The sequence below is a fragment of the Electrophorus electricus genome, chromosome 5 (genome assembly GCF_013358815.1).
Source record: "Electrophorus electricus isolate fEleEle1 chromosome 5, fEleEle1.pri, whole genome shotgun sequence".
Lineage (NCBI taxonomy): Eukaryota > Metazoa > Chordata > Actinopteri > Gymnotiformes > Gymnotidae > Electrophorus > Electrophorus electricus.
Genome location: NC_049539.1, coordinates 17,075,222 through 17,219,400, shown reverse-complemented (window position 1 = coordinate 17,219,400; position 144,179 = coordinate 17,075,222). Strand labels below are relative to the sequence as shown.

The 144,179-nt window shown below is 40.6% G+C and overlaps 5 protein-coding genes across 5 annotated transcripts; 4 read left to right on the top strand and 1 right to left on the bottom strand.

The window, feature by feature from the left end:
- The first annotated feature begins 68,398 nt into the window (after nucleotides 1–68,398).
- On the top strand, nucleotides 68,399–72,956 carry LOC113576932 (chemokine-like receptor 1). The gene is made up of 2 exons (XM_027009306.2): nucleotides 68,399–68,481; nucleotides 69,427–72,956. The coding sequence occupies exons 1-2, from the start codon at nucleotides 68,414–68,416 to the stop codon at nucleotides 70,376–70,378; spliced, it is 1,020 nt and encodes a 339-aa protein (XP_026865107.2). The 5' UTR covers nucleotides 68,399–68,413; the 3' UTR covers nucleotides 70,379–72,956.
- A 15,699-nt stretch (nucleotides 72,957–88,655) lies between these two features.
- LOC113576933 (chemokine-like receptor 1) lies at nucleotides 88,656–92,272 on the top strand. The gene is made up of 2 exons (XM_027009307.2): nucleotides 88,656–88,758; nucleotides 89,738–92,272. The coding sequence occupies exon 2, from the start codon at nucleotides 89,757–89,759 to the stop codon at nucleotides 90,678–90,680; it is 924 nt and encodes a 307-aa protein (XP_026865108.2). The 5' UTR covers nucleotides 88,656–88,758; nucleotides 89,738–89,756; the 3' UTR covers nucleotides 90,681–92,272.
- Nucleotides 92,273–108,290: 16,018 nt separating this feature from the next.
- On the top strand, nucleotides 108,291–112,690 carry ficd (FIC domain protein adenylyltransferase). Its single transcript, XM_027009252.2, has 3 exons — nucleotides 108,291–108,384; nucleotides 109,270–109,602; nucleotides 110,320–112,690. The coding sequence occupies exons 2-3, from the start codon at nucleotides 109,320–109,322 to the stop codon at nucleotides 111,396–111,398; spliced, it is 1,362 nt and encodes a 453-aa protein (XP_026865053.1). The 5' UTR covers nucleotides 108,291–108,384; nucleotides 109,270–109,319; the 3' UTR covers nucleotides 111,399–112,690.
- Nucleotides 112,691–112,869: 179 nt separating this feature from the next.
- sart3 (spliceosome associated factor 3, U4/U6 recycling protein) lies at nucleotides 112,870–136,020 on the bottom strand. The gene is made up of 19 exons (XM_027009264.2): nucleotides 135,565–136,020; nucleotides 129,164–129,290; nucleotides 128,098–128,205; nucleotides 127,440–127,624; nucleotides 126,904–127,009; nucleotides 125,335–125,459; nucleotides 125,025–125,180; nucleotides 122,866–123,004; nucleotides 122,587–122,694; nucleotides 122,363–122,440; nucleotides 121,973–122,031; nucleotides 121,472–121,581; nucleotides 121,084–121,196; nucleotides 120,796–120,872; nucleotides 119,669–119,837; nucleotides 119,075–119,520; nucleotides 116,738–116,890; nucleotides 115,553–115,740; nucleotides 112,870–114,896 (listed from the first exon to the last, which is right to left on the bottom strand). Exons 1-19 carry the CDS (start codon nucleotides 135,751–135,753, stop codon nucleotides 114,686–114,688), a joined length of 2,847 nt encoding a protein of 948 aa, XP_026865065.2. The 5' UTR covers nucleotides 135,754–136,020; the 3' UTR covers nucleotides 112,870–114,685.
- Nucleotides 136,021–136,061: 41 nt separating this feature from the next.
- iscu (iron-sulfur cluster assembly enzyme) lies at nucleotides 136,062–141,833 on the top strand. The gene is made up of 5 exons (XM_027009266.2): nucleotides 136,062–136,183; nucleotides 139,915–140,028; nucleotides 140,120–140,230; nucleotides 140,601–140,679; nucleotides 140,970–141,833. Exons 1-5 carry the CDS (start codon nucleotides 136,082–136,084, stop codon nucleotides 141,056–141,058), a joined length of 495 nt encoding a protein of 164 aa, XP_026865067.1. The 5' UTR covers nucleotides 136,062–136,081; the 3' UTR covers nucleotides 141,059–141,833.
- The last annotated feature ends 2,346 nt before the right edge of the window (nucleotides 141,834–144,179 follow it).

Here is a 144,179-nt window from a genome sequence, read left to right as displayed (position 1 = left end):
CTGTGCTTCCTTTCTCATCTTCTGTAAGCACACACAGACTGATCCCTGCTTTGTATTTAAATATCAAGCCATTTTAAAGATCACAAATCTCTCCAATAGAATGGTTGATTTGCTGCTAAATTTTGGGCCATCTTACCTGTGTTCTTCTAGCTCTCTCTATCTTTTTTCCCATACATTTAGGCGAATCCATTTCCAAACATAATACAGTCATAGCTGTTAGGTAAAAACATTGTCTAATGAGAAAGTGTCCCCCCCCCCAATCTCCTCAGAGCAATTTGATTGGCAACTGTGATAAATTCCTTTAATTAACGCATACCCAGGGAAAAGCTTAGATCTCGACTTTGGTGCCGACGTTCCGCATGCTCAGAAAGAAAAATAGCGACACCACACTGTCCTATGGAGGCTGTTACCATTAGGGTAGCACAGCTGTTAGAAGGGCACGTAAAGAATGACTTCAGGACCTCGCCATCCATCACAATCTGCCCTTTCCCCTCCCCCACCCCATCTCTCGCTCACCCCCATTTTTTCTCCGCGTGAGAGAATTCATCACGCGGGCCTGGCCTGAGGCTGCTCCCCAGCGCAGGTAATCTTCAGACCGGCCTGGCAGCCTCCGTTGCCGGGTCAGGACTTACACAGTGGCTAAGCCCGTTCCGCTGACCTGGACGGTGAGGGCGAGAGGAGACAGAGCCCATGCAGGTCTTCGCTTCCTCAGGCCAGGAACACAGGGAATCTGGGATTGTGTGAGCATCTCAGCAGCACCCAGACCACATCTTTGCATGGCGAGGATTGTTTTTTCAGCAGCAGAAACACTGCACTCTATATACAGCCTCCTATATATCCCACATATGCATTCATGATCAAATCACTCTCTCTTTATGACATCAGATAATGGATTTCCTGGCTGATAAACATGATGATGGATTTTCTGCAGTGTTCTTTCAGCACCTGCTCCATCATTGACCCTTTTTTGTATGTCTGATTTGCTTTTATTATTTGGCATCTTGTTCCTTCAGGCAGCTCCTGACTTCCTGTGCTCCCCGTTCTTACCTCGAGATGCTGGGTGAGCGGCAGGCGCGCTGAAGCTTGTCGGTGTCATGTCAAGACACCGTGACTGCTGCAGTCTCCTCTGTGCCGCTGCTCCTCACGGCACCCGAATGGCCTCGGCTGGCCTCATGACACGGCTTTCATTGCAGACGGTATCTAAGGTATTGGAGAGATGCTGCTTTCAACTCTATGAATGTTATATAACCCGACGAGACATAACAAGAACAGATCGTGCAGACATATGAAGAGGGAATTGTTTTGGGAAGATTTTGAAAACCTAATTTAATCTGCAGACTTGGATGAGCACAGCAGCCTGTCAGATTCTAGATGACTGTATAGCTTTTATAATAACACCACAGGCTTAATAGCTGGACCCTGTCCATGGTTCTGAATTGAGGCAACAAGTTTACATTTGCATTTTACAACTTTTTGTAACACCAATATCACTAATTGCCATTAACAGTTCATTGTCTGTTCCTTGAAAAGACATTATTAATCATTTGATTCTTTAAAAAAGGGATTAGATAGTTTTGAGACACTTACTGCAATGTCAAGTTTGGCCAAATGGTTACAAGGCCAAATATAAAATTGTTTCCTGAAAATCGATGACCTGAAATTTGATGGATGTTCCTATCTGGCTGTTTCAGAAAGACCCATCACCCAGTTTCTGCACATGCAGTCAGAAGGACTCCACTTCGTTACTGTAACTGACTCACAAACAGCAATATGTCTATATTTGAAACCTTAGACATAACAGTGAACACTGTTAGTGCATGAACAGAGTTTCCTCAGCAAAGACAAACAAATCTATTCATGATCACTGGTCAGTCATGCAAAGTATTTCGGTGAAGGTGAGGCACGGCTGAAAACCACTGGACATATTTCACCCTCTCCACAGCAGAGGTGCATGACACCTACATCCATCAAAGCCATAGAAACCCCCTCCCCCCACACTTCCGTCAGGTGAACTGGGCCTGCTTGCCACTACCACATTCAGACACAAGCTTTATTTCTGAAAGTACCATTCGGCAAACACAACAATGTATTCATTTTTGACTGGTTTTATTTTACATTGTTATTTTACAAAATAATACATTACATGAAATATGAGTGGATTAAAGCATCCTCCTCATTCAAAACTAATGGCATAATTATTTTGTGACAATGAGACAACTCAAAGCAACGCTCAATGTGGATACCCACAGTTCATTTCAATGAAATATATTTTACTGACCGAAGCTTATTGATGAAGGTAGCATAAAACAACCTTATAGTCATTAATGCTTTCATCCTTTCACTCCCTGTCCTGTGGTCTTGGTGCCCATCTAAAAAGCTGAAGGTGTTATAAAGCATGATTCTGCCCAAGGACTTAAATTTATGAACTGTAAAATCATTGTTAGAGATACAGCCCTAGCATAGCCAAGCAGCGGGGGCTCAAGGCTTCTCATCATCACCAATCGGGAGACAATACCATGGCACAATGGCCAGTAAAGACCAGACTAAGCCAGTAGGTCTGTACCAAGACTATATGGTCTCTTCTTCTTAAAATCTGCCTAGGTATTTATCATCAAAACCTATAATTTATGATTACAGAATGTCTTTGCATTGCACTGTAAGATTTGTTTTTAGGTAAATGCATTCTACCAGTGATAAAAATAATGTCTGCCAACTATGCATAAAGCCTGTCAGCTGAAGATTCGCAACAGGCTTTACTGACAAATGAAAGCTGACACATTTGTTCTGTCATAACCTGTGCAGTTAACAGATGCTTATTTTAGAAGTTGCAACTGGTCCAGAGAGTGAGGTGAGTGCAGGAAAGGCACGAGTGGGAGTAGGAGAGAGCGGGCGACGACTGGTGAGACGTTGACAAATAGGAGTAATCTACCTCAGGGAGTATTATTTACATAGCCGAGATGCGGCTTTGTCCGGCTATTCCTTTCGGATTAAATGAGCTTCTATTATCAACTGAACTCTCACTAGAGAGATTAATAAAATAAGGCCCCACTGTGACTCTGCACTGTGTGTGCGTACATTATTTATCTTCTGCCTCGGTGAATTTCCCACAAAACTCAGGCTACGTTTATGAGGCGAGGCAAGGTAAGGTGTAGGCACAGATGTTTTGGATCAATTCCTCAACATTAATCTCAAAGATTCTTTCTTCCACCAAGGTTAATTAAAATAAACTTTGATTCAAATAAGCCCTTTCATGTGTTTGCTTGTCGACATCTGAGCACTCATGGAAGTGTTTGATATTGCGCCTGTGTTCTCCTGCATTTTATGCTGGCCACACCTCAGCACAGAAGAGAGAGGTTAGGAAAGCTTTCTCCCAGCATGGTAGGAAGAGCGCGAGTCTTTGAACACGAGAATTACCTTGCATCTTACATTGCTGTAGCTTGCTGATGAAGGCTTCAGAGCTGACAATGGTTTCCCTGTGACTTTATTTGCACTGACGCAGGCTACAGTATTGCATTACCTTAGTAAGAGGACAGCAGAATTTCTGTATCCTAGCAGAAACTGCAAAACCTACTTCTTCTTTTTTTTGAATGACTTTACCGATCCTCTACCAGCACCGGTTCGTGTAGCTTGGGATTTAGTAGGATACTTCTGAATTCTCTGTGGATGGGCCTAACCCACAAGCTCAAAACCGCGCTTCACAGGGGCCTGAAATAGATTAAGTGTAATCTTAGATGAACAGATTATCGGTAGAGAATCACCATTGCTTTAATTCAGAATATTTGTCTGGAAAACTGCTCCCAGAGGACTACATTAAACTGCCTGATGCAGGTTTGGGCAATCATTAACTTTTTTTTTTCTTTATACTTTGCTGAACTTCATCCAAGTTCTTTCCTGTGATATAATAACACAGGAGAGCGATCTTAACAGGGCAACATCTCGATAGTTAATAAATCATGGAACATTTTATTAGTGGATTTAGGGTGGAATGAATTTTACAAGACTACTGCTCTGGACTTCTAATGGTGTGGTACAAGAACCTTTTCCTTGTTAATAGAAAATAAGAGTGATTGAAACCCATGTCTCTGATACCACTGCCATAGGTCAAGGTCATTTGAAGAAGGATCATGAATTTTACATGTGCGATGCCAGTGAACGACTGAGCTTTGACCTTTGAGACGAGGCAGACACTAGTTGAGGCTCAAATTACGCTTTAAAATTACATATTGCCGATCGTCCACTTCAATGCACTACAATTAAATTACATTTCCAGCCTTTGTTGGTCCTCCATTCGCATGCAGCCCCCCTACACTTTTAAATCGGACTACCCATCCGCTTTAAAGGCAGGAAATACGCAATCGATAAATACATTTTTTTTTAAATGAAGGAAGCTGTCGTACTCGTCACCACAGCTCCCATTCATCAGGCTAGACTGCCCGCGTAGATCCATCAGCTGCTGTCTGCATCCTGTAAAGTAATCCGGTCTGGCAAGAAGTGTCAAACACTGACCGCCGCGAGGGCATATTGCCGGTGGTGGGGCGATGGTGTGAGCTGGAGAGTAATTCATTTTTCTGCCACATAAGCGTTAAGTCGAAAACAATATTATAAATGTTTTTTGGGCTTTGGCAAACTCCCCTGGACAGCCTGTCCTGAATGCTAAACTCTGCAGCGTGGTGAGATTTTCATAAGCTTGGTTAAAAGTCACCATAAAGTGGCATTGCAGGTATTTCTATGGAACATAGTGAATAAATCTGGACACTATTAAACCTTTAAGTGACACTAGACCTGCATCACTGTTAATTAAAACTACAGTGATTCAGCGTTGTATCATCTGTATCATCTCGGTCTGTACTGTAATGTTAATGAACAGCAGTAAATAGCTGATTAATAACTGCTCAGTTGGGGATCAGTGTTAGTGCAATGAGGAACAGTTATTACTTTTTAATGGAGGTGGTGGATGTGCTGGAGTAAATATTATGTGTGAATGATATTTTAATGAGTCTTATGGTTTCCTAAAGATCGATGCAGTCATTAGACTTGTAGCATGTGAGGGAAAGGGTGTAGACTGCTGGCCAGTGAAAAGGTGTAACCTGCTCAGGAGTCACCAACAGAACCTTCTAAGAGGAAATGTTCGGCTTTTCTGCTGGGGCTGGGCATGTTAGCCATTCGAGCTGTTCTTCCCAATGTCAGAAAAAAAAGAAAATAAATAAATAAATAAAAATAAGAAGGAAAGAAAAATAAAAACCAAGAGCCCATAGGGGAAAACAGAAATATTTAAGAGGGACACACACACCATCTTTTCTGTTTAAAAATTTTCCCCTGGGACACTGAATTGGGCAGCACATCAGTGTTATAGAAAAAGCCTGCATATTTTCCCTTCTAATTGCAGAATGACCCTAAAAGTAAAGTGATGGAATTATGCACCTTGAAAATATCTTAAAGCACATTATCCCCTACTGTACATGCTATAATTAGCTGCTACAGCAAACAAGTAATATGTGCATTGTTAAATTAAGGTAAAGATGTTTGCCAAGAATGCCTTGCAAATAGCTTCCAACGAATAGTTCAGACTTTCTGAATAGCTGACTTTTCTCTTTGCATGCAATGAATTTTGAACTATAAAGTCAAATGTGCAGCAGTTTAATAAAGGTTACATTTTTCCATGAGTTATGTTTATCTAATGACATTTTGATTTAAAGAAGAACAGCACTGGTGGACAGGTCACAGTAGAAGACAAGGCCACAGGCAGTCATTTCATTACGCCGGTAATTTGTTTATCTTTTACCAAGCAGCAGGGTCACTGAGGCAGTCTGCTCATTTTCCAAGGACCTAAGTCAGGGGACAAAGGGCAACAACCCCAGAACTCCTCTGGGTGAAGCATCTCATGTCACCAATTGTAAAGGCAAATTTGAAGTGCAGCAGCTTGGGGTCAACAGTCAGCACCCTCATAAGGGACTCCATTGGCTGTCTTAGTGATTTATTTATACATACATTGTTCTAGCATTTCAAAGACATTAATACCCAGCATGAATTACATGTCAAACAGTGTGTGTACTCTATGGGAATTGAACCCACAGCCACAGTGTTACCAGCATATGGCTTCACACACTACCAGGTGAGCTAGACGTGTGGCAACACAGTTGCATCTCTTTCATGTTCTGAAGTAGAGTGCCCCCACCCACACGATACCAAGTCTGTTTTATGTTCCACTTCAGCATTGTATCAACAGTGTGATGCATGAGGCCACTGCCACGAGCCCCAGAGCTGGCGACCGGGCCCTAGAGGGGAGGAGCAGGTGTGGGTTTTACAGTCACGCTTCAGCCGTGCACCACTGCCTCATAAATTATACGACACAGGCCACAGAGGAGCCCATGCGTTCAGCTCGATGATCATGAAAGTTAATAGATGCAGGCCGGGAGGCTACTGAGGGGTCTGCCACTGGGGGGGGGGGGTTGAGTTGGGGTTGGGAGCCGCCATTGGGTTTTATTCCTTCATAGGTCCCCCTGATGTCAATTTATTCTTTGCTGTGCTAAGTAGCGATCTCCATTATGGAACATCACCTTGGTATTGATGACCCACTGAAGGATGTGTTGGGCATTGCTCACTCCCACTCCAGTGTTAGGGTTGAAAATGTCACAGGACCACATTCACACAAGTGAGCCAGCATGTCTGCAACACTGAGCATTCACTTTAAATGACTAACAGTGGACCTGGAGTTCCTTCAAGAGAGAAGCGCTCTGGCTAACAGAAGACCTGAAGCTACTAAGATGGATTCCAGTCTGCAGCAGAAGCGGTTAACTGCCAGTAGGCACAGTATTGAGCCAAAGAATGTCAGACATCTTGAGTTCTGAACTGAATGTTTATTATAGTTACATGTGCTATGTTCAGAAGGTAAACACCAAACGATTCTGTTCCTAAATAATAATGTTTATTATTTATTAGCCCTACTTAACACTAAGTGGCAAAAATGTTGTTTGCTACGTGTTGTTAGCACTCTAATATACGTTATTTTTGTGTCTTTTGAAGAGTATCTCTCTTACTCAACAGTGGGGCGATTTCAAATTTATGATTTACATTTAAATGAGAATGTTTGTTGCTGATGTCGAGTTTGCATATTAATGGCTCGATCTCTCTATACCCTTGAATCAACCTGACATCTGCTGTATTGAAAGGCTGCCTCGGTGTTGACGGAGATGTGCTCTGATCTGCACCACCACTCACACCCCACCTCAACCCCCACCCCCCGTATTGCATATATACAGGTGCCCTGAGCGTCATCCGTTTCAAGGGAGGACGAACGAGTTCAAGGCAGCGTCAAAAGCACTTTGCGAGTTCAGTTTGTTTAGTTCTTTTTTTTTTTTCTGTTGGCGACACGCGGACGTGTAATGGAAACAAATCGACAATGCCACCGCGCTCAGATCATAAACGACACACTTTTTAAAAATCGTTTTGGAAGGCGACATGGCGGCGAATACCGAGCTTGTCGTCTGATGTTTTTATTTCTGCAGCTGCCGAGAAATTAAAAAATTGGCACGATCGGTCCAGTGTGTCATACGGTCATATGCTGTTTTTTAAGATTCGTTTTTCCCCCATCGTAACATAAGTAAAATTGAATGTGACATCAGCTAAATAGATCTTCAATTTATCACACATGAAACTTTAAAAAGTGGATCTTATTTCTGATTGCTGCCATGTACGCAGCAATGTGCTTTTAAGGGAAAATCACATATGACAACAGAATACAAAACCCCATATAATTACATTTTAAAAACAGACAAACTTTAACAAAGACGTGATTACACGGATGTCAGCAACGGTGTGGCCTAAAGGCATTGTATCAGCTAAACAATGTTGCTTCAGTTTTATCCTATATGAAACTTTTAAAATGAACTCAGTGGAGGAATTGTTTTCAGGTCTGGTATTTTTCCCTTATTCTGCGCCAGGGACGTCATTTAAAGGTTTCAGATGTGATAAACCAAGGCCCTATTTTGAGCTGGCTTTTTTTTTTTAGGGTTTATAATTTTTATAGGGCTTTATGCCACACCAGAAGTAGAGCAGGACATAAATGTGAGAAAGAATATATTTGTGTGTGTGTGTGTGTGTGTGTGTGTGTGTGTGTGTGTGTGTGTGTGTGTGTGTGTGTGTGTGTGTGTGTGTGTGTGTGTGTGTGTGTGTGTAAAAGTGACAAAAGAAGAGTATGTCAGCAACGATGCCATTGGCTTATTTTATTTAATACACTAATTTTATTTTCCACCCTCCCCCACCACTGACCTGCAGCTTGCTGGAGATAAGCGTAAGAACTGGCAATTCTCACCCCCTCGGGAGATTAGTTAAACTACCAACAACAAAACTCAAAGCCTCCCCTTAACTAAAGCTATCCTAAGGAACTTTAAGGTACTGTGGTAAAACAACAAAAAACCTCAGAGTTCATGGAGTAATCAGATGCATTAATATGAAAACTACTCTGCAAGCAGTGATATGAAAATATGATTTTCTGTTTGGTTGGTGGCAATGAGAAAATGAAGGCATGGGAGAAAACTCTGAGCATGAAGTTTGCTTTCTTTACCTTCTATCAGCATCCCACTGGCAATACTGTCCCTGTCATGGCATGAACAGTACTTAATATGCATTATTATGTATTAGTATAAATGAATATGTATTAATACTCACTTTGCATTAATACTAATAACATATGAAAATGCTCTTGGATATACAACAGATGTGTCAGCCTCTCACAAACAGTCTTCTTTAGTTTAGTTTTACATGAGTTTTTAGTCATTGGCAAATGTAATTTCTGCTTTCAGCAAATTTCTGCAATGTTCAGCATGTTATACATCATTCACCAAAAATGCCCAAAAAACAAAGTCTGAGAAGTTAATAATAAGATTCCTAGAATGAGCAACATTAGTCCCCTAAGAATGGCAGCCTCTGCAGTCTGAGCACGTCCATCTAGGTGACTTCCATGCCATGTCTGTTTACTCGCACAAGGATTTTACAATGGATTGCTGTCATTATATTTTCATTATGAGGCTGGCATAAAGTTGAGCGACTACCCACTCATTCCCACAGTCACGTGGGGGGCTGACCCTGTAAATCAGACAGGGTGACTTTAAATACATCCAGCAGTCCTCCACGACACATGACACAGATGCATGACTCTAGTGTCATGTTGCAAAAGCACCATTTATTTCCCTTTCCTGAGAGATAATTTAAAAGTACATGACCATGATTACTTTATAGTGGGGGAAAGAATATCACCTATCCAAACAAGCTGCATATACAAGCTTTGCATACACTTTGATGTAACTACGTTATGGATGACAAATTTGGGGGGCAGCCGGGTTTAGATTGGTTTGGTAATGAGATCCTGTGGTGTGCTGCTTGGGCCTATAGTAATTAGACTGTATTGAGCAGGAAAAAAAAAAGCAATCTAAATCCTGTTCTTGTGTCTGTATTGTCCGCCTTTCAGCATTTTAGCGACTATACTTGTGATTTGGAAGTTTAAAACTACCACTGGCTTAATTACTTAGAATTTGTCACTATGCTGGTTGCAGTTTATTACCCGAGTGAAATGGGAGATGCTCCCTTATCCTTCCTTGAAAAAGGAAAAAAACAGTTTCCAATCACTTCTTACATGTCATCTGGATTCACAAGAGGACTGTCAGTTTAATGAGATCAACAGTATCTGTCATCGCTAATTAATGTCCCTCACCGAGAAAACTGAGCTGAGGGAAATGTTCTTATTGGTGTAAAATCAAACAGAAAACAGGTGTTTACTAATTAAAATTCCGAATATAACGAACGACCTGCGCTGTTTCTTAATGAATCGATACGGCGCAGGCATCTGCCGCCCCATGCGAGAAACCACTCAGTGGTCGTTTCATAAGTTAGCCAAGCTCTTTATGCTCACAGTAAAATGCTTTGTCTCAGATGTGCAGAGCTGAGATTGTTAACTGCCACGGACTCTCTGAAAGTAGAAGTGCAACGTAACTAATGAATGATGGTTTTGGAAAGTAGCACCATACACCTCCACCCAAAATAAAATAAAAACCAAACTCTTTTGAATCAGAACCTTGCATATGGTTAAGGACTGTAGCAAATGGCTGTAGAGGTACATAAATATCTACACACTACCCTGCTGTCATCAATGTTACAATTCTTGGTTAGCTTGCACAAGATTTAGCTACACCCCCTCCCTTCGTTCTGCTCCCTCCCTTAAATCGATGTCCTCCAATCAGAACCTTTCTTTAAAGCCCCTCTCTTCAAAGACTTGCATACTAGCGATTAGCCTACTCTGACAAACAGGGCAGTCGAAATGAGGTATCTTTTAAAGGTGTCTCTTGATTGGTTAATATAGTGTTTACATTTTGATTTGCCCAGGATAGGTACAGATACTTTTTTCCCCCCAATGCAACTCTTTTGGCATTAGCTATAAGGATGTAATGGACAATTTAACTCAAATGTTTTTAACATAAATTGCTTACAGCAGCTTTAACCACAGTAATAAACTGCTCATAAGGGGACTCAACCAGCACATACTGATGACTGTAAGACTGTGATAACCTCACTGGGAAGAACTCATAAACCCACATTAGTGCTGGTGTTGTTTGTGACACAGCATCCTTGATCATAAGATGATTATTATATGCATGATTTGAAATTGTTTTAAGCAACACTTTTAGGCATAATACAGTACCTGTCATTGCACTGTAAGACTAGAGCTCAAAATCTCTGATACTACCCTGTTTACAGTGCTTGGGATTTCATTGCTGTACCAGTCTTTCTTATTGGGAGCATTTAGTTGTCATTGCCATGACTGCTTTCCCAGTTTCCACAGCAGAATACATAAAAGTGACCCCATCTAAGATGATCATTGTGTTTCACTGAGGTGATTGTTTTCATCTGCATTTCATCCCACTTGTTTTATGTTACAACTCAAAATGTGTAATGTGGGTCAATTTGCATTTGATTCAGCCCTTTAAAAACCCATCCTGATTATACCTTTAATGGCAACTTGTGGGGTGTCAGTGATTTATCCGGCTTGAACAAGGTCACTGATTAAAATCCATACTCTTAATGAGCTTTCAGGCCCCTTGTTGGTTAACATGATTACAGAAGATAAGAGCAGTAAATTGAGTTTCTGTTAATTAAGCCCAAGATTTACTCTCTCCAAACAACCCAGCCACACACCATCACAATGGAGAGGTGAACTTTACTGTGGTCTCTCAGCTTTAGGCTCCTCATATCGATTCTTTTAAGCAATCATAAATGAAAACGAGATAAAGCATCTACACAGCAGGATTCTGCATTAGCAATGTGATATTAACACATTGCCTATGGTACTTCATACGAATGGGTAACAAACGGTGGGCGGGTGTCAGATTTCACCTTCGTATCTTTTCTTATGGTTTCATTCACACAGAATTCAATTATACTTCTCTTAATTTCACCACTCAGTAGAAATCCAACAGGTGTTGGATTGAGAATAACAGGTCCCAATTTGTATATGTTTTAAGCAGAGGTTTTAGACAGCAGGCATTAGTGATTCAGAACAGTCACAAAAGAACGTTTACAATACTAAAGGAACAAACATTAAATCACATGTATAACCATTTAAACACCTATTATGCAGTCATATTCACCTCATGTTGAAATATCCAGTACAGAAGGTAAACATTATTATAAAAGCTTTTATTATGAACTACAGTGAAAAGCTGAGCTATATGACAGAATTTTCCTGTATCTAGGTACATCTACCTTTGCACCATCTTCGGTTCTCCTCAAAAAGGTACAGAGAGTGTTCTCCCCTGCTGCACTGTGGGTAATTAACCCTCGACCATGCTGCCCCGTCCCCTGCATAGCATTGCTCTTCTGACATTTTCATTGGGTCATTTGGTGAGCCCATGGACAGTAAATTGCCACATCATCATGCTGACCTTTCACCCCTGCCCCCGGAGGGATGCGCCTCTGACCCCCAGGCCATCTCAGCACTGCAGATTTCAGCATTTACTGCTCCTTATGCAAGCTCCCGGTCTTAAATATTCTACAGCTTGCTGACAGGTTTGCTGCTTATTTAATAGAACTGTGTTGGCAGTTCAATATGCAGCATCACAAAAGACAATAATGAGTCCACATAAACACAACTCTGATGTACTACAGGCTGTTTGGTGGGTTAATCGCTCTTAGTAACTGATTTATATTAAAACCTATTAAAGGCACGTTAGGAGACCTCTGGCTTAAAAAAAAAAACTTTACTGTTCCCATTTACATATTTAAATCTTTCTACCAGGAATATTAAAAAACAAACAATAAAAAAAAAAACGTTAAAAGCAACCATGTGTTTGCAAGTGCACATGAAAATGTTTCAAGCAAATAATTACCAAGAGAACCATATGGACATGGCAGAACTGCAAAGGCAGCCCAAGGAGACATCTCCATGGATACCAGAAGTGTTGTCCCTTTGACTTGTTCCTTGGAAGTGCATAAGGGACTGCGGAGAGAGACAAACAGACCAATAAACTGGCCTTAAACAGATGCAGTGCAGTGGTGTAATTGGCTGAGTAAATAACACACTTGAAGCAGCTCAGGAGAAGCCTGCATGATAATGACTTGTATTCCCAGGTCAATGTCTTCCCATGGTGTTGTTTGTGCAGTATGGTATGGAGGAAGAGTTAAACAGTGGGTTCAGTGGTTAATAAATAGTTATTGTCTCCAATAATTAGTTGGTTTACAGTTTAAATAAAAGCTTTTTTCGTGAAATACTTAATTTATTTTTATTACGCATGAAAAGCCTAATGATGCAATTCAAACCACATTATAGGTGACAGATTCTGCTTCCTTGTCTAAAGAGCATTATAGGTGTCAGGAGAATAAATACTCAACATTTCTCTTTCACTTATGTGGCTTATTCTAGCACATTCCATAAAGTTCTTTAATATTAAGTTGTCCTCGTTTCTGCTAAAAAACAATCTAGACACTCAAAGTCATAAACGCATCTTAAAGCAGACAGAACTGCCTGCTGCGCTCAGAGGCTCCAACTACCCGAGAACATAAAACACGGCCATGCCTCTTCCCATTGTAGCTCCTCCCTTGTGCTCAAGAAGCTCTTCCTCTCCTGCTAAACCACCTTACAATCCAATCAACATCTTAAAAGCACACGCAGACCGAGAACTTGGCTCGTCCTTCAGCACGTTCGGCTGCACTATGCTTCTGTCCAAGCCCCTGATCTTGGGGACAAGTGTGGTCTCTGGAAGGAAAGAAATGCTCAGAAACTCTCCCCAAAGCCGAACCCCTCCCCGAGGCTCAGGGCACATGTCTCATGGAGTGCCCTCTCACTTGCTGCTTCTGTTTCCATCAATGCTCGGAGCCTAGCTCCGCCTATGTCATGCTATATGACACACAGACCTGCGTGAACTCCTCCTGCTTCCTGGGAGGTGGAGGTACTCACCCTGCACTAACACTGTCCCACGTCACGGGGGTCATGGAGAAGCTACTTGAAAGGCAGAGCATGGGATAAGGCTGATGTGCAAAGTGGCCTTAACACGCAGAGACACATGCGCATGTAGTTACACGCATGCAAACGTGCCTCGCAAGCCAAATCCTTCTCAAAATTGCAACAAATGGCGAGGTTAAGGCTCAGGGCAGGGGTGCCCATTGTAGCTTCCTCTTACAACTTAATTCCTCTGAAACCCAGTGAAATCACCTGCGCTCATTGCAATTCCAGTGAATTCGCTGTGAGATCAGGTTGGCAAAATGGGAACTACATCAGGAGACACGGGGCATGTCCATTAGTACGGGTTATAAAGTCAATGGTGTGCGAGAGATCATTCTCTGCATGCCACAAGCACAGGTAGAGTACCTTGGAGAACACTTCTTTTTTATTATTAGTGGGAGTGGAGAGAGAGCTCAAATTGAAACGCTGTTGATTTAAATTGAGATGGAAATTCTTTCATTAGCGGTACTGGCCTCTCCCATTGGGCGGAGGGAGTTTGCATTCGCTCGCAGAGCACCAGGGCTGCAGGAACGGAGACATCCACAGGAGAATTTCAAGCGTGTGTTTGCTTTTGGATCTAAGGCTACCTGGCCTGACCTCAGGCACTGAGATGGTCAGAAATGGCATTCCAGTGAACCTTCTGTGTCTGAGGAAACGAAGAGATTTCTAAACAGAGCCATCTGTCTGAATCCAAGCATGTTGACTTCTCCCAGCTCTAGATTGTGCACATGAGGTTACTGGCAAAGAACACAGCACGCAAGCAGCTCAAAAGCCTAAATACATCAATTTGTCAGATCAATTAGAGTATTCAAATGACGACAAATCTCCTCAGGGGTGGAACGGGGTGATCATTCTTTCAAATAGTTTCATTTAGCTAACAGTCTGAACCTGAAGCTCCTGTGTGTTACCTCCTGCTGGACACTCCCTCGACTCAATAAGATGTTAGCAAACCCAACTGCATGTGGAATATTCGTAGTGTTTCCAATTCCTGGTCTTGCAATGAATATGCATTGCCTATTTTATGTTTTTCCCTGTTTTAACACACCTACTGCAACATCAACAATGATTGTTAAATAGAGGATGTTGTTAAATATGTTTTTATGAATCGGGATGTGTTGGGATGAGTTGTTAAATAGTGGATTAGTTGGGATCAGGTGTCTTGCAAGTAAGGAAAACTGCACCATGTACACTGCATAGATTTTTCCAAGACCACAATGTCACTCTAAACGTACCGAGTAAAATGCTTTATCGGCTACTTTCTTACATTTGAGATACAACCCTCAGTGGTGAGACTCTCTGTGTGTTTTACTGCTGTTCCATGTGTGATATTCTTTATACACCATTCAACACAGAAAGGTACATAAGGGGTTAAGCCCCACAATAGTCATACGCAGCACTGCTTGTTTGCACTGTGAGAAGAGAGAAGACGAGCACTGTCCATACAAGGCATGAAAGATTTATAGCGTGGGGACTATGTGAAGTGAAATGGTTTATCTCAGGATTTGCACCGTGGAGCTTCCTCACGTGACAACCATTTTTCTTTCCCTGAAGAAGCTCTGCGCCATTGTTCTGGAGTCATTAGTGATTCAAGGTTCGACATCAATCGGAAGGAAATTTCCTGCCCTCTTCTCCATAGGGGCTTGTCTTACCTCTACGAGGCTTGTCCTCCCTATAGGACTTTGTTGCCACTGTCTGTGTGGGTCGTGCTGTTAGGTCAAAAGCTCAGGTAGCGGACACACACATACACACACACACACACACACACACACACACACACACACACACACACACACACACACACACACACACACACACACATACATACACACACACACACACACACAAAAAAGGGAGGATTTGGACTTTGTGTGTGATGAGGCAGTCCTTCAAAGCTATTTTTCAGCCAGGGAGAGACCGAGTGGCCAAAATCAATTTGCCTTCATTCCTCTAATTAGTTGAAAAACAGAGCACTGGCCAGTCCATTGCACAGTCCCTGCTCTGATTTACATGAGGAAAAAGGATTTGTCCTTTTATTTATAAACACAGTTTTGGCTGAGGGCATTTTAGACCCTAGAAAACTGGAACGCAAGGAAAGGAATAACACATGTATGTGTAGCTGACTTAATTCACAGTAATCATTCATACCAAACATCTCAATTCTGCAGATTGTTCCACTATAATCATTTCCATGAACAGACAGCTCAGAAGTATTGTAACACTTTTAATTAAAATCCCAGTCTAAAATCAGCCCAGGCCAATGTCTCGGAATGATGCCCTCGAACGGAAACGAAATAGAGCCACAGGGTAGACCAGTCAGAAGGAGACAGAAAGAGAGACAGGAGAGAGAGGGAGGGAGAGGGAAGAGGGGGGAAGAGGGAAAGAGAGAAAGAAGGGCCCATGGTTATCGCTTCTGCTCTTTTAATCAGTCCCGTCGTGTCAAAGAACGAAATGAGCTCTGGGGACCAGCGCAGAGAGCAAAGCCAAAGGGACCAGCTAGACTAAACATAAAGGGCAGACATGGAAAGAAAGGGAAGGCAGGTGAGAAAGACAGAACGAGACAGAGAGAGAGAAACGGGGACAGAAAGAAAAAGAGAGACTGAATAGATTGGGAGAAAATAGAAGGAGAGAGAAACAGACAGAAGAGGCATAGAGGGAAAGATAAAGGGGAGATTAGAGAGAGGAAAAGAATGGAGACAGAGAGAAGCTGAGGGAGAGAGAGAGAGAGAGAGAGAGAGAGAGAGGCAGAGGAAATAAAGTCTCTGACAACTGATGATGAAGCCTGACAACTTATAACATATACCTGCAATTAGCATTCCAACATCTGATAGCATATTCCAGCTATTAGCATTCCAACAACTGATAGCATATTCCAGCAATTAGCATTCCATGCAATCAAGGAGCACAAGTGCAGCCTTGGCAGCATTCCAAAATCTTTTTTTTTTCTCTCAGCCCCTGCTGTGCTCGGAGAGGTAAACTGGGCCCAGGCAATGCCGAACTAGTAGCTTGTGTGGTCAGATCGGCATTCACCTCACTCTCTCGGCCCATCACCTGCAGAGCTGCCAGGTGAAAGGCGCTCGGGTGCAGAAACAGCCGCGCTCCATCTCGAGACGTCACGTTCAAGAAGGCTGACATGGACAGTCAGCTGCTGCAGGATTTAAAGGTGGGGCCAATGGAGGGGACAGAGTGAAAGGATGGATACTGGGTTGAGTGGATTGGAAAAAAACTGAGCAATCACCACGTAGCCCATGGCAAAAAAAAGAAAAAAAAAGAAAACACAGCTAACTTGATTGTTTGAGAGAAACAAACTGGCAACAAACTGGTTCTTGGCATACGACTCTTTGACACGAGTGCAAAGTCTCTCCCCTCACCAGATTCTCTCCATCTTCACTTCCTTGTACTGACTCTCAACATTCAACACCTCTTTTTTCAAACACAATTATTTCTCAGCAATTGTTAAAATAGATCTGTTGCTTTGTGTTAAACCCTGCCTCTCTCCTGATGCACCAACTGCACCTAAGTAATAAACATCAAAACGGAATGGTTGTCATGACTTTTGATAGCAGTGTCAATACTGAATGTCCTTATTTCGATTGCCAAATTCAAAACATGCAGCTCATTGGTATATATACCTTAAAAAACTTCTGTGATCTCATAGAGCACTGGTGCCAACTACATTATATATGCTGTAAACATCCGATTTCTGGATGCGTAAGAAGATCCAAGTAAGGCATTTGCAGCTCGCCTGAGAGTGACGTTCCTGCTAAATGAGCCAAGCATTTCATTGAGGTCCCAGCACTGGAGGGCACTAACACAATCACCCTCAGGCAAACGGATTCTGCGGCATCTGATGGATTTAGTGGCACCTTTAATTAACGGAACCAATTGAATTAGCTAATTATGGGGGATGGATCCTCGTGCATTGTTTCACCCCAGGGGCCAGGGTCTTTCAATAGGAGATCCATGCCTGTAGGCGCTTAGCAACGTAGGGACATGGCTGCTAAGATTTATGTTCAGACTCCCTGGGTTCACACCAGCCCAATTATGCACTGTCTAAAGCCACAGGCCTACAGTGTGGAGCTCCGGTTTACGGTCAATACCATCACCTGGACTAAATTACCACCAAACTGACAAACAACCACCTCTAGCCACTTTTCCTCTTGAGGATTCCCAGTGCTAGAGGTTAAAGAAAATGTATACTGCCACAGAACTAGAGAAAGGTGTGAAAGACAAGAAGTCTTGTGCTGCTACTTTACTGATACAAACCACATAACATGTTTTTTCTCTTTTTTTGCTATTATTGTTGTCATTTTTAACTTAACTAAATAGAATATAAATCTTAGTAGGCTGATGAAACATATAAAGGAAACAGTTCTTACCTACTAGTACACAGTGGTGAAATTGTTGTAACTACACAGAACGTATGCTACAGATCAGTGTAACCACCGGAAACCAGTGTTACCGCAGACTGTGCATTTGAGACTACTGATAGGTCTCTAAATCCTCGCAGACCATCACATGAAGTTTCTTTTTATACTACTTCAGGACCTTATCCCTTCCTTCAGCAAGTGTTCTTCACCTTTAGCTTATCTGTTCAGGGCTTCGGGCCTTGAGTTTCTTTTTGCCAATATCTATTTTGAAAAGCGCAGTACAGATAAATTTAATCGAGCTTGTAGTTGAGTGCAGAACGCTTGGTTTAGCCAGACTGAATTCTGCTCTCGAATTGTTTGCCTCTTATGCAGTCAGGAAAAGCTCAGTCACTGTGCCTATTGCAAGCACCTATCTATCCTGCATTTAATGGCAGGACAGATGGTAAATAATGAAAGTTTACTTGCCGCAGCAAGACGAGCTCACAATAACCCGAGGTAAGGCAAAAGCAAACCGCGTCATCCACGCACAAAGGAAACAGCCTCTTAGAGTCTGCAGCTGTGCCTGTTTTTCCAAATATATTTTATTCATGTTGAGCATCACATCTTATTGTTCGTCTAGCTCAAGATTTTAAATTAGACCAGAGACTCCATGCAAACAAACAACTTTGCTGTGGATTTTTTATTACTTTATGCTTGTTTATCGGGAACAGAACACATCGCTAAATGCTGTACATGAGGTATTTTCTTGTGTACCAAATGCCTGAAAAACTGCTGGAGTTTAAAATCCTGTTTTCTTTTTTATATATGTGTAAAATTAACAGGATAATCCGCAACCGCCTGTTCCGAGTTTCCATCCAGCGGCTGCCACCTTGCCGCCATGTCACAGCTGGCACCCTGCTCATCCCGCACAAACCGAGCGCCGAGCGGCACGATCTGCTTCCCCCTCGTCGGGTTTGAGGGTGATACATGCGAGCAGGCGCGGAGGAGGAGCAGCTGCTGCCGCCGCCATCACCGTCACCTCGGTGTCTCTGTGAGAGAAAGAGCACACGCTCGCTTACCGCACACCCCATAACCCGAACGGGTGCCCGGAACAGCAACAGCCGAAGAAGAAGAAGAACAAAAAGAAACAAAAAGTTTAAAAAAAAGAACAAATGAATATGCATTGTAATCTGAGTTTTACTTGTTCAAAAAACAATGCTGGGCACCATATGTTAGGCAGGCAGCTCCGGGGATCTATTTTTTAAGAACAGCATGATAGAGATGTAGTACAAATGACTGCTGAGTTTTCTTCGAGATGTCTGGAGCCAAGAAATGGCACAGAGGCACTAGAATTCTGACACAGTACCGCTATTTAAAGAGCTCAAAATGAAAAAAAGTGTCCTTTCCCCTGAGAATTCTATCGGTTTTATCAATATAATTTACAGTAGCCAAAACTTGAAATGACCCTCTCACACTCACCCAGATTTAAACACGCATTTAAACTCATGGACACATATTCCAATTTGTTTTTTTTAATCATATTACTTTTATATTGGGATTGATATAATCTCTACCAACAGACAGAGAAGCTTCTCTTCAATTAAAATAAAGTATTTTATATAGCCAATAAGGAGAGAAGAACAATACAGAAAGGGCAGAAATAATTCCATTATGATTCCCTGAGTAACAGCAGTTTGCCCCCAAGTTGGACTTGAACTTGGAGCCTGATGCAAAAATCCTGAACTCAGCATGGCCCTCAGGGCAGGCTGGAGTAACATTCTTATCTTAATCTCTACAACTGCTGTTCCTACAGCGACAACCTAAAGCCCAGCTTTGCCCTTATGTTCAGCCACTCGGCGTGGTTGGTTGATGCAATTCTTTGTCCTGGACGTGTCATGCCTATCCATGCAGCCAAGGCCACGGATCAAGCCCGGACTGAATTGGAAAGACGCGAGTGGTCTTCGGAAATTCAGTCACGCAGTGTCTCTCCTTGCGATGTGGGAGGATCCACTCTAAAACCTAATATGGGGTCCTTCGGCTTTTTAAGCCGCACACAGCCTGTTTGGTGGTGCTACGGGTGGATGGTCTTCACACCAAGTGTCGCCACATCTCATTTCTAAGGGGTAGATACTTGGTGCTATCTTTCTCTTCACCAGGGCCTCATGCATTTCATAAGCTCTGCAATGTTTGCTGTGAAATGAATCTCCATGTGTTTCCAGAAGGCACAGCAGGGGACAGGAAACTTTTTTACCCACCAAAAACACCTGAAACAGGTAATCACTTGGCTAGAGCAGAACCCCAGGCTGAGACGGTTTTGTTTCCACTATTCGTCAGATTCTCCAGAGCAACACACTTACCAGAATGACAGTATGAGTGCTCCACTGGGAAACAAGACTATGAGTGTTAGCAGCTTGCTCTGCCTGCTCTAACAGGTGAGATACAGGAGTGCTTCTGCCTTCCTGTTCCCTGTCCTGCCTGTAGACCAACTGATGCTACGGTTAGATGAACCGAACTTGACATCCCAGAAACAACCCGCCCACCCTTGACCCATTCGAGTGACTGAGGCTCCACATCTACACGGAAGCTGCTACTCAGACTAAGAATAAGATCAGAAAACCTGGACCGGTTACTAGCTGGGCCACCCAATAGAGGATGGGTTCTTTGCAAGGTTTCATTTTTAAATCCACCCACAGAATTTTCCCTCACCACTGTCATCAGGGATCTGGACTCATACATTTGTAAAGATGCTTTGTGACAATGGGTGTTGTAAAAAGCGTTATATTAAGAAATTTGACTTAACTTGACCTGACATCACATGTATTACGGAAAATTAGAATAGGAAACAACCAGATTATTTTAAAGCCCTGCGCCCAACTTCGCAGGTAATCCCCTGCAACTGCATGTAAGAGCTCATGTTTTGAAGGGGAAACGTGTCGAGAGTAATTGTTTTCGGAGCGGTTGAATCTGTTTGACGCGCGCCTCAGAATTGACGGCACTCAGCGGGAGGCAGTGATGTGAGAGCAGAGGGAGGCTCTGACAGCAAGCCCATGCCTGCAATTACAGCACCCACACCGCTCATGGCCTTTCCTAATTACACTTCCCTGAAAGTAATCGCGGTGCCTCACAATTAATTGTGCCTCTCCGCATCTAGAAAATGACAGCACGGGCTGTATTCCCAAGCACAAGCAGGCTTTGTTCCAGGGAATATATGCTGGAAAGGACCAGAGCTCGAACCAGAGACCAAAATGTAGCCTGGACCAGAGCTCAAATTGGAGCCTGGACCAGACACAGACTGCAGCCTGGACTGGAGCATGGATTGGAGCTGACCTGCAATCTGTGGATGATGATCCACTGGCAGCTCGAGCACGAACAGCAACTTCTATAACTCTGCCCTCACACTGAATCATAACTATTAATGCTTTAAATGCATCTCTAAAAGCTGAAATCTTAACAAAAATAAACAAACAAAAATGAAAAAATATCTAAATTAACCAATACCTAAATTAGCCAACCTAAAAGTCTGCAAAGGTGTTAAAGACAATTTGTTATTTTAAAAGGAAAACAATAAGTTGGAGCAGACTATACGAATATGATATGTTTTATTTGTTAAATTAAGAACACCTTGCACCGATCCCATAGCAGACTGAGGCTGGCTACTGTGATAGACTAGACATCTGACCTGGGGGGCAGTAAACCAACCAAAGAAGACTTCATAAATTTTTGCTGCTGCAATCTTAGAAGGCCCTCTCCCTAGCCTCCACCGAAATTGAAGGCAGAGAGATATAGCTGCCTTCAAGATAAAGGCAACAGTACTTATTTCATAAGACTTTGGCAGTGGGAATTAATAAGAATTACGCTACAGGAGACAAGGGTGATGCAAAATGTATTACACTGTTGGGGTCACATTGTGGACCCTGATGTGCTTGCACTGCAGGCCAGCAGGAAGCAGGTTCATAGCAGACCCCCTCTCACCTGAGCACACTAGTATCTGCAGCAGCTGGGGGGAGGACGTCTGACCTCTGACCTCTGGCGCTCATTAGGCAGCCTGCTTCCAGGGGCAGTGTGGGTATTACTGCCTCAAACTACAGTTAATATCCCATGAGGCTTAGGAGCCAAAGACCACACAGGCATTGTTGGATAAGGTTGTGTTGCCGAAAGCCTTTAGAGTTTGTTTGTGCCTAAGAAATGTGTGAGTGAAAACCTAGTTTTGATTGGGGGGGACACATAAATAAATAAATAAAAATCTATTTATTTATTTACCCCAAATCGTATTATCTCCTCTATGGCCTTTGGGGGGCAGGGAGGGGGACACAATCAAAGAAGTAGAGTTTTCTTGCTATTACACTCTGCAGTGTAAGAAACTACATTGGCAAACGCACAGACACGGAGCTGAATTGCGCTGTCAATTCACTCCTTGCAAAAACGTGTTTTAAATGCATTTAACTGTGTTAAAACTTTTCCTGTTGCTAATTGAAACTCATTTCAAACATACCGTCTGCATGAGCCCCGGGTTATTAGTTCTCTGTTAGTTGTTTATTGTGCTGTGTCAGTTTGCCACTTCATTCTTCTCCTGTGCTGGCTCCTTCCGTTCAGTTCATTATCCCGCAGCTCCCCAAATAGGCCTGCCAGCACATACACCAGTGCTGCATGTGCAATTTCACTGGTCAAACAGCGACAACAGAACAGCAGGAGATCCACTCCTGCCCACACGCTGTGACCCGCCAGACGGAGAGCCAGGAGGACCAGCCGATGCCTCTGACCACACGCACATACACACACACATACATATGCAGATTAGGAGAAACTTGGAGAAACAAACTGTAAGATAACAAGACAACTGCAAGTTCTTATCAGCCAAATCTTATATGGGGATAGTGCAGTCTATTGTTTTGGTTCTGGGTTTCACTACTCGACATCAGTGTTGAAGGTAAATGCCATCTGGTGAATGAGGAACTCTGCAGACCTGTGTCAGGTCTGCAAACACAGGGAAAATTCCAGCTGCTCTGCCTGTGGGCAGAACTGAATAACTGACTTATAAAAAGCCAGGATGTGGTGAAACCCAGAGAAAGCACCTAAATTGTAATGGAATGCTCTATAATCCTTTTATACTGTAAACTTCCTAGCAGAGATTTGCCACAAATCAATAGGTCAACCTATAGGTCTTACAGTGCTCCTGTTGTAAAACAGTAAAAGCTTTTTGCTGCAAGACTCACTGAGCTGCCGTGTGCAGCGATTCCCAATTGAAAGAGAGAATGGAAACATGAATGATGTAATGTGTCATGTGCCAAAGTGCTTCGTTTCCTTCTGTTTTTTTTTTTGTTTTGTTTTTTACATTCAATCGCCTGTTCATCTGCGGATGCCTTTGTGGCTATGCTGCAGTCTAACACGGTCTAGTCCTTTGTTGTGGGTGTTCCTCAAACGGTGTTTGTCGGGCCCTTTTATCAGATGCGAACCCGGCCGATGGCAGAACACACTTTGCTGATCTCGACTTTGCTGACTGCAGAAGTGGGGTTTTTTTATGGCGCATTTCCAAGCCTCTCTTTCAAAGCAAGGGGCTTCAAACGTGAATGGATCATTGCCGCAAGGCATGTCTGCAAACTCGAATACACACCCACCACACCCGCACCTGCACACACACACACACACACACACACACACACACACACACATCCACGCACCCTACCCACAGTCACCCAAACACTTCCACACCCACACCTACACACTCACACCTACATCCCCACACACATGCAAAAACACACAAACACTTACATACAGGTATAAGCATAAAGCAAAGTTGCTGTGCCAACAAAACTTATTTTTAGCAACTCCTGTCATGTAAATAATTATCTTTCAAAGCTCAAATTAACAATACACAGGTTGAATATTACTGACTATTCTTAGAATATATTGTGTTAAACACTTTTCAAAAACTTTTTTGTGTATTTTTTTTCTGTGAAAAGTTAGTAAGTGGTTATGACATCTTGCTTACTAAATGGTCTGCTCATTATGAATCACCTCTGGGTCATATCCCCATGATAACTCTGCTTTTTTTCATTAAAGTAAATCCAGTGTTCCTAGTAACCATGACAGTTGTTTCCTAATTGGGCACTGCAAAGTTGCCTTGGACAGTAATTAACACTCACATCTTCCTAAATTACTGTAATGTGATGCAGAAAATAATTGTTTCATTACCACTTTCTTGTAATTATGCTTCTGCAGTAAATCCAATCCTGATATTTTAAATTAAGCTTAGAAATTAGCCTGGTCATCCTCTCACATCAAGGTTACTGATTAATCATATTATCCTTATAAATAGGTGGAATTTGTGACATGTGCAAAACAGGCCACTTGATTTCTACACAAATAAAGTCATTGTGTGCCAACAAAAACTATTTGAAATGATGCTACCCTTACTAATTTACTGTCATATTTTAATGTGTTTTCTCTCTGCCTGCATTCAATATATTGAATTCAAACTAATTTTAAAGCTAATTGGTGCTTGATTCTTAAGTCCTTCAATACGCATTGCAGAGTGGTAACTTCATAACTGAATCAGCCTTTTTGTAATCGGTTTAAAGGCATTAAATGTGTAACTTCCTTTTTTTATGCTCTTTCTTTGCAAAATCTTATTCTGGAATCTAGCAGAGACATTCAAAAGGCATACATAATAGAAAAACAGCAGAAATGAACAAATTTGTTTTCGTTCATTTTCAATATCCATCAGAAGGTGGATTATGGTCTTCCAGGACAAAATCTCTCCTAATTCTCTATGCGTAAGCATGCTTTATTTATGTGAGGAGAGAAAAGGTCGACCACTCAAACACTTGCATAGCAAAATCAGCTATGTTGGATGAACACCTAGAGTGTTGAATGTGCCCTTGGGTGGGGTGCAATGGGGCCCAGCTGGGCATGGGTCTAGCAGCATGACCTCATCCATCCCTGACCTTGCCAGGTGGAACAGAAGTTCAGTATTAGAGTTTTAGCGTGTATCGACACTTAGTTTGACTCCTCAGTAATGAGAGATCTTCCCTTATGTCTGTTCTGGCATATGCCCTAATTGAGCTACTAAAGGTGACCCTGTTCACCCTGGTTTGGTGTTTGGTAGCGTCATTGCCGATAGAGCTATTCTGCATACACACTGAAGGCTACAGAGAGAGATCCCTCCAATCTCTGACTTTTCTGAAAGGATCGAGGCTCAAATGTCATGTTGGGATGATACAGTGACTATCACCTTGAACTCTCTCTCAGTTAAGATGATCTTAAACCCAATGACTGGTTCTAGTTTATGAAAATGTATATAAAACTTAAACGCTTTTTCCCATGTGCCAAATTAATGACAATGTCCATCTTACAAAACCCAATACAATATCCAACCAAAACGATGCAACACTAAAGAAACTAATGACAAGTCAGTCCATGTGACTGCATGACAGCAAATTGGAAGCGACAGATGCGATATGAGATGTGCTCAGATGAGAGGACCAAAAAAATGCAGGCATATCCATCCATCCACCCATCCATCAGTCCTGACTGGGAGTGAGTGATCGAGTACCCTTTTGCTCTGGTTTTCCTCAAGCCTGTGGAAGGATTAATAAAACATCAAACTGCATTCCACAGGAGTGGGCGAAAAATTACAGATGCAGTGGAAGCGAAAGAGGGCGGTGGGCTTGTAAACCCCCCCGAAAACAATAATAGCACCAGCATCATGTTTCTCCACCCTGACAGGGAGGGGTTAGGGAAGAACATGGTTTTGAGTGGGTGGAACCAACAGCTCAGGAACATATTTACTACTTACAGCTGTCAAACCACCTGTTGTTGTTTTTCTTTTTTTCAGAACTTTTTAAAGTGATTTTTCCACCACTACACCACTACATATCTTAACAACAGAGAAGGATTACAGCATTATACAGAGATCACATTCTGACATGACGCACCCATGTAACATCTCCGACTGGTTGTACCGAGGCCAGCGGGACAGGAATCAGCAGCATCTCGGTCTCAGCGGCACTCTGGAAGTAGAATGCGAAGGAGGTGCAGGGATTAGGAACGCTCATCTGAAGTCGCTCGAGCATGAGATGTGAATCCACTATGAAGATGGATTTCCCTTTAATGGTTTTGGGCAGCTATTTACGGAGCATCTCAGTATAGGAGTGATGATCTCTGATCTGTTTTCCTGTGACTTACAATCACCATAAAACACATCAGGAATCTGATCCTACATGAGGCTTTCTGCTGCCAAACATTCGTTGAATATGAACAGTATGCCCCGGGTCCGTTCAGTGCTGGGGATTTGATTATACAGTGGCAAAGGTTGAATATGAAAAACTCTGAATAAAAAGCATCAATCAATGCCATCACTATATGGATTAAATGGGTTAGCATGGGTCTGCACTCAACCTGTAAAGTACATTAAACACATATAACTTGACAGCATATGCTGTACACAAACTTTATTAGAAATATTTTCAAGAAATACCATATAGGTGTTACAGTTAGAGTACTCTGCCTGTTGCCATGGTTACCCATTCTGACAACTTCCTGGGAATGGTCATTTTCTGGTTGATGGCTGGATGGTGTTGGGTGTGAGACCACTCTCAAGCCATCTGAGACATGTAAAAATTACAACAGCACTGCTGTGCCTTCTAAATTAATGCGAGCATAGTACCTACTACCATAATACATGGTAACAGATGAGCTAGGGGATTTGCACACCTTCGAAATGCATGTACCTTATCTAATGGTCAGGAAGGAAGTGTAAGGTATGTGTGTTCATTTACCCAAAGCACCACCCACGCTTAGAATATTTTTTTTTTAAATCACTTACAATAAAGCATGGTATCTGACACTTCTCATAACACTGCGATTTTACATCTTCAAGACCTTCTTAATGGTCTGTGCGAGTACTCAGAAAAACAAGTCTTTTTGGGAAACCAGGCTCTTTTTACTCTGAGTTCATGAGGGAGTCTATGTGTGTGTGTGTGTGTGTGTGTGTGTGTGTGTGTGTGTGTGTGTGTGTGTGTGTGTATGGGGGGGGGGGCGTAACACCTTCCCAGCAGGCTGCCATTGCCACAGATCTTGGGAATCGCATGTATCTCACCCTCTCTACATCTCCTCCACCCAGGCAGATTGGTCTCAGAACTCCGTCTGAAGTTGCGCTGTGCGGCACTAATGGCAAAGCAATTTCAGCCACCCAAAGCCTTGAAAGCAGCCACTTTTTTAGTTCCTCTGTATCCTTTCATCACAGCTGCAAGGGAAGAGGAAGAGAGCCAGATAGAGAGAGGGGAGCAAGTTAGAGAATGACAGAGTGGGCTATAGAAAGAATGAGAGAATGAGGTATAGAGAGAGAGAGAGTGAGGTGGAGAATGACAGAGTGAGCTATAGAGAGAATGAGAGAATGAGGTATAGAGCAATATAGAGAGAAAGAGAGAGAGAAATAATGAGAGAGTGAGATAGAGAAAGAATGAGAGAGTGAGAGAGAGACCATGAGTATCAGAGCTGCATGGCCAAGATAGCATCAAACACACAATTTGTAGGGGTCTTGGTTTGGAAACATGAGATAAAGTGAGGTGAGGGGTGGTGCTGGATAGGCGGAGGTGGGCGTTTAAGAGCAGAGGTGGGGAAAATTGAGTGGAGGCCTGGACTCATCCGTAAGCAGCCAGCACAGCTGGCCACCTCTGCCAGCTGTGAAAAGAGGATTCAACCTCTTGTGTAACGGGAGCTTTCTTCACACAAAAGGAAACAGAACGGAAATTTTTACCTGCCATTTCCTATTTCACTCTAGAACTGAAATAATGATAATGATTTGCCAAGCTGAATTAATGCTGGTAATTGTACTGCATTTTGGGTATAAACGGTTAAATCAATGTTTATTTTTGTTTTGCATTTTAACAGTGTATTTTTCATCTGCTCTCTCATAACAGTACTTTCCTTGGCTGCTGGGGTTTTTCTAGTTTCCCCGAGACGCGCTGTATTTGTGCACAGTGCAGGTTACATTGTTTATTAGTTTGCTTTTTGCCTCACTGCCAGCATGCATGAATAACCCCAGTACAGTCTGAATGCCATTTCCAAAAGAGCAAAAAGAAGCATACATCAATGCACTCCACTACACAGACATCAAAGGCACCCCAGAAAATGACCCTGATCGAGGCGTTCCAATATTTACTGGCCGAGGTGATGATACACACTGTGCATTATTTATGATTGAGTCATCATTGTTGTGATTTTGTAGCCCAGCAATAAAACGAACTAAACATTGACAATCCAATAAACTTGAGAAAATGTGAAGGGTTGTGAATTATATCTGAAGGGCAAGGAGGAATCTTTCAACGATGCACTTCACTGACCTCTGATTTGGTCAATAAAATCATAAACACAGATCTCTCCCACAGATCTCTCCTACAGACCTCTTCCATGTGCCAGGTCTTCCACTGAAAATCCCAGCTCCAGCAGAGAATATTCATACCAAGCAAAATTACAACAAAAGCACCATGATCCCAAGTACACATAAATGAATAGGACAGTCTACTAGATATCTAACACCCAACAGCTTCCCTCATGTGTGGCAGAAAGTGACTGCATGGGAGAGGTCATATGGAAAATGTGTGAACCTCCTTGCCTCTTCACATAACTGTCTTTGTCGATTCATCTTTTACGATGTTGGGTTCTTCTTTAACACCGCATCCAACGTGGGACTTGAGATTGTGATATTTTAAGCATGGGTTCTAAAAAGCCCATAAAGACCCTATTTCCTCACAGCGCACCTCACAGTATAATGGTTTGGACTGTGGAGGTGACAGGATGCTCGAGCTATCATCCAGGTGTCTAGATGATAGGAAGCGAGGACAAGAAACGGTTGAGCTAAATGGGTAACGCTGGACTCCACAGGGCTCGTGCTGGAGCGCAGAACGCAGAAGTGAATGAAGCCTCCATTAGTGATGGTAGTGCTGTCTGCCGAGTCAGTGCATCTGGACGGGCTTCAGCCCGGCCAGTCATCTCCCCAGAAGAGTGTGCCACAGCCAACAAGACTGCACTCCATGCTGTTCCTGCACGACTGTTGCCGCATCCAGATGCTGCCATTGAATGAGTGAGGGTTGGAATCAAGCACAGACTACGCAGAGTATTAGTGTCACCAAATGCATAATTCATACTTCCAATCAGGGTACTGTTATATGCCCTATCTGGCCGTGACGTGGGTGCTACACGCTGTCGCTGAATGACAAGCCCTGAGCTAACGGTTTATGCTACCTCGGCTTTAAAAAAAAAAAAACTTGCATACTGTAATGGGAGATTTCTTTGAAGCTGTATTTTCTCCATTTCCTAAAACGCACAGTTTTATAACTACTATAATTTCTCCTTTGCATTTTTTTTTTACATTTTTACTATTTTATCATGTGCTGTAACAGGTCATTTCACCATGTAATAAACCTATGATATTGATGATTCAATATTAATTTAATAATCTAGAGCCACTGAGATTACCTAAATTTACTGTGACATACTAAGTACATGTTGTGTAATAAGACACTCCACAGAGGTACTGAATTAAAAGCCACTTAATGTTTCCAAACCAGACTCTCTGCAGACATTTGCCAAAAGAGCCTTTGTGTGCAATTAGGGGATGATTAACAATACCTCCTGGTCTGCTCTTGATTAAAGAGAGTAGCATGTTTGCTTTAATTAACCTGCATGTATGTGTGTGTGTGTGTGTGTGTATTTTTTTTCCTTTTGAGGCAAGTCTAGTCTTTGTGAGATGGAGAAATTAAAAATCTAGCTGATTGAAAGCTCACCTCTCTGTTGTGCTGTTTATACCATGAGAGATATATATATATAATTTACAAGATATAATATAGTACTCAGTGATTTCTCATTTCTTTTTCCTGTGGGGTTCACAAGAATGCATTCTTGAACATAAAACGCACTGAATCTTTTCATTTAAAAAATATGTAAACATCAAGAAAAAAAACCTGTTCGGTTGAAGGCTTTGGAATAGGTTTTTGTATTATGTTCTGAAAGTCTTTGTCATTTGCCCCTGTAAAGTTCTTCCAACACGGAGGATTAGTTTTTACAATCCATTTTCAATTTCTGAATACCCAAGAATATGACTGGGGAGCAGAAACCATATCTATCAAAGTGTGAGCCTCTGGAAACTCCCAACATTAGAATGACTTGGAGGATTCATGCTGAAGACCTCTGCAGGCTTAGAAGAGTTTATTAGTTGCAGCTAACCTCGCTAAAGTTTAAGTCTGCTGCTTGTGTCGTTCAACCCAAAATGAGGTTGATGTTCATTTTTTGACAGCCAATTTCACATCATCACCAAGACCTGAAGCAAAAGTACCTGATTGACAATAGTGTAAACTGCAACTGCAGTGACTAACCGGCGATATATATGGAATACTGCCAAGGTGATCTCCCAGAGAATAAAAATGCATTGCTGGAAGTTTAAAAGAAATGTAAGAAAAACTTTCCTAGTGGTGTTGTGTGGTGCAGCAGAAAAAGGTATGCTAGAAACCTCACCACTACAGAGAACGCCTGGGAATGGGAACCATCACTGCCCAGATGTGTCCTGTGGAGCCCTTCTTTTGAAAGAAGGAGCCCTGAAATAACAATCTTTTAAAACCACTATGGCAAGTAGTGTAGGAAGTACCGAGAAGTTTTCACATGACCCTCGTCTCAAACATTTCACTCATAAAGTGAAATCAATGAATGAAGAGCCCTACTGTAATCCCATCTGTAATCTGTAAACCTGCTGTAATCCTGTTTGTAATATGTAAACCTACTGTAAACCACCTGTGTATCTTGGCTCTCTTTCGTGCAATACCAACATAACAGTCCGAATCCATGCTTCCTAAATCCAGCCTGGGGTTTGACATAGACAAAGGATGCTTTGAAAAGTTTATCACGAATATTTTCCAAGCGTTTCAGCATGCTAGCACTGAACCAGGGTCAGCCACCAATTTATATTCATTAATATACAATGATTAAAACTGATCCTTGATCTGCCTTCCATGCAGGCATGCCATTTCTGGCTAAGCAGAACTGCCATCTTCTTCTAGGCTAATTAATAAACAGGCTAATTAAAGACACACATGGACAAATGGAATACATAGCATTCTTACATCAAGAGCTGGAAGCCCCAGAAGACAATCATAATTATTCTTAACCCATAAATCATTGATTCATCTATCAAACTCTTTTTGTTTCTGCTTTACAGTGTTCTGATTATTTATTTTATTTGCTTTCATTTGAGCTTTTATGTTTTCTTTTAAGATGAATATTTACCTTTTTTTATTACCTGCATTTGTAATTTGTCACTTGTGTACAACCGTAACAATGTTTTCACAAATAAGTAATTAATAAAAGATCCTTAACCACTTTCTTCCAGTGTTTATTCAGGTCTTGGAGTGATGAGAACAATAGCTGATGGCCTCTGTGTAGAATCTGTAGGAGGCTCCATGACTGTGTGATGTATCTTGTGACTCACCTCCTCATGCACTCCCACAGACTAGTTGATGCATGCTAGTATTGGTGACTGCGCTGGGTAGCAGGACCAGAAAATAAACATTTTTGACTGATTAGAGGCAGAGGAGATGCATGCAGAATACCTACTGATTACCTGGGAGTGCCTGATGTCTCCCGTCAAGGGTCCTTAAAGTGAAAGAGATCTTTGTCGTTAAGAGGACAAGACAGGTGTATCTAGCAAGCTGCTTCAGCAACTCCAGAATATTCCAGGTAAAATCTTCTCTGTGTGCAATTCTTTAACAAAAGATGCATGCGCGTCTTCGCGGCGTGGTGCTCAACATGCAATATCAGTGTCTCATTCTCACTTGCATCGGCGCAAGCTGCCTAATGGATGCAGCAAAACAATGAGAAGAAAGAAGCGAGGACAAAGATAAAGTAAAAACTAGCACCACATAAAGCTTTTAAATAAACATACAACTGGCACAGTATGGGTGAAATGGTGACCTGATCGTAGCTGTGTGCCAGCAATGGAACAGATTCTGATGGTGTATTAAATCATGACTGGCACCTCTAACATAGACAAAGGCAGTGGACATAAAGCCTGGTATTAAACACAGTAACAAACAAACAAAAATCCCCTGGCATAAACTTTTTTCTCATAATGAGAGGGGCTGCACTATACGCCCCTCATTTAGCAAATGTCATACTACACAAAATGCAATTCAAACTTTAGCGACTTGTATTGCCATGTTTAAACATTTTTTGACGTTTCTGAGTAAGATGGTGGTCACTGAACCCGTATCCGTGAGCATGTGATTGATTAGCACCCCGAAGACCAACACTGGTCCTAATTTAGCAAATTTACCTGGCAGATAATTAAAATGAGCAAGGGTGTGTAGGATGGCATATAAATAGAGATTCAGACACAGTCTCAATATTTATGGCTAGGCTGAAAACCTATCTGTACAGTCAGGCATTTTATTAACTACTTCTCATGTTATGCAAAGGTGTAGATCTGGGGTTCCATGGGCATTGAGAGTCATGGTAAACTGGGATGTTATGATGCTGTCACTTGAACTCTCTTTTGTCTCTCAAGTTTGTTGACTGAGGTTGGCAGAGTGCTGATGTTCCACGGTGCCCTCATGCCTGTGCTTCACTCTGGCTCTTTCCTTTTAGCTGTACTGCCATAGCTAGATCTGCTATAATGTCCAACTTTGCACATTATAGTTTCCTAATTTACACACCCCCATACCTGGCATGCCTAATCTACTCTCTCTTTCTGCTGAGGTACACCTACCCCTGATGTTGTGATGTTAATAAGCCTCAACCCGTCTCAGCTGTCCTCACTCCTCCCACAACCCCCTGATGCCCCCTGCTGTAGCCCACCACACCTCCCCCCAGACAACTACTTCTTCATTGTCCTTGATGGACGTTCTCTTGCGGGATGTGTCTTGGACACGTGCACACCATCGGGACAAGACTAAGATCTCTAGAAAGACATTAACTGCTTATTTTTTCATTTTTTATTTCTTTTTCTCTTAACATTATTATTATTGTGGTGACCGTTGTCATACAGAGGAGGATGGGCCCCCCCTTTGAGTCTCGGTTCCTCTCAAGGTTTCTTCCTCATGCTCTAGGGAGTTTTTCCTTGCCACTGTTGCCCCCTGGCTTGCTCACTGGGGGCTTGGACTTGAACATTTGTAAAGCTGCTTTGTGACAACATTTGTTGTAAAAAAGTGCTATATAAATAAAATTTGATTTGATTTGATTTGAAATATCAGGCTTTTCAGGCTCCTGAGCAGGATTTACCATTAGATAAAGCAAATAGAAAAGGGGATATATGAATAATTATCATCACTGAAACTTCTATTTTCTTATACCTGGCACTGGGCACCATACCAAAAAACAAAAATGACTGCGCTTCTACAGAACATCTTCATACACCTCAATCTAACCTTCGACCAGGATGTATAAATTGCCCCCTCCGACGCAAGAGAGCAGCTAGCTACACAGCATTTCCCCCAAAGTACCCCAGATTAATAAATCAAGTTAATGATAGCAGCAGGCGAGGTAGTAAGTGCGATTATGAATAAAGCAATAAAGCAACGTGAGAAAGCCACACCCCGGCAAAACATGGCCGATAAATAAAACATGCACGAAGTCGACCCCAACCTGCATCGAAGCAATGAAAAATCTTCATATGCTGCCCTGCTGCTAAATGCACATCCATCTCACTAATTCGAGTGATAGGAGAGAAATGGAAACAATGGCCCAGATTAAAAAGCAACTCAGCGACGGTAGCGAGTGATTGGGTTAAAAATGTTAACTTTTAGCTATCTTCATTTCTCCAAGCCATTGCTCCCTATCTGTGCGATTAAGTCAATAAAATATTGAGAGAATAAAAATATTAAGTCAATAAAAACAAATTTAAGTGCAGAATCACCACTGACATTTTGAACAATACTGCAGTAGGGGACTTTTCAGTGCTTTTCAATATTTTAGTCTAACTAAAACATAATCTGTAATCACAGAGCTGACCATTCTGATTTAATCCAAGACTGTCACTTATTTTGCATCCAGGAAGACGGTTCAATGAAAGTTTTCTCTCCGCGGTCTTCCCATTCACTCCCACGCCGCATGACTTTCAAACAGGACGCTCGCGGTTAACGGTGGCAGGCCGCAGCGACTCTGCCAGCACGTGGGAACTAAACGCCCTTTTTTTACCTGCCGCTCTTGCTTAACATATGGCGCTTCGCGGGGGAAAAAAAAAACCCAGATCTCCTTAGAACATGACAGGCAACATCAATCAGGCGAGAGCCCGCAAGGCAGCACTCACTCTGGGGAGGGAAGAGGCGTCGACGGTCCCATCCTCATCAGGAACGCTCGCTCGTTCTCTCTTTCTCGTGGAGAGACGGAGTACTGATGGACAGCTCGTGAAAGGGCCATGGCGTCGAAGTGCACTTTTACTCAGGAGAAAAACAGCAGGACACACACGCGCACGCCGCATGCTTGATTTAGTTTGTAGGATTATATTTCATGATGATAGTCTTAAGTCCTTGAAATTCACCGAAGATAATAATATTCAGAAATGGGAAAGTGATATGAATTTTGACCTTGGAGCAGACTTTTTTTTCTGTTGGAGTTTATATAATAAAATTTATGTGAAACGCCCAAGGACCATTGTGGTTATGAAACAGTTGTATTTGATATTTTCAAGGACAGAAAAGATAGACAATTAAAAATTATATTTCCACGATGCATGTAGGCATTGTAAAATGCCACTGAAAAAATCAAACACTGTCTTTAACCCATGTGTCTAACAAGGGTACACAAATACCTACATCTGTACAGATAAAACACAGGGGAAAAAACAGCCCTTTCTGCTAGATGAACAACTGTACCAGGTCAATGTTCTTGGCAAGGTAAGCCCTCACCCCTCACCCCTCCCCGCATTCTCAAGCCTCCACTTATCTCTGATGGTCTTCCAGCAGCAACACGTCCAGTGGAATTCCCTGTGCGCCATGGGAGCATGTCCCAGAGAATCAGCGACCCCCGCCATTAGCGTCGCTTTGGCTTTCGCCTCACGGGGAGAGAACATGTGAGCCTCCACCCCATGAAAAGGGACCATCAGTCCCCATTCATGACTGCGCCTGGTTGCGATTGTGTTTCTGAATGCAAATCTTGGGTCTTGTCTCCATCGATCGACGTGCGGGTAACCCGCAACGTTCCCAAATGGTGGGGCAGAATGAGAGGTGAGGTGCAGTGGCTCCTGGGGCGACAGGTTGTGACAGGGACATGCGGGCTTGGGTTTTGCCCACTGCTACACCAGTAAAATTTGTTTTGCCCAGCCACCACTGAGACAGACCTGTGCTTATGATACAGTGCGTTATATGTTTAGCTACAGGCTGTGAGCATATTCGCCTGTGTATGCTTCTGTTTGTAGGTCTGTCCTCACGACTCACTGTGCGGTGTCTTACTGATAAAGATCTTTTCTTTTTTTAGGTGATGGTAATGGTTTTTTTCGGTGCAGGGAGCTGCAGTCACAGGGTTATGGGCTATTGCTTGACTCCTTTGAATTAGTGGTGAGGGCTTTGCCTTCTCCAAAAAGTCTATTTTTTTTTCACTGCAGAATTACCTTCTTAACTGCAGGATGCCTGAGCATGTAGAGATGGGAACATATTTATTTTAATGTCTGGTTATATATTATGATGTTAAGAGGTAAAGGCGAAGGAATGAAACAAGTTAAGCTTTGACCTTGGAATGCAAAACACGCGACTTGTGTTTTCTTTTGAAGGCATTGGTGATTTCGCCGTGGCGGTGATGCAAAAGATAAGCGATATCTTTCCTGGAAGACCATCTGTGGAGTTGAAAGCTCAGAAGGACAGCAGCAGATGAAAACAGCGGGGCATGAGTAAACAGCAGTTTAAAAAGACCACGGAGAGCACTGCGTGCTATCGGCAGCAGAGAGCGAGGAAAAGAGAGAAGGAGAAATATTTGGAAAATAAATAAAAAAGCACCCTCTTCGTTGGGATAATGGTAGGGGAAATTATGATCTATTTGGAGCCTAGCAATGACTGTGAGTGCAAATGGTGCTGTCGGAAACCACAGTGGTTTAGACCACGTTAACACAAATTGGATAAATTGACATGCTGTGTTTTTCACATCCCTTAACCCTTTTTTCAGCCATGTTGCCATATATTAGCTACTTCTACTTTTTTTCTTCGTGATTAAGCTCGCAATTTGAATTGAAACGCATGCCAAATTTGTGTTTAGCATATATAAAACCTCTTCTTCTAGCCTTATATGCACTGTAAAAGTGTAACATTGTGGAATATATTTCTAATATCAGCTACTAATAATTATAGTCACTCTCCTGCCTGTGATGAATTAATGGCCACCACATTTTTTTTTTTTTTGGCCCTCATTTTCTGTTCCTTTTTGTAGACTTCTTTGAGTTGCTTTTCATTTCCAGTGACATTTCACAAGCTATCTCCCTCAAAGTCTCAGGATCAGTAATAACACATTGCCCTTATGAGCAAAAGACTATGTGACAATTAATAGAAAATGTCACCTGCCCTTGCTATGTGAGATGGGTGTGTTTATCTAGAGAAGTTCCATGGAGCCGCAGGGAGGAAGGGGGCGTTAAGTTCTCCAGGTTCCAGTAAATGCCACAGCGCTGCCCTGATTGAACTGACAGTCCCGCCTTCAGCCTGCCACATCTGAAGCTCGGAGAGCCGCTGCTCGCTGCACACAGCAGGTACATCACTGCTACCTGAGATTCACACTTATGCCAATGGCCAGGTTCACTACAGACTCTGACATTTGTTGAGGATTGAACAAGTACAGTACATGCCCAAAGACAAACTCTTTCCCAAATTATAGGTCCCTGTACACTGTACTTGTTTTAAATCCAAAGATGGGGGAACAACGTCTTCTCCCTCGTTTGCGTATTTGAGTTTTAGAATAGTATTGAGAAGAGCACTTAAAGATATATTCCCCTTTATATTCAAATATGGGCTACATGTGATCATTAACATTGTGGTGGTTTAATTAGCAATCACTTTATAACTATTTTTTTTAATTGTTTTTTGTTTACTTTTAGACAGGCTTGGGTGAAGTGTTGCCCTTTTTCTAATGCAGGCCAGTTGACATGCATTGTCTGTTCAGACCAATATGATCATGTGAACAACCTACGGCAAAAAGTTGGATTTGAGCATAATTGAGCTGATTGCAGTGTGAACACAGCCGTTGTGGTATCACAGGAGATTCCACACTGACTCCTGCTTTGCCTCCACCAGGCCTCAGCCCACTAATTATCACCCATCTGTTCCTCATTTTGGCATTCATTGCAACGGCTGTTTGGTTTCACCCATTCGCCTGGGTACTTTGTCCTGCAAGTCTTGCAAGTGTGACCTGCATTACTGAGTCATGGATACCATGGTTCTGATTTCCATTGTTTTATTTGTCCCTGTATTGTTATTGCTGTTTCCTTCATTCTGATGTCCTTGTCTTCATGTGTTTCCAAGATTATGGCTATGATCTTGCCTACGGTGTATCTTCTACCTGTGTTACGGCCTCTGCTCTCTGTACTGATGCTGTTATTTTTGCACACCCCCAACAAGCCTACCCAACACATGCATCCTACTGTTTGGTTTTTATGTAAGCAGGTCCAAATTCAGTAACGGACAAAGACAATAACATAACCCATTCTCTCAATCAGCACTCATCTGGATGGACATATGCCAGGATCCTTCTTCGAAGCAAACTGTAACAAATTAAGATGGACCCAGAGTAAACAGAAATGCCTGACTGGGTCTTTTCTATTTCCCACACATCCATGATTCCACATCCAGTGATCTTTTATCCAAAATACTGAAGTCTGCAAATGACACCATTGTCAAGCGTCCAATCACAGATGGTGACAGCGAGCAGAGGGGGAACAATCATCTCTTGTCTTGCTGTAGCAAACACCCAACCACATTAGAGTTGCCAGACATCCAGATTTAGGCTGGACAGTCCTTTTTTTCAGCTCCCTGTCCTCTGACACACAGAACTAATAAACAGACACCTATCTGTCATCCTTCTGGAGTGAACAAGTGGTTGCTTTCCATTGATCAATATTATTTTAGCATGTCACTGGGTCAGATACATGACAAAGCAAATACCTTGTAATTTATTGATTTATTTAGATTAAACTCGTACCTTATCTAACCGCAGAAACTGCGCTCTAGTTGACAATCAGTTAGGTTGTTTGCAGTAGTTTGAAAATACTAAAAAGGAAAAAGTACTTTGCTTCTGAAGAGTCAGCACCTCTTTTCCTTTTGAAGAGTAGGAACTATGAATTTCACGGCTATTGTTCATGTCGAGTTTGGTGAGTAAAACCTTTTACAAATTTTTAAATCAATTTAGTCAGCTCTGTTATCTTGTGTGTTGTAGTGTCTTGTCCCTGGGCCCAGTATGTCCTCCTTTTAGGGGTTATTAATGTGGCCACCCTAAACAATACCCATCTGAAGCCCAGTGCTGCTACTAAAAGCAGAAGCAGAGTCCTGAAAAAGCTCTGCATCCACATCCCTCCTGGAAGGTCATGATAGGCAGGTTGTGCACCTGCAGCAGGAAATCAATGGCAGCCTGTAGAATACCCAGCTCCCCAGTGTGCTAGTCTACACCACCCGAAAACGCCAGACTGTCCCAACATCCTGGCTAATGCAGAAAGATTCAAAGTTTTATCACATATTCGATCCTGTCCTGGTTTGGCTGTTTGCTTGAGGGGCATTTCAAGTCATGACATTTTGAATCATGGGCCAGCCTGCCCAGAAAAATACTGACTCCTACCTCCCCCTCAGTTGATGTCTGCTCTAGAAACTTCCCTCATAAGTTGGTCAAACCCAGAACCACAAACAGCAGTAATCTGAGTATCCTTTCCCTGTACTTTGCCCAGTAAATAGTCAGGGCAGATCAGTCATACCCCCACACATACTCACACTGCCATTCTACTCATGCTACCTGTATCGTAATAATCTCCTCCCGTCTTCCCCTAAAATTACAGAGAGATATCGGACTGCTTGGCTTTGACTCTGCAGGTGAAAGACATTTTCCACATGAATTCTGTCACTGATTGCCGTCAAGTGGCATCTATAAAACCCCTTAAGGCATATGTTTGTTGTAATGAAATTTCATACACTATGCTTTGTGTCTTTGTTAGTTTGTTTTTAATTTTCTGCCCATTGATTCTGCTTCAATTTATCTCCTAAACTAAACTGGCAGAATTGAAAAGTAATTGCTATGAAATTGCCCATCCCAAAGACCAGCCGCACCAGTGCTCCTGCTAGAAATGACACTGGTTGTGAACAAGAACATCCACAGATAACCAACGTCAGCAAGCGAAAATCATGAAAACCCACTGTTTGGAATCACTTCAACATTATGTGTTGATTGTGTATAGAATGAATAGATAGGAAAGAAAAAAAGTGAAACAAAAGCTTGAAACAAAGTGGAGATGTGTGACTCTGTCTGGCAGCTCTAACACCCGAGGACCCATGAGAGAGGGAAGTCCAACCACAGTGAAGGCAACCGTTCAACACCTCCCCAGGACGAGGGAGCGTCTGCATTTTCCCGAATGTTCACAGGAGACATGTGCACCCAAACCTCATAGCAATTCCATATCCCTCTGCAACAATATTTAGGCACCTTCTCTCTCTGCTCCACGACCAACTATGTTTTTCTTTTTATTTCTTTTTTCTCCTTTTGCTGAATCCATTGGTTGTTTTGAGTGTGTTTGTGTGTCTGTGATGGGGGAGGTGTGTTTGTGTCCGGGGGGGGGGGGGAGGGAGAGAGACAGGAGGCTAAGCAATGCGTTTGTGTTTGTTTTGCTTTCCTGTAGAAATAGTAGTGCATATGTGAGCGACAGGCCCATGTGGCACGATGCCCGCATGCCTCATAGCCCACACCCGCGCACCACGCAAATATAAGCCCCACAGCCCACACCAATTCACCACTCAAACATAAGCCAAACAGCCCACACCCACGTACCACTCAAACATAAGCCAAACAGTCCAGATCCCACCCGCGTATCATTCAAACATGCCTTTAGAGCTCTGACTTGTCCACTTTGCAGATTGGACAGCAGAAGACTAGCTGAAGTGTGACGTTTCATGGTGGACAACACTTGTGCAGAGGTAGACAGAGGAGAGGGCACCCTCTCGGTCAGCCCCCTCGGTCAGCCCCACCTGTGTTCCCATTTACCCGCTGAAGCAGACTGGCTGATATGTAAATAAATGTGTCACATGCAATCGCCACATTCTATTTGAAATCACAGAGCTTCTGCATATAAAACAGAATGCAGGCATGCTCATAATCCACCCCCGAATGGTACACTGGGCACCAAGCCCCCCACCCCCATTGTGCTTTTAGTAGTGAGCACTTTGGTTTCTGGCGGAGGTTGTTAGCTCATGCCCCCCCACCCCCCCTCCCCCCGCCCGCCCCACACCCACCTGTTTGCCATCACTGTTTATTCATGAAGGACAGATTCTGGCTTGCAGTGCGCCTACTTCCACAGGTAGCAAGATATGGGTTTGCCTTTGTGTGTGGGTGTGTGTGTGGTGTGTGTGTGGTTGTGTGTGGAAAAAGAGACAGAGAGCAAGAGCACTCACATGGGACCCATTATGAAGTGTCGTCTCCCTCCCCCTGTGTATGGCAACATTCATCCTCGACGCCTCCAACTATAAGCTGAATATAACCATGCACAGCCGGAAAGTCTCCAGAGTACCACAAAGTCCTGAGGAGAAAGCAAAAAAATGAACAGACTCTTCAAGAGAACACTTTACATATAATTGTCTGACTGCTTTATCTTTAGTGTAAAAAATGTAATCACTGTGTGGCATGTTGTACAATGGTAGGAAGTGATATACTGGCTTAATATTTCTGAACGTTGGCACCATATGTGCTTGTTTAACACACCCTGTGAGTTACAGGACTGCGGCATTTCACAAAAGCACAAAAATGAAGAGTGTTGCCCCGGAACGGTGCATCTGCTTCACAGTGTAGCTCCTCTGGCTTCCTCCAGAGAGCACCTTCACACCGTCCCCAGTGAAGCATCGGCCGATTTGAAATGAAATTCACCTGACATACACCGTTTGAGCTGTCACAGCAAATTCACCGTTTATAATTCTTCCAACTCACACTATTTAATACCCTGGTGTAGTGGAGACATGGTGGATGTCTAATGGATGTCTTCCCTGAGGTTAAGAATCCCAATATGCTTAAAATATTTGTGCAGACTGTAATGGATTTACATATGAACCACACCAGTACAATCCATTGGTGAGTATGAAATGCAAAGGTGAACACAGTCTGTCAAAGTGCTGTGGGGATTAAAATGTTCTCCTTTACTATGTCTCACACAGTGGATTGAGAATGAGCACTGTCACTGTGCTGTTCGTACTAAGCAGAGTTCAGCAGGGCTATTACTTAACCATGAATGAACCTTTAAATCATGGTGTACAGAATGAGTAGGTGAATGATAGCTTACATATAACAATAATAATAATAGTAGTAGTTCCTTTCAGATGGCCACTTTGTTACACCCATCTATGTGTGCGCCAGCATTGACTAACTTACAACAGGATGATATGGTAATATGCAACAGTACAAAACAGCACACTGCTGTTCACTGAAGGTGTGCCATTATCACGTTGCGTTTGTAGAGTATGAAGAGGTATGTTACACAGAGTCTATTTTTACATTGCAGTTTATCCCCCAGGGGTTCACTGTCACCAAAATCCAAGATTTCTCACTGGCTGTTGCCCTCAGAGGACCTCAAAGGTGATGTCATGTAAAAAAATGCTTGCTGAGTCTTTTTTTTTTTTTTTTTTTTTTTTTTTAAGAACTGGACTTGGGGGAGCTCATCACAGAAAGATCAAATGTGCACAGTGTAAACTGCATCAGAATACCACATATCAAAAATAATGTACCCCAAGACTCCAGGGGAAGCAGAATATCATTCTCTTCTGCCCATTTTGTATAACCCTAGCCCTCCTTCTCTAATCAAAAGATTGGGTGTATCCACATGAGTTATAGATCACAAGAAGTTGAGTGTATGTGCATTTTCATATTTTCTTTGAGACAAAGTTCTTGTAACTTTGCACAAGAATCCTAGAAACTGCACCATATCTTAAAATGCTACAAGCATAATAATCCACATTTTTTCCCCACTCCTCCAAGCTCCTGGGACCCAAGAGACTAAGAAGTGAAAAGATTTCACTTTGCAAAGGAAAGAAGTGATCAGATTTAATTTTCCAAAGTTATAAACTTTGCAAACATCTTCAGGCTAGATTACAGTAGGCATTAGACAGCTAATTCTAAGATAAATACGGGATTATTACCCACAGAAGTGAGAATGAATCATACCCAGAGGACATCTGATTAAGACAGTCAAATGATGTGGCCACAAACAATCTTTATTGATATTGAGAATCATTTCAGTACATTTGTCTTCATTAAGGGGTCAGGGCTGCTGTCCTCACACAGTGTTTGTGCAACTGCTGCCATTATCTCACTGACAGCGGCAGCAGCAAACCACACACAAATAAACACAGAGCAACAAAAGTGTGACAAAGCGACAGTTTACAGAGGCCCCCTGCCCCCTTCCCCCTTCCCCTCCCACTTCTCATTTCCAAAAACATCTGCTAGGTTGCACCGAATGAGAGAAGATAAATCACCTATCGGTAGGCTGGAGGGGAGGGTCTGTCTTAAAAAAAAATTAAAAATAAAAACTCTTCCACCGAGGCAATTTATCTGCATTCAGTGGTGCCGTAGTTGAACGGAAGCTTAAGTCCCTTGGAACCTTGGAATTGCAAAAACACGGGACAGAAAAAATGGCAACCACAAGAAGAGGGAACACAACAAGTCGACGACTAGTTCCTTTCACTGGCTTGAAACCATGGTTGAAAGAAGTTGATGTTTGGACCATAGGAATCTTTGCAGGCCTAGCTGTTCCTGGAGGATGTCGCCAGGTAGTGGTAATCAGTCTAAAAGACCCAATTATGTGTTCTGGGGAAATGGGTCACCTGCCAGCTCGTAACGTGCAGCCACTCGATCTCGGCCAGCTCGGCTCTTTCAAACACCACAGATTGGTTACGGTCTGACTGAAAATAACCTCAGTGTTAATGACAGCCGGAGCTCTCGTCATAACTTAAGAGAGCTGTCCTCCAAGACCTACATTTGCATTCTCACACAGCCAGGGACCTCAGGAGCACTGAGGAGAGGAACATGGACAAATAGTCAGAAAATTCTCTGTCCTGCCTCCCAGATGGTGGAACAAACTTCCACGGGCTGTCCGGACAATAGATTCCCTTGCAGTCTTCCAATGCAGACTGAAGATTTATCTATTTGTGGAATAATTAGAGTGACAATTTATCCACCTGTTGAGTAACCAAAACTCTAGCATGTATAGTTTGATATTGTTTGTTATGATATAAAGCTTATATTTGTTTTGCAGTTCTAGGTATCAGCATTTATCTGTGTATTTCAACAGTATTCTAGTTCAGTGGTATTTTGAACTCTATCCTACCATACTGGCTAGAATACATGCTATGAGTAAATGACAAAGCAGTTTTGTAAGTCAATCTGGAAAAGAGCATTACTCAATGCAGAAAATGCAAACGTAAACATAAAAGCCAAATCAAACTGGCTGTGGTGTTTAAGCAGCTCCACATTTCCTACTTAGCTTCGCAGAAGAAATGATAAATCAAGATTTCCAGTAAAAATTGACTTACAGCAATGGAAAAAGCTAATAGCTCATAGCACAAGTCAAAAACGCAGGGCCGACAGAGCAAGAGCAAGTGTTTCAGCTCCATACTCAGTAAGACCTGACAAACTAGTAAAGGAGGTATATTTAATAAGTTTAATAAAAATAATTTTGGCTTTGTTCCAGGAGATCATCACCCTTGATGATAAAGTATTTAAGTGCTCATCAGATGAACTGCCATTGGAGAGGAGTGCATACAGAGGCAATAAAATAAGTTTCAGTGGTGTATATTGGTTAAGACAGTCATTACATAATCAATTTATGGAGATTTAAGTAACATAATTAATGTCTTTAAATAATATTAATTTTCCTTAACACAACTTCATGTAAGTCTTTTTTTTTTTGTGGGGGTTTTTTTGTGTGTTATTCAAATTTCATTATAATCTTCTTCAATATTTCATTTATTGAAGAAAATTTAAATGAAATATAACCTTTATAGTAGGTTAGAGTTTGCCACACTCCTTGTAGCAACACTTCCATATTTTGAGATGCTCTACCAAAATAGAGAATACAATACAATACAAATATTCAGGAGGAAACAGTTTATAAGAACAACATTCTGAATTCATCAACAAGAAGGTAAAACCATTAAAGCCTTCTGGTCTTTAAAATACAGTTAAGCACAACCTCTACATGTTACTAAAAATATGAGCAATTCATTCCTCTGTCAGACCTTTTGTATTCATGTGGTTATGAGAATCCCATACATTAACCACGTGTGGACAGCACTTCATTTACAACATTATGAAAATCAATCAACAGCTGAAACGCTGTTTTGATTTTAATAGGCCCATGGGAAATACAGATGGGTGTGTGACTCCCCCTTGAGCATCCATTGTAAAACTCTCACACTCTCTGCCAGCCCCCCCCCAACAAAAAAATCTTCCAAAAAAATAAAGGCCTGCTGCTAATGTGGCAGAGTAGCTGCTGTGTGCTTTCCTCTCCATCCCTTGCTGGACACGTGGGGACAGACTCCTGAGCCGCTATATTGATTTATGTCCGGGGTGAGCAGGCTAATTAAATGTGAATTGTAGGCCTGAAAACAAAATATTGAGTGCGCCGGCCAGAGGAGAGGAGTCAGTCCTTTAGATGTTAAAACAGCAATCAATGCAGCATAACCGGGGAATATCTGTCAACACACACCGAACGAATGAGATTGCCAGTGATCTGCGGTGGGATTAGGGAGATATCTTCATGCGCTATGGCTCAATCTTAGGTTTTGTCGAGCATTTGTAATTAGCTGCCAGAAGGGGAGGCTGGTTGAGGTGCAGGACTTTCTTCGGCAGGGTTCTAAAGGACTCTCTACCACAGGACCCTACAAGGCTCTCTACCACAGTATCTTACAGGACTCTACCACAGGTTCTACGGGATTCTCTACCACAGGACTCAATGGGACTCTCTACCATGGGATTCTACAGGACTCTTTACCACAGGACTCCACAGGACTTTCTACTGCAGGACTCTACAGGACTTTCTACTGCAGCAGTCCCTACTAAATTACTGACAGCTGGATTCCGTACTGAAGCCCGTACTGAAAGGGGTGATACATGGAATAGGTGATGTAAACACAATCTAGAGCATGAAATCCTATTTGTTTCAATGACTATAATCTAAATCTGAAGGACTCTTGGCTGGGTTACTATGTGAACAAGATTCTACAGTGATGTCAAACTCTGTTAGCTGGATCACTGGCTACATCTAAGGTGGGAAGTAGTGGATCATGATATCTATAGAGAAATAAAACATGCCCAGTGTTGTCCCAGCTGTCTCATGTACCAGGTTCTACTGATTGAGGTCAAGGTGAGAGATGAAGAGGAGCCTTTGAAAAAATTGGGCTGAACCAGAGGAGTCTTGTTCAGTGCCTCGTAAGCACTGGGGTTCCTCTCACACCAGGAAAAGGAGAGACCTGCTGTCCTGATCAGGTATTCAGTGGGTGAAAAGAAAATGTCAAGCTCAGAAAAAATTCAAAATAACAGTCCAGTTTCACATTGGTAAACAACAACTAAACTAAATGATATATGTATTCTTATTTACAGAATTATTCTGTTGTTGTTGATCTCTCTTTGTTTTATGATCTCTCTTTGTTTTTCCATTTGTTTATTTCAGTAGCTCTTAAACCTGCTATCACAGTTGAAACCCAGTATAAGGGTTAAGATAAATGAAGTTGACATCCATTTGTTTACCTTTTTTTAAAAGCCATTTGGCCCAAATATCAAAATGTTCATAGCAAAAAAAGTCAACTCCTCTTCAAGTTTTCCCCATCTGTCCATCCACCTCATAATTTTAGATGGCAGAAGACCCTTTTCAGTATTGCTGTATCAGATATTTTAAAAAATCAGTCTCTCTCTCTCACTGGATTGGCAGTGATCTGCAGAGGAATTAGGGAGATATCTACATGCACTATGTCTCAATCTGTTTTGTATTTGTAACGAGGAGCTGGAATGGGAGGCCAGTTGAGGAGCAGGACTCTGTATGGACTCTTAATTGCAGGTCTCGCCACTAAAGCCAGTAACACAAGGGGCAATAAATGGCACAGGTAAAGTAAATGCTGTCTGAAACATGAAATTCGATTTTTTTCTATGGCTAGAATCTAAACCTGAAGAACATTCTCGGCCGTGTCACTATGAGAAGGAGATTCTAGATCATTGACTGGTATCTGGCCAAGGAAGTCTTGTTTCCCCACTGTTCTAACTGTACATTTATGGGAAAATTATGTTATATTAGATCCATTAAAGTAGAGATAACCCTTAATCCCAAAAAGTGCAGATCTTTGGCAAAAAAAAAAAAACACACTGGAAAATGGAAAAGTCTAGCAATACTGAAGGCTATACAATGGCAGGCACATGTGATAATGAGCATGGCAGTGAGGAGAGGCCTGTCACTGGCACACGTCATGTCAGTGTGAGAAAAGAAAAAGGCCTGCTCACGAGATAACAACAAGCCTAGCTGTGACTGTTCTACCATGCACACAGCCGCCGTCGTCTGTGAAGGATGTTCCGTGGGAAAAATACATCTCTGATTCATGGTGAAGCTATGCGTCGGTTCGAATGGCCACTGCAACTCTACGTATTTGCCGAAGTTCACCAAGCGAGGTTTAATACTGCTCCCCAAAGCACCAAATCGATTGCTTGCAGCTGCCTGAAAAATCACCAATAGCATGCACATATTTTGCAGTAGTGCAGACCATGAGTTGAGCAGGGACGCATCAGCTGTGTCTGCTCCAGATGTCAACATGCTGTCCCAGCAAGACCGAAAGTCCTTAGGCCATATGGGAAAATAAACTGATTGTTTACATCCCCCCTCCCAGAGGTTCTGACATCACTCTTCCCCCACCACACCCCTGACAAAAAAAAGGAGCAAGAGCTCCTGAGCATTGGTCTAACTCATCAACTGGGTTGACAGCCTCTCTGTGCATGGTAATATATTCAGGAGCTGCCACAGACTTGGTCTAGAAGATTCACATACAAACCGCTAATGATCTGAAGCTCAGGTCTGTGTCCGAGAACATCATTTCCTGCTCTTGGGCGACAGGTTGGCAGGGCAGTGTTAAATCAGGATCGTGTTCATTACAAGAGATGAGAACAATGAGAAATCGGTCCCTTGAGACGGCCAGGACATCAGATTGATACTTTTTTGGGCCGATACCATGTTTATAATGTTGTAACGTGACTCATGTTTCGGGTGCAGGAGCAGGAAGCATCAGGGCTGTTTGTCTTCATGCTGACCTCGAGATAGGCAGCAAACACGCAAAAAGCGGTCTGCCTTACGAAGCACCAATAATGAAGTGCCTTTATGAAGTATTGTAGCAAATAAATAACCTGCCAATTCAGCATGAACAAAACCCCAATGAAATAACATTTCAGAGCTAAGGGCAATGGGGTTCCTCACTAGTGCTCTTCTAAATGAGTGCCTGGGAACCACGCACGCGGATGAGCCCAATTAGTCGAGCCGTAACAACACTAGAGATTTAATGGAAACAGCATGGGGGACAAAAGCGTGATTACATATGTGCTTGTATGCTAACATCGTGTACAAAGCTTTGATGTAGTGCAAATAAAAGCAAAGATTGCTTTGGAACAGTATAAGTGCCCATGGGCAGAACATCATAATTATTAGATGACCTATGATTTGTGGATAACCTGGTAGTCATTTATTTTTGATTGTTAACGTTGTGTCTTTTCATGTTGGAAAATAAAGTGCACCTGCTGGTGTTTGCAATAGGCTCAGTAGTGAAGTACGTTTTGTACACTTATGAGCCATATTGTAAGGAACACTTACCTTTTATCTATACTCACTTTGTGCTTTGTTAGATGTGATTTATAGGTGCAATGTCATACAAAGTAGCCAATGATGAGGCACTAGAGCAGGGGCTCTCAACCCAGAGATACACTCCAGAGAGCAGGAGCTCCCAACTCACGGATCCACTACAGAGAGCAGGAGCTCCCAACTCACAGATCCACTACAGAGAGCAGGAGCTCCCAACTCATGGATCCACTACAGAGAGCAGGAGCTCCCAACTCACGGATCCACTCCAGAGAGCAGGAGCTCCCAACTCACGGATCCACTCCAGAGAGCAAGAGCTCTCATCTGATGGTTCCACAGTAGATCTACTGCACAGATTGTAGTTTCCCTTGCCCCATCATGCCAGCACATCAAAGACTTACTAATGAACCAATAACCTAGATCAGGTGTGCTATAGGAGGAGAAACTTGAATCTATGCAGGGCAGTGGGTCCCCAGGATTAGGAGCCCTCATTGGGAGGATGGCTAACAAAGACTACATGGCAATTGATAGGTATAGACCCTAACTGTAGACCTAAAAGAAACACCTTCAAGGGAGCATAAAATAAAATAAAATAAAATAAAATAAAATAAAATAAAATAAAATAAAAATATGCAGTGCAGCCTGGTCTCTTCTGACAGCAGCAGAACTGGTCAAAGATCAGATACTATCATCTCTGTACTCTTGATTAGTGCAGTAAAGTAGACATGGGTCTCCCCAGGTTGGCCCTATGAGCTGTTGGGTCCTGACCTTTGACTCCTCATCTTAAAATCAAACTAGAGAAATGGCATGTGAGCTCTTTCAACACACTGGTTGTGTGGAGATCTGAAGATCAGCAAGTAATTCTCATGCAAAGATCACTCATAAAGGTTGTCACATTGCTCCAATCACAAGAAATAAAGAGATGAAGTCACAAGAGCAAACCAAATGAAAGAATTTACAGGTATTACATATTCATCTGAAGATATATTTATCATTCAAATTTACACACAAATGCACATACAAACACACACACACAAACATACATCTAGGAGTGGAAGTAGTGAAGTCACCATATCTATAGAGAAATAAAACATGCCCAGTGTTGCACCAGCTGTCTCATGTGCCAGGCTCTATTGATTGAGCTCGAGGTGAGAGACGAAGAGGAGCCTTTGAAACAATTGGACTGAACCAGAGGAGTCTTGTTCAGTGCCTCATAAGCACCGGGGCTCCTGTCAGACCAGGAAAAGGAGAGACTTGCTGTCCTGATCAGATATTCAGTGGGTGAAATGAAAATGGCAAGCTCAGGAAAAATTCAAAACAACAGCCCAGTTTCACCTTGGTAAACAACTAAACTAACTGATATATGCATTCTTATTTACAAAATTATTCTGTCACTGTCTCCTTCCGTTATTTCTATTTTTTTCCTTTTAAACCTGCTATCACAGGTAAAGATATGTGAAGTTGGCCTCCACCTGTTTACCTTTTTCAAAGTCCTTTGGCCCAAATGTCAAAATGTTCAAAGCAAAATCAAAGTCAACTAATCCTCTTCAAGCTTTACCTGCTTTCATCTATCCATCCACCACCTAATACTGGATGGAAGAAGACCCTTTGCTGTACTGCTGTATCACATATTTAAAACTCTTTCTGTCTCTGACGGACATATACACATAGACACACCAGGCAATTGTACAGCAAAGACATCATAGGTAGGATCAAATACCAAGTGGCATATCCATAACAGCCATATCCAGAAGTCTAATATCACCTGCAGCCTAACAGAAGAGCTCCTGTCAAAGGAAGATGGGATTAAATCTTACAGAGCAAATCAAATAAAACAGAGGATCTAATTTGGTCACACAAATAGCCATTGAATTTCTGTCCTTAAAGCAAAATGACAGCTCTGACACTTTAATGTAGTGTCACAATTTTCATATATATATATATATATATATATATATATATATATATATATATATATATATATATATATATATATATAGGGGAAAATGACTAAATATCAATTAAAAAGGCAGTGACACAGTGGAGTTATATTATTTTGAATGCAATTAGTAGTTGTTGAAAGTTATGAATGATGCCAGACAGTCACTACTGACATTCAGCTCTTGTACCCAGCCACAGAGATGCGGAACCTGCACCAAACTGCAACCCCCCACCACATCCTATGCAGTGGATAAAGTAAAATGTTCTAATCACTCTTCTTTTGTCACCTTTTTATGTTTGGAGAAAGTCAAAAGATGTCTTCAGTCTATAATGTCTGTTTGCCAACTGTTTCACATGGTGATTGATCCAAAATGACGTGGGCAGCTGTCTCAGGGGAGCTTTTAAGTTTGACAATTGTTCTGCGTGGTTGTATACCAGTAGAGGAATATAGAGCCATTTTACAAGTGTTCACTGGGGTGTAAACAGTCTTTCCTCCTGTTGTTCCCACAATCCAAGATGATAATGCTCCCACACATATTGCTAAATAAATTTAAGAATTTCATTAACACCTGGACAAAATCAGATGTCTTCTATGGTCAGATGTCTTCCTGGATCACCTGATCTTATAAATAATAGTTACAAGAAATTCTTGAACAAAGAGTAGCTTGTTTCCCTTCTTACCTTCAAAACAAGGCATTCAGGTAACAATTTATATTGAGTGCTCGTTTTAAGATTAAATACACACTCAACAGACACTCGGTAACATAACAATGATGTATCAGTAGTGAAGCACCTGAATACATTCAGTAGATTAACAAAGAAACTTTTAATTCAGTGGTTTTCACATTATTTGGAGTTCATAATTGTATATGTTAATCTGAGAAGTCACTGAACGTGTAACATGTAATCATAGCATTCTCAACATGCTGTTATAAGGATTCTATTGACAACATTCTGTAACTGCATTTTAACTGTATTTTGTTTAGGGTTAGGGTTAGGATTAGGGCTACAGTGAGATATAGGGTTCGGTTTTGGGTTGAGGTTAACAGAGGGGTTTGTATTAGGGTGAGAGTTGGGATTAGGTTTTATCTTGTGATTAAGGTTGGAGTTACAATTAGGGTTAGGTTTTGGGTTGAGGTTAAGATTATTTGGGTTGGTTTGAGGTCTGATTGCTTGTGACTTGAACTGCTCCACTTGTGAGCAAACTTGACTGTGATTGAATCAAAACTCTTGTCCAATTAATTCATGAAAATGTTAGATACTCTTGAGATTTTATTATTCATCCATTAAGCACCACTCACATGTTACCGGCTTTTCTTCTTCTTCTTCTGCCACCCAGTTATTTTCAGTCAACAATCAAAGGACTGAGAATTTTCTGAATGTAAAGAGTTGCCATCCTGCTAATTTGGTAGCTGACATTAACATAGTCTTTTTTTTCACATATTTAATTACTTTAACTCTTACTTTAACTATGTATTCCTATATCTAACTGCTTTAACTTTTCAGTACTGTGCATAACATGGACAACCACAGGTTTGTACAGGCATTAGAAATTAGCCAATTGCATTCCCTGTCTGGTCATGTTTCTTTGTGTTCCGCGTGATGGGTTACTGTCGTTCTCGTGCTAAGGTTGCTGTGGGCTATAGCATTACCTGTCACACTCTCGTGCCCTCTTTGTGCCCTTTCGCATTGCTAAATAAGATGTCACCACGGTTTGCTCCAAGCCCAACAAAAATGAAGAGTTTATTGCTTGGAATGCTAACTGTATGCTATTGCAATAGCTTTCTCAGTGAGAGAGAGAGAGAGAGAGAGAGAGAGAGAGAGAGAGAGAGAGAGAGAGAGAGAGAGAGAAATAGCTGTTTATCCAAGGCTGCGAGAAGATGTACGATGACAGTATTAAACTATGAGAGTCAGTGTGCCAAATCGAACACATTTTTGCTTATCAGTCTAATTAACCTATCTTCGGCATGGCACCGTCTCTAAATCACCCCCATCTGTTAGCTCGAGGAAAGTGCCATCTCTGCTTCTCCATCTGTAGTGACGCGTCAGCCATCAGACTGATTCATGAACGTGTCCCTTGCTCTGTCGCCACTACTAGCATATTAGCGTCGCTGGTCTGAAACTAAATATAATCCCTGCAATATGCTAATTTATTAGCATGACAGCACTCAGTATTTTTCAACCAGACACCTATTCCACTGTTGCCAAGAAATGAACATCTTTCACTGTTAACGTCCTGTCACCTGTGTGGTACGCTTTTTAGACGGGCTGCATCTACTTTGTCTTATCTGCAGAATGACCATTTAAGACAATTTAAGCACACTATATTCTGCATGAGCCAATTTTAGAATTTGTGAGAGGTCACAAAAGTGGAAGAGTAGTATAGTGATGCTTAAACTGTAGTGCTAGAGGGCTACAGCACAGCTTAGTGTTTCTATTGATCTAATGCTTGAGGGGCTTGAGCCAGTTTATGTAGCTCACGAGTAACTTTAGTCCCAGGGGGCCACAGCACTCAATCATTTAGGGTTCTACAGCTCACAGTCCTTGTGAATCAGTAGACAGGCGTGATGAAAAATCATCCAATCAGTTTCATTATCTGCCCAATTAATTACCAGGAACCACAACATACAGGAAGAGCTGGGCTGTAGATGTGAGTTCTTCTGGTTATGATCTTAAAACATCTGGACCAAGAGGCTTTCAGTGAGAGCAGGAGAAGAATTGACCCACTGTTGCCCTCTCTGACCACACCAATGTGTCTGTGTCTAATAAGGGCTGGTCTGAGACATCTCTGCCCACCCTCAGCCTGAACTCTGCTGTCAGTGGCAACTGTCAAGCAGGCCAATTATCTAGGCCAGACCATGGAAGAGACACAAGGACACCCTCTAAAGCAAAGTGAGTTTCACCAGGAGAAATCAAATCCAATATCTGGGATCTCTCCTATCCCCTATGTGGGCTCACAAACTATCAAAACTTTTTCTCAAGTTCAAGGACTAAGTTGATTACTGCATTAAAAAAAGCACAAAAAATTTATGAGGCAAATTAGTGCATCTTGGTGTAGGTGCTCTCCTCAAGGGACTCCCGTGGTGGAGAGAATCGCCTTGGTAACGCGGCATGGAGGCATATCCCATGGTGCACTGCGGGTAACTTCTCAACCTTAATCACACCCGGAACGGAGCACAGTTAGAAGCCTGGGGGCAGACGCAGAGATGAGCTCCACATTCCTCCCCCATCCTCATTACCATCCACAGGTGGGAATAAGAACCTTGGCAGGTCTGTGAAGCAAAACAGGCTAAAGTGTGCACGGACTTGCATGTGCCATTTTGTTCTTTGGTTTTATTGCCTTACAGACACTGGGAGGCTTTCCAAACAGCTAATGTTTCCTGCCAGTGGCTTTTATGGGGCGTGAGCAGTGCAAGTAGGTGGGAAGCGTGTTGAAGTCATGGGGTCCTACAGTCAGTCAGCCTGCTGCTAAGAGTGCTCACAGGACCCACAATCCCTCATGTGGGGGCCTGGAGACTGAGCTCATGCACCTCAGCCCTTAAAACCAAACATTCCTCAAATTTTAAATAGGAATTTTTTCAGGAACAGTCTGTTGCTTGACGTACTGTATACACACACAAACACACACACACACACACACACACTCACACACACACACACACACACCACTGTTGAGCAGATGGATTCGGGAGTCTGTGAGAAAAGTATTCTGGCTCTCCTCCACGTTTCGCCAAACATTCGGTTGGAGTTCAGGCCTTGTAGATTTTGTGTGGGTGAAAAAAACACATAGGGAAGCAGTCACATGGCAGTAAACACACAGTCTCACGAAGGTCAGAGCGGAATAACGGATACACAAGCTGTAGCTCAAAGATCCATTACACACACACTCACACACACACTCACGAACATGCACATGCATCCTCCTCCACAGTCCAAAAGAAGTAAACGAACACACTGCTGTGACAGGTTTTCTGTTGCAGATGTTTCGCACACTAAACTGCTTTAATTTCAAAAATCATCCCATTCACCTCCTCCTGCATATTCATCATCTGCCAGGACGGATCTGCTGCAATTAGACAGAGCTGCTATTCGCACTTTTAGGTGGAAAAGTTGCTTGGCAAACATCATAACTGGGCCCAGGTAATTACCACCTGCCAAAACAGTAAAAGCAATTCTTTTTTGTCAAGAGTGTCTAGAATAATTAGTCAGGTCTAAGGCAGTTCCTGGTGGGGAACTAAGAGGGTGTCCTTTAGATATCATCCATTAGGGCAAACCGTTCTGCTGGAAAAGAGAGATACCTTTGTCCTTTTTCATGACTGGCAGTGCTTAGCTTCAAAGTGTTCAGCTTCACAGTGCCTTATTGCTCAGGATCAGCACTGCTGCCCCCACTAGACCCACACTGATGTCCAGTGGAGTCATTTCTCAGGGGACTGATTGCTCGGCTGTTCCCATGGTTGATGTAAAATTGCGCGTGGAAAGAAAGCATACCTGCTTGATGGATCTGATGGTGTAAAGTATGTTCCTCTGTGAATCTGGAAGTATTGCCTCTCTTAGGAACAGGACTCATGAAGAAATGTAAAAACTTGTGAGGAGTTATAAATTAGTTTTAAAAGCGACAAAGACCAGGCCTGGATCCTAACATTATCTGATCGCAACTTTTCATGCAAACTTCAAGCCATTTATGTCAATAGGAAACAGTAGTTTCATGTCTTAATTAACAGTGCACATGTACAGGTGATATCCACATGAAGATGCGTTAACATGGCATGGTTGTGCATTCACACTCAGTTTGTACTTGTCAGCTTCCTTTTCTTCCACCTAAGAGGATGTGAGGTGTTGTCAGCTCAAGGCACAGATCGATTCGGCACCTCCACCGGCCCTCATTCTGAGAGCCCATGAACTCGGCTAGCGCAAAGGGTGCCAAAAACAGCCATAGCCAGCTCCATGCTGCTACTCTCGACTCCTGGCCCAAACAAAGACGCACCCACTTATCCACCACCAATATCTGAAAAGTCAGCTTTTCCAAGATTTAAATCTGGGCAGTTGCAATTCTGGGGCTGTTCAGATGTTGGCCTGCACAGATTTGTCATTTCAAATCACTTCCACTAAGGTCAACATGGCTTTCTACAGCTGCACACAAATGCCAGCTCGACTGGGTGAGAAACATGATGTCACCTCCTCCCCCACCAACCGGAGGGCTGGTGAAGAGGTGGTGGAGTCTCCCACAGTAGCATCTGCTTGTCAAATCCATCCTCCACAGGTTGCATGGCTCACTCAGTGGGAAAGCGCACCACTCCCCTTCCTGCCTCTACTTCTGCTGCTGCATGCATCCAGTGTGGAACAACACTGCCCCCTGCTGGTACTGCTGGAATGTTGCCAGAGGAAATCAGCAAAATGTGATTTTGAAGACTTAGTGTTATATAGACATACAATGCAATAGTACAATTCAATAGTATTTTATTCTCAAAAACACACACACACAGAGAGAGAGAGAGAGAGAGAGAGAGAGAGAGAGAGAGAGAGAGAGAGAGAGAGAGAGAGAGAGATAGAAAGAGAAAGAGAGAGAGAGTTCTCCATTTCACACAAATGTACAACAAATAAAGACTTCTATTTAAATAGGAAGAACATTTTAAACTGTATGAAGTAACATTCTTTCCCAATGTCTGCATTGCTTGTAAAAGATGTCCATGGTCATGGAATTCCTGTGCCACACATAACTACAACCAGTGAGAGCCAGGAAACCCTTACATTTGCACTCTGAAAGCTATACTACCTTCTTTCCTCAAACCACCTACATGTTTCTATTTCAGTTCGATAGAGAGTAATGTGTAAATGATTAACTTGAAAATGGTTTTATTGTCTTAAAGATATTTCCTTGTTGACAAAGGCATAAGAGAAGTGAATGCTTTGATAGAAGTCTTCTACAAGTCAGGCCTTCTTCTGTGCTGGTACCATGTAATTTAAGTAAGCATAAGTAAATTATTAAATTATTTACATTCTTTTAAAACCATCTTTCAAAACTGCATGTCTGCACTTTCAAATTATACAACAAGTTTAAAAATCATATAATCTATCAAAATTTTGGAAATCACTGCTTAAAAGTTTGGAATCAATGTTTTCAATAAAAAAATTATTTGGCTGCAGAAAAAAAATGTGTTCTGATATGTGATATGTGATATGAAAAGTATTCTGATATGTTAGGCCTATGCAACTTTTCAATAAGTAATAAGAGACTACAATGCAGTTTTAAAAAAGCTGATGTATTGAAAGTATCAAGAATGATGAACAGAAGATGAACTCAGAAGATTAAGAAACTCTATTTCATGGGCTATTTCTTAACTAGTATCAAGCAATTAATAATGACCTAGTAAAATTTATAAACAAGCTTAGAAATGTGTTAAAATATAATAAAGTCTCCTGTTATAAACTCTTTGTTGCCTAATGATTTAAGTTTAATTGTAAATCTTTGTTAGACGCTTACTAGAAAGGTCTGTGATTTTTTTTTTGTATGTTTCAATATGTAGCTTTCATCTAAAATGTTTCTAGCTCAAAGTTTCATATGATTAATTTAATTTATTAGTCAAAAAATATAATAACTAATTTACAGAATTATATTAAGTCAACATGTAAATACATTTATACCACATTTATAAGCATATCATTTGCATACAAATGATATGATTCAATTTACTCTAAAGGTTCATTATTTTCTTGATAATAGTTAATTAAATACTTAGAAGCAGATATTAAAAGATAAAGTGCTGCATAAATTAAAACCCATAATGCCTAGTTTTTTTTCAGAAGGGGTGAGCAAATTACAAAGCAGAAAATATGGGGGGAAAATAGTTGTAAAGAGATTATTACTGATTGTGCCCTGTGTACTGTTTTTTTCATGGATGTAGAATGTGCGGGACAAAAGAAGAAAGCAAATATGTATCTAAAACTGAAGAGTTTTAGATGAAAACAAATGAAAACAAATCCAGACATAAAAGTTCACTAACCAAAAAGAAAGCCAATGGTACTAATGCCTCACAACAGACAAACAACAGACATACAAACAGAAACGACAAAAAGAGACAACATAATTACATAATACAGGTGGTATGACAAATGAGGTATAACACAAATCATCTCAGTGGGGTGTGGCCTGTAACCAAAACACAGACATGTGTAACAGAAGACAAAGCATAAACAAAAAACAACATGGAACGCCACTGTTGCCTGGCCATCACAGATTTATCTTCTAATAAATTCTTATTGATCAGAAAATACTCAAAGAATTGAATACAATTAAAGAAACTGTCTGAGGTCTAGTTTATAATATATGCATCTATATTATATAAGTTACTGTTGTGTATAAAGTAACAATAATGATTAATATGATAAATGATTCCAAACTTTAAAACGTTTGTGTAGGCAAATTGTATAGATTTTCATTCATAGGTTTTAGCTGATGGTTTCTCAATTTCTGACCACGGGGTTACTGTTGTGCAGACATTATTTGGGTGGTTGACCATTCTCAGATAGGATTGCCACCCTTCCAGTTTTCAGTCTGGGTGTCATTTTGTCTTCCATTTGTCACATTTTGGGGTGGTTGAACAAGCAATAATATCATACTGGTCAATTTTGCTTCTCACTCCTAACATCCCACTGGCAATTTAAAGCCAATCAAAAGTCAGCAGGCAGGGCCAAATACAAAGTATTTGGTCCCTGAAGGTATTCAGTAGTCATTCAATTACTGGCATAAATTCAATGCAGTTTCATCTTCTTTTGTCTGAACAAAAGAAGCCAAAACCAAAACAGTGCTACACACTGGTCATTTCCAAATAGTAGACAATAAATGCACTACATCACTTCTGAGTGTATCGTTCTGTGTACACTCAATTATTTCTTACTTTTCCACCCTCTTGCATGCAGGTTTCCAGACATATCTCAGCAGGCCTGACTGACATTGCGTCATAGATAACAGCCCACCACTTGAAGCTCAACCCCAGTAAAACCAAGCTTCTGTACAGCCCAGGTAATCTAAACCCTTACCATGACCTCACAGTTTCCTTCCAGAACTCCCTGGTATCACCATCTGAATCTGCTCGTAGCCTGGGAATAACTTTGGACATCCAGTTGTCGTTCTTAACTCATGTTACTAATCTAACCCGGACTTGCAGATTCCTCCTTTGTAACATATGAAGAATTCAGCCATTTCTCTTGCAGGAAGCTACCCAGGTCCTTGTGCAGTCTCTTGTGATCTCAAAGTTAGACTACTGCAACTCGCTACTTGCTGGTCTTCCTCTAAGAGCCATCACACCTCTACAACTTGTCCAGAATGCAGCAGCACGACTGATCTTTAGTCTTCCGAAGTTCACGCGTTACTCCGCTGCTGTGCTCCCTTCATTGTCTTCCATTAGCTGCATCAGATTTAAAACCTTGATGCTTGCCTACAAAGCCAAAAATGGACCAACCCTTCATACATGAGGTCAATGGTCAAAGCCCGATCTGTACCTCAAGTACTTCGAACCACCAGTACGGCTCAGTTTGAAATACTGTGCTTCAGGTCTCATGGAAGACAAGCATCGAGACTATTTTCTGTCCAGGGTCCAAGATAGTGGAATTAACTCACATTTGCTGTCCAGACAGCAGACTCCCTTGCAGTCTTCAAACGCAGACTGAAGACCCATCTATTGGGGGAATATTTAAATGACAACTGACCCTGCTCCTATATTGACTGAGTAAATTAGTACTTATTGTAGGGTATTGTTTATTACACTGATGTTGTTTAACAAATTCTAGCACTTATTGTTTATTACACTTATCATTGTTTAAGATAGACCTTATGTATTTGTACATTTCTAGGCATCAGCAGTGATCCCTGTATTTCTACAGTATTTTATGTCATTGGTATATTGGACTCTATTTTGCTGTCCTGGCTAGGATGTATTCTATGAGTAAATGACAAAGCACTTTTGTAAGTCGCTCTGGATAAGAGCGTCTGCTAAATGCTGTAAATTTAAATGTAAATGTAAATGCTAAGGTACTGTGGGGCAAGACCATTCAAGGCTGTGTAGGTCATTAGAAGCATTTTATAATCAATATGTGAATATTGTGTGAACCAATGTAATATAGCTAAAATAGGAGTAATCTGTTCAGACTGTTTAGTTCTAGCAAGAACTCTATCTTCTGTGTTTTCAACTATCTGGAGCTTGCATGGACTATGTTTTTTGCATCATGTGAAGAGAGTGTGTTCTTGAGGTGGAGAAAGGCGGTCCTAGAAATATTATTTACATGAGCTTTCAAAGCGAGACTGGGATCCAGAATCACTCCAAGAACTTTAACTGTAAAAGATGTGAAAAGACCATTAAGGTTCATTAAGTAATTAGAGAGCAAAGTCCTAGCTGTCTGTTGGCCTAATAGAAGCACTTCTGTTTTGTCAGGATTAAGTGAGTGAAAGTTTTTCCAGTGTCTGACCTCCTTTACGCATACCTCAGTAATGCTGAGATAATATATGTCCTCTGGTTTGGCATATAACTGAGTATCCTCAGCATATCATTGGAAATTAGCACAGTGTTTCCGTATAGAGACCTAGATGTAGCATATATACTTAAAATAAAAAAAATAAAATAAAATAAATTAATTAATTAAATAAAATTTAAAAAAAACAGAAGCCCTAGAACATTCTTTGGGACACCATAGCCAACCTTGGTGTATGCTGAAATGTCATTTATGTTGACAAAACTGGTAGCGATTGCTAAATAAGATTTAAACCAGGCAAGTGTTATTTCCCTAATCCCAACAATATGTCTATGCTGTTAAATGTTGCACCCAGATAAAGCAATATAAGAAAAGAGACATAACCCTGGTCAGAAACCAATAACAGGTCATTAACTACTTTAATCAGAGCCATTTCTGTACTATGATGAGGCCTAAACCCTGACTGAAATACTTCATGAATGTGGTTCTGATTCAAGTATGATCTTAGCTACAGTTTTTTCTAGGATCTTGGAAATAAAGGGAAGGTTTGAGATCAGCCTGTAGTTTGACAGCTGACATGGGCCAAGCTTAGATTTTTTCATAAGTGGTTTGATTACTGCTAATTTGAATGATTTAGGTATGTAGCCAATGTTCAAGGAGGAGTTTACTAAATTTAGTAAAGGTTCAATCACCTCAGGCAGAATATCCTTAAGAAAATGTATGGCCAGTGAATCTATTAAGCAAGTGGAAGATTTTGAGTGTGAGATCAGAGATGTAAGTTCAGTCTCTTGGATAGGAGTAAAGGATTCTAGAGGGGTTTTTTGGCTTGGTTATTCTGATCTCTAAGTAGCTGCCAGATGTCACATTAATACTCTAAGTGTTATCTCTAATGTGCTTAATTTTCTCATTAAAAGAATTCATGAACTCATTACTACTATGTGATGTAATCTGAGCTTCAGTGTCGGTTTTACTCCTAGTTATATGTGCAATTGTACTAAATCGAAATCTAGTATTATTTTTGCTATTTTCTATTAGGGTTGAGATAAATGCCTTTCTATACTTGAGAAGGCTCTCCTTCCATGTGAGCCAGAAGACTATAAGATTAGTGTGGCCCCATTTACGTTCTATCATTCGAGTGTTCTGTTTTAAATTATGAATGTGGTCATTATATCAAGGTACTAATTTTTTGTCCCTAATTCTTTTTTTATTCTTAAGTGGAGCAACATCATTGAGTGCACAGCAAAATACTGATTCTAAGCATTCAGTCAATTGATCAAGTTCTGTGGGGTCTGAGGGTATCCTAGTCACAAATGATAAGTCTGGGAGACTTGCAGTAAATCTAGATGCAGTGGCTGATGTGATCATGTGTCTGGTGTGGGCGTGGGGCGAGGTTAATATATTGTGGCTCATATGTAGTTTAAATGAAATGAGGGAATGGTCTGAGATGGCATCTGACTAGGGAAGTATGGCTATGTTCTCTATGTCTAAACTGTATGTCAGTACTAAATGAAGCGTATGTCCACCAGAGTGTGTCGGTTCTCTTATACATTGGGTGAAACCAATTTATTCTAATATAGAAATAAAGGCCAATTTCAGGGGGTCTTGAGCACTAAGTGAATGTTGAAATCACCAACAATAATGGCTCATTCTACTAGAGTGACTAGATTATAAAGGAAATCTCCAAACTCATTAATAAATCCTGAATAGGGTCCTGGTGGCCTGTAGATATCAGTTAGTTGAAGAGGCTGGGTGGGCTTCTAATTGTTTATGTCAGTAAAAATAATTTCAAAGGACTTGAAATCATAACCAGCTTTCTGGTTTATGCCTAATGTGTTAGTAATATATAACTACAGTGCTGCCTCCACAGCCATTTAGACGAGGGTGGTGTACATAGCTGTAGCCAAAAGGACATGCTTCATTTAAAGCTATGTACTCATTTGGCTTGATCTAAACTTGATGATTTCATTTATCATGAGTGCTTTATGCATTTTTTAGCAAGTGTCCCATGCGTAGGCTGTAGCAAATGTGAAGAAACTCGTCAAAAGTCACAGGTGGAAGGCCAGTGTAATGTTGAGTGGTAAGGAGGTGGATGCATGTGCAGAGAAGAGCGAGATTTATTAGGGGCAAATCCAGATTCAGAGTTGTTATAACGGTCCAGGGTCATAGAGCCAATACAGAGATTACGTGGATACATTACAAACAAACAAAAACACACGAAGGCAAACAGGGGAAGTAGGCTATAACAGAGGCTAGGAAATGCAAAGGCTAGGAAAAACAGTCAGACTAGGATTCACAGAGTACAAATTTACGGGCATACAGATACGGCCTTTCAGACATTCAAACATAAAATGAACAGCAAACATTAAGGCCACAAGACAGGGTTTAAATAAATGAACTTAATCAAGAGTAGAAATGAGGAACAGGTGTGGAAAACCAAATGAGGGGAAGAGAAAACAAAAATATGGAACCAAAATACACAAGGCATGGAACCAAAATACACAAGGCAGGGAAACCATGGAAGCAAGGAGGGATGAACCAGACAGCCAGTGAATACAAAGTATGGTGCCCCTCACCTCCTCTGATGGGTTAGTGTTAATAAAGATAATAAAATCACTTCAGACATTGAAGTGTTGGAGAGGCAACTTTAAATAATCAGTCCACCGTGTGGCCTGTAAGAGAGATTAAATGAGCAATTCATGGTGACGTGATCAGTAATGAACTACTAGTAAAGAAGATGGCATTTGTCAGCAGCTCTCTAAGAGATATTTAAGGCTCAGGAAGTATTGTTTAGCTCATGAGAAAGAACTGTAAAGTTTAGCTCACTATTACCTATTGAGCAGTAAACCAGTGTTCCTCAGTAGTCAATAGTAGTATTTAGGTGTTAATGTAGCACTATTAATTTGTATGTGCTTAGTCCCTTTTTTAAATAAATCCTTATAAGAGCCTTACTGATGTTTTGATGATGATGCTGATGATGATGCTGCTGATGATGATGATGATGATGATGATGATGAAGTTTTGTTTCACAATTAAAATCTAAATTAAATGTTTGAAATTGTGTTTGTTTTTCTTTGAGTCAAATTAAACATGTTATTATCCTTGATCAGAGATTTTTTTCAAAATTATATATATAGAATTTATATAAATAATATAAAACCATTATATATATATATATATATATATATATATATATATAGATAGATAGATAGATAGATAGATAGATAGATAGATAGATAGATAGATAGATAGATAGATAGATAGATAGATAAAATATATTTCTAATTTTAGGACACTCAATTAGATTTAGGGTGATTTGCATATTTCCTCATTGTTCTGCATTAGGTACTCTGGAAATAATTTGGGGAGAGGTTATTTAAAGGGTTATTTAGGTTGTAAAACTGACACAAACTTGGTTAACATTTTAATAATAATAATTCTAATAATTTTAATAATAATAATAATAATTTGATGGAGGTTTAACTTTCTGAGGTTGAATTGATCCCAAGAAAAGGGCAAAAGCTGAAGCACATTTAAAAATATTAGGAAACTGACCAGTAATGATAAATTGACCAGTAATGAAGGGCAAAGTAACATTAAGACAAATTGTGCATAGAAGATTATGAGCTGTGGTCTCTACCTGTAACTCTACATCAAGCTAGATCTACAAAAGTGATTACTAAGTGTATAAAATGTTTAAAAAATACATGAAATCTACTTTACCTCACAGTCTTACCCGCCCCACACGCTAAGATGTCAGTGTCACAGCTGTGCTGAGAATAATCCACCAGCCACATAACATCTGGTCAGTAGTGGTCCAGTGGTGGTCTACTCTATTAATGAAGGGCACAGAGGCTGTATAGCAACAGACTGACTGCAGTCTATAACTCTATCATTTACAATGACCACAGACATAGTCTGTGTTCCTCATAAAATTATAACTGTGTGTATGTTTTGGTTTACATTCACTGACTAATGAAGCGTGATCCTGGAGTAAGTGGACAGTCCCATTGAAGCACTCAGAAGACAATTCAGGATTTCTTCAGGAAAATGAAAGCGTCTCTGAAAGCACATTTGTCATGGTCCAGTTGGCACACAGCCAGCAGAAAACGCTCACATCCTCACACACACCACAATCCCACAGACACCTCCCAAAATCTCAATTACCTTATTATTCTATCCAATTACGTACACCTATTCCTTGTTAGGCACTGATTATTTAAGCCCACAGGAACAGGTCTCCAGTGCTTCACACTCGTTTCCACACCAGAGATGACTGTTTCTAATAAAGAGCCTGCGTTATGGTTCCAGATTGGTGGCTTCGAGTTGTTTTCGGGTTTACCATTTGCTGGTCTTTCTTTTGTTTGCTTGCCTGAGCCGAATAGAATCCTTGTTCAAGCTGCACTCATGCTTCACTCTGTCTATGCAAATGTCACAATGTTATTTATTATGGCATTCACTTTTATAAACCAATACTGACGGATGTCAGAATTTTGGGAAAAGTGAAAAGTGAATGAAATTAAAGTGACATGAAAAGTGAATGAAAACAGGTATTGACAGACACTAATGGGAACTCTGAATGAACATTTTTTAAGCATTCAAAGCCATACTTTTATTCTAATAATCTGAAAACAATTCAGTCAGGTTTAAAAACAAGCTTTTTATCGCATATTTGACAAAGTTGTGGTTGCTCATATATAGCTTAATGTCTGCCTTCAATAGACAGTTTAGCCTATACTTGTGTATAACAGCTAAACAATTGAATGAGCCCACAGATGAAAGCAAATGCAGTTCTTTCAAATGGTTCTGAGAATATGACGATCTGACAATTTACTTTTATGATTGGTTCAGTTGTCTCTCTAAACCCCACCCTAACAAAAGACAGTTGAGCAGTTGAGCATATTGAGTATATTTGTGTATAGCATGTACACGTGCATATGATCTTACAGATTACATGAAATGCTTTTCTTTCAAATGTTTCTATTTATGGGATGATCTGACAACTTAATTTTTATGATTGGTTCAGTTCTCTAATCCAAACCCTAACCCAAGAATAAAATAAAACAGGTCTGACACACCCTAATAGGAGATGAAAAAAATCAGGATGTATGAACAGTCCATGCCTAATTCTCTCTAATTCTTTAATTCTCCCATTCTGAAAATGGTCGAGTCCACTCTTGAATGATTTTGCTTAGGTTATGATTTGACAATTTACTTTGAAACTTAGTTCACTTGTATCTCTAAACTCAACTCGAACACTAACTCTAGAATAGAACAAAATTGGCTTTGACATACACCACTGGGAGATTTTAAAATAAATCTTTGTAAGCATTTGATGCCAAAACCTTTATTTTCCAATCTGACAAGAATTCAGTAGACATTTAAAACAAGCTAGTCATCCCTTGGGTGACAATCTTGTGCTTGCTCATTTATACCTTACTGTATGTCTTCAACAGATTGGTGAGCCTATTGTTGTGTATGGAAGCTACATTTGCATATGAGCCCACAGATGAAATCTTTCAAATGGATTTCTTTCAAATGGTTCTGGGTATATGACAATCTGACAATTAGTACTTATTGTAGAGTATTGTTTATTGCATTGATGTTGACTGCTCCTATGTTGACTAACTCTAGTACTTGTTGTTTATTGTCTGAGATAGAGCGTATGTATTTTGCACGTCTAGGCATCAGAAGTGATCCCTGTATTTCAACAGTATTCGAGTTCAATGATATCTTGGACTCTAACCTACTGTACTGGCTAGGATGTATTTTATGAGTAAATGAAAAAGCACTTTTGTAAGTCGCTCTGGATAAGAGTGCCTGCTAAATGCCATAAATGTAAATGTAAATGACAGTTTACTTTGTATCCCTGCTTCCGAAGTATCATTAAATCCAATCCCTACCCGTTCAAATAGAAGAAAACAACTTGCTTCATATTCAAAATCACCATAAGAAAAAGATGCTTTAAGCTGTGTGTTTGAGATATATATATATATATATCTCAGCCTCTGTGACTTTTCCTGGTTTCCAAACACACAGTGAGAACTGCTGATTCCTTTATAAATCACTGCTATAGCAGCCTCTCCATTGCACCCAGCCTCCCAGTGACAACGTACATTACATTGAACACACTGATTGCTGCTTCCATTTTCTCAGGCCAGATTGAATTCTGATCTTCCCTGCACACACCACCCAAAAGAAATATAAGAAATGCATGCACACCCAGAGAGAGCACACACAGATACACACATACACAAATTAGTACATTTTATAATTCTGAAAAAAATCTAGCCTCTATTTCTCTCTCTCTCTCTCTCTCTCTCTCTCTCTCTCTCTCTCTCTCATGCACACACACACACACACACATGCAGATTACAGTTTAGTGAAATCACTAATTCTGAAATGAGTGTACTCTTTCATCCATGTCTGTTTCACACACACACACACATACACACACACACACACACACACACACACACACACACACACACACACACACACACACACACACACACACACACAAAGTCAGAGAGAAAAAAAACAGAACTTAGCTGTGTATGTCTGTCTGTATATTGGATCACAGTCTGTAATTCAGTGCATATTTACCAAAGAAAGGGATGAAGGTGGTTTTGGGGACTGCAAGCTGCCAGTTTGCTGCATAACACCACTAGATGGCAGTATTAACACAATACCGTGAGCACATACTGTGAATAATTGATTTATATCTTTTTATAACTTCGTTATTATGAATATCAGCAGGACTGCACAGCTGCATATCATGCATGAGGCTGTAGGATGAGTTCATGAGGTATCTATGAAAGCTGACTTCACGCCGGAGGAACTCACGCTTTCTCCAGCTTGCAGCAAGCAGGTTCTGCAGGAGAGCGCAGAGTATTCAGTGAACATTGCGGACATGTTTGTTCAGGGTGGGGTGAGTAGTTTCAGATGTCATCAAGGTAAACGACAACAGACCCATCCAAACACTCCCATAGGAGTGAAGAGTGAAACACCTGAAACAAGGAAGGTGCTCTGGTAAGTCTATATGCTAATTAACACCTGAAACAAGGAAGGTGCTCTGGTAAGTCCATATGTATCCATTGTGGGCAGAAGCCAGGCTGGAGGTGGTGTTCCATTCTTCACCTTCCTTGAACCTATTTAGGTTACAGGCACTGCACAGACCTAATTTGATGTTGTAGGTAGGAAACAGGAGTGCCGGCAAAGTGAGAGATGCTCCTCCTCCACAAAACTGTCAAACAGGATAGTATTACCTATTACCTTGTCCAGAGTCCTCCACTCCTCCATACACCTGCAGGTCTCATCTCTTCTCCACAGAGCCATTGACTAATATTTCCTTGTTCCAGCAGATGGTGGCTGCCAGGGTGTAGCGCTCCAGAGTGTACTCAGCCGTTGAGCTCTGTATGAGATGCAATAGGGCTCAACCTCACGCTCTACCCTGATTTGGATGATAGAATACAGCTTTAAACTGTCCCACAAAGTAGCTGTGTTCAGTGGCAAGTTGGTGCCACTTTTTCCTTTGGGCATGGAAAGATTTTTTCATATGTGAAACTCACAGTAAGGCTACAAATAAGGTGGTGGCAATGGCAAATGAAATAGGATTTAAAAGAAGAGCAATTTGTAGAATTATAGGTCTGTTTTTTTTTATGCAGCACCATTTCCCACAATTTCCCACAGCCCAGAATCTGTGTATTGATGATGTAGCAAGACGTAGTAAGGAACTCTAAGCACAAGTCAGTTATTGAAAAATCTTGACCACGCAAAGTGATGTGGTGATAATGTTTGATATTACATGATATTGCAGTCCACCATAGAATTCAGAAAGTATATTTTTAGTATAATCACGTAGTGTGACAGATAATAATCTTATAACATTGCTGAAATCACACAATCTGAATCACAATTTAAAGATTCTTGAAATTAACTAATATCATTTATTAATTTAATCCGTATTCCTGCGTCTGTTGTAAACCCTATTTGTGGGTTTTGCAAGAACGAACTTCCCAACTAAGGACTTTCGAAAAATACACACTGCCATTTAAGTTCTCAATATTTTTTAATTACTTGTTGTCACACATGCAAAACAGACTAAAAAAATCAAAAAATATTAAACCCTGCTGAGCGGTGTCTGATGCTAAGGTTGTTGGCATCCGAAATGTCTTCATGATATGAGATTACAGGCAGGTCAGGATTGTCTAATTTATCCACGCTTCTGGGAGAAGATGCTTGGTCAAGCCTGGATGTCTCAAACATCTGGTACTATTGGCCTTTTAAAAGTACATCTTCTGTTTTCCCATTTGTATGAAAACTAAAAGTGTAAATAATGTTGCTCTTGAGCTTTCATCACAAAGTTTGCAAAAAATGTGCATGTTGAATAAAATGTGCAATAATATATGTTCTGCTGACTCCTCTGGACTGTGATTTTGATAGACGGCACCTCAACAAACCTGAAGTAATTTTCTATTGGGACATGAGACTGGAGTCAGGGAATGAGGCAATTAAGTGGAGCAACTGGCAGAAGTTTAAAACAAGTACAGGCTCGCTTAACAAAACACAATAAATATTTGAGAAGGAGAAACAACCAAACAGATTACTAGGCAAACTTGGAAGCAAACGTCATGCTGGCGTAGATGTGAGTGGCAGAATGGAGGCTTGGACTGGCACGGCACAGTCTTCAGTGGAGGCTAATGCAAAGCTCTGTGAATGGGCACCTTCAGGTTAAAACAAAACGAAGGATAGGGGATAGTGATGATTGTTAATAGACTCATGATTGAGAACAGGGAAGTTCTCAATCAAGGTTTTTTTTCACAGCGTAGTTGGTGACTAATTAGGTACAATTGTTCGATGTATTTATCTTATTTGCTTAAAGTATGTGTCTTTTTAACAATTGTCTCTTTGAAAGTAAAATTATTGGATATAATATATGGGAAAAGGTACTATACAACATGCCTGAACAAGCAGCAGGAATATCATTTTACTTGACTGGATTACTCTTTTTTGACCTTCCCTAATTAGATAGTCACATGTGTTTGTTAGGTTAAGGGAGAGGAAGGATATAGGTTGAACCATAGTTACTGCACTCACCATGGATCAGCTCTTTTGGCTCTGTTTAACTGCTACAAAGGATACAACTAGATGAGAGTTTTCTGCAGTTGCAGAAAAGGAAACAATTTAGTCTCCACTGATTTGCTTTATTTTCTGAGGTAAGAATATCTTTAAGATTGTTTATTTACTTATATAGTCACTATGCAAATTAAGTTATATGTGTTTCTGGTTATGTTGCAGAACAATGTCTGGTTTATCTTCTGTATTTTAGATATATGCATATGTAACAAAACTTTCAAGAGCATTTAAAGACAACAATAGTCATGCAAATTCTATATCAGCAAAAACAGTATTTCATGGGCAAAATCAAACAAATTATTTTGTTGTAGGAGTTTAAGCTGATCATTTAAGCTAAAAATCAGTAGTAAATGTCATGCATACTGCATAATGAAAATACAAGTTTGTAAAACCAATATTGAGGTGTTTTGTCTGAATACTTTAACTTCTGCATAAATTTGTGTGTGTGTTTTTAACAAGATTTATAAAATGATGGTGTAATGCTGTAATTCAGTGATTTTCCAGTATCTCATGATCCAGTATCTCACGGGAGAAATGCCAAGCTAGGCTCATTCTTCTAATTGGTTTGTGCTGTAGGCAAGCTCAAGTGGAAATTCTGGCTTTGTTTTTTACAAATCTCAGGCCTTACGTATAATGAGTCTGAATACCCCAACAGTGCATTTTCCCCCTGTTAGCATTGCACCATTATTCATACTCTATAAACATAGACAATTCACATTAATAAACCCTCTGTGGTCTATAGCCATTTCTGGTGTAGTTAATATATAGACCTCTGTATGTAGTAATATAAGTTTTATTCAAAGTAATATAATTACTACATGCTTTGTCTCACAGCACTACCAAAGAACTCAGAGTGTTATTCTGAACATGCCACATGTGAGAGCTGGTGCAGGTACTCGATAAGAGACTCAGTAGGAGTTTAATGACACTGATGTCTTTGAAAGAGTAACAATCAGTAAATGTGTCTCTTACATTTTATTGTTTTTTGCTGTTTATTATCTCTCAATCTCACTCATCCATTTTAGGAATTGTAGAAGCATTAAGATGCCTTCCAATACAACAGACTACTATGACTATGACTCCCAAGATGAGGTTACATACCTTAACAACCTCAGGATGCTGTACATGGTTGGATATCTCATCATCTGCATCCTTGGCTTGCCGCTCAACTTTTTGGTCATTGCCGCAGGCTGTTACTCGTACCATAATTTGAAAAAAACCATCAATGGCATGTGGGTACTAGCCCTGGCCATGACTCACCTGTTGTGCTCCGCGTTCCTCCCACTGCAGTTAGTTTACGCCTGGCACCAATTCAACTGGCACTATGGACCGGCTCTGTGCAAGGTCTCATCCTATGTGATCTACGTCAGCATGTTTACCACGGCAGCAGCTCTGAGCCTGTGGAGTGTCAACAGCAGTGTGACCAGCAGCAAGTGCTGTGAGGGTCTCCGCACCAGATGCGTTAGCCACAGGATGTCCATGCTCTTGATCATGAGCTCGTGGACACTTGGGGTGGTCCTAAGTAGCCCATCGTTACTCTCCCGGGAACTTCGGTACACCACGCTGGGGCTGCAGTGCATCGATGACTATGATACAGAGAAAGAGCAAACGACGGATGAAGGCCAGAGATGGCTAATAGTGGTTGTTCTGTTTAGGTTCATGCTGGGAATTTTGTTTCCGGCATTTGTCATGTTCATAAACTGCTGTCTGGCACGGCGACAGCATCGTGATATGGATGGGACTTCTAAGCGTGTTATCTGTTTAATAAAAGTGGCTTATTTTGTTTGCTGGACGCCACTGCTTTTCCTGGGGCTGCTTCAGATCACCATGACAACACCCAACCTGTTCAAATACATGTTACCAGCAGCCACTGTTCTGGCTGTAGCTCATTGTTGTGCCAACCCAGTCATCTATCTGCTGGTGGGATGTAGCATTAAATTGCAGTGGCTGTCACAAGTCTCCAGTAACACTGCTTAGGAAAAATGCCGTAGTGAAATAATAGCACTAGAAGAGCAGTGAGTGGAGTATTAAAGTCAAAGTGTCGTTACTTCAACTAAATAACAACTTAAATAGAGGTAAAAGTGGCCTGCTGAAAAAGTTGCCCAGAGAACTGCAGCTAGCAGCGGGGAAGGAACGTTGCTTGGCTCAGTGAACTTGACTTGTTCTGTTCTGACCTAAAGTTAAAATTTTATATCATCTTTTATATCATCTTTTTTTTTTTTTTACCTCCTATCATCTTTTTGCCCCCTTCCCAGAGATCAGATATTTTAGGTTTTTTTAACTGGGACACAGGATACAACTAGTTCAGATGTAATAGCCCTAGAATAGCAGAAGAGAGTGCTGTAGTAAATTAAAGGTATGGTTATTTTTAAATAAATAATTAAATATATAACAACTTAAGCAGAGGTAAAAGTAATGACCAAAACCACTGTAGGATTAAGAGTAATTTTTGCTATAAAAAAAATAAATAAAAAGATAATGCTTGAAAGCAGCAGGTGTGACTAACAGCAAAGCAGTTCAGTTGTTGCCAAATTCAGAATATAGTGAAATTCAGCACAAAAACCTCATGGTAACTAAATTAGTGACTAAATGTGAATGACTAAAACCTAATTTAGTTGAATAAAAGTTCTGAATGTACTAATCACCTTACTACCCATCTCTTCTAATCAGAATGAATTGTTATATAAAAAAAGCCTTTTAGGGCTCATACAAAGAGTTGTTACCACAGCATCCATGTAAGCAGGATATGGTGGGGAGAGAACCATGCTGGAAAAAGAACAGCTGAATCTGCCATATATTGTTGATTGTATTCATGTTTCTCTAAACACAGTGGGGACCTTTTAGAAACTTATCCAGAGCCTTTACTCTTCATGTCATTGTAGTGTGACACATATTTAACTCTAAGCATCGAGAGGCGAGCGTTCCGTGACATTATTATTATAATTATGATTATTATGATTATTATTATTAGTACTATGGTAACTCAGTCAAGCCAGTAAGCTAGTACTCAGCAAAAAAAAAAAAAAAGTTGTTTACTAGAAGTCCTATATGAACAATATATAAACGCTAGAAGTTTGTAACTTCTAGAAATTAGGAAAGTAATTAAATTGATTATCCAAACTTTATTCTAAGACCAGGAGGTAAAAATTTGTAGAAAATGTATGATTTTCTTTGTTTAGTTGATTCATGGTGGATCCTATGTATTCCTATGTCCTAGAGAATTTCTTCTCCCCGTCGCAGAAACAAAGGCTGCTGAATTTGCATGAAACAGGCATGCCCTGGCATGAGGTGTTAATCCGTGAATTTATGTGAGAGAAGACACAGATTCTGACTTTTCATTTTCTCATTTTTTTTAGAAGTCAATAACCTCATTAAGAGGCTATAAAGACTCAAATATATGTTATCTTAATTTGTTTGCGATATTTTCATTGTAATTGATTTTGTTATTTCTTTTGTTTACTTTTGTTTACTGTTTTTTCATCAGAATTTGCCTATCAAAGCTTATCAAAGACAAGCAGACTTGTCTGGGTGGGTTAGTTAAGACAGAGTTGCAATGTGCTACTGGTAGTGAACCCAAACTAATAATTTGGAAAGACCTGCCCACGAAGGCCTATGGCGCCCGTCCCAAGCCAGCTCCAAAGATCCGATCCCTCGGTTCAAGAATCCCGGTCTCCTCACTGTCATCAGCCTTTATCACTCTCAGAGCCTCCAGATGATTTCAAGGAAAAGCAGACTCTCCTCTCAGAGTCATTAGATGATTTCAAGGAAAGGATGCTCTTTTCAGTACCATTCCTGCAGTCGGATGAAAGACTGACCCTCTCTTCTAGCATCCCAACCCGGCAAAACCGAGTTACATGGACGCCCTCTCGTTCTCTCAGAGCTATCCAGAGCTATCCAGATGACTCCAATGGAACACATGCTTGTCCTGTTCCCCCCACCCACCAGATGGTTGAGCTCAACGAGTTGCAAGAACCAGCACTTGCAGTTTACATTGCCAGTTGGTATCAAAAGTAACTTTGTTTAGTAATCAAATCAGTTAATCTAATTAGTTCATTCTTTTCTCCCACCTGTGATACAGCCTCTTCAGTCTTATTAGTTTCCCCCTTGTACTGTGTCATAACTGTGGGCTCTTGTTCCCCTGATTCTCCTCTTAAATTTCAGTTATGCGTGCATGATGAATTTCATTTGCTTAATAGGTTTCTTTTGTAGGTCTTGCTGTTTGATAAGTAGATTTCCTAATGGGTCATTCCCAGACGTTGTTTAAAGTTTCCTTTCTCTTTTGTTCTGCCTCTTGTTCCTTTAATAGACCAGTTAGCCATCTTTATCCACCATGAATCATCTGCATTATATTTTTGCTTGGTTGCCATTGTTATTTTAGTGAATTTTCTAGTCATTAATAGAATTTAGTCAAGGATTTATGTGCATGTTTTTTCTATCTATCTATGTGATATTCTAATGTTTGGTACACAAGAAACAATCATGTATCAAATTTGTGAATTTCATGAGTTAAGACTCAATTAGTTATCATTAATAAAATAAATAATCTTCTTTCTTATTCAGGGTGGTGTCCCAGTTAATTTTTTCCGCTGTAATTGACAACTTATTCAAAATGTTAAAACTGCTACACTTTCTAATTAATTACTCTCTCCACATATATAGACTCCCCTCTCACTGACTTCCTTGTGAAGTCTTGCCATCACATGCTGTATACGTATTGTGTTTCTCTTCTGTTGGACTTCCTGGTTATCAGTCTTTGTTTCTCCCACAGACTACACCTCTCTCCTAGTCCCTCACTGCCTACAGGATTCTGCCCACCGGTTCTGACCCTGCATTGGAAAGACTATGCTCTGCATAGCTATTTACCTATATTTGTATCACTATGCAGAGACTACTGTTGATTATAAACCTTGATTGAGACATACTTTGACAGGCAAAGGTGTAAATTTCAAATAACAGAGGGTGACAAAACATGCCGTTTCTGTGTGGCTTTCTTGTCAAAAACTCAACCAACCAGCCAAGAAATAGTGCCAAAGTCAATGCTGGGTATTTCGGAAAGCATATGAGCTAAAATATGAGGCTGCATACAATTAAAAGCTGATTACATTTGTAAGTGTTTATGTTTTCTTGCCCTCCAGGTGTGCAACTACTAAATTCAAGAATTTGCTGTGGCATGTGAATTTGAAGGTGAAATTACATTACATCACAGACAGTAAATTTCTGTTCATGATTTGTTCAAAGCATTCCATAAATAATGGAATAAGCACTACAGGTCAATAATAATCCAACTATAGTTATATAGTATAGCTATAGTCTTTCCATAAGAATAGGAACTTTACACTGTGATAGAGAGCTGAAAAATAAATTAAAATTGCCACACAAAAACAAGGCGCAAATCTTAATCAGTCAGTAACTAATACAAACATGCCCGTAATTTTTCTTCACGTTTGTATGAGTTCCATTTCATCAACCTGAATCTGACTGCCCTCTGAAACAGCTTGGCCATTTACTTACTAAAATCAAGGGAATTAAATCTCAAGTACAACTGATGTATCTCTTCTGCCAGGATGGAGTCAGACTTAGGGTCAAAAGAACCTTTTTTATTGTCCTGAATTCCCGCCAAAGCTTAGAGTCCCCTCCAGACACAGTGAGAATTATAATTCCTAAGTACATCCTCAACATTTTCTTTTGTCAGGGTTGGTCCCTCTTATTGTCTGTCTCTGTGGTTTCGCTTTTCCAGTCCCGTTCCAGTCCTTGTTTTGGTTTTCACTGTTCATGATTTGCACCTGTGCCTTGTTTAGTGTTCATTAGTTCAAGTATTTAAACCCTGTCTGGTTCCCTTGGAGTTTGGCTGTTCATTATTTGAATGGTTGCATGTATGTGGTTGGATAGTGTTTGGATATGTATGAAAGCCCATCTGTGTTTCAAAGCCTTCATTTATGTTAGCCTGTTTTGTTATCCTAGTCTTCGTTCTTCCTAGCATCTTTGTTATAGCCTGCTTCCCCTGTTTGCCTTTGTGTGCTTTTGGTTTGTCATTACTAGCCTTCGTTTATCCTAGCCCTTGGTTTATTCATCATGTATCCCCAAAATCCTCTTATTGGCTCTATGACCCTGGACTACTCGAATGACTATGACTTTGCATTTGCCCTTAATAAATCTCACTCTTCTCCGCACATGCGTCCGTCTCCTTACCGCTCACCATTACATCTTGAAACCGCATTTTGGCCAGATTTTTTTCCCTTTTACTAATTTTTTACTTTTTGTTGGTGAAGGTCAGCAGAAACTGTCTACCATTACGTGGTCAAAAGAAATATAAATATATAAAATCAAGAACAAACCTTATTTTTTATAATCTCAAAATCTTTATAATCTTGAAAATATGCCTCAATATGGGCCATGCATTGCTGCACACTGTAAGTTCAGTTCAGCTGCTGTATTTATTTATTTAGTTTAACTAGCTATTATTTCTCAGAATATCATTGATATCAGACCACACTTTACTTTCATATTAATAATACACATTAGGAGAGAGCATGAATTTTGCATATTGTGAGCTACTTTTCATAAATATAATCATTTCAGTCCAACGCCCAAAAATGTGCATGTTTGTTGTTCATTATATCAGTTCATTATGTTCAGTTGTCTAACTTACTGAAGCAAAGAGGTAGCACTCAATGATCATCTTTAGGGATTTCACTCGGTGATCATCTTTTGGGATTTCACAAAGTGATCATCTTTAGGGATTTCACCATCCCGTCCACACTTGACAGATTGTGGCAAAACATGAAAAATTATTTTAAAATGTAATGGGTGGATTGGTGATGAATGTAATGGAGTAAAACTACATTTTTGACCTTGCAAATGTACCCGAGTAAGAGTATAAAGTACTTTATTTTAGAACAACTCTTAACAGTACAATTTGTTCAAAAGCCTACTTAAGTTAATGTAATGGTGTAAAAGTAGCCTGTTAATACCCTCCCCTGTAGAAATGTAAATGTTATTTTGTGCAATCCTAAATATTCTGACAGCAGCCGGTGGAATTGATTACATTTCACTGACATGAGACAGAAAACCCTGATGTGGTACCATGATGAAGGCTAACTCTCAAAAATAAGATAAAAGTTGCTAAACCAGTATCAGCTTCAACTGCACTTAAAGTTAACTGGGTGAATTTAATTTAATTTCATTATTAGTTTTCATGGTATCAGATTATGTGATGTAGTGACTGACAATCAGAGATGTGTGTGTGTGTGTGTGTGTGTGTGTGTGTGTGTGTGTGTGTGTGTGTGTGTGTGTGTGTGTGTGTGTGTGTGTGTGTGTGTGTGTGTGTCCTCCACATCTCCCCGAGTAATAACAATAAAGAGACAACAGTTATGGTGCAGCATTGTATTTTGTCTTCTAGCTACTTGTCATCCCTACAATGTTTCTTTAAAAAGTTGTAATTGTAATTGTAAATGCATTCCTTCATCTCAAGTTGTTTCTGATTATTTAAAGCAAGCTAGTGATCAGCCACTTCTTTAAAAAATTCGGAGCAGTTTTATATTTTTGGATGAAAATAGTACTCACCCAAAAAAATTGTTTTTGTTTTTTTTTTGTCTGAAGCATTATACTTTAACAGTCCTTCTGAGAGTTAATATTGATAATATTAACCTTGTTGAATAAGAGTCTTGGGCACTTGCTGGTACATTTACATTTTACACATTTAGTAGACACTCTTATCCAGAGCAACTTACAATTTTCCAGTCACGTAACAGAGGTAGGGGAGCGTAGTGTTGGGATTCTTGGCCAAGTACTCTTATTGGTATAGCATAGAGCACTTGCCCAGATAAGGTTTGAACCCAAGTCCCCCACAACTTTGTTACTAACCATATAATACCAGCCACTTGTATATTGAAAACCATCCTGGAATGATTTTTTTCCAAACAGGACATGATTCTAAAGTATCATTTGGTAACATAAGGTATGTTACTGTTGCTAGATGCCTCAAGAGACCTTTTTTGATCTCATCTATACATGCTCGCTGTGGGTGACTTCATACATTTTATTGTTTGATTCTAATGCTGACAAGACACAATGTACTTTTCTATAAGATGTAATAAATTCTAATAAAATAAAAATCTTAAAATAAAATAAAAATCCACAATCCGATTACTAACTAAAGACAAAGTAACAGCAATCATTTCATTTTGGAAGATTTTACTAAAGTGATTTCTTTTAGACTTTGGCAACAACCAGACAACGTTTGTTAAGTATTTAGAAACTATTCTAAGACACAACCCAACTATCAGTGTGTTTACGGTGTAGGCAAGTTAAGTGGCTGTTTAGCTTGTGTCTGCATGTGTGTTCGGAGAAAGGGAAGAAGCGTGAGTCCATGCATGTAGAGGTGCTTATGCTCGTGTAAGTGTATGAGGTAAGAGGATGCAAAGTTTTGTTGTAGAACGAGGAGGTGACCCATTCATGCATGTCAGGGGTAGGTCATATTTTATTCACTGTATCACAGCACATCAGTTCCAGTCTTGGGTGTCTGGAGAGTCAGTACCACTACTGATTTCCTTAATTGAGACTGGAACTCATGACTCTTGCTCTACAGATTATCATGTTTCAACAGTGTATCAACAGTTGGAATATATGTTTCAATAGTTTGAATGAATGACCAGATGATATATAAATGCTGTATTAGCTACAATGTGGTATAGAACCTCACTTTCTATGAGTAGTGATAGTGGTGTCTGACACCTGAGCTCAGTGTAGGCTGAGATTACCTGTGTCAGGAAAGTCTTATAATGCTTTAATACAATAATATAATTCCAATGTAATTTAATGGAGGTAGTTTGTCCATGTCATATTTGTACAATATTTCACTATATATATATATATAATCACCTTCACAGAGGTAGGTGCTGCAGCCAGTTGATTAATTTTTCCCTTTTCTGCATCTACCTCTCTGTTGGTTTGAGAGAGACAGACTTGGGACACCCACTTTAGTATCCATCCTTCCACAGTGAGTGAAATTATTTAAACATGGACAAACTACACACTTTTTGGAACTGTGTGTATTTGGTCGTCACCAGAGGAAGTGAAAACCAACTCCCTAAAGAATTCCAAAACCTTCCTGACACTCAGGTAATCTTGGACTGCACTGAGCTCAAGTGTCAGAGCCCATCATCACCACTCCTACAAAGTGCACCATGAAGGGCCTTGTTGGTATAGCCCCACATTGTGTGGTGACTTTTCTCTCCTCATTTTACATTCGGTCAGTGAATGACAAAGTTATTCAAACAGTCATGGATGGCCAAGTTGCTCACAGAAGAAATGGCAGTGATGGTTGACAAGGGCTTTCTCATTACTGAAAACAAGGCACTAGTTAAGTCATGGGTTAAATAAAGCAGTGGTTCCCAATCCCCTGCCCTGTATAGTTTCTAGTGTTGCCTATCCCAACACTCCTGGTTTGAGTAATTCATCAAACATGTCAATAAAATGCATCAGGAGCGTTGGGTTAGAGAATGTATAAACCTGTGCAGGATAGTGGGTCCACAAGACTAGAGCTGACAGCCAATGAAGTAGTGATTAACTCTTGACAAAGGTCACAAAGCCTAATGTATACACAAACACACATTCCACGTTTACATTTCATTGAAAAATATTTGGCCATGCATGTGTTGAAGTAAAAAAAAATCTCATGAATTTCTCTCTGTATATGTACATCCACGTTGATCCACTACACAAGGAAATCTTCCTGAGCCCACACCACAAAGTCACACCACGTCTTCTTTAGTTTTAAAGTTCCATATTCCATTTGCAGATACTTTCAGCCAACATAGTTCTTCACATTAGGACATTTAATCTCCACAAAGCCAAACCAGGGGTATCCAGTTGGGTCAAAAATTGGGGATCTGGGGATGCACGAAGAGAGGGTGAATCTGGGTGGATGACAAGGCCAATATGATGAATAGTTAACATTCATTATCCTGCAGTATTCATATGCTGCTCCAGAGTCCATCTCTATACCTCTCTTCATTTCTGCTGTCTGTCTGGTACCTCTCATGATGTGCATGGCAAGGGATTGTGCAGAGCTCTGTCCTCTGACGTGGCGCACCTCACAAAATCATGAGGCGGAGCAGATGCCAGTCAGCACAAGAACTCTGCTCCTGAGTTGATGTCTCAATTCTGTGAGCCATATCAAATAACACCTCCAGAGAATTTTCACCTGAAAGCTTCTGGTCACACAAAAGCCCAGGTGGTGGTCTTCCAGAGACAGAAGTGGGGCTGGTGTGATATACCATGATGGTAAAAAAAAGGCGCTAATATGACAAAACACTGACTTCCTGCACCATAACAAATGCACACTCCACAGCTGGCTTGTTGAGTTCTATGCCAATGGTTGTCATCAGTGGCTTGTCTTCAAGGCTGAATATTTCATAAGCCTCTGCCAATGTAAACATGCATAGATCTGGTAAAGGGCCCACCATGCCCCTGTAGAGTCCACTCCTACAACATATAGAAAATACCCCCCAAATAAGGATTACACTGCTATCATGTTATTAAATAATGTGACAGGAAATGAAAACAGTCTCTGGCAGTGTCTTGTGTTTTCTAACTCTTCAGAACTGCATAGTTTTGTTTTCCCTGCCTCAGCACACCTGATTCATTTCAAAACGTGTTAATATTTCGCTACTAATATGTCTCAGGTGTGTTACAGCAGGTAAAGAATATACCTGCAGTGCATATGAGTTCCAGATTTATGAAGTAAAAGATTTTGTGGAGTAAAGATTTTGTGACCACTATGTTATTGGCTTTACACCATAATATAGAGAAAAGATGTTGTGAATTTCAATCTAGACAGTCCATTAAAATAGATATCTTAAACACAATTATAAATGTACTATTTTCCGAGGTTTGCACAAGCATTCTTCAGTTTCAGTGTGCAATGGAGCATGCCGAGCTGTGAGAAGTGTGCAGTTTGAAAAAGTAATGCCACTATGTGGTTGCATATGGCAGTACCTGCCAAACATGAACACGAAGCCCAGTCTGTGCGGGTATAAGCAAAATTAGTACTGCCTTCACTTCATGGGTTCCCTACACTGGTCCTGGGGAACATTTTGGTGTTTTATCTTATCTAGCACCAGATACAACTAATTAACTAATTAAGCTCCTTATGGGCTGGGCTGCCTCAGGTGTGTTAAAATGGAGAGAAAACAAAAAAAACAGCATAAGGCATAAGGATCCCAAGAATGAGACCAAAAATCACTTGCTTATTTTATGACAGTAAGTTTTGATTAGTAGAACATAGATGGGCTTTGCCAACATACACTGTTGTGGCACAAAACAATTTCAGATACATTTACATTTAAGGTATTTAGTACATGCTCTTATCCAGAGTGACTTACAAAAGTGCTTTGTCATTTACTCATATGTTATGTTCTTGGGCCTTTTCTTTTTAGTTGATCTTCATGCTGTGGTATTAGAATTAGTTTTTCAGGTTATCCACAGAATGGCGCACCAAGGACCAGTGAGCTGTCGAGATGACATCATCACAGCAACGGACGACCTGATTGGCTAAAAGGAAAATTAACCTCCTGTTAAAAATCTGTGTTGTGAATCTCTAGGCAGGGTGTCTTGTTCAGTAGACCCCTCATGTGCCACAGTAGACAATGCTCTGCAAGGCTCTGTGTTGGTATAATTACTGCCTGTGGTAGACACTTTTTGAGATGGTGTGTCAAAGTTGACTATTCCTTTTTTTCTGCCCCAGGTTTTTTAGAATAGGGCCTTATGAGTTATTACTTGCTGTCCAGCTAGGTTCTTAGATATAGCCTTTGAGATTTATTAAATCTTTAGAGGCTTTATGTAAAAGGCCTCGAGTAGTTACATGAAATGCTTCTCTATTAGCAGCATTGAGTGTTACAGCCTGTGTCAAAAAGGACCACTGAGAGTCACTTACTGATAATTGATTGCCTAAAATATTGAGTATTGTTTGTCTTATTGTTTGGAGTGGGTGCCATGTTCTTTTTGGTTTGTTGTATTTCTGTTTTTGTGATAAGGAGTTGAGGGAAGAGGTGCAGGTAATAGGGTCATAACATCATAGAATACATTCTAGCCAGTGCAATATACCAATGAACTAGAATACTGTTGGAATACAGGGATCAATGCTGATGCCAAGAAGTGCAAAATACATAATGTCATGGTACGCCCCCCAAACATCTCCTCGTGTGTGTGTTCGTCAATGTGGCCACGCCACAAAGGTCTGTCGTTTACACATTTGTGTTGTCGGTTTTTGACTCCGTTAGTGTGTGTTTGAGTGTTGTATGTTAAACGTATGCTTGTGTTTCACACGACTCATCCCCGCATCCTTCCTAAAACCTGCAGCGTTACACATAAGCTTTATCTTAGACATTAAGTGCAATAAACAAGTGCTAGAGTTTGTTAGTCAACAAAGGAGGAGTCAGCATCAGTGTAATAAACAATACCCTACAATAAGTATTGTTTCAGTTAGTCAGCATAGGGTCAGTGTTCATTTAAATATTCTACAAATAGAGGGGTCTGCAGTCTGCATTTGAAGACTGCAAGGGACTCTGCTGTCTGGTAAGCAAGTGGAAGGTTATTCCACCATCTATTAGCCAGAGAACAGTCTGGGGGCAGGTGGGGAAGATCTTACAGGTCTAGAGGAGAGTGGACACAAAAGATTCATTGATGAGGAGATTGTAGAAAGGGAAGTATTTGTAACTGTATCCAGAGAGAGAGAAGACAGAGAGTCAGGGTGAGGAAAGGTGGACAAAATAGTAGAAATAAAGGAAGAGGGAGTGATGGAGTGCAGATTGTGATGGAAGAAGGAGAAACACGTTGGGGAGGTATGAATAGAAAGAGAAGGGAGGGAGAAAGAGAAGGGTATAAAGTAATGGTCTGAGAGGTGGAGGGTGGTGAATGCAATGTTTGATATTACGGTTGTCCCGGTGAAAATCAGGTCCAGAACATTGCCCACGGAGTCGGAGGAGACTGGTTGAGGGTGAGAACAACAGAAGGATGCAGGAGAAATGTAGCTTGTCTCATGGAAGATTGAAGTCACTAAGGAGAATGATTTTTCCTTCAATGGGGGATTGACTCAAGAGGACATCAATCTTGTCAATGAAGTTATCTAGGGAACCTGGAGGGCGGTAGATGACAGTGAAGTGAAGTTTGGTAGGGAAATACACTGTAATAGCATGAAATTCAAAAGAGGAAATCGAAAGAGCAGAGAAGGAAAGTGGAGTGACACACCACTCTCGATAAAATAGTAAATCTGTGCCACTACCCCTGCTGAGATGCCTCAGAGAATGGGTGAATGAAAAAGCAGAGGATAGGGCAGCCAGAGTTGCCAAGTTCTCAAGGGTGATCTAGGTCTCTGTTAGAGTCAGAAAGTGTAGCAAGTAAAGGGATGCTAGGGCTGAGATGAAGTCAGCCTTCTGGAGAGCACATTGGCAATTCCAGAGCCCTCCTGCCACCAAGATCTATGATTGTGCCAAACATTGGGCACAGTAAATAAGGTTTTACTGCATGAGCCCTCACAGTGGGGTGAATGGACGACATTATGGCAAAATAGACAAGCTTTGACTTTCCCACGGGAACACTACACATCCCCAATTCACGTGTCCAACAGGTTTGTCCTGCTCAGTGAGACACCTGTTGAGAAGACTATTGAAAGAGCTCTGGTTATAGGGGATTCTATTTTGACACACAGGAAATTACACTCTTCCAGTGTAGACATAGAGAACGTAGTTACTCCAGTCAGATGCTACCTCAGACCATCCCTAATTTCATTTGAACTATGTATGAACCACAATATAGTAACCTCGCCTTGCTATCATACCAGACACACGATCATGTCAGCCACTGCACCTAAATTTATTGCGAATCTCCCAGACATCATTTGCAACTACGATACCTTCAAACCCCACAGAACTTGATCAAATAACTGAATGCTTATAATCAGTATTCTGCTGCACATTCAATGATGTTGCTCCACTTAAGAATAAAAAAAATTAGGGACAAAAAATGAGTACCTTGGTATAATGATCACATTTACAATTTAAAGCAAAACACTTGAAAAATAGAATGTAAATGGTGCCAAACTAAGCTTCTAGTTTTCCAGCTTGCATGGAAGGAGAGCCTTCTTAATTATATAAAAGCAATATTACCTTGAACATCTTATCTTTTGACCCTAATAGAAAATAACAAAAATAATCCTAGATTTCCTTTTGGTACAATTGCACATCTAAATAGAAATAAAACTGACATCAATGCTCAGATTACAGCACCACACAGTAGTAATGAGCTCATGAATTTCTTTAATGAGAAAATTAAGCACATTAGAGATAATATTAAGAGTATTAACATGAAATCATGCAGCTACTTAGAGATCAGAACAACCAAGCCAAAAATGGCACTAGAATCCTTTAACATATTCAAGAGCCATGACTTACATCTCTGATCTTGCATTCAAAATCCTCCACTTGCTTACTATGTTCACTGCTTACACACTTTCTTAAGAAAATCCTACCTGAAGTAATTGAATCTTTACTAAATTTAATAAACTCTTCCTTGAACCTTGGGTATGTTCCTAAATCATTCAAATTAGCAGTAATCAGACCACTTATCAAAAGATCTAACCTCGAACCATGTTGGCTGTCAAACTACAGGCTGATCTCAAACCTTCCATTTATTTCAAAGATCCTAGAAAAAACTGTAGCTCAGTAGCTAAGCACATATCTGAATCAGAACCAGATACACAAAGTCTTTTCAGTCAGGGTTTAGGCCTAATCACAGTATGGAAACAGTACTAATTAAAGTAGTTAATGACCCGTTGTTGGCTTCTGACCAGGGTTATGTCTCTTTGCTTATATTCATTGATCTGAGTGCAGCATTTGACACTATAGATAATAGCATTTTACTAGATACCTTCGAAAATGTTGTTGGGATTAGGGGAATAACCCTTTTCTACTTTAAATCTTATCTAGCTAGTCGCTACCAGTTTGTTAACATAAACAGAGACTTCTTAGCATACAACAAGATTAGCTATGGTGTCGCACAAGGATTTGTTCTAGGGCCTTTGCTTTTTCTTTATGCTACCCCTAAGTGACATTATACATAAACACTGTACTTGTTTCCACTGCTACACTGATGATACTCAGCTATATGTCTCAGCCAAACCGGAGGACATATATCATCTTAGTATTATTGACGAAGGCATAAAGCACATCACTCTGGATGTAGAGGAGCTAATTCCTCAGTGAATCTCAATGGTCTCCCAATCACATCTTCTCTAACAGTTAAAGATTTTGCAATTATTGTGGATCCCAGTCTCTCATTTGAAGCTTGTGTAAATAATATTTCTAGGACCGCCTTTCTCCACCTTAGGAACATTTCAAGGATTAGGAACATGCTCTCCTCACATGATGCAGAAAAGCTAGTCCATGCATTTATTATTTCATTGTTGGACTACTGTAATGCCTTACTATCTGGCTGTACTATTAAGTGCCTAAAAAGGCTCCAGCTAGTTCAAAATGCAGCAGCCATGGTTCTTACTAGAACTAGAAAATTTGATCACATCACCCCTATCTTAGCCACTCAACTGGCTGACTTCTCAGGACTTGCCTCACTCTTTTTAGTTATTTGGTTGTAGCTGATAGCCTTGTGATCCAATATTTAGTCTTGTTTCAGTGCATGCTTGCATACATGTCTCATTTCTGAAGCTGTGGCTGAAAGGGTTCTTGAACTCTTTGCAGTGCCATCCTTCATCATGTCTAACTGCTTCAAATGTGAGAATAAAGAATGAGAAGAAGCCACTGTGTAATTATTGATTATACTAAAATGATATTTATTACTATACACTGATAAAGTTGGCTCACAGGAAAAAAAAAAATGTCTTTGAAACTGTACTGTTCAAATGGCATTGGTAAAAAATGTGTCACATTGTACTTTCTCTTTGTGTTTTCGTCTGTTGTTTTCCCTGTGAGTATTCATTTGTCTTATTCTGCTCTCTTTCCTTGTTAGATATTCTCCCATCGCTTCTGTTTAGGTTTCTCTTCCCCTTTTCATATACACAAGTATTGTCTGGTTTTCCTTTTGAGCTCTGCCTGTGTTTTTTTTCTTGGTTATTGTTGGTCAGTCTTATGTAGCCCCAGTTCTGTGTATTCCCTGCTGGTCGTAGTTTATGTGGGGAGGGGGGGGGGGGTTCGCCTAGTTCTCACACTCACACTGTTAGCCTGTTTATTCTATTATTAAACTTATGTTTATTCTATTTGCTCTGTCCCTTTCATTATGGCTTCTCTATTTAGTTCAGTTCCATCTCACGTCCAAGGCGCCGGCATTTCGCAAGTGTGTTTGCTCTTCACCTCCCCAACATTAGAGCATTTTTCTGCATTATGTTCCTAATCCTAATTAGAGTTCCTAATTATGTTCCTAATCCTAATTAGAGCATTTTTGCATTATGTTCCTAATCCTAATTAGAGCATTTTTGCATTATGTTCCTAACCTTTGCAATCTTTGAAATGTTCCTAAGGTGGAGAAAGGCGGTCCTAGAAATATTATTTACATGAGCTTTGAACAAGAGACTGGGATCTATAAGCACTCCAAGATCTTTAACTGTTGAAGATGATGTGATTGGGAGACCACTGAGGTTCATTAAGTAATTAGAGAGCGAGGACCTAGCTGACTGGGCTTAATAGAAGCACTTCTGTTTTGTCAGGATTAGGTGAGTGAAAGTCTCTCAACAACCAATGTCTGACCTCCTTTATGCATTCCTCAAAAATACTAAGATGATATGTCCTCTGGTCTGGCTGATACATATACCTGAGTATCATCAGCATAGCAGTGGTAACTAGCACACCGTTTATGTGAGGGAAAATGCTTAATGCTTGCTTAAAGGAGGAAGTAAGGAATATGTGATCTTTATGTGACCTTTGCCCTCATCTCGACCAGTCTGCAAGAAAGGCGAATAGAGAAGTGATGGAGTATGACAGCTATAGCTTAACTGTTGCTGGGTAGGGGTGCAGCAGCAGGGAGTAACAACTTGTTTTTAGCAGGAAAGAATGTTCAAGGATGGTTTAGAGGCCTGGCACGTGGTGCCATGAGATTAGCTCATGAGAGAAGAATGGGGAATGGTGGGGGTATATGAACTCATGTTAGAGAGAAGTTTGAGGCTTCTCTCCCTCAGTGCATAAGGGACAGAACCAATAAAGCTCACACATCTGGATCGAGTCCAATTTATTTTTCCTCCACAGTTTACATATAATGTCACCCAGAGGAACCAGAGGTCCTAGAACAGAGCCATGTTGTATCCCGAAAAATCTCTGCTAACACACTGGTAGAAACTGGCTAAATTTAAACCAGGAAAGGGCTTTTCCCCAAGTCTATCTAGTAAAATGTTATGATCTGAGTGCAGCGTTTGACACCATAGATCAAGCAATACAAGCAAAGAAACATAACCCTGGTCAGAAGCCAACAATTGGTCATTAACTAATTTAATCAGTGCTGTCTCTGTACTATGATGAGACCTAACTGAAAGATTTTGTAAATATGGTTCAGATTCAGTTATGAGCTTAGCTGCTGAGCTGCAGCTTTTTATAGGATCTTGGAAATAAATGGAAGGTTTGCGATCAGCCTGTAAATTGACAGCTGACATGGGTCAAGGTTACATTTTTTGATAAGTAGTCTGATTACTGCTAATTTGAATGATTTAGGAACATACCTATGGTTCAAGGAAGAGTTTATTAAATTTAGTAAAGGTTCATTTACTTCAGGAAGGATTTCCTTAAAGTGCGTGGGCAGCGAATCTAGTAAGCAAGTGTAGGATTGAGTACCAGATCAGAAATGTAAGTTCTGGCTCTTGGATAGGTGTAACGGAGTCTCTACTGGCTTGGTTGTTCTGATATTTAAGTAGCTGCCCTATCTGAACCCTTGTTCCTGGCCATACACCTACCCCTGATGTCAAGTTGTTACTGAGCCTTAACCCGTCTCAGCTGCCATAGCTCCTCCCACCACCCCCTGATGCCCCCTGCTGTGGCCCACTACACCTCCACTCCAACCAATTACTTCTCCATCACCCTTGATAGACGTTCTCGTGCGGGACGGGTTTCATACACATGCACACCGTCGAGACCAGACTGGGACCTCTAGAAATCCAGAACACCAATTGCTTATTTCTTTATTGTTATCATTTTTTATCACTCTCACTACTTATTCTGTTCCTTATTGTTTATATTGTTGCTATTGCAGTGTTCATTGTCAGCCAGAGGAGAACATCTCAAAAGGGGGATGAAACTGTCGTTTTCCTTTGGGTAATGTACAATGTCTGCATATAAACATGCTGTAGAACACTGTGTGCATCGCGATGAAGTGTGTTACATCACACTCTTGCTTAGTGAGGGCTGAAAAAGGATCCTAGCATGCAAGCAATGTTCCCTGACGTTCTCAGTATATAATGTATCAGTTGTCATACATATTTTGTTCTTTATGTGATTATAATTTAACAATACATTATCTCATTTTTTCATTGCCTTATTCATTTTCTGAAGCAGGGAGTCTTTGCATATTGCATGATATACTTTAACAAGTATAGTGTTCTTTTGAATAATATTCTTTCTCGAGATTCCATAAATCTAGGTGAAAGATATTTTCACCCTCCTTTATAGACTAGCAGGTGTGTGGATACTGAATTTTGACCAGAGCAACTTCCCACTTGCCATTTACTTCAAGGGGCTTTGCAAATTGTGCAACATTTTAATAACATAATAGCTTAATGTAACACATTACTTACATGAAGTAGGTACATGGTTAATCAACAAAATATCTGCTTAATTTAAATAACATTAATAAAATACTTAATGTAAGTGATGGTTTGACAGTATTTCTAGTTAAAGTATGTTAATCATAAATACCTTTTGTTTGTAAACATACTGTATAAAGACATTAACGTTGATTGTATTGGAAGCTTCTCTACTGCCACTTCATTTATTGTTGTTAATATTCTACTGTCTTTTGAGAGTTTATTAATCATCCACTCAAAAAGTGTTAACCAATTTTTTATTGGCATAGCATAGAGCACTTGCCCAAACAGCTGTGGAATGTAATGGCTGTTAAAGCTGCCTGTAAAGCTGCTCATGTGTGGCTCCATGCATATGCAAACTTTGTTCTGTGAAACATAGATATCTAATTTCCCCCAAATTAATGTTTTTAGTAAAACTACTCAAATTGGCTCATCGCAGCATTTTGAATCACATTAAATTATGTTCACTCAACTTATAATTCTATTGAGACATGATGCTGCAGTCATGGATTGGGGCACAAGTGGAGCAACTGGCAGACATTAAAGACAAAATGGCAGACATCAAGCCTGGATGTCCCAAACATCTGGTACTATTGGCCTTTTAAAAGTACATCTTCTGTTTTCCCATTTGTATGAAAACTAAAAGTGTAAATAATGTTGCTCTTGAGCTTTCATCACAAAGTTTGCAAAAAATGTGCATGTTGAATAAAATGTGCAATAATATATGTTCTGCTGACTCCTCTGGACTGTGATTTTGATAGACGGCACCTCAACAAACCTGAAGTAATTTTCTATTGGGACATGAGACTGGAGTCAGGGAATGAGGCAATTAAGTGGAGCAACTGGCAGAAGTTTAAAACAAGTACAGGCTCGCTTAACAAAACACAATAAATATTTGAGAAGGAGAAACAACCAAACAGATTACTAGGCAAACTTGGAAGCAAATGTCATGCTGGCGTAGATGTGAGTGGCAGAATGGAGGCTTGGACTGGCACGGCACAGTCTTCAGTGGAGGCTAATGCAAAGCTCTGTGAATGGGCACCTGCAGGAATAAATAGTTAAAACAAAACGAGGGATAGAGGATAGTGATGATTGTTAATAGACTGGTGATTGAGACCAGGAAAGTTATGGCTGCGTGCAGAGTGGTGATCAGTGTGTGTGAGTGTGTAGTGTATGGTTGGCTGGGTGTGTGACGTCTAAGTTGGAATAACTTTTTTTAAGATTTAAATATTTTCCAGTGGTGACTAATTAGCTACAGATGGATTCATCTTACTTTGGGTCAAGTATATTATGCAGTATATCTATGTGCCTTTTAACAAATGCCTCTTGTGGAAATGGAAATTAAAAGTAAAATTACTTGATATGATTTACAGGAAAGTTACAACATACTGCAATATAGAAAAAATGTTACTTGACTCAGAGGGAGGTTGTGGGTGGGACCAACAAAGCATTTCTCACAAATCAGCTATTTTGGCTGCTACACAGTGCTACACGCAACTAGTTCAGTGTTGTCAGCTGCAAAAAGGAAATACCACAGATTTATTTTTTGTTTTACATTTCTGAGGTAAAAATATCTTTAAGCTTGGTTATTTACTTTTATAGTCACTATGCAAAGTAAGATATCTGTGTTTCTTGTTACGTTGCAGAAACAATGTCTGGTTTATCTTCTGTATTTTAGACATGTGCATATGTAACAAAACTTTCATACAAGAGGATTTAAAGACAACCATATTCATGAGAATTTGATTTCAGCAACAGACAGGAAGGGCACCTGAATCGTGTAATTCTGTTGTAGTTTTATTTAAGTTGATTAAAATCTGTTTAAAAAATCAATAATATCAGCAGTAAATGTTGTCATGCATACTACATAATGAAAATACAAGTATGTAAAGCCAATAACGAAGTGTTTTGCCTGCAAAGTTTTGCCTGTTTTTTGAACAAGTTTAGAGAATGATGGTGTAATTTTGTGCAAAATATGATTACCTTCTTTTATAATTACAGTCCCCTATTACAATATGTCATCCTCCCACTTGCAAAGGCACTGGAGAAGCTAATCTTATAATCCTAAACTATTAATTGGTTTGTGCTGTAGGTAAAATCAAGTGGAAATTCCGGCTTTGTTTTTCACAACTCTCAGGCCTTACTTATAAGGTCTGAATACCCCAACAGTGTATTTTCTCCCTGTTAATAAATGTTGCACCATTATTCATACTCTATAAACATAGACAATTCACATTAATAAACCCTCTGTGGTCTATAGCCATTTCTGGTGTAGTTGATATATAGACCTCTGTATGTAGTAATATAAGTTTTACTCAAAGTAATATAGTTACTACATGCTTTGTCTCACGGCACCACCAAAGAACTCAGAGTGTTATTCTGAACATCCCACATGTGAGAGCTGGTGCAGGTACTCGATAAGAGACTCAGTAGGAGTTTAATGACACTGATGTCTTTGAAAGAGTAACAATCAGTAAATGTGTCTCTTACATTTTATTGTTTTTTGCTGTTTATTATCTCTCAATCTCACTTATCCATTTTAGGAATTGTAGAAGCATTAAGATGCCTTCCAATACAACAGACTACTATGACTATGACTCCCAAGATGAGGTTACATACCTTAACAACCTCAGGATGCTGTACATGGTTGGATATCTCATCATCTGCATCCTTGGCTTGCCGCTCAACTTCTTGGTCATTGTCACAGCCTGTTACTCGTACCATAATTTGAAAAAAACCATCAACAGCATGTGGGTACTGGCCCTGGCCGTGACTCACCTGTTGTGCTCCGCATTCCTCCCACTGCAGTTAGTCTATGCCTGGCACCAATTCAACTGGCACTATGGACCGGCTCTGTGCAAGGTCTCATCCTATGTGATCTACGTCAGCATGTATACCACGGCAGCAGCTCTGAGCCTGTGGAGTGTCAACTGCAGTGTGACCAGCAGCAAGTGCTGTGAGGGTCTCCGCACCAGATGCGTTAGCCACAGGATGTCCATAAACAAGCTCGTAATCTTGAGCACATGGACACTTGGGGTGGTCCTAAGTAGCCCATCGTTACTCTCCCGGGAACTTCGGTACACCACGCTGGGGCTGCAGTGCATCGATGACTATGATACGGAGAAAGAGAAAACGACGGATGAAGGCCTGAGATGGCTAATAGTGGTTGTTCTGTTTAGGTTTATGCTGGGAATTTTGTTTCCGGCATTTGTCATGTTCATAAACTGCTGTCTGGCACGGCGACAGCATCGTGATCTGGATGGGACTTCTAAGCGTGTTATCTGTTTAATAAAAGTGGCTTATTTTGTTTGCTGGACGCCACTGCTTTTCCTGGGGCTGCTTCAGATCACCATGACAACACCCAACCTGTTCAAATACATGTTACCAGCAGCCACTGTTCTGGCTTTAGCTCATTGTTGTGTTAATCCAGTGATCTATCTGCTGGTGGGGCATAGCATTAAATTGCAGTGGCTGTCAGAAGTCTAAGGTGACACTGCTGAGGAAAAATGCCATGGTGATTTTATAGCACTAGAACAGCAAAAGTCAGAGGAGTATTAAAGTAAAAGTATCGTTACTTCAACTAAATAACTTGAGCAGAGGTAAAAGTAGCCTATCAACACCAATTTAGAATCAAGAGTAAAAATATGTTAAGCTAAACATATTTAGAGAAATGAAATATAACACTTAGTGTATCAGAACAGGAGCTAAATTTATTGAGCAATGTTCTTCTCACTTGAAAGTTTTGCTACAAACTAAAAACATAAAGCTTGAAAGCAGGAGGTATGGCTAACAGCAAACCAGATCAAGTGTTGAAAAAAACAGAATATAGTGAAATTCAGCACAAAGAAATCATGGCAACTAATTTAGTGACTAAATGTGAATGATTAAAATGTAAGTAACATTAGTGAATAATTGTATAAATATTAAGTCTTTTTGGGGTTTATACAAAGAACCATTACCAGAGTATTCATGTCAGAAAAATATGGTGGGGAGAAAACATTTGGAAAATGCTTTTATCCAAAGTAACTTAAAATTATGACTGAGTACAACTTGAGCAATTGAGGGTTAAGAGCCTTACTCAGGGACCCAACAATGGCAGCAGGGGGCCTTGAGCTAGCAACCTTTTGTTTACTAATCAAGTTCCTTAACCACTGAGATACCACTGCCACAATGCAACCACAAAGACTAAATCAGCACAGGACACTGGAATTCCCAACCTGAGTACAGCCTCACATAGGATTTGATACAAAGACTTTCATTGATGTATAAAGATCTAAGAAGCAGCACACATTTATCATTTTAAAAATTAGTTGCATGAAGAATATGTAATTGTCCTCTTCCTTAAATCCAAATATTTTATTGTTTTGCAATGTTTTGTAATGACATTGCTTTGAGGTGTCTATGAGAATTTCTTGGCTAGTATAATCCTATACAGATCAGTGAGCATTGCTTCAAGAACAGCTAGATATTATTTTACATTTAACCTCTTAAACTCAAGTTTTTCAGTTATTGTTCTTATACCATATTACGCTATAATTTTATGTAAGATAGGATTAGAGGTATGTAGCTACAAGTGTAAGGACAGAGACTCAGGACCCACCACTGCAGGTCCTTGAAACGTAAGGGGTGCGTGCTGGAAAAAGAACTGTTTAATCTGCTGTCTATTATTGACTGTATTCATGTTTCTGTAAACACAGTGTGAAACCTATTCCTATCCAGAGCGTTTTCTCTTCATGTCATTATAGTGTGAAATATATATTTAGCTCTAGTCAGCTGTTTTTAAAATGTATTAGCATACTGACACCTGGCCTTGTTGTTCTTGAGTTTTGTATCTTAACTCTCTGAGATCCATTAGGGTCATTAGTAGTGACTGACACATCTTTGCCCAAATCTTGGATAACCGAGGAAATGAGGGTTTTCTTTATATCCTACAGTATATACCCTACAGCCTATTAGTTCTGTGTGACTGTTTTGTATGTATATATACATATATTAAAATTACAGCAGCAGTATAATTGTATTATCATGTTAATATGTTAAAATGCAGAGTTAATAAAGGCTCCTAGAAGTATATCCAAGCAGAACTGCAGTGTGTATATGCTGTGATAGAAAAAATAAAATATACGGCTTCCAAATGCCTTAGTATCAGCAAGTTAGGTCTTTACACCCAACAAAGATTGGCAGTCGATTAAGAAGAAATACAATCGATATTTATTGTCGATTTATTCTTAAATATATCATTGTGTTTTTAAAATGTCTGTTTGTTTAGCAATCTAATTGCACAATCATTCCTGGTCATGTATGCAATGGATGTCAGAACTAAAAACCAGGAACAAACAACAAGAGAGAACAAGAATAGGTCAAAAACAAATTCATTATATTATCAGGGTGTTTACTACTTCTCAATGACTCGTTAACATGTACAGGGCAAAGGAATAAATTTGAGATCCACAAAGGGAAAGGAGCTTCTATCGTAGGTTTTCCGGCTGCCAATGCCAGAAAGAGGTTTCCTTTACACACTTTGCATACCTAGCAGAGTTTAGAAACCGGGGGTTTGTTTTGGTAATCGGTGCTCTTAATATAGTGGTTGTACTTCCAAAATTCGGAAGCATAGTTATTAAATGCGAGAGCGCGATTCAAGCTCTCTCGAATTTCTTTTGCTCTCATGGAACACACATACTCTTCTACAAAACTGACTGTGCATTCCTGTCTCTTCGTGAGCACGTCGAGATTCCGAGTGCTCTTGCACTCGGAATTTCAACGTTATAACGCTGGCAGATGTTATTGGCCAATCAAAATGCGTTAAGGTATTTTGGCCAATTAAATAGTTTTTGCTTCCCAACGTTCCCAACGTGAACAGACAACAGGGAGAGACATTAAAGGGATTAAATAAACAGAACAGTACTTAAATAAACATAAAAACAAAGACAGCATCATGTGGACAGAGACGCGGACGTAGAGGAACTATTACAATCTCATATGCTTAGTTCATTTTCATATATTACAGTCTCATAATTTATCACTCATATATTAAAATAAAAATCCACAATCCAATTTCTAAATTAAGACAGTAATATCGATCATCTCATTTCTGAATATTTTTAATAAATTACTTTGTTTAGATATTAACAACAACCAGAATGTGAACATTAAGTCAGACAACAATTATTAAGTACTTAGAAACTAAACACAAACACCTCTCTCTATGCACAGGAGTGGCTCATGGCTTGCACGGGAACAGCTCGTGGCTCGGTTATGCAGAGAACATTTAATCTTTACTAACCTTGCATCTTTCCCTTTAACATAGACCCTTAAGAGGAGATCGAACCTGAAGTACTGGTCACTTTGAACCAGTTTCTAACATCTATGGCACCATAGCTAAAAGGATAGAGTCAAAAGGAAACACAGTCATGAGGGCACTCTGGATCATATTTTCTAGTTCTAGTAAGAACTCTGGCTGCTGCATTTTGAACTAGCTGGAGCTTGTTTAGGCACTTAATGGTGCAGCCAGATAGTAAGGCATTACAGTACTCCAATCAAATGCTTGGACTATCGTATCTGCATCATGCGAGGAAATGTTCCTAAAGTGGAGAAAGGCGGTCCTAGAGATATTATTTACATGAGCTTCAAAGTCACAGAAGATCTAAGCAGATCTTATTAGCAGTGGGGTTGAGGTGGGAGTGAGGAAAAGGGAAGTGATGCAAGAAGAGGGAAGCAGGCTATGCATCTGTGAGAAGGTCGTAGTGGTGATAAGGAATAAAGCTGGCTGGGATCCGATGAAGATTAACCATTTGCTACTGTTTGTTGTTTGTTGTTATCAGGTTTAAAAGCCAAAAGATTTTTAAATTGCCTCTACAACCCCCTTTGTACAATGAGACACACAAGAAAAGGGCGAAGACGCCAGCCTTGTGATCAACTCGTCTGTGCCCTCCGGCTTCTCCGGACTCTTTAACATTCCTTTATGTAATTTCATACCTGTCCCTGCCACGGTGTCTGTTCCCACCACGTTGTATGTGTCAGTCGCTTTGTCCCCCTTTGTATCAGTGCCTGTCAGTGTGTCCGTCCCTGTGTATGTTGTCGTCTTGGTCCCACGCCCTCCCTGTGTTCCACACCTGCTCCTCATTGTGTGTCGATAGTTTGCGTGTATAAAAGTCTGTCGTTTACGTGTTCCTGTTGTTGGTGTTCGATCTTGATAGCCTGTGAGCTACGTCTCAGTGTTATGTGTAACAATAAACGTATGTTTCTGCGCTACACGACTCGTCCCCGCATCCTGCTTTGCCTACACTTGTAACATTGTCAGTGCCAGGATGCCTTATACTCGGCTGATACAGATGATTGTAGCACAAGAAGGTCAGCGAAAGTCTTGCGAAAATAGGGAATATGTCTCAGACAGATGAGGACAAACAAAGACCTCTTTGGCAGCGTTTGTTGCTGCGCAATCACCTAGATAATTACCCCCTACTTCATCATATCTTTTACCTTGACAATTGCTAAACGACTGGGAAGTATACATGCTGCAACAAGTCCACAATAAGAGTAGAATTTGAATGTGAATGTGTAGAATGGGCTTACAATCTGCAACACCAAAAGCTCTAGCATGGGCAGTTCTGAATACATATGATTAATCATCAAAGAAAGATGGGGTGTTTTGTAGGCAGGCTTTAGTCCACAATATGGGATTACTGTCATGTGTGGTGGCTCAATCGCCAGCGAAACCCTGTTTTTCTTCTGCATGCCAAATATATGTGCATGTTCTTTTATCCAGTGGCCTCTTATTTATTATGACGTGAACCTGGTCTCTCTATATACATCTTGTAATAAACCGGTATGAAATGTTACAGTAAAGCATAGAAGAAAATATCCTCATATTATTGTCAAGGCATTTGTGTATATTAACATACAGTATTAAAACATTCATATAGGGTTTAAACTTTTAACTTGTTTGGCTGTATAACAAGGGATGAAAACAATACTGAATGACCATTTGTCTCGGTTGACCCCTCCTAGCGTCCCTGTCTCGTGTCTTTATTTTGCTTTACTTCCTTGTTGTGGTTCCGTCCTTAGTTTCGTTTGCTCCACCCCTCAAGAGTTGCACCTGAGTCTTGTTTAGTACTCATTAGCCCATGTATTTTATCACTGTGTTTGTGCAGTCTTGTGGCTGGTCATTGTTAATACTAGCCTATGTGTGTAAAATCCTAGCCCTTGTTTGTAATTCTTAGTTGTTCTTGATTCCTAGCCATGTGTTAATTCTAGCCTTCATTTTTTTCTAGCCTTTTTGTTATATCCAGCTTGTAGCCATGTATTCTGGTACTCTACATGTTGGCTCTATCACCCTGGATTGTTCAAATGATTATAATTCTGGATTTGCCCTGAATAAATCTCGCTCTTCGTTGCCTATGTGTCCGCCTCCTAACGTTATAACATTATATCCATTGATATTGCACTTATGTTCTCTATTTGTGCTTTTTAACCCTATATTTGTGCCCCTATTTCTATGTGAATCACCATCTATTTTTGTCTCTCATTTTTTGCCAAGCCAAGTTTATAGGTTTCCCATCACATTAAATATCTTCCTGTGTTTGATCCTTGTGACGCATGATGGCTGCGTCATGCCTTCAGCCTTAGGTCAGCCTCTGGCGAGCGTCCTGTAAGATACATTCCCCATAATCCTGTTTGTTCCCTATCCCCTGAATAATTGTGTTTATGTATCCCCCTTGTCTTTCCCTGTAAATACAATTCCCTTCCTTGTTTTGCCCTGATTTCAGTTTAAGCTGTTCTATTGTTATTGTTTTATGTTTGACTTCTGCCTGCCTTCCTGTTTTTTTGTGGTTTTTGCCTCCACCTTGTCTGGTTTGTTTGCTTGGATTGACTTCTGTTTTGTTACCAACCTTTACCAGTTTTTAACTTTGAGCCTGAACTGTCCTTTAAACAGTTAAGCCACTGAACTCCGTCTCTGTCTGACAAATCTGACAGATGTGCCTAAATAGAAATGCCAAGTCACGTGACCTGCCATGATTTGCACATAGTGTTTCTGAATGTTTCAGCATGGAAAAAAGACACTTTTTGGACCTTTGGACATGCCCTTATAACTTAGCAATGTATGATTTTTCATATGATATTAGCAAAACTTTAAATGTCAAATGACTCATATGAAGAAATAAAAGCTTTTTGTGGTGTTGCATGCATTGGATTTGTGGATCTGGAGCCAAGCCTAGACACAGCCATTTTTCACCAGAAGGAGAGAAGGGAATCAGCTTCCATTATTGCAATATCACTTCTAACGAACAGCTGCAATTCCCTTAAAAATTCCCTCTCAATTCCCTCCCTTTGAAATCAACACAAATCAACACTAAAATGCAACACAGGGCATGAAGCAATGTAGTCAATACCATCCATTTCTGGCACTGTGGGTATATTTCCTCAAGGCTTGATTAGACATTGTCTGTAGATCTGCTGATAACAAGCCTGGTTAGTCCAGAGCATCGTAAAGAGGCTTCTGCTTCCCCCAAAACTGCACTCATGTGAAACTTGCACATGAGTTTAAAAGCTTACACATGACCGCCTTTAAAAGTTCTCTCACATTTACATTGTGTACCACTGCACTAGATTTTTTTTCCTTTATTTTAAAAACAGTTACTACTGTTCACACCAGTTGAAATTAACCAGTGGGTTGATTTGTTCATTTCATTTAAATCTTGCCTTTGAACCAACATATCCGCACTAACAATTAGTACTATAAAAACACTAATATTTAAAACACATATTAACTACACTTTTTTTGTATGACAGTGTTCGTCATACTGTCACTGTCTAAATGCTTATTACAAAGCATTTTCTGAATTAAAAGAGCACTTGTATATGAGGCATTTTAGTGATTTTATTTTCCAGGAAATTAAACAAGGACTAGACATTTCCCCAGTCCACTGTGCTGCACCTGATAAACAAAGTTGTGATGTTGGAGCAGATTTCTCTAGAACACTGGGGCACAAATAGCACTTAGTTAAGTCCCAATCTAATATAAACATTCATGGCACTTTTTAACACCAGACAACAGTGAGCAATGTAAACCTCGGAGACTCGTAGGTTTCTTTTTCCAACTGGAAGTTCACCCAAAGGTCCCCCTTGGAAGCATGAGGAATGTTGTGTAAGAGGATGTGCGAAATGTTCGCAAGTGAAGCTTATACCAAAACCCACATGATCCACTACCTCATTGTTTCCATAAAAACAGGTCTCTTTCTGGTATATTTTAACATTATATTCATGTGCGATCATCACAAAACAAATGTCTCAGTTTAGCAGTATTACATAGATGGAAAAAGGCAGTTTAAGTAACATTATATATGTGTGTGCATCAAATGAAAGATCAGAGTCAATAGTAAAACCTAAGATTTTTTCTATGGTGTCGAAGGTGTCGAACACAGCACTGTGATCTATAAGAAAGGATCTATAAGAAAGGAGATGTGTCCTTTATCAGAGGATATTAAGAAATTATTCACCAACTTAGTTAGTGTGTTTTGCTGCTGTGATGGGGTCTAAATCCAGACTGAAATAGTTAGTTACTAATTAGTTACAGAAATATATATTTTTTAAAGTGTAACCCTAATAAACTGTAAGGTAGTGGGGAGAAAAAAATGATCTACTATTATTCTGAGATGTACTGGCAGCCGAGTGCCGCAGGGCTGGAAACACAGATTCCCTTGACTTGGTGAAAAATGTATTAACAATTAACAAAAGACAATGGTGGCAATGGTGTTATGAGAACGCTGTTCTGGGACTGGGATGTCAGTTCTTTCTTAGAGAAGAGTCAAATATTTTCTTCTCTTGGCATAAGATTCTGTTTCCAGAGTCTGTTTGTACAAAGTATGTGCTTCTGCTGTTTCATATTATGAAATGGGGGCCCATAAAGGAGAAAATAAATATTCAGATGGAACTGTTCGACAAGTGCAATTGGTTTATTTTGATTTCTGTTCTGTTTGCTTTGATTCACTCTTTACTATACTATTGGTCCTAAGACCTGAAGAAGGGGTAAACTTTTGTCTGTAACGTTACGTGCTGCAGCTGCCGTTTTCATTAACGACTCACAAAGAGACATTGGTAGCGACAATAACCAACAAAGGGCGGGCACACAGACAGGGCTTTGAAAAGACACACAAGCTATTAACATTAAACCCTATACACGTGTGTGCAACCCCCGGGGGGCCGTGGTTACAAAAACAAAGACACGGTACATTTGTGAGTCCCCCTGCACGGGAAGGGCTGTACTACGTGACTTATGGTAACAGAGCATTCCGTGACAACGCCCACTCTATCGCCGTGAGGCCGTAGCAAGGTCAAAGAATGATAAACGGCTAACGGAATGGATAATGTAACTGTTAAAGTGTAAGAAAAAGAGAATGGAAGCACAGACATTGGCCTCTTTCTTTGGTGTATTGGTGCATAATACAGAGGGTTTTATTTACAAACAAATCATCACACTGGTACAATTGCTTTGGAAGTGACCCAGGCCAAAACAATAAACAAGACCCACACTAATGAAAGAAAATACACACTAAATAATCCTAATAAAAAAGTAACATTCAAAAAACTAATTAACTATCTAACACATAAACAGAAGCAAAAACCCACACACAACAAATACAAACACAAGCCAAAACTAATTGCTGCAGTAGCCACCAACCACTCCTTACCTGCCTCCGTCTCTCTTCTGCCTCCTGTCACGGTTAGTCCCTCCCATCTTCCATGTTCCATGTTTTCCCTACTTGTGTATTTTAGTTCCATGCCATAGTTTCGTTTTCTCCATCCCTCGTTTGATTTTCCACACCTCATTTAGTTCACGTTTTTAAACCCTGGTGGGAGTGCTACAAAGAACAACTGACAAATCACTGTAAACAGATTTGAGACAGACAAACAACTGAAAGACAGACAACACATGCAGGGATACTGCAACAGGAACAGAGTTCTCCTCCTGATAAACTTATCTGATAGAAGAAACTCTAGGAGACACAGACATAGGGAACAAAAAAGAAACAAGAGAACAAAAAAGAAAGACAAAAGGAGATTCTTGCTGATTCTTAGTGAGTCTTAGGAGATTACCATTTTTAGCATGCTTGGCAAATATATTTCACGCACCCAGGCTTCACAAAAACTTTTGGGAAGTGTTAAATATATGAGTGGCAGGAAGCCAGCAGCTCTCAATCCTCAAGCCCTAATGTAAGCAGATCCATCTGTAGGCCTTGTTATTACTGACAGCTATGTACAAGAGCAACTAAATGGAGATATGTGAAAGAACAATTGAACCCTCTGCCTTGACACAGCACCAGCAGGTCACGTATGTGTTGAGTGTGAGGGGAAGTGGGGGTTGTGTGTAAGCAGGAAACAAGAGGATACTCTCAGTGCTTTAACCACCCAAATTTAGTGTCTTTAAGATAACTTAAAGAATTATTTAATAAATATCTATGTTGATTAAAACAGTTAACATCATGCCTGTAGTTCTATGTACAGTATAATGTATTTTAATACAAATTAAAAGTATAACATTTGCACAATAACTCTCAAGAACGCATCATCTTATTTTAATACTGATTACATTTTATTTCAATGTTTTATAAGCAACATGTGCATACATAATGTGTATAAATATTTTATATATATTTTATGGCATTGTCACGGTACGGCCCCTCCTCCCAGACGTGTGTGTGTGTGTGTGTGTGTGTGCGTGCATGCGTTTGTATGGCCACACCCTGTTCCTCATCTGTGTCGATATCGTGAGTCACAGACGTTGTTGGTGTTTACCCTCGGGTGCGCTACATTATTTTTTTGTCCTACACGGCTCATTCCTGCATTCTGCCTAGCCTCCACTGTAACAAGCATTACATGCATGAAACTTATACAGGAAACATAAACTGTTCCCAAGTGTATATGACTAAAATAATGTCGAGCTTGGATTTACAGAGTGAAAGTTCCAAGAGGATACTGTTTGAGAGAACTTCTGACATTATATGCATTCTCTGTTAAATCTGAGTATATTGGTGTTTCTTCCATATATAAGATGGCTATATGTAAAGTTATAAAATATAGGATATGGGACTTTATATTTTTAGAATCAGAATCAGGTTTTATTGTCCAAGTATGCTCAAGTATACAATAAATTTGTTCTTGGTTACAGTACCTCGCCCAGCACAGTTGCTTGTACACAGTACAACGAGAGACATTTCCACCACATTCACAACACACGCATACAGTACACTCACACACGTACACACACAGTAATACTTGTGAACCATACATGTTCATCAATTGTTAATGTTACTCTTTGTATTCCAGAGTTCATATTTTCCTTAAATAATTTATTGGTGCTTTACTGATGCCGAGGGAAATTGCTGTGTCACAGAAGCATACATTTGGCACAAGAAACAGGGATAACTGTGTAATTCTAAATATCTAAGTGTTCTAAAAGGACATCCTAAAAATAAAATTGCTAGATTGAATAGAAATAACAGTTACAGGAACAAGAGTTAAATACATTCTAAATACATTCATGAGGTATGCACATGATATTATATGAGCATCAGCATGTATTCCACTAAAACAAGTATGGGATGGTTCAGGCAGCTTTGACTTGAACACTGCACAGGTGTTAGAACTCCAGACTAGGCTGTTTTCTAAGTTCACACTGAGGTACTTATAAGTGCTAACCACTTCCATGTCCATTCCATCAATGGTGACTGGTGATGCGGGAGGTTTGAACCTCTTAAAGTCCACCATCATCTCCTTTTTCTTCCCAGTGTTGATTTGCAGCTGGTACAGTTTACACCAGTCTGCAAAGCCCATCACCAGTTTCCTGTATTTACCCTCCTGTCCATGTCTGATATAGCCCACGATGGCTGTGTCATCTGAGGATTCATTCACCTGCATCAGCTAAAGCTTCTCCCCAAGTAACACAGGCTGAGCAGCAGGCCAGTAGTAATTTACTGCCGCTGGTAAATTATAAGAAGTCTTATGACTGACTGGGACATTTTCTAACTGCAGCTCAGGTTCAAGGTGTTCTTCTTCAGTGAATGTAAATGTGTTTCTGTTGGACTGGTCCTGAGTGTGTGGCAGGGGGTAGCTTGTTCAGAGCAGGTGAGGTGTGAATGTTCAGTCTTGAGGAGGTAAGGACTGTGAATGCTGTTGTATAGGCTGACTCTTTGATTTTACATGTTTGGAATGTAATTTGTTTCTTACTTATTAGTGTAGAATCCAATTTCTAAATTAAGACAGTAATATTGATAATTTCATTTCTGAATATTTTTAATGAATGACTTTGTTAGATATCGACAACAACCAGAATGTGAACATTAAGTCAGACAACAATTATTAAGTACTTAGAAACTAAACAAAAACACCTCCCTCTACCCATAGGAGTGGCTCATGACTCGCACGGGAACAGCTCGTGGCTCGGTCATGCAGAGAACATCTAATCTTTACTAACCTTGCATCTTTCCCTTTTACATAGACCCTTAGAGCATGCCTCACTTTTCCCCATTATCCTGTAGATTTAATAGGACACATATATACTTTGTGCTTTCCTCAATAAAGTGGAACTCTCTTGATTCACTACCCTGCTCTCAATGACTCTTAACTTTGCCAGATCGATCTACAGAGGGCAGAGGGTAACTTGGAGGAGATCGAACCTGAAGTACTGGTCACTTTGAACCAGTTTCTAACAGCTATGGCACCATAGCTAAAAGGATAGAGCCAAAAGGAAACACAGTCATGAGGGCACCCTGGATCATATTTCATAGTTCTCATCAGAACTCTGGCTGCTGCATTTTGAACTAGCTGGAGCTTGTTTAGGCACTTAATGGTGCAGCCAGATAGTAAGGCATTACAGTACTCCAATCAAATGCTTGGACTATCGTATCTGCATCATGCGAGGAAATGTTCCTAAAGTGGAGAAAGGCGGTCCTAGAGATATTATTTACATGAGCTTCAAACGAGAGACTGGGATCCATAATAACTCCAAGATCTTTAACTGTTAGAGAAGATGTGATTGGGAGACCATTGAGGTTTACTGAGTAATAAGAGAGTGAGGACCTAGCTGTCTCTGGGCCTAATGGAAACACCTCTATTTTGTCAGGATTAAGTGAAAGTTCCTCAATATCCAGTGTTTGACATCTTTCCCAGGAAGAGGGGAGACAGGATTTCCACCCCTGCCCCTAGTGAACCACCACACAGTAATCCATAATTTACTTTAGGTCAGGACCAGCTTCCTACTGTTAATTCAGCAAAATCTGAGTTGGAATTAGTGTCCCTTTCTGTCCAGTCTGATCCCTCCATGTGCTTGGAGACCAACCCGAATTCAAGAGACCAGAGTCAGTTGTAGTCACAGAAGATCTAATTTATTAGCAGTGGGGTTGAGGTGGGAGTGAGGAAAAGGGAAGTGATGCAAGAAGAGGGAAGCAGGCTATGCATCTGTGAGAAGGTCGTAGTGGTGATAAGGAATAAAGCTGGCTGGGATCCGATGAAGATTAACCATTTGCTACTGTTTGTTTTTTGTTGTTATCAGGTTTAAAAGCAAAAAGATTTTTAAATTGCCTCTACAACCCCCTTTGTACAATGAGACACACAGGAAAAGGGCAAAGCAGCCCCCAAAACTGCACTCGTGTGAAATTTGCACAGGAGTTTAAAATCTTACACACCACCACCTTTAAAAGTTATCTCACATTTACATTCTGCACCACTGCACTAGATTTTTTTTCCCCTTTATTTTAAAAACAGTTACTACTGTTCACAGCAGTTGAATTTAACCAGTGGGTTGATTTGCTCATTTCATTTAAATCTTGCCTTTGAACCAACACATCCGCACTAACAATTAGTACTATAAAAACACTAATATTTAATACACATATTAACTACACTTTTTTTTGTATGACAGTGTTCGTCATACTGTCACTGTCTAAATGCTTATTACAAAGCATTTTCTGAATTAAAAGAGCACTTGTATATGAGGCATTTTAATGTTTTCATTTTCCAGGAAATCAAACAGACTAGACATTTCCACAGTCCACTGTGCTGCACCTGATAAAGAAAGTTGTGATGTTGGAGCAGATTTCTCTAGAACACTGGGGCACAAATAGCACTTAGTTAAGTCCCAATCTAATATAAACATTCGTGGCACTTATTAACACCAGACAACAGTGAGCAATGTAAACCTCGGAGACTCATTATATTCATGCGCGATCATCACAAAGCAAATGTCTCAGTTTAGCAATATTACGTAGATGGAAAAAGGCAGTTTAAGTAACATTATATATGTGTGTGCATCAAATGAAAGATCAGAGTCAATAGTAAAACCTAAGATTTTTTCTATGGTGTCGAGGGTGTCGAACACAGCACTGTGATCTAGAAGTATAAGAAAGGAGATGTGTCCTTCATCAGAGGATATTAAGAAATTATTCACCAACTTAGTTAGTGTGTTTTGCTGCTGTGATGGGGTCTAAATCCAGACTGAAATAGTTAGTTACTAATTAGTTACAGAAATATATATTTTTTAAAGTGTAACCCTAATAAACTGTAAGGTAGTGGGGAGAAAAAAATGATCTACTATTATTCTGAGAGGTAACGGCAGCCAAGTGCCGCAGGGCTGGACACACAGATTCCCTTGACTTGGTGAAAAATGTATTAACAATTAACAAAAGACAATGGTGGCAATGGTGTTATGAGAACACTGTTCTGGTACTGGGATGTCAGTTCTTTCTTAGAGAAGAGTCAAATATTTTCTTCTCTTGGCATAAGATTCTGTTTCCAGAGTCTGTTTGTCCAAAGTATGTGCTTCTGCTGTTTGTTCCCACATGTGTTTGTTCCATGTTTTCCCTGTCTTGTGTATTTTAGTTCCATGCCATAGTTTCGTTTTCTCCATCCCTCGTTTGATTTTCCACACCTCATTTAGTTCACGTATTTAAACCCTGGTGGGAGTGCTACAAAGAACAACTGACAAATCACTGTAAACAGATTTGAGACAGACAAACAACTGAAAGACAGACAACACATGCAGGGATACTGCAACAGGAACAGAGTTCTCCTCCTGATAAACATATCTGATAGAAGAAACTCTAGGAGACACAAACATGGGGAACAAAAAAGAAACAAGATAACAAAAAAAGAAAGACAACAGGAGATTCTTGCTGATTCTTAGTGAGTCTTAGGAGATTACCATTTTTAGCATGCTTGGCAAATATATTTCACGCACCCAGGCTTCACAAAAACTTTTGGGAAGTGTTAAATATATGAGTGGCAGGAAGCCAGCAGCTCTCAATCCTCAAGCCCTAATGTAAGCAGATCCATCTGTAGGCCTTGTTATTACTGACAGCTATGTACAAGAGCAACTAAATGGAGATATGTGAAAGAACAATTGAACCCTCTGCCTTGACACAGCACCAGCAGGTCACGTATGTGTTGAGTGTGAGGGGAAGTGGGGGTTGTGTGTAAGCAGGAAACAAGAGGATACTCTCAGTGCTTTAACCACCCAAATTTAGTGTCTTTAAGATAACTTAAAGAATTATTTAATAAATATCTATGTTGATTAAAACAGTTAACATCATGCCTGTAGTTCTATGTACAGTATAATGTATTTTAATACAAATTAAAAGTATAACATTTGCACAATAACTCTCAAGAACGCATCATCTTATTTTAATACTGATTACATTTTATTTCAATGTTTTATAAGCAACATGTGCATACATAATGTGTATAAATATTTTATATATATTTTATGGAATTGTCACGGTACGGCCCCTCCTCCCAGACGTGTGTGTGTGTGTGTGTGTGTGTGTGTGTGTGTGTGTGTGTGTGCGTGCATGCGTTTGTATGGCCACACCCTGTTCCTCATCTGTGTCGATATCGTGAGTCACAGACGTTGTTGGTGTTTACCCTCGGGTGCGCTACATTATTTTTTTGTCCTACACGGCTCATTCCTGCATTCTGCCTAGCCTCCACTGTAACAAGCATTACATGCATGAAACTTATACAGGAAACATAAACTGTTCCCAAGTGTATATGACTAAAATAATGTCGAGCTTGGATTTACAGAGTGAAAGTTCCAAGAGGATACTGTTTGAGAGAACTTCTGACATTATATGCATTCTCTGTTAAATCTGAGTATATTGGTGTTTCTTCCATATATAAGATGGCTATATGTAAAGTTATAAAATATAGGATATGGGACTTTATATTTTTAGAATCAGAATCAGGTTTTATTGTCCAAGTATGCTCAAGTATACAATAAATTTGTTCTTGGTTACAGTACCTCGCCCAGCACAGTTGCTTGTACACAGTACAACGAGAGACATTTCCACCACATTCACAACACACGCATACAGTACACTCACACACGTACACACACAGTAATACTTGTGAACCATACATGTTCATCAATTGTTAATGTTACTCTTTGTATTCCAGAGTTCATATTTTCCTTAAATAATTTATTGGTGCTTTACTGATGCCGAGGGAAATTGCTGTGTCACAGAAGCATACATTTGGCACAAGAAACAGGGATAACTGTGTAATTCTAAATATCTAAGTGTTCTAAAAGGACATCCTAAAAATAAAATTGCTAGATTGAATAGAAATAACAGTTACAGGAACAAGAGTTAAATACATTCTAAATACATTCATGAGGTATGCACATGATATTATATGAGCATCAGCATGTATTCCACTAAAACAAGTATGGGATGGTTCAGGCAGCTTTGACTTGAACACTGCACAGGTGTTAGAACTCCAGACTAGGCTGTTTTCTAAGTTCACACTGAGGTACTTATAAGTGCTAACCACTTCCATGTCCATTCCATCAATGGTGACTGGTGATGCGGGAGGTTTGAACCTCTTAAAGTCCACCATCATCTCCTTTTTCTTCCCAGTGTTGATTTGCAGCTGGTACAGTTTACACCAGTCTGCAAAGCCCATCACCAGTTTCCTGTATTTACCCTCCTGTCCATTTCTGATATAGCCCACGATGGCTGTGTCATCTGAGGATTCATTCACCTGCATCAGCTAAAGCTTCTCCCCAAGTAACACAGGCTGCACTGGAGAAATAAAAAAATGTCACCCTCACAGTAATACCTGATTAGAGTGTGCTTTGTTCAGCAGGTAGGTGACCGCATCATCATCTCCAATGCCATCCTGATATGCAAACTGCGGAGGGTCCAGTATTGGTCAGACCAGTGGTCTCAGGTGAGCCAGCATCAGCCTTTCCATTGTCTTCATCAGGTGGGATGTCAGAGCAGCAGGCCAGTAGTAATTTACTGCCGCTGGTAAATTATAAGAAGTCTTATGACTGACTGGGACATTTTCTAACTGCAGCTCAGCTTCAAGGTGTTCTTCTTCAGTGAATGTAAGTGTTGGACTGGTCCTGAGTGTGTGGCAGGGGTTAGCTTGTTCAGAGCAGGTGAGGTGTGAATGTTCAGTCTTGAGGAGGGAAGGACTGTGAATGCTGTTGTATAGGCTGGCTCTTTGATTTTACATGTTTGGAATGTAATTTATTTCTTACTTATTAGTGTAGAATTTTATGTAGAACCCCTCATGTGCAGTTAAACAAGTCAAAATAATGGTTAACTCATGGCTGGTGCACCAGCAAAAAGAAATAGCCGGTTTCCATTTAGCATGAAGACTCAGTGCAACAGTTGAATGAAAGGTTTGTAATAAGCCACCCTGCAACATGAGCAAAGATTTGTGTGACAATTCTGTATGGAAACAGATGTGGTGGAAGAGCACAAGTATGTCAGCTTCCTACTACAATCTCATATGCATATTTATGCTGGATCTCATATACAAAGATGGATTTTGTTCTCATAGACGACTAAAGGAAGAGGACTAAAGAACAGTGTTCACACTGTCATTCATGGTAGAGCAAAAAATAAAATGTTGCCCATCACTTCCATCACTTGGCTAAATTTACTGACGAGCTGCAAAAAGAATGCTTGCACCTCATTTTTATTATTCATTTGTTTGTAGTAATATTGTAATAAAAAGATATTTAAAAAATGTAACAAAACTGAAATAACTACATGGTTCTGACATGCTTGAATATTTCATATTGCATGCATATTCAATAACACTGTTTATTGTGCAGAGTATCAATTTGGTGGTGCTGTTCCACACTACACACCGGGGGCATCTGTTATAAATGGGTTTGTGGGGCTAAGCACTCCATCTTTCAAGTACTAGGGACACCAGAGTAATCGTATTTTTGCCATCCACGTTGTCTGATTGGTTGTTAAGCAATGCCTTGAAGTTGAAGCAGTTTGTTTTCGACGTCTGTGCACCTATGAACAATAGCACCACCTAAAGGTCATATGAGAATTGGTTACGATTTGATCTAGCCCCGAGCTATATTTTAACGCAATCTATCTTGCCAAGTGTGTTTTGACGTATTCCACACAGTGAAACGCCCCCTTGATTACGTGTCCACTTGGGCTCGTTTTTGTAGTCAACATTTTCTACCTTCACTTTCCGCCTGTACTAGTTGAAGCAGAGAGCCTATAAAAAAGCATCATACTGACTGTAAAAGTGTTAAAGAAAATGCACGGATGATCATAATATATCCAAATATTGAAAGAATATTAGGCCAAAAATATGATATTATCACAAAACTGATCTAAAGCCAATCTTGGTAAATTTATTTAAAGAAATAAAAAATACTGGAATCGTGTCCCTTTACTCCTCTTCACTTTTCCGACTTTAATAAACCGCTTTGTTAATAAAGTGCATCGTTTGTAACCAGAAGTGTACGATACGATTATTCTAAACTTTTACATTTATGGTACAAAGGCGGCGATTCCAGCGCGGTCAGTAATTGGCCTCCAAAGCCAATAGCGGGTCAGAATTGTTTTACCCAATCACAAGAATCTGCGATTTTTTTACCCAATCACAAGAACCTGCGATTGTTTTACCCAATCACAAGAACGTACGATTGTTTTACCCAATCACAAGGACCTACGATCACGAAACTATATTGTTGCTTGGTGTGTGTAAGTACGTATCGAGCCAATCATGGGCTACGTTGAATATCAAACACAACGAATCAGAATTCATCTTAAATCCACGTAAGATTCAAGGAAGTTGGCAGTATCGTTTTAGATGTAACATGAATATTCACAAATTTGTAGCATTTTAGGGAAAATCAAAGCTATTCCCTGATCTGTGGGTAAGTTGTAATATTTATGTGATGTTCTGTGAATGTTTGCTGCAATAGCTAAGCGTCTTACTTGTTTTTTTGAATGAACGTATGAGCTATTAGTTGTAACATGGGCTATTAGCTGTGTTATTGTGTGTTAAATTAACGCATTAGCTGATCAAAGTAGAAGTGCAATAGATCGTTGCCAACTATCCCATGCTTTGAAATTCCCCAGTTTCTTCTATCTAGATGATGTAGCAAATAATGGTTAACCATCTGCAACACGTCTTGTTGCCCTGATAATTATTGAATCAGAGAAAATGCCAACTTTGGGTAATGAAGCAGTGGTAGTCTCATATGTCCAGAAATCGCTGCACATTTTTGTTTTTAATATCATCAGTTCATTGCCTATCTTGTCAAAGCTGATTCAGGGAAGTTTTTTGTTGTTTTGTTTTTTGTTTTTTTTTAAAGAGAGAACGCAAAAATGGGCACTTTACACATTGCATATAGTTGGAAACCACAACACCAGAGTTAAACTATTTCATGTTTGTATTGCTTTACTTTCTGCCTGCATTGTGATTATGATAACACGTTAAATATATGAATGGTTACTGATCAGTGTTGGTGCAGTTTGTAAAAATGGCATTTTTAAGGTTCCTGCAGTGACACTTTTTTAAAAAGCCCTACGGACTTGCTCACTTGTTTCAGCCTGTTTTATACATCCAAGATTAGCTGGCATGCTGGCTCCTTTTAAAACATTACATCACAGCTTCATGACTATTATTATTCACTAGGACAGTGGTGTGTGTGTGTGTGTGTGGCTTACTTGAAAGTCTGTGACCATACCTGTTCTGTTAAATGGCATCTTGAAGCCATTTATCGGGCTCCTAAACCTGACCCTTTACTTTTTCACAGGGTGATCCCTTCCCAGCCAGAATGCTGCACATGTTACTAAGAGAACCTGGATGGCTAATTTGATGGCAGCGTTAGCAGTATTGCGTCATGCTGGCAGTAGTCCTCTGCTATGGGGATGGGGGCCTATTCTCTTCGTCCTGTTGGGCTCAGTGTTGGTCCTGCTACTCCCCCTAGTGGGTGTTGAGGAGCAATGCTGTGCTACGCTGAAAGGTGTTGCCCTCCTGCGCTGTCAGCTGCGGGGCAACACCCATCGATCTGCGGCGCATTCTACCAGCCTCACTGTGCCCTACACTGCCCTTGCGCTCCTGCCTCAGAAGCCCAAGCCCAGTAAAGGTGGGATGGAGGAAGGACTGTAAACCTTTTATGTTGTGGCTGTCTCAGCCCTGAAGGGACAAAGCTGTTTTCATTTTCCCTGTCCCAATACATCTAGTTCAGCTTGTTGGGTAATAAAGACCTTCATCAGTTGACCCAGGTGTGATTAGAGGAGAGAAAATAAATGCAAAATAAAATTGACACCAGTGCCAAATGTATTCTATCCATAGGGAGAAAAACATACACAACAGCTGTAGAAAAGGTATTATCCTCGGTCCTTTACATTTGTAGCATTTGGCAGATGCTCTGATTCAGAGAGACTTTGCATATTTATGAGTATGACAGTACGTGTGCTCCCTGGGAATCGAACCCATGGCCTTGGTGTTCCTAGAATCATACTCTACTTGAGAATTCATGAGAATTCTTTTGTGCAGAATTCATCAATGTCATCATTTAAGAAACATTACTTTTTGCATAATATTCTATTAGAATGACTTTAGCCCATCTAGCCACATGTCGTATTTTTGCTACATCACTCAAAGCTGAGAGGATGTGGGAAAAAAAATATCATTCCATGTTTTCACAGTCCAATCAAATCTTGATTGATGAAGTGAAACTCTGCCACCAGGTGAATATAGTTTCATTCAGGTGAAAAATTATTTTGGCAAAAGAAATGTCGTTATGATTTCCATTTCATGTTGTCTTTTAAAGAGCTTTCATGGTTTTCTATTTCTACAGAGATACAGTTGGAGGCTAAGGCAGCTCTGCAGCAGGCCATGGAGATGAAGAAACAGGGGAAGAGAGAGAAGGCACACAAACTGCTCATGCACGCACTCAATATGAACCCAGACTTTGTGGATGCCTTGACAGAGTTGGGGACTATATTAGAAGAAGAGAAGGATGTGGTTCAAGCTGACCATCTGTATAGTAAAGCGCTTGCCATTTCCCCGTGCCACCAGAGGGCACTAGTGAGCCGGGATCGCACTCTGCCACTGGTGGAGGAGATTGACCAGCGCCACTTTGGCATCATCGATGGGAAGGTAAGGCGCCTCATGTCCATCCCGAAGGGCAACTCGGCGCTGCGGCGAGTCATGGAAGAGACATACTACCACCACATCTATCACACAGTGGCCATCGAGGGCAACACGCTCACGCTATCTGAGATACGGCACATTATTGAGACTCGCTACGCTGTGCCCGGCAAAAGCCTGCAGGAGCAGAATGAGGCCATCGGCGTGGACGCGGCCATGAAGTACATCAACACCACGCTGCTGCCGCGAACGGGCACCATCTCCGTGGACGACATCCTGGAGATCCACCGACGCGTGCTGGGCTACGCCGACCCTGTGGAGGCAGGCCGCTTCCGTACCAACCAAGTCTTTGTGGGCCACCACATCCCGCCGCACCCCAGTGACCTGGAGCAGCACATGCAGGAGCTTGTGCAGTGGCTGAACTCCGAGGAGGCGCTGCACCTCCACCCGGTGGAGCTCGCTGCCCTGGCACACTACAAGTTGGTGTACGTGCACCCGTTCGTGGATGGGAATGGGCGCACTTCCCGGCTGCTTATGAACCTTGTGCTGATGCAGGCCAGCTACCCGCCAATCACCATCCGCAAAGAACAGAGGGCTGAGTACTACGCCGCCCTGGACACGGCTAACGAAGGCGACGTCCGGCCATTCATACGCTTCATTGCCAAATGCACAGAGATCACGCTGGACACGTTGCTTATAGCAACCACGGAGCATGCAGTCGGGTTGCCTGGAGCAAGCAGTCAGGCTTGCCTCAACTGTAAGCAGACCATACCAGTACATAACTGACAGGCTGAGAATTGGCCTTACGTTAAGATCATGGGAAGATGGTCACTTTGGACACATGTTTTGCACTCTAGAAATAATAGGATTATTGCAGGGATTCTGGGAATCCCCATTTGTTCTGGTATTTATAAGGGTCCAAATGATTTGTTCCAACTAATCAGTAAATCTCATCCTTGAGCCTTGCTTTAATCAGTAAAGTAAGACATTTACTGTTTATGGATAAGCTTGATGACCATTTTGTGATTGCATACAGGAACAAAAACGCACAACAAAAAACGTACATGTATGTACATCTAAACAATGATGAACATAGCTGTGTTTGCAACTGCTTTTGAAGCAGCATTGTAAGCCTGAGTCATGCAGCCTTTTAATCAGTACATGTTCAGAGAGTGCTTAAAAGTCTCTCACTTAAATGAATTAGACATGATTTTTGTTACAAAATATACCTGTCTGGTTCATAAAAAGCCCTTTTTAAAGAGTTTCTCAGAAGACAAATGAAATCAGTTTGAAATCCATCTTGGGCAGGAATGTAGCCAAATTATTGCTTTTAGTCAGGGTGATTTATAAATTTTTACAAATACTTTTACTTTTTTGTTAGCCACACTGGCAATGTTTGGCCATTATGCTTTGCCTTCTATTAATCTACCTTGTCTTTAGGAATTTTTCATTCAAAATGCTTTTTAGTTTTGGTCTATGCTTGACCTACTTCTGGGACAATACAACCATTATCCCTCATCTACCAGTGTGAAGTAACGTGGAGTTAGGTTTTTTAAATTGATTTATTTTATTAACTACCTGTAGTGTTATACAGAGACAACAAATATGGGTTTTGTGATTCTTTAGCCAAAAAGGTTTTGGCTCAAGGTTTTGTTTTGACATTGGTTTCATTTTAAATGTCATTAAGACAGTCAGCACCATCAATGTATGTAATTACTTTTTAGTAGTTTAAGGAATACCCCCTTCAGTTTTGGTTAAAAGAGTAGTTACCCCTCTGGGTTGTGTGAAGTCAGTTACCACGTTATTAGTCAAATTAAGTATTGTTTTAAGTCCTACCAGTGGAATTATTGTTTTGGGAGCTTTTTTCCCCATTGCATTTTTCTTCTAAATTCCACATTTTGATCGATTTTTAGAATTTTATTCTACCAATACCACAAAATCAAGTTGTGCCTCATGTTCTTTTGTTTTGCACCCAGAAGCACTTTCATGTATTTAAATTAAGACTAATTTATTTTACAAAGATATGGAGCTATTTTATTACTGAGTGGAAAAGGTTCATTAAATTATTGGTAACGATGCTTGCATTGTCTTGGTTGCTTAGTCATCCACTGGTATTATGAGGCATCATAGCCATCTACTGTTCATGTACATTTAGAACAAATGTTTATATACCAAACTGATTTAATGCAGCAGTAAACAAAATGTAGCACATGCTGGCCTTAAAATGTATGAACTGGATACAACACAAAACCTCACATTATGTTCAACAACCACATATTTTAATTGCTTTAATAAACAATTTAGGCCTGACAATGTAAAAGAACAGGAAAAAATACAAGTGGGGTGGCAGAAACCATCAGTTAAACTTCAAATTCTTAAAATGAAACAAGAACAATTTTCAAAGACAGGACACAGATTTGGTAAATAAAATCTGAAGCACACACTAACCTATTGCAAATTAAAATAATAACGAAGACCAAGAAATAAATCCCAAGTCGATACTGAATACCACTGTTTTTTTTGTTTTTTTTCTCTTTTGAAGATACTTAACAAGACATTCCAACAGCACATTTCTCAATACTATTTTAGGCCACTGTGGTGATCATAAGCAAATACATAGAGCTACTATTTGTTCAGATCAAAATATACAAACGTTTTACAAAACTATGGCCAACCACCAAGGGAGGTGAATAGTCAACAAATACTCCATTAAAGGAACTGACTGGTAAGGAAACTTCTTAATAAGGGGTTCTAAAACTAATACACTATTGACAGATCACTTAATAGTTGGTAAAAGGCTCAACCCTTCCACATTGATCCAAAAAAAAAAAGCCCCACAAAATTACTGACTCAGATGCTGACATGTATATATAATTACAGTATAGGGAATGGGTATGTTCAGGCAAACTAATGTGGAAGGTTCTAGCGATAAACAGCTGCATAGATTCTTATACATAATGGTCGGTCCATGGAGAAAGGGAATGGTCCAAGGCCATATCACAGCCAGACAGAAGAATTCTACACCCAATTCAACCAGAGCCCAAGAAATTTTGTAATCCTGGAAGAAATTCTTAGTTTCTCTGGATGGAAACTTCAAGATGAGCTCTAGAATTTGAACCAAGTTCTAGATTCTTGCAGTCTGGCAATGGAGCAGACACTCTAGGCGCACGTATATTCTACCATTCTACAGCCAATATGGTGCCAGCAGGGTAAGGCAGGTTTGAAAGCTACGTATTAGCCAGTAGGGAGTATGCCCTAAACACAGGGCTAGAGCTCCAGCCTTATGACATACATGACAATGCAGAAATCTGTGCAAATGTTTTTAATCTCAACCAAGTTCTGAATGAAAGCACTAGGATCTTAACAAAATGAAAGTCTACTTAGAAAGAATTATCAAAAAAGTGGGCTGCTGTTTTTTTACACATAGGATTTGAACAGCTGACAACACTTCTGGTTTTTTGTTATGTGAGGACATTAAAAGACCAGACACTTTGAAATTTAGAACGCACACAGAGTGAGCATACCAGGGTTTTATTACTGCAAATAAATATTTTTTTTTACAAATGCAGTTTTAATGTTCTGTAAAGCAAATATTTTTTTTCTGCCTTGAACAAAAGGCAAATAGTGTGTATTGGCTGACCAAAGCAGTCTATAGAGAAAATAACCAGTATATTGATGGCAAATACATTTGAAAAGCACGATTTTCTCATTTATAATACATTTCTAATATACTTTCGTAGCAAATAGCAGGTTTTGCATATACCTTATTTAAAACAACATGGTTCACATGGTTGTTTTGACATCTGGTTAAAAAAATACTCACTTTGAAGTCTTCAATCTCTATAACTTCCCCAATCAGATAAAGAAAGAAAAACAAATGACCCACTCATCTCTATTGACACTGTGTTAAAATCACCCCCCCCCCCCAGAATTCAGGAGGTGTTTCACATATATACAAGAAAAAGAAAATCAAAACATCTCAGTTTCTTCCTCCTGGTTGTAATAAGGACACAGAATGGCTTCCGACACAAGGCAGGTGCTTCCATCGTACTAGACTGCTGCTGCGTACAGTTTTACTTTTTCAGGAGCAGCCTGGCGAAGTCCTCGTTGGACATGGGCTTGGCTGGCGCACTCACCCCCGAGGCAGCGAGGCCTGCCTGCATCCCGTCGCTCATGCTATCCTGCTCCTTGGTGGTGGTGCCGTTCTCTGCTTTCGCCTCCGGGGTGTTCTGCCGGTGCAGGGAGCGTGGGAGTAGCGAGACCTGCGTGCGTCCTTTCCCACGGCTGAAACCACACCGGGAAGCAAGTAGAAAAACAAATATTTTTTATATATATGTTTATATTTTTTTATTTTTTATTTTTTTTAAGTGCTCTTTAGGTATAAACAACTGGCAAGTTGTAGGACTGGCGCTGAATATACTGGCAAGTGAGTTGTTAAATGGTCTTTTGTGATTTTAAAGGCCTGTTATTTCAGTACTAAAGGCTGGATTGCCACCTACTGCCATTCCTGAAAGATGCTTTGAAGTGTTTGTGGAGGTTTACACAGAATCTAAAACACACAAACTAAAGAAGTTGAAAACAAAACCCTTGATATTTCACAGAGTAAACATATACCAAGGCCAAAAGGACTCATTGGTTCAAAAATCCACAGAGAAAATTTTCTGACTTGAATGGAGCATTGTACAGGACAAGGTGGTAGAAAAATAACCCAAATTATTATTTTTTTCCACTGCAAAAGGTACGATAACACTTAATCAATTCAATTACCAAATCGTTATTACACTGCAACCGAAGTACAGTCATCTGCTCCAATCACTTAAAACTGGTTTAACTGATCACATGCCCTCGTGTCGTCTGCTGCAAGGTCCTAGTCATCTCTGACACTGTACAGAAATTGCCAGCACTGGTGAACCCCGTTTCAGATGGTACTCTGTACTCACGCTCCCTGCAGCTGCCGAGGCATCATGGCTCCCAGCACACGCCCGGGTGTCACCTTGGCATCCAAGTTCCGGGCTGGAGGATTACTGATAGCGACCGACAGGGTGTGGCTGTCCAGCTTGGTCCTGTCCATTTTCAGCACGGCCTGAGAAGCCTGTGCCTCATTTTCAAACTCCACATACGCAAGGCCCTGGAGAACATGTGCAGGCACACAGTTATTCTACAGGGAGGGCTGTAAGAAGCATTACAATTAAAAATGACCTGCATCGCAGAGTGAACAAATAATACAGCCTAACATGGGTAATGAAGAAATCTCCAATGTCCTTCATGTTTTTCTTCGCTTCTTGGCACATTTGTTTTTACCCATTCATCCTCTCAAGTCAGCTGATTTAATTCCTTAAACTTTTAAAAATGCAACTAGGAATGGAAATAGTTGAGCATTTAATTCTTGTTTACACTTAATTATTTCACTTCTTTTCTTAACCTCCATTAGTCAATACACTTGAATTATTCCTCCATAAACGAATATGACTAGACTCCTTGATTTTAGTTTATTCTCATCTACCAGTTAATTTTCATCTGAAAACACATGCTGAAACCGATCATTAAATCAATCCATATTGTAGTTTTAAACTGTGTTGTCTCCATGTCAGTGTGTGTACGTGTGTGTGTGTGTGTGTGTGTGTGTGTGTGTGTGTCGGAACAATGAGCACACTTGATTGACAGTCCACTGTCACGATTCCCAGCCTGTTACATGACTGAAGCAGAACAGAATATAAAGCCGCAAGCAGAGAGAATCAGAATTACACAGCCATATGTGTATTATGTAACTTATCAGTGACTAATGTGCAAACAATTCACATTTTGTACCTCATTCACAGGTACTGATGGAGTAGTATGTTTTTATCTTTTCCATCATAATGACAAAACTATAGACACAAACGGTTCAGTAGTTGGTGAACTACCATTAGCAACCTGCTAGTGTCCTTGTGGTTAATGCCAGCTGTGTAAAGCTTATATCAATTGTTAGGTATCTTGGCAACCACATTATTAGACCACAATGTATGCATTAAAGTTCATAATTGGGAGTTATGGACTGTCTGCACAAGGTGGTTACGGTAACATTCAAAGAACCATTTTTACACAACTCGCATTACTGCGTTGCCGAGGGGGGAGTGTGCCGTAACCTTGGGTTTGCCAGAGCGGTTGGTGACCAGGCGCACAGCTTTGACTGTGCCGTGCTCCCTGCACAGTTCTTCGAGCTTCTCCTTAGTGCAGGTGAAGGGCAGTCCCGAGATGAAGATCTTATGCTTTTCCATCGACGTGTTGTACCTGAAGACCTGTCACAAGAAATGAGAAGAAAATTAATGAACACTGCTCTGAAGTTTCTAGGACCGCATTCTCCATTTCAAAAACACTATGAACATTGTGAACCTTTTAAACTGTACCACGCTGCTATTGTTAAACCAGCAAGCAGATGAACTACCCACATTCTGAACAAAACCTCACAGTAAATGTAAGTGCTGTCTATACTGCTGAATGCACCTGTACCCAGCTTTTAATGAATATTCATACATATCTGTACAGCATGTGTCTCTGCAGGTCACTCACTTTATTAGATAAAACCTACCTTGCAGGTTATACTTATAAGCCATTTTAATGAGACAATCTAAGCAGACCAATTTGCTCCTGTTTTAGACAGACTAGACAGTTTTCGACTACTCATTAAGACTGAGGCTGCAAATTTGGTAACGCATGTATGTGAAGACTGCCAGATAGGAAGCTAGCTAGCAAGCTAAAGATAAACACCAATAAATCTTTAGCATTCTAGATAACCCCAGCCTCTTTTCCACCGTAGAGCCGAACGGTTCTGAGTACGGATAGTATTCGTTACAGACACACTTCCACATGAACAGATTGCTTAGAAACTCTGTTCATCAGTTTTCTGAGCTCAGAGTTACAGAACTGTTTGAATGGGATAGCATAGGGATTTATTTATTGGTGCTACACAAACTGAGGCAAGTCTCATCTTGGTCCCTTCTCTCTGTCACCAACATTCAGCATTGCATGTCTTGTGATGTTTTGCACATATAAAAAAAACAAAAAAAACAACAGTCCATACAGCTCCATGTGATCCATCTTGTCAAACATATGCAGCGAGCGACTGGAGCACATGCCACAGGGAATGAAATTTTTTTTAAGCTCATCATAGCACTGGATTGTGGGATAAATTTACCAATTAAGGATAGATATAATGCCTTAAAATTTAACCAACTTCATATGCATCTTAAGTACCCTATTTAAGACATTTTTTCCACAAATCCCACCACCACCACCTCTTCAAGGTATTGGCTGACAACAAGACCAGTAAGGACCCTGTTCATCAATGGGAGTCTCCAACGTCAGGTGGCGTGATATGCTGGTTAGTATTTAGTCATCATTCCTAACCTACAATTCTAATCCTAACCTACAATCCGGTTGACCTCAACCGGACATGTTACGACATTCCCCACAGGCAAAGTGCCACGCCACAGCCTGAGCAACATAAACTGTATGCAAGGGTTACCTGCTCAAGTAACAATCACGGGGAGAAAAGACAAAGGGAAAATGAGCCAAGTCGAGAAACACTGGAGAGGGATGCAAGCACATTAGCGGTCCTTAGCAACAACTTTGCAACAGCGACTGCATCTATGGCCATCTCATCTTAGTCAGGACCGATCCTGGTTCAACCAGCCTGCACATTATTTCATGCTACATCCAGATGACCATAAGGATAAATGTTGGGACATCCCTGATCTACATCGTTGGATGAGCATCCTGGAAGAGCATTTTCTAATCTGTGGACACCTCATCAGACATGTGGGTTCAGCAAGCCAAGGCTACAAGCAGTCCCATGGAGGGCAAAACTGCAGTATGCCAAATGGCAGTGGGTGCCTTAACTAGCTGGAATTTAAGAGAACATATCCTTGGACCATGTCAAGTGGAAAGCAGCATGCAAAAAAGTGGACACTGCACAGCTGCAGAAGATCACTAAGAAGAAGCACGGCATATCTTTATGCTGATATGAATGTATAATGTGGCTGGAATTTTTATATTTTTAAGGGGGCAGTTTTGGTTAGACTAAAACAAACCATTGGATTAAATTGTTGGATTAAGTGTGAATGCATCCTTTTGAACTCTCTAGCTCAGTGATTAAGATACTCGACTAGTACTAGGTTAATAGTTTAAATCCCACCGCCACCAAGTTATCAACGTTGGGCCTATGAGCAAGCCCCTTAACCCTCAAATGTTAGTTGTATTCATTTATAATTGTAAGTCGCTTTGGATAAAAGCATCAGCTAAATTCCATAAACATAAATGTTAATTCCACTGCAGGGCTGAGAGTTGTCTGAGCATGGGAACACCGTGTACACATGGTATGTCTAATTAATGTTTGTTTCTTCTAAACTGGGTGGTGATTGAATGCAATCTAAAATCTGAAAACCTAAAGCACATCTCTGGCACATACTCTGGGTAGCAGGTACCTTAAATTCAGGGTTTTTGCTCTTATCCACGCAGGGGGAGACAAACATCGGTCTTCCGCCAACTTCCTGTCTGTCCAGCTTCAATGCTTCTTGGACAGCTAGTTCGTCCTCAAACTGCACATAGCAGTAGCCTCTGAACGCGCCCTTGGCTGTAAACACTGGCCGCACCTGCACGACAGTCCCGCAGCCTTTGAAAGCATCCCTCATCTTGTCCTCAGGGTCCTCCAGGTTGAAGGATAAATTGCTCACAAATACGCTGTTCGAGTCTTTGCGCTGCTCAAATGAGGCAGCATCTGGCATTTTGAAGGCCGATGTGGCCTGCTGGTTCCTCTGAGCACCTGGAGGCTCCGGTCTGAAAGGTGGAGGAACGCGCTCAGTCTCCATCTGCTCCTCTGTGGCCACAGAGTCAAAATCTCCATCGCCTCGAGGTCTCTTACAAGCCAACTCTGAGAACACACACAGTTTTTGAAACTTCATATGTAATATAATTAGGCAGTTATATGGATCACTTATATTGACAGGTCCTGTTTAGCCAACTTGGAAAACGAGGTTCATTCTACTTGAGGTCAGGCCTCGTTCATTCCCCACGCTCACCCGTTTCCTCTCCCCATTCATCTTCACACTTGTCTTCCGCCTTCCGCTTGTCTCCCATCCTGTTAGATTTCTGGTTCTTTTTCTGTGCTTTCTTTTCAGCCTTGACCTTTCGCCGCTGTTCAGCTCGGTCTTCCTCCTGCTGGGCTATTAGAGCCTCTCGCTCAGCCACCTGCACAGAAGCATGGCATCAGATCAGACACACCCTCACGCACACTTTGACTGGACGAAACTAGCAAGTACAATGTTTTAGATCGGACGAACAACTTCGGAGCACAGACTACAAAGAGTTAGCGGTACAACACGCTTGAATACGACTTTAGGTCAGACCAGGCCACTGCGAAAGCTTCAGGTCAGACATGATAGACCTGAATACCAAAGGCTGAGAAAAACAGAAAACTTAATTTTCCTCTCACAGAACTGTCATCCATCCCTGCAAGTGCCTCTCACTGGAAGCATCGTGTTTTCACTAACTTGTCACTGAAATATAAGTGCTCTCTCTCTTCTTTCTCTGAACAGTGCTGTGACGCATTTCTGAAAAGAATTCAAGATCATTGAGCTTAAGATATCTTAAATGAGTGAGGGAGTGTGATTCACTGTGATACTCACTCTACCATTTGACAATTATCTTCTTGTTATGATGCTTTTGGGAAACCAACATCAGTAACAGGCATGTGTGTATGCATCTGCCCTGGTACAGATAGCAGAGGGAGAGAGAGAGCTCGAGCCTCATCTCTACTCAGGACAGGACAGAACAACGCCATGTATGGCGCTCCCTGGTCACTTCCTCATTTCAAGTAGCTCAATCGAGCTGCTTAATACATTTAGTGCATATAGGATGCAACAATGGCACTACAAAAAACCTGCATGAATAAAGAGGTAAAAAACTAAAAATAAAAACACGTTTCGGTTTCATTTAATTAACCAATAATTAAAAGAATTTTTGAAGCTTAGAAATTTCATAGCAGAGAAAGAAATTGTATTCTGAAAGACAGGTCTGAGAAACCTAGAGGTCTCTTGTGGTGTTTGTAATTATTCAGTACTTTTAGAAAGCAATCATATAGTAATCGCATGTATCTAATGGGCAAGCCAAAAGCAGCACTGGTTATTAAGGCATCATGGGATCTAGCCTTTGCTCTCTGCTCTTGCACTCGATTCAGCCTGGACTCCGTCTTCTGCACGGCTGCATCCCAGTCCTCCAGAGAACCTGCCACAGGACACAAGCAGTTAGGTCAGATAGTGAAAGAGCAAGAAACAGCAAGCAAACAAAGACAGAAAGAAAACAACAACAAAAAGAACTGAAGGCTTGATGTCCTAATTTACCTCGCTGGGTCATTTTTAGAATATAATATTTAACTGTAATACATACCTAGGTTTAAACTCTAGGTTTAATGTGTGTCCATAAAAGAAGCACTCACCCTCCACCCTCTCAAACGTGAGGAGGACCTCGCACACATGCTCTGGGTAGTCTGATGTACACTGCACTGCCCGGTGCAGAGCTTTCCTACAGTGTACAGCATCTCCATATGACCTGAAAAAACACACATACACACAGTTTGTATGCATGTCCTAATATTACAGCTCACCAAAGCCATAAATCCACTAGCCAACAGTGTTCGTTTGCCATTTTGAAAAAAAATGCTGTATAAATATTTTTAGAAATTGCATGACTGAACAGCATTAAAGGGAAATAGGACTTATTTTATGCACAACAGTCTGCTACTAATAAGAAACAGTAGGTATTTTATCCCTTTATGTTTTACAGGCCTTGCTTGTTCATTTTGCTTTGATCGAAATAACACTGACCTCTCCAGGTTGTAGTACTCCAGCCACATATTGGCATATTTAGCATTCCCCTTTGTCATGATGCTATCCCACAATTCCCTCGCTTTTTGCATATTCTTACAGTGCAATGCCTGTCAAGAGAAGGACAAAAATATATGCACACACACACCCACAAACACACCACAGTAGGTTAGGAGCTAGAAGAAACATGGTCACCACAAGTGATCAAATTGCAAGGTGGACTGCAGCAGATAAACCATTGTAAAGTACAGTGCAGTGCTGCAGTTTATCCCTCCAGGAAGAACCAAATACTACGACCAGCCTAGTTCAGCCACAAATATTCAAAACACTGTGAATAAAGGAGGCGGCTCAGAAACCCGTTTCGCAAAAACAAAACATGGTGATTATTGATTAGTCACATCTGGCTTCGGTTCATCCTTAGCTAGCTCTTCCGGTCAAACTACTCCACAAAGGTGTGAGGGCAGGAACTTGAACCTGGAGGTGCCGGCGGTCTCTGCTTACCTCTATCCTGGCCCAGATCTGCATTATCGTGCAGGACAGATCCCCACTTTCACTGAAACCTGCAACAACACAGTCGAGTTATTCAGTTACCATAGTGACAACAGAATAATGGAGGCGAGAAAAGAGAAAAAGAAAGAAAAATAAATAAATCAATCAATCGAGTGCATCTATTTTGTTCAGGACTGACAGATGACAGTGATTTATTATGAGTGAACACATTTCAAATACCCAAAAAATAGATACTTTTGATGTGGCAGACATGGGGAAAAAAAATGCAATGCAGTAATTGTAGCTTTCTGTGACTGACTAATTGCAGAGGACCAACCGATTTGTGAGAATTTAAGTGTGTAGTCCTGTTTAACCTGCACACTCGCCCAAAATGTCACTTACGTTCTTCCACGTCTTGTTTCAGGTAGTCAAGAGAGCGTGAGAAAGCTGCCCGCAGCTCCTCAAGCTCTCGGCTCCCCTCTGCAATCGATCAACAATTACTCACTCAATAATCAATCAATCAATCAGTGTGCCAACAAGCAATGAGGACAGGAAACACTACAAAAAGTACAAAAGGTTTAAATCCAAGTGGTAGGAGAACAGCAACGTGGACATTGTGTTTTCACCTTTGCTGAAATCAACACGTCTTCTCAGGTAGTCCAGGTATGACTGCCAGATCTCCACATAATCGGTGGCCTGGATGAAACCAGCACTCAGGGCCTTCTCAAACACATCTGGGAAGAAATGCATCCAAATAAGCCTGAGCACAGAGTAATGAAATAGCACTAATTTACAGCAGGACTAGAAAGATGGCATCTAATAAACACTAACAGAAGGGAATAGGGGTAGGGTGGGGGGGGGTATTTCATTGACCAATCAATTATTGCTTTCTACAGCGTGAACACCTGACACTGTGTGATGCTCCGCCTTATGCCTCTCCAGAGCCAGTAGGTAGCTCTTCCATAAGCCCATGGTCCAGGGGCAGTTCCGGACGGCACGCTCATGACAAGATAACACCAGCTCTTTGATCTTCAGCTGTCGATCCTGCAGCAGGGCCATTTAGATATCGGATTACACAGTGTATGGAGGTATGGAACTTTACAGTGAGAGCAACTTAAGGCTTAATGCAGAAATAACTCTCTTTTCTACAGTTAGACCCAGGAGGTGACAGGCATATTGTAGGAAACCTACATGATTAATTTGCTTATGTGCTCAGCTGGAGAACCACCTCACACAAATGCACATGTATTAATTTTTTTTTTTAACAACACTCATAGAAAGTGCCAAATAGTTATTTGCAATCCCGTAGCAGTCCTAGTATCCAACATTTCATCCAAGTTTTTCCATGCACAGATTTCTGAGATAGGCTCAAGATGATATTATACCTCGCAGTGGTGGCATGTTTGTATTTCATTGCGTCTTTCATCTCACTGTATAGAAGAAGTGGTGCGACACAGGAGATCTCCTAGCCTAGCGCCATGAGTCTTCCCTTTGCTAGCGTTACTGCACTTCTGATGTAGGAGAATGTCTCCTGGAAGATGTCACCGATGGCTGACCACAGCACGGCACGCAAGGAGCCTGGAGAGTCTGCACTCTGCTTTCCAGTTCACCTCCCACATTTGCACAGGGAGAGGAGGTGGGGCACCTTGAGTGAACATTTACACAAGCCTCATCCTGTCCTAACAGAGCCATTTTTGTGCTCCAACAGCACATCAGATTTAGTCTCCCCTGCAGAGGTAGCCAGAATATTCTTTTTTGCTTGAATGTGTCCTCAATCCATTTTTTGTGACCAAAAATGGCATTTCTGTCTCATTTGATAAAAGAAGACAAAGCAAAGCTCCAGTGGAATTTATCAACAGGGCATGTTCTTCTGGTTCCCCATAAAATCAAATTCCTAAAGATGCATTTCTTGAACCAAGACCCATACAGATCTTTTTGTATCATGGAAGGTCCATTTTTTTATAAACATCATTTCAAACTGCTTAATTATTGCCCCTTTTCAGTTCTTAATAGCTGCCATGCAGTTTATGAAGGTCAGCAACCAGTCCTCTCACTTTATGTTCCCTGATCTTGCCCTATTTAAGCATATCATGACGATTCATAAACATAGTTCATGAAGATTTTTCTCTTTGAAAAAAATTTTCCTATATATTTTATGGTGAGAACAAAGACAAATGGCATTTTTACACTGCATTTATAATCCATATTTACAAAGCCAAAATATCCCCAAGTACACTATAACACACCAGGCCAAAAGCACCAGGGGGTCTTGTAATGTAGACATGCCACATTTCATGACAAGCTGCCTGATAACAATAGCTGAAAACACTACGTAAACAGTACAAACACCACATTGTTCAGTTATGCAAGGCTGTGATCATTTTATTCACCTCTCAGAGATCGAGCGGGTGTCTGATGGATTTAATCACATTACATTTGCTCTTAACGCACCAGGCAGCCATCATGGGCACTTTCTGAATCAAGGTAAATAGCCGAATGAGGCGCGAAACCTGGTGGTCACAGGCAGTTATGTCAGGCGAGGCAGTTGTCAGGTTACGCGCAATAAAAAAAGCCCCAGTGAATTAGGCGTTTGGTTGCTTCTGTGGCAAGGCATCTCCTCTCCGTTTCTGTTCAGGTGGTTTTTTTTCCCGCTCCGTGTAGGTAAATGCACCCTTCCCATCCCCCATTCCGCAATCAGTCTCTCCCTCCACTTCCCACCCATCCGTGGTAAAGCCCCCAACACTATCTCGAATGCACCGAGGTTGCGATGCATTTGTGGCTTGTGCATCTCATTACCATGCCATTACCATCTCATAAAAATGCTTTCACATAAATTGAGGGAGGCAGCACATATACAGGATGTCAAAATAAGAGTGTATGGAGGTGGTTGTGTATGGGTGAGTGAGAGGAAGAGAGCAAGAGAGTGAGTGACAGAGAAAAGAATACACAGCCAAGTTGTATGTCTGTGGAAATCTATGAGTGACTAAACATATTTGCATCACTGCAGAAAAAGCACCTTAAGTGGGTTTGTATGAGGATCTGTTTATCTGAGAGGACCTCTCACCAGATAGGCAGTGTATTTGGCCCAGAGGTCTGGCACTAGGCAGTTCTCAGTCAGTGCTCTTTCGAACACAATCTGAACGCGAGCCGGGTCTCCCTCCTTCATCTCGTAGTCGATGTAGCTCTGATACTCCCCCAGCTTGGGTGGCTCGGACACCAGCTGCAGCGCAGAGAGAAGCACCCGAAGGGAAACTCAAACAATGCCATGGCAACCGTTCCAAACGGGTGCGGAACAGAGGCACAACACAAAACAGTACAAACATGTATGTGAAGTGGCACCTTGGCACATGGTGCAGGGTGTGTGTGTGTGTTACCAGGGCCTCCTCGTAAGGTCGTCTCTTCTCCAACTGCTGCAGAGCACGCTTATAGTGCTGGGTAACTGTCTCTGGGGCACCCTCGTCTGCCCAGTCAGAGTACTCCGTGTAGGTGCCCTCCATATCTGCACAGCAACACACGCTTATCACAACCCTGGCCTACATACCAGTAACACTCAAAATCACCATCCCAGAACCCTTTCACGTCAACCAGGAAAGTCCAAAATCAGGACCCAGATGCAGAATCTGCAAGTGAAAGCGAACGCTGATGATGATGATGATATGATGAAGATGATGATGAAGAACGATGAGATGACATCACACCATTCATGCACATTTCCAGTACTTCACTGTTCGGCTGCTTTATAAAAAAAATTTCGTGTCAAGGTCCTTTGGAACAAAACAGCCCGTTTCTGTCTTTGGTTAGCCAGCCCCAATCGTGGTGGCTATAGTAGCTATGCAGAGATACAGCCTTCTTACAAAACAGCACAAAAGCAGGGGAACAGCGAGCCAAGATGCTTGAGAGCATAATCCACACTTTGGCCCCATCAGAGGAAAGAGAGCGAGAAGGGGGGGGGGGGGGGGGGGGAGTCCTGCAGCTTGCTCCACTACATCTCTGCTGCTTTTGCATCCATTAGAGAGAGAGAGAGAGAGAGAGAGAGGAAAAAAAAAAAAAACATGGCAGCCACAGAGCCAGACCATCTGGCTATATGCAGGTGGATTAGGCAGCTCTTGGCTTGGGCCACCACACTGTGAGCTGGGACAGCAGAGATGTTATGGAGTTGGCGATACACAGCTCAGCGATGCCTGCGAGCACCTGACAAGTTTATGCACGGTACAAGGCTGGAGAATCCAAGACCCATTACGACGCCGTGGTTACCAAGCGAGCTTTCACACTAAAAATAGAACAAGGGAGAAAACGCAATCCCTAGATGGCCTTTTTTAGTTTTTTTTCAAGTTCCATTTCTGTGCGAGTATCATTTGTCCTGGGTTCTGCTCAACAGCTTTCTGCTGATTAAGTACAGAACTAAACCGCAGCTGGAAAAACTAAATCATTTGTATGAGCTATCTTAACCATATCTCTGATTGGGTGTCTGCATCTCCTCCTGTATTCCGGCATTATAGCAAGTCTGCTTGAACATTGCGAGATGCCACTGGCCGCACGCAAGCAGGCACATGCTATCCGGCAGTGGAAGTGGCTATGCGTACAGCGGAGCATTAGTGGGCGTGGACGGCACGTTAGAGAGCGTGGAACAAGCGGCATGCCAAACCAGCACGTTTTTTAATGTGGACCAGTCAGTGCTGCTGGAATAAAACTGCACTCTGGGCAGAGAATTTTTTTTTTTTCACTTAAATTTGCCATATGAGACTTTTGTGTTCTGTTTCATTATTTATAAAGGTAGTCAGTGAAAGGGAGAGCAAGACTGAATGAGACTGACTATGAGAAAAAGACAAGAAAACAAGACGCGAAGGTAAAGTGTGCCAAAGATGCAAAAGGAAAGAGACGGAACGATCTTTCCCCCATCAGACTGTGGGGGAGAGAAAGATAGAAGATAATGGATTCCTCACCCATTAGAGGTATGGCCAGCTGGCGCTTGAAGAGTGTATGGATCCTCTCGAGCTGCACATTCAGCTGCTCCTGCTGCTCTGGGCTCGGAACGCTGCCGGGAGGGGGCTGCCATGGCGACAGAAGAGTGGGTTACCATTCCATCCTGCCACAACGGATCGCAGCTGTCCAACTGTGCGGCAGGAGCTTCGTCCACCTGTCCAGAGTTTGCCCCAACACGTAATGCTCCCCAACACACACACACACCCCCCGTAACCTACATTAGCTGTCTGGCGACGGGTGCATTACTGTGCAGATCAGCGGACCTCTGAGAGCAGGGTAGGATGGCTAAATCCTACCAACACACATTTTAAGCCTCCATCTGTGACAGGTCTGTCATCACCAAAGCTCTTACAAGAAAACAAAAAGAAAAAAGTTCCCCTAGCTTTAACTGAGGATTCTTGTCTATGTCACAGTCATCAACAGGATGCCCAAAGGAAACACTGATCCCAGATCTGCCCCTAAAGGTGTGGCAGACGTGGGTGTGGGTGTTTAATACCTGCAGGGTGGAGAGGATGGCGATCTCGAATTCCCGGTATGCCTCCCACAGGGCGGCACCCTTGGTCATGTGCAGACCCACAGCTGTCAGGGCCCTCTCGAAGATGGCGCGTGCTCGGTCCATGCCCCCTGATGCTCCCATTCCCCCTATGGAGTACTGGGCATACTCCAACCAGATATCCGGGCCTGAGGGCGGGAGGGGTGCGTGCGTTAAAGAATTCTCCCACCAAAACACATTCCCTAAAGGACATTCGTCAATGGCTTTAACACTGTTGCTGTAGGAACTGACTGGGCCGTCAGTCTTTTTTTTAGTATTTTATTAATCTCTCACTAATCTGCTGAAGGGGAAAGCAGCAACTTTGCTTTAAAAACCCTGCCAGGTTTTTAAAAATAATTTTTCCACAGATCAGGAATTCAAGATGAAGAGCACTTTGGAGGTAATGTTATAAACATACTGTTGTCAGAGACAATGAATTTAGCAAGTCAACTATTATATATGTGGACTCTTGGGCCAAAGAAGAAAGGCCATATTCAGAAAAATGGAAAAGCTAAGAGTGGTTTCCAAAAGGCTAGCAGGGAAGGTCAAGCGAAAGTCCCGGGCAGCAGCAGTCAAGTTACTGCTCATTCAGTTGCTTCTGTGCAAACGGGGCCCATCTTACAGATGTAGTCCTTCACGGCCTTCTCAAAGAGGTCGTAGATCTTCTCACGCTCCGCCTCCTCGCCCTCTGTCAGACCAATCTCATCCTTAAGCCAGTCCAGCCAAATCTCTGCATGGGCAATCAGAACACAGCGTGAAAGCAGAGCACTATGCTAATAACACAAGTATTCCAAATGCATACTGATGTTACGCCGCAGGCAAGAGCTGCATAATCTGTTTGTTCCCAAGTTGTTCCTGCAAAAATTTATTTTGCAATAATTATATAACTGAAAGCTGACAATTTTTTTTATTGTGTGCTCTGGGCACAACCCAAATGAGCATTAATAGAGCCACAGCGTGATAGTGCCCATATTATGCACGCCTACTCTCAGCTTAGTTTTGAGTTAGATGTTATATGCGCCAGTGATTCTTAGACCCAGGGCTGAGAAACATTTGCCCTACACACAGTATTTCAGACCTGTTGCTATCAGACTTGATAATAAAAGGCAGGGTAAATTAATGAGTTTAAGCAAGTCAGGGAATAAGGTGCCCTTAAAATTGCACCAAGTTAAGACTACCCAAATATTAAAGGAATAATTTGAGAATCTTATAGTGTATGGCCACCATTATGCTAATAGGTGCTCATAACGTTTAATTACTTGTTAGGCCAATCTTGGGTCTGGCCTATAAGGACCACTGCAAAAGAAGCAAAATTTGGACACCAAAATCCTGGTTGTTTGACAATTTTTAAGTCATGTCAAATATAATTAATTACTTGTTCTTTTTCACCAAGCCATTTGATCAACAAAGCAGGTGCATATGATAGAATACCTTCATACACTGGTCGCTCAGAAAGTACAGGAGACATTCATGATTTCTCTCACAAAACATTTTTGCCCTTCCACTTCCAATTCATAAACCTTACGTAACTTCAGTCTTTTCGTCTCCACGGCAGCCAAAACAAAATGTCTGCTTCAGAAGAGCTGCTACAATTTGTCCTAAAGCTGCCAAGAGAGCAGCAGGCATAATAATGGAATGTTTTCTAAACGTCAGATAAAGTAGAGTCTTTGCCAGTTTGTGGTGCTGACCTTCGGTCAGAGGGAAGAGCTCGCTCATCTTCTGCCTGGCCTTGCGGAGCCGGTGCAACTTCCCCTCCTGCCTCAGAAGTTTGATCAGGTCCACGTGGCAGTTGTAATCAAAGGCATTGATCGACAGCTGCAAAGGGAACAGCCATTAAAAATCAACCTCATGCAATCCACCCAGTTAAACCTATCACCCAAGAAAAACCCACGGTAGTCACACAAAGCAGCATGGACAGGATGTAGGGTAGATTAGGTGTGTGTTTTTTAATTCACATACACACCACAGCAGCTGCAATATGAAAACCCAAAACAGCAGATAACACGACAATTAGAACCAAACACTGATTAGCATATGCAAAGTCTGAAGCAAAAAGCATAAAAGGTATGGCAAATAAGATCAAAATACATCAATCAACAGCTGCAAAGTTGAATTAAAATTACTCTGTGTTAATGTTGCAAAATGTTAAATAAATTAGTTAAATAAAACTGCTTTTCCAACCTAAAGATTAAAAAAAAACAAAAAACTAACATGGTAGTTATCATTACTCAAATGCATCACATTACCCTAACTTGTTCCTTTTAGTTTCTATTCATTTGAGCAATGTTAGCATATTTTAGAGAGGAGTCAGATCCAGGCCATGAATCTAATCAGTAGAAGGTTTCTAAATCTCCTACCCATGAGGCTCAACAGAAAGGCCTCCAACGAGTAGTGAATCAGGTGCACTGTACTACAATCAGGTCTTTCTTGTTAGAAATGGCACTACACATCAAAAGACTGCATGCTGATTGAACTAAATGCTCACCAATGTTTTGGCTGAGCACTCTGTGAGAAAGTCACAGGTTTTAAGAGAGACAAAGCATAACTGACTGTGACCACAGAATGGAAAATTATTTAGTCAAATAAGGAGAGTTCAGTACATGGTACTGACATACCGTAAACCTCAGACACTGTTGTCACTGTCTTCAAATGTAAATACCACATAGGCAAAACAGGGCAGTAAAATGGGCCATTTCCAAAATACTACGCCATTACATAACAGTCATTAACAGTCATTAACATCACCAAATTTTACATATTTATTATGCAAGCCCATGTTCCAACCCAGGCAATACTAAAACGGACCTGCACAGCTGGAGCTTCAACAGTTTTGCACGTGTTGAGAAAAACAAAATGAAAACAGAGCAACAACAATGAAAATGGCAGGCTATATACAATAAAATGTACCCTTCCAGGCTGTAAAGGGGAAACAGGGATTTTTTTACACCCTTCCCAAAGAAGCGAACTCTCATATTTAAAAGGATCCCAGACAGGTTGTTAGTTTGCTCTGCAAACACTGAATAGTTTCTCAAACTTTACACATCTGGAAGGCTCTGCTCCTCATTTACACTGAACAGAGGGGCAGTTCCAACTTTACAGTACATTCTATTTATTTGTGATGCCCATCATATAAATCTACAATATCAGATTTATCCTCATCAATCCAAGACAATTTAGAAGCTAGCTAGCATGTTTGGTTATCTAAAGCTAGTTAACTCACTAATGTTTGCATGTCCACCAAAGTGAAAAAACAGTTATGATCTACAGCTTTTCTAGCTACAGCAGCTAAGCTTATACTTGAACCAGAACCAGATACATGAAAGTCCATCATTCAGGCTTTAGGCATCATCATAGTTTAAATTTTATTTAGCTGATCACTAACCAGTTTGTCAAAAATAAATACATCATAGATCAAGGTTAGCTACGGTGTCCCACAGGGACCTGTTCTAGGACAAGGGACATCCCGATCTGATATCAAAGATCGGTTTTGGGCATATTTTCAAGGCACATTTTAACTGATCGTTATCGGCTTTATTAAGCACAAACCTAAGCATGATCCTTTGTTTGCAATCCTTTCTGATCACACGGGTTTCACAAACAGAAAACAGAACATACCTAAACTGTCTGCAGTGTGGAAATATTTTAAACTGGAGAATGAAACAAGTCCAACAGCCACATGTAATGTCTGCAAAGCAAGCATTTCACGAGGCAGAAGAAACAGAGCTATGTTCAATGCCACCAAAAAAATAAACATTTGGTGGAATACAGTGAGTTTACTCAGGTTAGCCAGGCAAAGGCTGCACCGAAGTAACATGCACTAGAGGAAACTTTTAAAAGAAGAGAGAAATTTTCTCCAGAACGAGACACGGCCAAAAAGCTTACAAAGACGGTAATCGAATTCATCACATTGACCAGCCTGTCGCTGTGGTAGAAAGTACAGGTCTTTGTTGTCTTTTGGAGCATCTGTATGTCATACCCTCTCAACATGACATTTCAGACACAGCTCTACCGAAGCTTTACAAGGTTCAAGACTACATACAAGGTCTTTTATCAAATGTGATTGCTATTGGCTTTACCACTGATATTTGGAGTTCTGATGTTTCCCCTGATGTCATTACTTAGTCTTTCAGGACACTGGATTCACTCCAGTTTTGATTTAAAGTGTGCGGTATTGCACGCGTGGCAGTTCTGTGTGTCTCATACAGCAGAGCATATAAAACAAGCAATGGAGATGTTGAACACTTGGGAAATAGACAAGCAATGGGTCCATGTCAATTTGTGGCACAATTCAAGAAATATGAAAAAAAAAAAAAAAAAAAAGGATATGACAATGGATGACTGTCAAGCATATACATTGGATTGATTTTAATAACTGTGATGTACTTGAAGTGTGCACTGTGCAATAGTATTATCTAGGAATATATAAGAATCTGATTGAGACTCAATATCAGAATAATCTCTATATTAAATAACTGAGATAGGTATCAGGACAAATTAAGTATGATCAGCATAGCAGTGGAAACTTTGTTATATGTCTCAGCCAAACCAGAGGACATGCATCATCTTAGGAATTGAGGTATGCGTAAAGGAGGTCAGACACTGGATGTTGAGAAACTTTCACTCACTTAATCCTGACAAAACAGTAGTGCTTTTATTAGGCCCACAGACAGCTAGAACCTCACTCTCTAATTACTTAACGAACCTCAATGGTCTCCCAATCACATGTTCTTTAACAGTTAAAGATCTGGGAGTGATTCTAGATCCCAGTATCTCATTTGATGCTTGTTTAAATAACATTTCCAGGACCGCTTTTCTCCACCTCAGGAACATTGCAGAGATTAGGAACATACTCTTCACATGATGCAGAAAAGCTAGTCCATAAATGTATTACTTAATGTTTGGACTACTGTAATGCCTTACTATCTGGCTGTACCACCACATGCCTAAACAAGCTCCAGATAGTTGAAAACGCAGCAGAGTTCTTGTTACAACTAGACAGTCTGATCACATTACCCTTATCTTAGCTACATTACATTGGCTCACAGTAAAATTTTGTATTGAATATAAAATACTTCGTGACCTACAAAGCACTGAACAGTCTTACCACTGTCTCACCTTAGCAAACTCCTAATGCATTATGACCCGCCTCACCTATAGGAAAAGGGGCAGAGCCTTTTCCTACAAAAGCTCCCACACTATGGAATAAATTCCTGTAAATGTTCCGAGACTCAGACACAGTCTCAATATTTAAGACTAGGCTGCAAACCTCTGTACAGTCAGGCATTTTATTAACTATTTCCCATCTTAGGTAAAGGAGTAGATCTGCAGGTCCATGGGCATCACGAGTTTTGGTACACTGGGATGTTATGATGCTGTCACTTCATCTCTCTTTTGTCACTCAAGTTTGTTGCCTGAGAGCACCGAAGTGCTGATGTTCCAGGGTGCTCTCATGCCTGTGCTTCCTTCTGGCTCTTTCCTTTTATCTGTGCTGCCATAGCTAGATCTGCTGGAGTCCATCTTTGCTTTTGCTGGTTCATTATGATCTTAGGGAGTTTTTCCTTGCCACGGTTAGCCTTGGGTTGCTGACTGGAGGCTTTACATGTGTAAAGCTCTTTTGTGACAACGGCTGTTGTAAAAGGCGCTATATAAATAAATTTGACCAATAGTCAACCTGTTAAAATCAGTTGTCAGAGAACTGAAAAAACCTCCATGGCAGGTTCGACCATATACAGCTAGAGGCTTAAATGCTCCATGGTTTTAATTTACTTTGCGGTGTTGTCAAGTTCAAATGCAAGTAGCTAGTATAGGTAATGTTAGTGGCCACCAAACATGAAGTTATGTCAAAGTCAAACTAGTTAACTTGTTTGAGTATTGAAATATCCTCCAATGCACACTCAAACATATTTGCTTGCATGCCTAAATGCTCCATGGTTTACCCCTCTCCATTAGATATCAGCTGATTTTGACCTGTAAATTCTGTGTGAGCCATTGCAGTGCCTCACTGTAAACCAACAAATAGAGCAGAGCTTATCAATTATTCATGAGCCCACCAAAACAGGTTGCATGTATGAATGTATAAATAAATACATGCTTGTTTTATTCTAAGGCTAAACCAACTGGGCATTTTTCACCCCTGACCAAAGTCACATACCTTCTATACAGACATCAGAGAACAATTTAAAATACAGAATAAATTAGTTGTAGGGCTCTTTCACATCATTATCATGTAGCCATTTAGTGTGTACAAATCACATTTTAAATACACTTGTGAATTAAGATAACGCATTCTGCAGTATCTGCAGAAGAGGCTTGAGTTCCAGGATACTACTTCATCTGAAAGGACATCTCATGATACTGCGTGACAAATTATTTTCTCATTTCCAAACCACAGCATCACAGCCCCTAGTGTAGAGTTCAAGGAAAGGTAGGTTTATCCAGGCTATGCATAGAGAAACCTGAAGCCTACATGTGCTCTCAGTTGACATGTTTTAACAAAGAATACGAGCAAGCGACTGAATGAATAAATAATGTCAGGATCGTGAGAAACATTGTTTCTACCCCTACTCCTGTCAACGTGCGTGTTTTCCAACTAGGGGAACCGTCTGCTGTGCTCCGCGGTGTTTCCTCATGAACTGTGCGCAGTTGTGGAGAGGCGCAGCTGTTCTTGCCAGCCAAAGTACCGGAGCATGCGCGCACCGACAACCGTAAAATTTAGCCAGATGACCCCATCACCACCGTTCGATTAAAATTGTCGGCCTGCATCTTTGCAATAACAGTAAGTTTGGTGCACTGAAGATTGTGCTGAAATCGGCTCAAAAGCAAAGTCAATTTTTAAAAAAGTATTACCCCTTACTACCATTCTTCCACACGCTGAACGGGGCAAGAGATCATACGGTGTATTGTGAATGTTAAACTGCTGGATTAGATGTTTCTGTAAACAATAAAAAGGGGCAGTATAATTATTTGTCTTGTTAGCTACAAGAAGCTACAATCGTGTGCAATTACATGAAGTCCATTTCCGCGACGTAGTAGCTAGCGAGTTACCTCGCTGCGTCAGGCTCGGCAACCCCCATGTAACTGACAGTCCCGGAGTCGTGACACGCAGATGTTTTTCTCTCATTCAACTACATGAGCTGACTGAGCTGCAAGAACCACCGACTAAACTAAGGCTCTAGTACAGAAAATATTTCAGACAGCAACGCACTAAGTAGAGCCGCGACAAAAAGAACATCACGAATCAAATCATTAAAATAAACAGCGTTGCGCAACACACAGACGACCGCTCGCTTAACCATTTGGCAGTCTCGCTCCTCTTGCCATTTCCAAAAGCTAGCTAGTTAAGAACAAAACATAACCGTTTTCAAAAGTAGCTGCTTTAATGCTTAACCACTCTTTTGATGAAAATCGCCAATCCAAATATACCCGTTTATGCACGCCCCCGAGCCTGCGATGCCCCTCGAGTGGCGCGCTGTTTGACCATATGTGTAGCTAGCCAGCTAACTAGCCAGCAAGCCGCTTCATTTGAGGCATCCGACGCTCAGCTGATAAATGCTAATGAAGTTTACAATGCAGACGAAGCTTGTTTAAATAAATTTGTCTTCCCATTATACGGGAAATTTGCCTCATAACATTTCCCAAAGGTGATCAAATATACAACCCGGGTGATACACACAATGCTAGCCAGTTGGCTGGCTAACTCCTCACTGCTAGTACACAGCTAGATAACTAGATAGTTAACGCCAGGCTAGCAACACGCTAACTAGATAGTTAACGAAAACTAGATAGTTAACGCTAGCTAGTAACACGATAGCGAGCTTCGACAGAGAAGCTAACTAGCTTAGCTAGTTGGCGAACAAATATACCTCGCTCCTGTTTTCCGAAATTGGAAAGACACAGCTAGCCACATAATATCCAGGGGAAGTTTGTACATAAGCCACCATTAGGACATTTTTGTCGGTGGGATCTTAAAACGTGTGGAGTTTGTAATCATTTTGACAATTGCGCACCTCAGTAACCCAGAGCCATCTAGCAGGTTAGCTGCGCGTCCATCACGCCTCCATTCATTCTCCACTACACCGAGCTAGCATACCTGTTCTTCCAAACGCTGAATTTCCGCCTCGTTTTCTCGCTCGTCCTCTGACGTGTCGTCCTCTTCGTCCTCAGAATTTTCGACACCCATTCCCTCTTCCTCTTCTGACTCCATTTCTCTTTCCATTTCTTCAGCCTCCTCTTCAATATCTGGCAACAACGTCTCCCCTTCGTTTCCAGTCGCCGCCATGTTGCAACTGATCTGCCTGGCAACAGAGTGGGTTCGCCCAGAGTAGAGCCAAGTTTCGCAGATTAGCGATGTATCAAGATCAGATATGTCCTACTTTGTGCAGATACTGTCATGAAACGACTACGTTAGAATCAGCAACAGACCGATCCCCTTTGGAGAATGATCATTAATCAGCATCATGGCGCTGAATTTTCTGAATTGGGAAGAAAATAAGCTACTCAAAGATGTGCATCAATACAAACGTAGCTCCCCCTGCCGGCTGTGAGGGGAACTGCCGTTGTTGTCTCTTACATCTACACGCCTCAGTGCCAGTGGCGTCATTGCAAAGATGGCGCTAGCGTCGGTAGGAAAGTGCTTTGCGTCCTTTGGACTTCTTGGCAGAACATTGACGTTGTCAGAGATCAAAGCTGTTTGCTGCTACCACAAAAAGGTACATGTGCCCTTTAATCAATGACAAACGTAAGCGTTTATAAACGATAACAAATCTGAGCTTTGTCGTTGACAACGCTTAGGCCTTAACGCGAAGCTAAGGTTCCTAATAAGTAAGTAGCTAACGCTAACTTTTTATGTTTTTAATGGTAATATACCGTTAGCATTATCAGCTAGACAAGAGAACCCCACTGTGTTTATTTACCTCCTCATTAATTCGTTATTTGTGTACTTTAGATCATTGCAAACACAACAGGTTTAAGTTTTGTGCTCCACAACCTTTTGCTAACATGATTAGTTTTCGGCGCTTCTTGTAACAACTTGCAACTTAGGCCGATAGCTAGCGGGCTAGTCTGGCGCAGTTATCGTTTGAAGCTATACGATGTATCTGTGAGAGGGCAGGTGGTGTTGGTGTTGTTATCACCAACTATTGCAATATTTAGGCACTAGCCAAAGATTGTACTGTTTGCAAATAAGATGGAATCCTCTTCGCAGAGGATTTGACAAAAAAAGGACAGATTGGCAAGAGAAGCACCGTGTCCACATGTCCAGCAAGCGAGAATAGAAGGGAGAATGTTCTCCTGTTCTCCAGACTAAATGACTGTGTGAAATGTAAAGGGATGTTTTTGTTTTGCAGAGAAATTCAAGTGAAGAGGACTGCTTTCTTAAAATCTCTGGAGAGATACTATTCAGTCATGGCTCAAACAGATTAGCGCGGGGGGGGGGGGTGTTTATTATATGTGTAAATAATTGCCCAGGTAGTCACTTTATAAGAGTTTTAAACATTCCAAAGAGAGACATCGTGGTTAAAACCTAATGACTCATATTGATCTAAAATTGATTTTGTTTCTAGAATGTTTTTGTATTTGATGTAAACATCTTAGGAGCTTCACTAATTGATTGTTGTCTTATGTTTACTATCTAAAACTCAGCCTACATTGGGGGGGGGGGGGTAAAGACTATTAGAAATGTAATTCATAACTTTTAAAAGATAACAGAAAAATACTGTATGGGAATCTGAACCTTACCTTAAAATGCAAAATCAGCAAGTGGTGAGGATGAATCAGGAAATGATTGCTGTAACAAAGGAGCAATAATCCAGGAAGTCAGAGATAATTTACAACTCCTTCAATATAAATCGGACCAGAGGTATTTAACAAAAGCTCACAAGACTCATGTAAAGTCCAAAGCTAAATGGATGGGAGACGGTGAAAAGAAATGCATCTAATTTCTACCAGTTAGAAAAGTAAAGTGGAAATTTCAGACCCCAAATTCTTCTGTAGTCATCTTGATTTTCCATCATACTTTGAAAATAAAGCAGTTTTATAAAACAGGTAGGAGATGCATTCCATAAATTAATACAGACTTCAATTATCAATGAATGTTCTCTTGTGGTATTTTTCTCTTAAAATTGTTGTTGTCATGGCTGTTGTCGGCCAGTGGAGGATCCTCCACCCCCTTGTCTTGGTCTTGGTTGCTCTCAAGGTTTCTTCATGCTCTAGGGAGTTTTTCTTTGCCATTCTTTCCTTTGGCTTGTTCACTGGGCTTGGACTTGGACATATTAAAGCTGCTTTGTGAAATCTGTTGTAAAAAGTGCTATATAAATAAATTTGGATGATTTGGAAGATGAGCTATAAATCAGCTTCTGAAAATTGCAGTTCAGATTCCTTTAACTTTTAGAATAGACACCTCAGTAAAGCAAAATGCTGAGTTGCATTTAAATTGTATGGCATTTAAAATAAAGGTGAGCTGACAGCAATTCATAATTGTCCTGAAGGATAATTATATAATGTTCAAAATGAAATAAAAATATTTTTGGAATTACCATTATACAATAATTAAATTGAATTGAAAATGTTAACATTGAGGTTAATCTTATAGTCGGTTTGAAGCATTTGGATGTTTGGATAAAGCGACATTTCAGTTTTTGGATACAAGCACTATCAAGACTTGTCTTTCCAGAATAGTCATTGTGTACATCTGGGGGGAAAGGGTTTCAGAACGTTAATCAGAATTTCATCTTGGAAAAACACCATAATATTCAGAGGGTAGATACAGTTAAAACAGTTAGTGATGGTGGTCTGCGGTCGGTAAGACTGAGAAGAGAGTGGACTTGAAAATTGAAAAATCTTGAAAAGGAGAACTTTCAGGCCCCTCCTTCTCGGCTGCGCTCCAGCCTCGCTTCCCTCTCTGATGCCCTCTCTCTCAGCCCCGCCTCCAAAGCACCTCCTTGCAGATTGTGAAAGTGGCTGCAACTGCTGAACTAGACATTAATAGTATGAAATGTCAACACTGCTGGCCAACAAGCAAGCAGAACTGAATCATTTAGACATGGAAAGTAATCTACAGCAATATCTGTTGGGTAAACTGTACTAGCACTAAATAAGCTCCCGAAGCCACTCACTAATTTGAACTTTGATTTTATATTTATTTTTGTCTAACCATATATGACCATTACAGAAGGCTTTTTCGTTTCAGTAGATTACGATTATGCACAGTATGTATTAAATGTGTTGATATTTAATTTGTTAATGTGCATTCTAAAGATGGAGGCAACATTTGATCCTTAGATCAGGTTTGGTACTTTAGATGACCTCATGTACGACCAGTCATTGACACTCTTCAAACACTCTTATTGACTCTAATTGGTTGTTTTGATGCGGAGAATGCAGATGGAAAAGTACAAGGTGGAGCCAGAAGATTCCATGGACCCCCTACATGAACAAAGATCTCCTAATATAAGCGGAGTTGGAAATCCCTTGCTCTTTAGTAAGCGTAACCTCTGATCAAATCTGATCATGTAAATTTTAGGCCTGTCATATCAAACCGTGAAGTCACCTAAACTGTTTCAAAGTTTTATGACCGTTATTTCACATAATGTGAAAAGGCATCACAAGCGTAGACTCATCTTGGAGACTTATTTTAGAAAATCTCATGTATAGCATGCACGGAGACCCTCGCATGACTTGCTGAACCAAATCAAAGAACAGTTAGCTAGCTACGTATCTAACTAGGATAACTTGTATAAAGTAAGCCATGCACTCTTTCTCTCTGAGCAACAAGCTATCTAGAATGTGTGCTTCCATGTCCACAATGTTAGCTAGCTAGCTAATATACAATACAATGTAAGAAAACCCTGTATTCTGATGCTGTGTCATACAAGATAAAAAAGATACCTAACTGTCGCCACATACCCCATGCACTACTCATCTTACAAAATCTTTGGTTTTTCAGAGTACATTCATCATGGCACTATACAGAATGGCTTGTTAAATCTATAATGTTACAAACACGTTTAAATATGAGCATCAAGCATTTATTATCTGACTGATGACACAACGGGATTTTATTCAGAATCTGCTGCCATTTCTTTAATTTCCGTTCGGTAAGTTGAGCATCTGGTGTCCCTGCTTGCACCCCATTATGTGTTTTAGACCAAGGATTGTCCTCTCCCCCCCCAGTGGAGTGTGTCTGACATGAGGCAGTTCTCAGAGAAATGAAATGAGACTTATTTCTTATATTTATTTTAGAGTGGGGGGGTTGGTTGTTTCATTTTTTTTTTTACTTAATGGAATTTGCACATGAATTTTAAAATCAGCACTGGTCAATAAATTGTTGATGTATTTGCTGGATGAGCATAATAAAAGGTGTGTTTATGTATAAAGAAATGTAATAATATTTTACAGTATAATACTTTTATAGTGAAACAATTTTATTCATGGTATTTTGAAGGTGGTGGACCATTATGAGAACCCAAGAAATGTTGGTTCCTTGGATAAGAATTCCAAGAACGTGGGGACTGGTTTAGTGGGTGCACCTGCCTGTGGTGATGTCATGAAACTGCAGGTATGCCAAGTCACTTCCCTTTTTATATAAAAAAAAAAACTTTACATGTTGGATTCGCTTTGTGACTGTTAATAATTTGTATTTTCTGCAGATCGAAGTTGATGAGAATGGAAAGATAGTGGATGCAAGGTTCAAGACATTTGGTTGTGGTTCAGCCATTGCTTCAAGTTCCCTGGCAACAGAATGGGTCAAAGGCAAATCGGTATGTAACTTCTTGACTGCGTGTGTGGAACTGAAGGTACCAACATAACCCTTCGGTGAATAGAAAGGAAAATGTATCTTAAGAGTGATAGGTGTGAAATTGTATTGTGAGCAGATGTAATGTCTCTTAGTGGATCATGAGCTGAGCATCCCTGGATATCATTTATTGCTCATTTAATGTTGTGACAAGCTCATGGCTGATTTGCATTACTAGCAGTGTGTCATTTTAAAAACTATAATCTGATTTGTTTACTCCCCTTTAACTTTTGTCGCTTAGTGTACGTTTGTGTAGCATACGTATTTTTGCTTATTTGTTTGCCAGAGAGCTGATGGTTTCTGAGATCTGATAGTCTCTCTCTTCTTTCCTTTAGATTGATGAAGCCCTAAAAATCAAGAACACTGAGATTGCAAAGGAATTGTGCCTTCCACCAGTCAAGCTTCACTGCTCTAGTAAGTTTTAAAGATGTCTTTCATCGGTCATAGCAGCGTTAGGATCGCAATCTTTGTAAAAGCCAAACCCTTTTATGACCTGATCTCTTGCTTGCACAAATTAGGTTTACTTTTCTGAACTTTTCTGTGTTATGAGCACTTGAGGTTTGCCTTGGATTTGTATGGCAAGGGAGTTATTTAACTCCCTTGGCATACAAATCCAAGGCAAACCTAATCTTTTATGAAAGCTGTCTGAATAATATGCTATTTCTGCCCTCGACTCTAACTGTGCTCTGTTCGTTTTGTCCTAGTGCTTGCAGAGGACGCGATCAAGGCCGCACTTGCCGACTACAGACTCAAACAGAAGGACGATGAGAAGGTAGCAGAGGCACGAAATTAACCAACTCTGAATCTGTCTCCATCGGAGACAAATGCCATGGCATCCATTCACATTATCGTGCACACACTGTGCCGGGTAGCCCAAACCAAATCCTCACAACAGCTTCACACCCCTCCACTAGTACTGAACATGTAGATACACTACTGGATTGAAGATTTGATTCAAGGTGTGGAGATTAGGTGTTCATTTTTAGAGAGCTCTGTGGGGGCCTTCTCTTTCTGTTTTTCTGAATCACGCACAGTGCTGAGCACATTCTGGAAGGTATCCGGACCCCCCCCCCCCCCCCATCATGCTGAGTCCTAGATTCAAAAGGAATTTTCGGCGGGATTGCACCCGAAACTGAGTGCGCACGCAAAGGGAAATTTTCCCAGACTCAGATTGCAACTATGCTTCAACTCAGAAATTCCAGTGGTGTAATTGAGCCGAAGATGCAAGTTGTCCAGAATAGTCGTCCACTGCCTTCGGATGATCCCTTTAATATAATGTTTGATATTTCTGATCTGTTCTGGTCATACAAGAGGATTAATAAAATTAATGTCAGCTTATTTAACACAATAAATTGAAATAAGAGGCAGTGTCAAATGTGTGTTTACATGTGTGTTATAAATTTGTTTTTTGCTTTGACTGGTTGTTCTGAAAAATGCAAAAATGGCTGTTTTTTAATAGTCATACACGCACAATTAACCTGTACATACAATACAATTAATATTGGTAAATAAATTGCAGGTGCTGTAGTCATTGAATAAGCATAATAAAATCATAAAGATGATTATTATGGATTTGTCATTTTGTGAGGGTGTTTGTTTGTTTGTTTGTTTGTTTGTTTGTTTGTTGGAGAAATTAGTGAAGTGACTTGTCCAGTGAAGGTATTTCACCAAGTGTAACTTAATAGAGTGATTAATTTATTTGTACTGTATATCTCAAGGACTGCTTTGTTCTGAAATTAGACATCTCTGATTCCTGACCTGATGTTGGGTTTCCCAAAAACATTGTACCGCAAAGATCTTTAATGGTAAAGCATCACACTGAACACTCATTTAAGATGATTTTGTACATTAAGTTTCTATTGGTTTTCACACAGCCTGGGTCCATAAGACAGAAAAAATATAAAAGTAAATAGTTTTTTAAAATGTACATTCTCCATAATGATATTGTAAGGGTTAGTGGGTCCTTCCAACACCTAAGAATCTTTCATGTTGCTGTATTGATTCCCAATATTACAGGAGAATAATCTCTTATTGTAGGTGGTTTTGGTTTTGTGTCCTAGAAGAAAGTCTTGGTGAAACTCGAATATTATGGCTAAGCCAATTTCCAGTGAAATTACAGCAAGGCAAAATCTGTTTGTATTCCTATATTGCATAAAAATATGTACCAGTTTCTTGTCTTACACATCCAACACAGTCATTTAGTACTCCCATTGCATAGTCATGTCAGAGTGAAATAATATCACTGTAGCACTTTATATTGAATTAATTTGCTCCTTGCTTCTCTTATATGTCTCGTTATTAAACTTGCCCCCATGTGTCATCATTAATAACACATTGAAGATCCATTTGCCTTAATAATAGCTTGGTTTGAAGACTCTGAAACACCTTCCACAGAATGCAGACTCTGGAGGGGCCTTGGTAACTCTCAGTATTCTATCATTTTTTCTTGTTTGGAACAAGTAATTGCTTAGACAATTTCTGATTTGAAAATATTTTTGAAAATTCTGCTGTAAAAATTTAATCTTTTCACCAGATCATTGTAAGATAGTTAAGTCATTAAGGGTATGTATACTCTGTGTGAACCATTGTCCCCAACAATCTGATTTCTTCCCCACATTAAAATATGGATTATTCCATGTAAAGAGACTTCAGGCTGACATGTGACATTTTGCTATCCCAGATCTCTTTAGAGTATAGTATGGCAGGGTTAATCATGTCCCCCTGTTTCAAAGGACTGGGAGAGCATGTCTATTGGCTGAATTGCTCAATTGTGATCCATCCAATAAGGAATTAGTGTCACCCCAGTGTCCATTAGCCATTTCAAAGGATAACTTATAAAGTGCTCTATCAGGTAGAGCCAGTACACCTTAATAATAAGTCTTACCTATTTTTAAATATACATTGTGGCATATCATTCCAGGTATCATTCCAGAGCTATGGTTAAATTCTGTTGTCTCCACCATTTTATTATATTGTTTTTATTATTATTTTCACTTTGCCCCAAAAGGATAAGTTTAACTTTCTCTAGATGAACAGTTTAATTTTTGAAATGAAGATCCAAAGTTCATTGTCATAATGCTTCCAAAATTTGAACTTAGTTATATTCCTAGATACTTAAATCTGACAATTACTGAGAACTTACTGAGCTGAGAGTATGATTTAGATATGGCTATGGCTTCTGATCTGTGCCAATTATTTTTATATCCAGATAATTTAGAATATCAATATATTGTATGAAAAGGGGTCTGCAATGAATCAGCAGGGTGTCTAACTACCAACAATATTTCATCCACGTAAAACAAGATTTTATGCTCCCTTGCACCTGCACAGACACCTTTAATTCCTGGGTTCTCTCTGAAGATAGTTGGAAATGGCTCCAAGGCTGACGTGAACAGAAGTCATCTCATTAGGTATTACAGCTCCTTCAGGACTTGCATATAAAATTTCAACCCACGTAATAAATTTTCCAAAACAAGTTTTCTCAAGACTCCAAGCAAAACCACCCCCATTCGACCCAGTCAAAGTTTGGTTGGCTCATCCAGATATGATGCAACAGCCTCATGATCTTAACACTCCAATGCTTTTTGTGAATGAGGCCCAGATCTGTAACGTGCCACTTCACTGATAACGCCATCAGACACCCGCAGTCGTGACAAGTAATTGTCCATTGTTAAACCTGTCTCCTGTTGGCTACTCAGTCAGGACGGAAGTGGAGCGATCCTCCGGTTCCTCCACAGCAGACTCTTCAGCACCAGGAAGGCAGTGAGCAGCAGCAGCCCTGTAAGCACACACAACACCGAGAGCAAGGCAATGAGAGCTGGGTCACTGGACCGGGCCGGCAGCCGAGGAGGGACCCAGGGCACCGTCCCTGCCTCGCCGGCAGGAGACGGGGCTGCAGAAGGGGCCACGGTGCT

Excerpts from the sequence above, each read along its gene's own strand:
- LOC113576932 (XM_027009306.2), top strand. The coding sequence starts at position 68,414 with ATGAGAGTTTTCTGCAGTTGCAGAAAAGGAAACAATTTAGTCTCCACT. Across the intron at positions 68,482-69,426 it reads GATTTGCTTTATTTTCTGAG|GAATTGTAGAAGCATTAAGA; the intron begins GTAAGAATATCT and ends CATCCATTTTAG.
- LOC113576933 (XM_027009307.2), top strand. The coding sequence starts at position 89,757 with ATGCCTTCCAATACAACAGACTACTATGACTATGACTCCCAAGATGAG.
- ficd (XM_027009252.2), top strand. The coding sequence starts at position 109,320 with ATGGCTAATTTGATGGCAGCGTTAGCAGTATTGCGTCATGCTGGCAGT. Across the intron at positions 109,603-110,319 it reads GAAGCCCAAGCCCAGTAAAG|AGATACAGTTGGAGGCTAAG; the intron begins GTGGGATGGAGG and ends CTATTTCTACAG.
- sart3 (XM_027009264.2), bottom strand. The coding sequence starts at position 135,753 with ATGGCGGCGACTGGAAACGAAGGGGAGACGTTGTTGCCAGATATTGAA. Across the intron at positions 125,181-125,334 it reads GACCTTACGAGGAGGCCCTG|CTGGTGTCCGAGCCACCCAA; the intron begins GTAACACACACA and ends TCTGCGCTGCAG. Across the intron at positions 119,838-120,795 it reads TGCAAGAGCAGAGAGCAAAG|GTGGCTGAGCGAGAGGCTCT; the intron begins GCTAGATCCCAT and ends GCTTCTGTGCAG.
- iscu (XM_027009266.2), top strand. The coding sequence starts at position 136,082 with ATGGCGCTAGCGTCGGTAGGAAAGTGCTTTGCGTCCTTTGGACTTCTT. Across the intron at positions 140,029-140,119 it reads GTGATGTCATGAAACTGCAG|ATCGAAGTTGATGAGAATGG; the intron begins GTATGCCAAGTC and ends TATTTTCTGCAG. Across the intron at positions 140,231-140,600 it reads AATGGGTCAAAGGCAAATCG|ATTGATGAAGCCCTAAAAAT; the intron begins GTATGTAACTTC and ends TCTTTCCTTTAG.